The sequence below is a fragment of the Mus caroli genome, unplaced genomic scaffold (genome assembly GCF_978045245.1).
Source record: "Mus caroli unplaced genomic scaffold, Mus_caroli_1 scaffold_1, whole genome shotgun sequence".
Taxonomy (NCBI): Eukaryota; Metazoa; Chordata; class Mammalia; order Rodentia; family Muridae; genus Mus; species Mus caroli.
Genome location: NW_028227256.1, coordinates 92122108 through 92266286, shown reverse-complemented (window position 1 = coordinate 92266286; position 144179 = coordinate 92122108). Strand labels below are relative to the sequence as shown.

The window sequence follows — 144179 nt, the reverse complement described above, 5'->3', positions numbered from 1 at the left end:
TCAAAAGCTTATTGCAATCATTAGTGAGATGTTCTAACACAACTAATCTTGTTCATTTCTCATGTATGAGTAATAATGTAAACAATTCAGAATTATATTGGAAGTAAAACATCTGGACCCATCATCAACATGACAATTATTCAGTAATTTGCTAATTTGAATATGGAATTTTGTCCCAAAAGAAAAGTTTTATTTTGAAAACAAGTCATAGCAGCCTTGTTCTGACTTTGCCAGAAGAGCTAATGCCTTTCTTGTCTGAACTTTTCTCTTTTTTTTTTTTTTAGATATTTTCTTCATTTACATTTCAAATGCTATCCCCTTTCCTAGTTTCCTCTCCAAAAGTCCCCTATACCCTCCTCGCCCCCCCCAACCCACCCACTCCCGCTCCTTGGCCATGGCATTCCCCAGTATTGGGGCATATAATCTTCGCAACTCTAACAGACACTAAAGTTTCAATCTATTATAAATAGAGAATGAAATTTGAACAATAGCAAGATGTTATATGAAAAATATAAGCTACATATACTTATTTCTATTGAGACTTGAAGGCCAGTATTATGATGGAATGATGGATACACAGTTTCTTTGGGTCAAGAGGAAAAAGGAAACAAAAAATTATAATTTGAATCATTTTTTTCTGAAATAATAAGCGAAATTTACAATGTTTCTTTTAACATTTTTCAGAAATATAGAGAACTTAAGTTTTTTTTTTTTGTTAATTTATTCTTTAATTTTTTTTACAGTCCAGACTTTATTCCATTCTGGGTCCACACTTTGACTGTTCTACATCCCATACCTCCTTCCCCCATCTCCAAGAGGATGTCCCCACCCCAACCCCTACCCCACCAGACCTCTCCACTCCTTGGGACCATAAGTCTCTCTAGGGTTAGTTGCATCTTCTCTGATTGAGTCCAGACCTGGCAGCTGCATATGTGTTGGAGGCTGTCTGGTTGGTGGCTTAGTGTCTGGGAGATCTCAGGGGTCCAGGTTTGCCTCAGACCGGCCTCAGTCGGCTCCCCCTCAATCCACAGGAGAAGTCAGGTGGACAGGGGGTCGGTGGCAAGAAGGGTGACAAACAGACATGGACACAAGGGAGTGTGCTGTATCTGAATGTAATTTATCAAAGTGAGCTTCAGTCTTATATATTACAGGAAACAAAGAAATTAAGTGATACATTATGGCCATCCAAGGTACATTGAAGTTATCTGATGCAAAGTTACTTTTACAACAAAACAGAGGTATGTGTTCTTAGTAACAGCAACCAACTGGGATAAAAAGCAGCCCCACCTAAGGTCAGCTTAATCTTAGAAGCCAGGGGCAAGGGCTTCATGCTTTTGCCATAGTTCCAATTCTAGTCTATTGTAAAGTCCACCTTCTGCCTAGGCCATTGTAAATTCCTGTGTAGTGACTCAGCTATCTATAGCTCTAAGTATTTACTCTAGTTCCTTCTTAGACCACAATCTTCCTTCTTCCTAGGTCATTGTAAATTCTTGCATATGGGAGTAATTTGGCTGCTCTTTAAAGTATCTGTAGAGAATCTCCATTTGTCAGAAGAACTCACCAACTTGCTTAGTCTGCCATACCTGACTGTAATGAAGATTCTAAGTATACTTTGCTAAACTTGCCCTGAGATTTCTAACTCTTATCCAATAAAATACTGTAAGAAAGCATGCAAGACTTTCCACACTATCACAGGGACAGATCTGGGGCATTCTTGCTATGGGAATGCCAAGGTTCCAGGAGACTAAATTTCCTTGAACTTTTCGCCTTGGGACTTCGTCCAGGTTTTTAGGCTTGTCACGTGTGTCACTACTAGAGTGGATGTAGCACAGGTTAGTTGAGACTGCTGTTCTTCCTATAGGGTCACCCTCCTCCTCAGCTTCTTCCAGCTTAAGTTTTATTTTAAAATCACTTTGGAATATAAGACTTCTTTGTTTTGAAACATCAGACTTAATTAAAGCCAGAGCAACACAGATAAACATAATGAAGCATGAGCAAGCAGAATGGCTTTGAGTGATAAAAATAGTTATGTATCATAGATAATACTAACTTCATAGCATGTATGTATGTTAAAAAATGTGCAAAGCTCATATTTAAATAAGCATAAAAAAGAAATGTAGATGAAAGACTATTTAATAAAGTATTTCTTTTTTTTTCTTTTTTTAAAAATATTTTTATTACATATTTTCCTCAGTTACATTTCCAATGCTATCCCAAAAGTCCCCCATAGCGCCCCCCACTTCCCTACCCACCCATTCCCATTCTTTTGGCCCTGGCATTCCCCTATATTGGGGCATATAAAGTTTGCAAGTCCAATGGGCCTCTCTTTCCAGTGATGGCCGACTAGGCCATCTTTCAATACATATGCAGCTAGAGACAAGAGCTCCAGGGTTCTGGTTAGTACATCATGTTGTTCCAACAATAGGGTTGCAGATCCCTTTAGATCCTTGGGTACTTTCTCTAGCTTCTCCATTGGGAGCACTGTGATCCATCCAATAGCTGACTGTGAACATCCACTCCTGTGTTTGCTAGGCCCCGGCATCATCTCACAAGAGACAGCTATATTTGGGTCCTTTCAGCAAAATCTTGCTAGTGTATGCAATGGTGTCAGCGTTTAGAAGCTGCTTATGGGATGGATCCCTGGATATGGCAGTCTCTAAATGGACCATCCTTTCATCACAGCTACGAACTTTGTCTCTGTAACTCCTTCCCTGGGTGTTTTGTTCCCAATTCTAAGAAGGGGCACAGTGTTCACACTTTGGTCTTCATTCTTCTTGAGTTTCATGCGTTTAGCAAATTATATCTTATATCTTGGGTATCCTAAGTTTTGAGCTAATATCCACTTATCAGTGAATACATATTGTGTGAGTTCTTTTGTGATTGTGTTACTTCACTCAAGATGATGCCCTCCAGGTCCATCCATTTGGCTAGGAATTTCATAAATTCATTCTTTTTAATAGCTGAGTAGTAATCCATTGTGTAAATGTACCATAAGTTCTGTATCCATTCCTCTGTTGAGGGACATCTGGGTTCTTTCCAGCTTCTGGCTATTATAAATAGGGCTGCTATGAACATAGTGGAGCATGTGTCCTTTTTACCGGTTGGGACATCTTCTGGATATATGCCCAGGAGAGGTATTGCTGGATCCTCCGGTAGTACTATGTCCAATTTTCTGAGGAACCGCCAGACTGATTTACAGAGTGGTTGTACAAGCTTGCAATCCCACCAACAATGGAGGAGTGTTCCTCTTTCTCCACATCCTTGCCAGCATCTGCTGTCACCTGAATTTTTGATCTTAGCCATTCTGACTGGTGTGAGGTGGAATCTCAGGGTTGTTTTGATTTGCATTTCCCTGATGATTAAGGATGTTGAACATTTTTTCAGGTGCTTCTCTGCCATTTGGTATTCCTCAGGTGAGAATTCTTTGTTCAGTTCTGAGCCCCATTTTTTAATGGGGTTATTTGACTTTCTGCAGTTCACCTTCTTGAGTTCTTTATATATATTGGATATTAGTCCCTTATCTGATTTAGGATAGGTGAAGATCCTTTCCCAATCTGTTGGTGGTTTTTTTTGTCTTATTGATGTTGTCTTTAGCCTTGCAGAAGCTTTGCAGTTTCATGAGGTCCCACTTGTCAATTCTCCATCTTACAGCACAAGCCATTACTGTTCTATTCAGGAATTTTTCCCCTGTGCCCATATCTTCAAGGCTTTTCCCCATTTTCTCCTCTATAAGTTTCAGTGTCTCTGGTTTTATGTGAAGTTCCTTGATCCACTTAGACTTGACCTTAGTACAAGGAGATAGGAATGGATCGATTCACATTCTTCTACATGTTAACAACCAGTTGTGCCAGCACCATTTGTTGAAAATGCTGTCTTTCTTCCACTGGATGGTTTTAGCTCCCTTGTCGAAGATCAAGTGACCATAGGTGTGTGGGTTCATTTCTGGGTCTTCAATTCTATTCCATTGGTCTATTTGTCTGTCACTATACCAGTACCATGCAGTTTTTATCACAATTGCTCTGTAGTAGAGCTTTAGGTCCGGCATGGTGATTCCACCAGAGGTTCTTTTATCCTTGAGAAGAGTTTTAGCTATCCTAGGTTTTTTGTTATTCCAGATGAATTTGCAGATTGCACTTTCTAATTTGTTGAAGAATTGAGTTGGAATTTTGATGGGGATTGCATTGAATCTGTAGATTGCTTTTGGCAAGATAGCCATTTTTACAATGTTGATCCTGCCAATCCATGAGCATGGGAGATCTTTCCATCTTCTGAGATCTTCTATAATTTCTTTCTTCAGAGACTTGAAGTTTTTATTATACAGATCTTTCACTTCCTTAGTTAGAGTCACACCAAGATATTTTATATTATTTGTGACTATTGAGAAGGGTGTTGTTTCCCTAATTTCTTTCTCAGCCTGTTTATTCTTTGTGTAGAGAAAGGCCATTGATTTGTTTGAGTTAATTTTATATCCAGCTACTTCACCGAAGCTATTTATCAGGTTTAGGAGTTCTCTGGTGGAATTTTTAGGGTCACTTATATATACTGTCATATCATCTGCAAAAAGTGATATTTTGACTTCATCTTTTCCAATTTGTATCCCTTTGATCTCCTTTTGTTGTCGAATTGCTCTGGCTAGGACTTCAAGTACAATGTTGAATAGGTATGGAGAAAGTGTACAGACTTGTCTAGTCCCTGATTTTAGAGGGATTGCTTCAAGCTTCTCACCATTTACTTTGATGTTGGTACTGGTTTGCTGTAGATTGCTTTTATCATGTTTAGGTATGGGCCTTGAATTCCTGATCTTTCCAAGACTTTTATCATGAATGGGTGTTGGATCTTGTCAAATGCTTTTTCCGCATCTAACGAGATGACCATGTGGTTTTTGTCTTTGAGTTTGTTTATATACTGGATTACGTTGATGGATTTCCATATATTGAACCATCCCTGCATCCCTGGGATGAAATCTACTTGGTCAGGATGGATGATTGTTTTGATGTGTTCTTGGATTCGGTTAGCAAGAACTTTATTGAGGATTTTTGTATCAATATACATAAGGGATATTGGTCTGAAGTTTTCTATGTTTGTTGGGTCTTTTTGTGGTTTAGGTATCAGAGTAATTGTGGCTTCATAGAATGAGTTGGGTAGAGTACCTTCTGTTTCTATTTTGTGGAATAGTTTGTGAAGAACTGGGATTAGATCTTCTTTGAAGGTCTGATAGAACTCTGCACTAAACCCATCTGGTCCTGGGCTTTTTTTAGTTGGGAGACTATTAATGACTGCTTCTATTTCTTTGGGGGATATAGGGCTGTTTACATCATTAACCTGATCTTGATTCAACTTTGGTACCTGGTATTTGTCTAGGAACTTCTCCATTTCATCCAGGTTCTCCAGTTTTGTTGAATATAGCCTTTGGTAGAAGGATCTGATGGTGTTTTGGATGTCTTCAGGATCTGTTGTTATGTCTCCTTTTTCATTTCTGATTTTGTTAATTAGGATGTTTTCCCTATGCCCTCTAGTGAGTCTGGCTAAGGGTTTATCTATCTTGTTGATTTTCTCAAAGAACCAGCTCCTTGATTGGTTGATTCTTTGAATAGTTCTTGTTTCCACCTGGTTGATTTTGCCCGAGTTTGATTATTTCCTGCCATCTACTCCTTTTTTTTTTTGATTTTTCGAGACAGAGTTTCTCTGTGTAGGCCTGGCTGTCCTGGCACTCACTTTGTAGACCAGGCTGGCCTTGAACTCAGAAATCCACCTGCCTCTGCCTCCCGAGTGCTGGGATTAAAGGCGTGAGCCACCACGCCTGGCTATTTCCTGCCACCTACTCCTCTTGGGTGAATTTGCTTCCTTTTGTTCTAGTGCTTTTAGGTATGTTGTCAAGCTGCTAATGTGTGCTCTCTCTAGTTTCCTTTTGGAGGCACCCAGAGCTATGAGTTTTCCTCTTAGAAATGCTTTCATTGTGTCCCATAAGTTTGAGTATGTTGTGGCTTCATTTTCATTGAACTCTAAAAAGTCCTTAATTTCTTTCTTTATTCCTTCCTTGACCAAGGTATCATTGAGAAGAGTGTTGTTCAGTTTCCACGTGAAGGTTGGATTTCTATTATTTATTTCGTTATTGAAGATCAGCCTTAGTCCATGGTAATCAGATAGGATGCATGGGACAATTTCAAAATTTTTGTATCTGTTGAGGCCTGTTTTGTGACCAATTATGTGGTCAATTTTGGAGAAGGTACCATGAGGTGCTGAGAAGAAGTTACATCCTTTTGTTTTAGGATAGAATGTTCTGTAGATATCTGCCAGATCCATTTGATTCATAATTTCTGTTAGTTTCACTGTGTCCCTGTTTAGTTTCTGTTTCCATGATCTGTCCATTGGTGAAAGTGGTGTGTTGAAGTCTCCCACTATTATTGTATGAGGTGCAATATGTGCTTTGAGATTTACTAAAGTTTCTTTAATGAATGTGGCTGCCTTTGTATTTGGAGCATAGATATTCAGGATTGATAGTTCCTCTTGGAGGATTTTACCTTTGATGAGTATGAAGTGTCCCTCCCTGTCTTTTTTAATGACTTTGGGTTGTAAGTCAATCTTATCAGATATTAGAATGGCTACTCCAGCTTGTTTCTTCATACCATTTGCTTGGAAAATTGTTTTCCAGCCTTTCATTCTGAGGTAGTGTCTATCTTTTTCTCTGAGATGAGTTTCCTGTAAGCAGCAAAATATTGGGTCTTGTTTGTGTAGCCAGTTTGTTAGTCTATGTCTTTTTATCGGGGAGTTGAGTCCATTGATATTAAGAGATATTAAGGAAAAGTAATTGTTGTTTCCTGTTATTTTTGTTGTTAAAGTTGGCATTCTGTTCTTGTGGCTGTCTTCTTTTAGGTTTGTTGAGGGATTACCTTCTTGTTGTTTCTAGGGCGTGGTTCCTGTCCTTGTATTGTTTTTTTTCTGTTATTATCCTTTGAAGGGCTGGATTCGTGGAGAGATAATGTGTGAATTTGGTTTTGTTGTGGAATACTTTGGTTTCTCCATCTATGTTAATTGAGAGTTTGGCTGGGTATAGTAGCCTGGGCTGGAGTTTGTGTTCTTTTAGTGTCTGTATAACATCCGTCCAGGATCTTCTGGCTTTCATAGTCTCTGGTGAGAAATCTGGTGTAATTCTGATAGGCTTGCCTTTATATGTTACTTGGCCTTTTTCTCTTACTGCTTTTAGTATTCTATCTTTATTTAGAGCATTTGTTGTTCTGATTATTATGTGTCGGGAGGTATTACTTTTCTGGTCCAGTCTATTTGGAGTTCTGTAGGCTTCTTGTATGTTCATGGGCATCTCTTTCTTTTGATTTGGGAAGTTTTCTTCTATAATTTTGTTGAAGATGTTTGCTGGTCCTTTGAGTTGAAAATCTTCATTCTCATCCACTCCTATTATCCGTAGGTTTGGTCTTCTCATTGTGTCCTGTATTTCTTGGATGTTTTGAGTTAGGATCTTTTTGCATTTTACATTTTCCTTGATTGTTGTGCCGATGTTCTCTATGGAATCTTCTGCACCTGAGATTCTCTCTTCCATCTCTTGTATTCTGTTGCTGATGCTCGTATCTATGGTTCCAGATTTCTTTCCTAGGGTTTCTATCTCCTGTGTTGCCTCATTTTGGGTTTTCTTTATTGTGTCTACTTCCCGTTTTAGGTCTAGTATGGTTTTGTTCATTTCCATCATCTGTTTGGATGTGTTTTCCTGTTTTTCTGTAAGGACTTCTACCTGTTTGATTATGTTATCCTGTTTTTCTTTAAGGATTTGTAACTCTTTAGCAGTGTTCTCCTGCAATTCTTTAAGGGATTTTTGTGCTTCCTCTTTACTGTCTTCTACCTGTTTACCAGTGTTCCTTTGTATTTCTTTAAGTGTGTTATTAAAGTCCTTCTTGAAGTCCTCTACAATCAGCATGAGATATGCTTTTAGATCCGTGTCTAGCTTTTCCGGTGTGTTGGGGTGCCCTGGACTGGGCGAAGTGGGAGTGCTGGGTTCTGATGATGGTGAGTGGTCTTGGTTCCTGTTAGTAAGATTATTACGTTTACCTTTCGCCATCTGGTAATCTCTGGGGTTAGTTGTTGTCGTTGTCACTGTTTAAAGATTGGAGCAGAAGCTGTGTTCCACTCACCAGCAGTCTAAAAATCCTGTGGCGGGGGTCGTGTGTAGCTGGTGGGTGTCAGCCGACCCTGCGCTCTAGCTACCCTGGTGCTGGTCCGGCTGGAAGAGGCTTGTGGCCCTACTCAGGCTGGATTTCTGCCTCCCCAACCAAAGCAGTCTCAGGTCCCTCGTGATTGGACTGGAGCAGAAGCTGTGTTCCACTCACCAGCAGTCTCAAAATCCTGTGGCGGGGGTCGTGGGTAGCTGGCGGGTGTCAGCCGACCCTGCGCTCTAGCTACCCAGGTGCTGGTCCGGCCGGAAGAGCTAATAAAGTATTTCTTACAACTTTCAAAAAGTAAAGTTTTCTTGGCAACTGTTGGGTTAGCTTTCTTTTTTTATAGGCAAAGTATACTATTGAGTAATTCTTTCAGTTACACAGAAATAAAGGACACTATATATTTTGCACCCTTAAGTTTATAATAATATAATTCATTATAAGATGCTAAAGTAAAAGCAAATTCATCTCGCATTCTAAAAATTAGCCTATAAAATTAATTCCTCAAACAAAGAAAAAGCACAATTAAAAAAATTGTACCAAGAGACAAACATTTTGAATCTTAATGGTGTGTTAGCCTCTATTTTAATATCTGAACAATATGCCACACCATAAGAATAGAGTAATTTTTAGAGTAATGATTTCATTCTATGTACTTGCTGATTATTGCGCAGTGTTAAAAGTCAGTTTCTGAGGCTTAGATAAGAAGCTATATTCAGAATTTATGAAATTCCTAGGCAAATGGTTGAACCTGGAGGGCATCATCCTGAGTGAGGTAACACAATCACAAAGAACTCAAATGATATGTACTCACTGATAAGTGGATATTAGCCCAGAAACTTACTATACCAGAGATATAAGAGACATTTTGTAAACACATGAAACTGAAGAAGAACGAAGACCAAAGTGTGAACACTTTGCCGCTTCTTAGAATTGGAAACAATCACCCATGGAAGGAGTTACAGAGACAAAGTTTGGAGCTGAGACAAAAGGATGGACCATCTAGAGACTGCCATATCCAGGGATCCATCCCATAATTAGCCTCCAAACGATGACACCATTGCATACACTAGCAAACGTTTGCTGAAAGGACCCTGCTATAGCTGTCTCTTGTGAGACTAGGCCGGAGCCTAGCAAACACATAAGTGGATGCTCACAGTCAGCTATTGGATGGATCACAAGGCCCCAATGGAGGAGCTAGAGAAAGTACCCAAGGAGCTAAAGAGATCTGCAACCCTGTAGGTACAACATCATTATGAACTTACCAGAACCCCGGAGCTCTTGACTCTAGCTGCATATGTATGAAAAGATGGCCTAGTTGGCAATCACTGGAAAGACAGACCCATTGGACATGCAAACTTTATATGCCCCAGTACAGGAGAACGCCAGGGCCAAAAGGTGGGAATGGGTAGGTAGGGGAGTGAGATAGAGGGTATGGGGGACTTTTGGGATAGCATTGGAAATGTAATTGAGGAAAATACGTAATAAAAAAGAAAGAAGCTATATTCAGGAAGCATGCACTAAGAATTGCTTGGAGCTTTTAGGGACCCACGTGGTGAGAGGGGAATTAAGTTAGCTACCATGCAGGCCACTCAGAACAGGAGGACTCAAAACATTAAGGTTATTTTTTCTTGTAAATATTAGGCTAGAGTTTTATTCATATAATGTAATACCATCCTTCCATCCCAAGTAGTTAATAAAGCTTGATAAATGACAGAAGATTAAGGATCAATGCAAGCATATACAGAAAAAGCAAATGAGTATCTTCACCAAGAGCCTGGAGGCCCCAGAGAGTTTAGAGGTCAGGTAGGGTGGGGGGTGGGGGAATCCACATGGAGGCAGGGTGGGGTTGGGAGGAGGTGTGGGATGTGCAGCAGTCAGAGGGTGGATGGGGGAGGGCAGGGAATGGAATATGGAGTGCAAAAAATAAATTAATTTGAAAAAATAAAAAAATAAAAAAAAATACTTTATAGAAAAAAAAAATCTGTGGTTCTGGTCATCAGGGACTAAAGCTGTGTTTAGGAATAGACCAACATCACTGAGGTAAAATCTTTTGGGATGTGTTCTCAAGGTCAGCATCTAGATGTCATGGGCCACAAGGAGCTAAGGCTGTAGCTCATAACAACCAAACATAGTAATATAAAAGCCAAGCAAGTGGTAAGGTTTTGAAGGCATGAAGGTATCATGGAACACAGCTGATGGTTGGCATTGTGAGAGTCCAAGAGTAGCCACTGGTTAAAGTGAATCCTCAGTTTTGATAAGCCCTAGATTTGGAGTGAAGTTAAAACTTGGTACTATGAAGCAGGATTATAGTCTCTTAATAAAGATTAAAAGTGGTGCCTTTTGAAGGTATAGCTCAGTTACAGGAGAAAAATTAACATTTGGGAGATATCAGTACCATGGGACAACAACAAAGAACAGCAGCAGTGGGGAGTGAAATACCCCTGAGCCTTCAAGGTGTGTATTTGTTCTGTGGATAGGATATTCAAAGTTAAGGAGTGGCTTAAACCCTCTAGAACACAGAGTCCAATATATCTGCCCCTGAGTTTTCCACTGTTGGAATTTGGTTGTGTTTTGATTTGCATGTAAAGAGGCTGAGAACATTCTAGACTGTTCATGCTGTTGAACAAGCTCATTCCTTCCTAGCTCTTACTGATCTCTGGCTCTCCGGTTCAACTCAGCTGTTCCAGCTCAAAGCTCCTCTCCAAGGTAACTGATTCAATCTGGCTTGTCTCTCATGGCCTCTCCTTAATTGCTCTGCTTGGCATCAAAGTAACTCTGGCAATCTGTTCTAATCTTTTGGCTCCTTCTCATTCTATAGCTCATTCTTCCTTGATCAAGGTCTGACTTATCAGTCTTCATCCTGTCTCTTGGAGTGAGAAAGTACATAACTTGATTTTGATTTTTAAAGAAGCCAGCAGTTGAGAGACTATGAACTTTTAAGAAGATGTTTGGATTTTTAAAGAATAGTTATGCTTTTAAAATATTGAAAGTTTTAAAGACTGTGGGACTTGGGTTACCTCACTCAGGATGATGCCCTCCAGGTCCATCCATTTGGCTAGGAATTTCATAAATTCATTCTTTTTAATAGCTGAGAAGTACTCCATTGTGTAAATGTACCACATTTTCTGTATCCATTCCTCTGTTGAGGGGCATCTGGGTTCTTTCCAGCTTCTGGCTATTATAAATAAGGCTGTTTTGAACATAGTGGAGCATGTGTCCTTCTTAACGGTTGGAACATCTTCTGGATATATGCCAAGGAGAGGTATTGCAGGATCCTCCGGTAGTACTATGTCCAATTTTCTGAGGAACCGCCAGACTGATTTCTAGAGTGGTTGTACAAGCTTTCAATCCCACCAACAATGGAGGAGTGTTCCTCTTTCTCCACATCCTCGCCAGCATCTGCTGTCACCTGAATTTTTGATCTTAGCCATTCTGACTGGTGTGAGGTGTAATCTCAGGGCTGTTTTGATTTGCATTTCCCTGATGATTAAGGATGCTGAACATTTTTTCAGGTGCTTCTCAGCCATTTGGTATTCCTCAGGTGAAAATTCTTTGTTTAGAATACCCAAGATACAAGATACAATTTTCAAAACACATGAAAGTCAAGAAGAACAAAGACCAAAGTGTGGACCTTTTGCCCCTTTTTAGAATTGGGAACAAAACACCCATAGAAGGAGTTACAGAGACAAAGTTTGGAGCTGAGAGGAAAGGATGGGCCATCTAGAGACTGTCATATCCAGGGATCCATCCCATAATCAGCTTCCAAACACTGACACCATTGCATACACTAGCAAGATTTTGCTGAAAGGACCCTGATATAGCTGTCTCTTGTGAGACTAGGCCGGGGCCTAGCAAACACAGAAGTGGATGCTCACAGTCAGCTATTGGATGGATCACAAGGCCCCCAATGGAGGAGCTAGAGAAAGTACCCAAGGAGCTAAAGGAGTCTGCAACCCTATAGGTAGATCAACAATATGAATTAACCAGTACCCCCTGGAGCTCATGTCTCTAGCTGCATATGTATCAGAAGATGGCCTAGTTGGCCATCACTGGGAAGAGAGGCCCATTGGTTGTGCAAACTTTATATACCTCAGTACAGGGGAATGCCTGGGCCAAGAAGTAGGAGTGGGTGGGTAGGGGAGTTGGGGGGGGGAGTATATGGGGGACTTTTAGAATAGCACTGGAAATGTAAATGAAGAAAATACCTAATAAAAATTTAAAAAAGAGAGAGAGAGAAGAAAAACAGGTGAAAGAGGCAGTAAGGCAGGAATGAGCCAGTGAAACCATAATATATTCAGTCAGAAATGAGGAACAGCGCTTACCTGATTTCATTTACTTGTTACCTGATATTTTCAGGTCCATGGGAGACTATGTTTCAGATAAGATACACACTGTAAGAGAGTACAGACTTATGCCCAGAGGAATTTGTTGAATAAGATTGCTATAAACTGGTAGAATTTACAGAGTAGAGCTGAAGTATTAGGGATGAAATTTATGCTAATAGGCTCATACAAACCTACATAGAAACATAAACAACATACAGATATATACACAAACTAGACATTGGCATCACTTCATTCTTCAAAAGATCACATGTGAGTATAGACAACAGTTGCAATTTGTTCAAAAGTAATTAACAGGAAAGGTCAATGCCCTTCTTAAAGTATACCGTCATGATCATCTGCCAGCCTTCCACAGTTCTGTATTGAAGGAGAACAAATAGACCCAGGTTAGTTACTGGCTTTCGGTCTGGATTCTGACACTGAAAGGAATAGTGGGAAATAGAGACAGAATGAGGAGAAACAAGATGGGATTATCCTTCCCTTCTCTCTTCCGTCAGTTTCCTCGTATCATAGTCCCTGCACCTTGATCAGGTGGTGAAGTCACGACTTCTCACCTTTAGTTGGAATGATGGAAGAAAGAAGAAAGGAACCATTCCGAGAGGATGCAGCTGCCTCTCTGAAGGAAAGATCTTGGAGGTAAGAAAACTGTGCACAGGTCTTTGCTGCTGGGTCAACTCAAAATTATTTTAACTGATGTGACTGCTGTCATGTTCATTGTATGTTGATAGCTTCTACATGTATTTTCGGAACACCTTTCAGTATAATCAGTACAAATGTATAGTCCTACCTTCATGTGAATGATGCCTTGCCAAAACATCAAGGCTTCCAGTGTGTGTGTGTGTGTGTGTGTGTGTGAGAGAGAGAGAGAGAGACAGAGAGACAGAGAGACAGAGAGAGAGAGAGAGAGAGAGACAGAGACAGAGACAGAGAGACAGAGAGGGGGGAAGGGAGGGAGGGAAGGAAGGAGGGAGGGAGGGAGGGAGGGAGGGAGAAAGGGAGGGAGGGAGAAAGGGAGGGAGGGAGGGAGAGAGTTTTTATTGCTTCTTTTTGGTGCATTTGAATTTTGAGTATCACTATCATATCAACTCCTACTGTCATAAGCAGAAAGAAATCATTAACAAACAAATAAAAATAGGAAGTTATCAAATAGTAGTCTAGAATACAAATCCAGGGAAATATCTTAGTGCATTGAAAGATCACATTCAGTAAATAAATAAAAACCTATTTGTTGTGTTCTACCTGAGATCTCTCTCTCTCTCTCTCTCTCTCTCTCTCTCTCTCTCTCTCTCTCTCTCTCTCTCTCTCTCTGGGCCTCGGTGTTTATTTTATTCAGTATTTCCTGTTTTTGCTTCTTCACTTTATTTTAATGTAGCCAAATAAACTCTCATTGCTATTTTTGCTTCCTGCTTATTTTGTTTTTCTCTTAACTATCTTTTTAGAACAGGAACACTAAAGTAATTTACCTACCTTTGTTAGGTTAAGTATCAATAGATGTGAAATCTCACAATGTTTATTCTTAATCAGTATTTTCAGATAGAGTTATCTGGAAGTCAACTTGAGCACATTCTATGTTCAGCCAGGACCAACCAGTTTAGGGCCATGAAGTACACTCCTCCCTGAGAAATGAGTGAAGACCCTGACTTAAATTAGCCACATCAGGAATTGCTTGGAAGTGTGTTTCCCTGCTGTATCGTTCTGAGAGTTTGTATGGTTCTTCATTCAGTAACTATTGTCAATATCCTGAATTTTCCAGAACATTCTTATTGTCATTTATATCTTAACTCTGACATTCCCTAAACATGGATAAATTTAACACTTTCTCCTCTCTCTGACTATATCCAGAATGGAGACAATTTTGTGTGAAAACTCCAAATAACCAGTGAATAAGCTCTTAGCCTAGAGATTTTCAAATTCTTAGTAACTAAATATTTGGGCTCATCTTTAATGTTTAGTTCCAGAATTCCCTGCCCCCTTTCTCAGCATGAAACTCTTCTTGATTCCCAAGTTTTCGTTTCCCCTTAAAAACACAAACCTTCTGTTAAATAAATCTTTCTTCTACTCATTTTGCTACTCTCAAGAATGATTTTTTTTTTTAGTAATAAACTTTATTAGAGAATCATCTAGATATTTTCTGTAATGAATGCTACTTTAACCACGCCTCAAACCACTGGAATCCGGCTTTCACCCCTGCATTCCTGGAAACTGGTGGTATTTCTGTAAGGCAGAGCTCTCCTAATCTGCACACTCAGCAAGTACCAGTGAAAGATCATTGTACTGACCACCCGTGATGGCAAAACCTGGGCAGCATTAAGTCATTTATGTTCCGCTGTAAATATTATAAGTAAATGTAGAGGATATTTCTTCCCTGGAATTTTGCAGTTCATCAATGATAGAAGTCATGTGTGTTTATTTCTTTGTTTGTTTGGCAGGGGTGAGGGGGGTCGAACCTACTGAAGTTTAACACTAGAAAAGGAAAAATGATCTAGCACTGACAAATATCTGGGCTTTCAACTTTTTAATTTGATCAAACAACAGAGAAAGTCGTGTGTGTGTGTGTGTGTGTGTGTGTGTGTGAAGGAGGACAAGACCTGCTAGGCAGGGACATTTTCTTTCCTTGAGTTTTTTTTTTTTTTTTTTTTTTTTTAAGGCCCTTCACCGTGATAGCTTTTACTTTATTAGCATTTGGTTTCTTGTGAGATGTTGTCATAACACCCTCCTTTGAAATTGCCTTTTCATTTATTTTTTTTTTAATATTTTTATTACATATTTTCCTCAATTACATTTCCAATACTATCCCAAAAGTCCCCCATAGCGCCCCCCACTTCCCTACCCACCCATTCCCATTCTTTTGGCCCTGGCATTCCCCTATATTGGGGCATATAAAGTTTGCAAGTCCAATGGGCCTCTCTTTCCATTGATGGCCGACTAGGCCATCTTTCGATACATATGCAGCTAGAGACAAGAGCTCCAGGGTTCTGGTTAGTACATCATGTTGTTCCAACAATAGGGTTGCAGATCCCTTTAGCTCCTTGGGTACTTTCTCTAGCTTCTCCATTGGGAGCCCTGTGATACATCCAATAGCTGACTGTGAACATCCACTCCTGTGTTTGCTAGGCCCCGGCATCGTCTCACAAGAGACAGCTATATTTGGGTCCTTTCAGCAAAATCTTGCTAGTGTATGCAATGGTGTCAGCGTTTAGAAGCTGATTATGGGACGGATCCCTGGATACAGCAGTCTCTAAATGGTCCATCCTTTCATCACAGCTACGAACTTTGTCTCTGTAACTCCTTCCCTGGGTGTTTTGTTCCCAATTCTAAGAAGGTGCACAGTGTCCACATTTTGGTCTTCATTCTTCTTGAGTTTCATGCGTTTATCAAATTGTATCTTATATCTTGGGTATCCTAAGTTTTGGGCTAATATCCACTTATCAATGAATACATATTGTGTGAGTTCTTTTGTGATTGTGTTACTTCACTCAAGATGATGCCCTCCAGGTCCATCCATTTGGCTAGGAATTTCATAAATTCATTCTTTTTAATAGCTGAGTAGTACTCCATTGTGTAAATGTACCATAATTTCTGTATCCATTCCTCTGTTGAGGGACATCTGGGTTCTTTCCAGCTTCTGGCTATTATAAATAGGGCTGATATGAACATAGTGGAGCATGTGTCCTTTTTACCGGTTGGGACATCTTCTGGATATATGCCCAGGAGAGGTATTGCTGGATCCTCCGGTAGTACTATGTCCAATTTTCTGAGGAACCGCCAGACTGATTTCCAGAGTGGTTGTACAAGCTTGCAATCCCACCAACAATGGAGGAGTGTTCCTCTTTCTCCACATCCTCGCCAGCATCTGCTGTCACCTGAATTTTTGATCTTATCCAGAAAAATCTAACACTGTAGTCTGTATGGCACTCAGTAGCAGCAATGACTTTATAGAAGGCTGCTACTAGCCTCGAACATTCTTTTTTCCAGTGCACATCTGATTACTGTTGGAAATCCCAGATATGGGGAGAGGGGAAGGCCAGTGAAACACAAGGACCAGAAGAAGTACTGTGAAGTCCGTGTACAGACCTGCCAGGCTTTTGTTTATACTCAAGATCCATTCAAAAGTTTTACATGGAGTTTCCTTTGGGAAAACAAAACAAAACAAAACAAAACAAAAACAAAACAAAACAAAACAAAACAAAACAGGGTTACCTATTTATTTTTCTTTGTTTTTTCTTGTTTTCTTTTTTTTTTTTTTTTTTTTTTTCTTTTAAAGAAAGAATCTCCCTTGGTATCTCTGGCTGGCCTGGGAAGCATTATATAAATCAGGCTTGTCTAGAATAGATCTGACTGCCTCCTGAGTGCTGGATATACCACTATATCCAGTGATTTGAGCTTTTCAATAAGACGATCAGAATATACAAAGAAAAATCAAACAAATAATGTTAAAATGTATAAGTAAAATGAGAAAGCTCCACTCAAGAGGACAGGCTTCTAGCAACTGATACTAAACTCAGAAAGACTTGATGGTTGAAACTAGTTGATGGGGATTTGACTTGTAGAGCCAGGAGAGGCAAGTTTTACTGGGTGTGGTTCTGCCTTCAGGCACCTTTCTTTTCACACCAGTGCTTATCAGGAGACTGTAATTAAGGTCCAGTGCTCTACAATTCTATTCTGTTTTTCAATACACTCATAGCTTCCTAGTGCTACACACACACACACACACACACACACACACACACACAGAGAGAGAGAGAGAGAGAGAGAGAGAGAGAGAGAGGTGTATATATTTATATGTGGTGTTTTTCTGCCCTGCTTGCTCTTTTCTTTGTGGAACTGAAGAGAATAAATCAGTAACAACCATACCAGAGACTCTTGAAATTCTCCCTGTCAAAGAAGTTAGTTATTACTTTGAATTTAACCTCAAGCAACTTCTCAAGGCACAGGCAAAAGGTAACCATGTTTTTTTTAACTTTTAAAATATCACTGACACAACCTCTAGGTCAATCTCTGTTTAAACATTTTCTTGCTTTCTCAAACCTCATGCACCTGGACTTTGCCATCCATATTATGCTCTACATTACTGTCTTCCACCCCCTTCCAAGAAAAACCCATTAAGCTCTGTTTGTAACATCACACTGATTTTCTAGATCAAAGCCTCTTACTTTCTTCCAAACACACACATTGTCATGTCTCTTGCTGTAACAGCCATTTTTTTTACAACCTTTGTATTAGTTACATAATTTGTGTTGCTATGATAAATACCATGACCAAAGACAATCTAAGGAAGACACGGTTTATTTGGATAATGGTTCTCGAGGGAGAGTCCACAATGACTCAAGAGGAGGAAGGGAGGTGGGAATACAGGAGGCCGACTCATCACCTCTTCAATTGCAAATACAAAGCAGAGAAATCAAGCTGGAAGTAGGATGAGGCTATGAACATTCAAAGCTCACACTTTGAAATACTTCTTCCTAAAAGGCTGCAGATGATTCTCCCAAACAGTGGCACCAGCTGAAAAGCAAATGGCAAACACCTCAGCTCATAGGGGACATGTCTTAGTTAAATTACCACCATCCCTGCTATCCAATTTGCACACAATAGCTCTACCAACAGGAGACTAATTCTATAATATATGAGCCATCTTGGAAGTTATTTCATATTTAAGTGATAATGACAGACACTTTAAAAAACAATATATAGTTTGTACAAAGATTTTAAACAGAACTACCATTCCATCTAGCAACCCCAAGTCTACTTCTACAGACAATTAAAGTAGAAACAGAATCAGATTGTTGAAAAGGTGTCCCAACACTTAGGGTCACTTTAGTATTGTTGCTACTGTAGCCAAGTATCCAAAGTATAAAAGCAGCAACTTAAAATGTGTTAAATATATACAATGGAATACTTACAGCATGGATACTGTAGTGACTAACAATGTGCTGTTTACTTGAAATTTGATAAAGAAGAAAATATTGTCTCACTCTCTTAACCCATGTTGGTAACCAATTGTGCCAGAGCATGTATAAATTGCCTTATCTACAGCAACAGCATTATAAATTATATATAATATATATAATTATATATAGCACCATATACTATATGTGTGTATATACATATACACATAAACATACACATACATATACATATGTATACACACACAATAAATGGTTTGCATATATAATATATATTACTATATACTGTATATGTATAATATATGGTATTTTATATATATATATATATATATATAAAATAGAGAGAGAGACCAATAAAACTAGAAAAATTCTCAATGATATGGAATCAGGCAGAAAATTAGAGTAGGTATGTTGCTAGCAAAAAGTATATGACAATGAGCAAATTAAAAATAATGAATATCATTAATAATCAGAGAAATAAAAACTAAAGCATACTAAGATGTATACTTTTTAGAGGAGTTGAAATACTGACAAGGCCAAATGCTATCAAGAACACAAGTTCTAATACATTGTTTATTGAGCTAAAAGTTACACAGGAGCACTTACACCAAAATAATTTGTAATTGTAAAATTGACACTCACCCAATTGTATGTAAATAGACAAACTTGAAATAACAATGTAATGGACTAATATACAATAATGAAATTAATCAACATACAAACAACAATAAGGTTTATTTTTAGTGCTTGTCTTTTAACAGAAAGCAATAGTACATATTTGCAAATTGTATTTATTAGTCAACACTTTGGAAATGGAAAATCTAAAGGAATGATGAATCTTATGTAAAGCTAGGAGGTTGTGTAGGGCTGAACAATCATATAATAGGATGGTGTCAGCTAAGCATAACATTCAAATCTAGCTGTCACACATAAAGAATTAGGATGGAGGCAGGACTAGCCAGGACTATTCCAAAGAGTATGAGTAGGTAAGGAATGAACAGGTGAGGGATTCTGAACTCCACATTATCAAGAAGATTCACACAACTATTTACAAAGTCCCCATTTCCATGTTTTAAAAACTTTATCTTTCATTTTTAAAGTGAGTTCAACTACCCTATTTCTACACATTTAACATGAAACAATGAAGTTATATAATTAACTGAAAACTTACACAAGAATATTTATACCAAGATAATTTATAATTGTTAAAGCTAGCATTCATCCAAATGTATTACACAAACAACATTCAAATAACATGTAGTGATATGCCTACCTGTTAGCTCATGCCAACACAAGAACACAGCTCTCAACTCAAAGGAAATAGTTTACTCTGGAGCCCAAATCTAAGTGATCATCCTCCCAAATAAAAGGTATAAGCTACCCATTTTCATTACTTCCACCACAAAAGTTGTTTTATAACAGAAGCAAGAAATGTATATATCAAGGCATTTTACATTGCTGGACACAACTAGATCCAGGAAACTCAACTACAGAGCTCAGATCTTACTGAATCACATTGTTTGCTCGTTCACGAGCAGAGACCAGGGTTTAGTTAAACCAAACCTTTCAAAGGTTCTATCTATTTATTTGGATGTTAGGTCTGTTCAAGGAGAGACTCTGTGTGGACCTAAAGATATCTCAAAAGGAATTATTATGTCTTTTGAATGTGCAACACTGAAACTTCTCCACAGTCCTTGAAGTTTTTAATCAGTCAGCCTCTGGAGACACAAGCCTTTTTTCAAGAACTCTTGTTCACACTTGCATGTAACCTCTTCCCCTTTAAGAAGATGTCCCAACAGGTAAGAAGGACACATGCTCCACTATGTTCATAGCAGCCTTATTTATTATAGCCAGAAGCTGGAAAGAACCCAGATGCCCCTCAACAGAGGAATGGATACAGAAAATGTGGTACATTTAAACAATGGAGTACTACTCAGCTATTAAAAAGAATGAATTTATGAAATTCCTAGCCAAATAAATGGACCTTGAGGGCATCATCCTGAGTGAGGTAACACAATCACAAAGGAACTCACACAATATGTATTCACTGATAAGTGGATATTAGCCCAAAACTTAGGATACCCAAGATATAAGATACAATTTGCTAAACGCATGAAACTCAAGAAGAATGAAGACCAAATTGTGGACACTGTGCCCCTTCTTAGAAGTGGGAACAAAACACCCATGGAAGGAGTTACAGAGACAAAGTTTGGAGCTGTGACGAAAGAATGGACCATCTAGAGACTACCATATCCAGGGATCCATCCCATAATCAGCTTCCAAACGCTGACACCATTGCATATACTAGCAAGATTTTGCTGAAAGGTCCCAGATATAGCTGTCTCTTGTGAGACTATGCCGGGGCCTAGCAAACACAGAAGTGGATGCTCACAGTCAGCTAGTGGATGGATCACAGGGCTCCCAACGGAGGAGCTAGAGAAAGTACCCAAGGAGCTAAAGGGATCTGCAACCCTATAGTTGGAACAACATTATGAACTAACCAGTACCCCGGAGCTCTTGACTCTAGCTGCATATGTATCAAAAGATGGCCTAGTCTGCCTTCACTGGAAAGAGAGGCCCATTGGACACACAAACTTTATATGCCCCAGTACAGGGGAACGCCAGGGCCAAAAAATGGGAATGGGTGGGTAGGGAAGTTGGGGGGAGGGTATGGGGGACTTTTGGGAGAGCATTGGAAATGTAACTGAGGAAAATACGTAATAAAATAATATTAAAAATAAAATAAAAATAAAAATTTGATGCTGTGTGAAAAAAAAAAGAATTCTAATCAAATAATAAATTCTGTCCAGATTCACCTATCTTAGTTTCCTGTAATGTTTATCATCAGTAATAAAATGAAACTGTTTTGTTTCGTTTTGTCTTTGTCTCAATGGGCTTTCTTTGTTTACTAGGATGCTTTCAAACATTCATGTTCCCCCATAGTGTTAAACCTGAAACAATGAAGATTTTTTTTTCTTTTTTAAATAATTACATTGCTTTGCTTCTTTGTAGAACAGTGTGAAAACAAATAGGATTTGGTATGTTTTTACTTAAAATTAAGTAAATTTTCCAACTGCCGCGATCCAGTTCCCTCTAACAATGATATTATGAGCCACTAAATATACTTAGTTGTTGAAATCATAAAAACAAGCCACAGTAACTGTAAATCAATTGATTTACAGGGGGAATTTGCATCCCTCTGAAGTTCTGTGAAGTGTGCTGCTTAACTGACTAGCTTCGCTAAGTTTCTACAACATTATGTATGTTTGTCTGCTAAGCACAATTTTTATACTTGGAAGTCCCTGTGTCTTCCCTCATGGTCTTGTTTCATTAAGTGTGATTTAAATGATGTCAAGGGACAGATGATTTTTTTTTTTGAATCTGGGATTAGAACTGAAATTGAATTCTGCTTCTTATATTTGGTCTTATCAATTGTAATGTAATCTAAACAGATAATGTTTGCAAGATGTGTGTGAAATAAGTTTGTATGGTACTGTTATGTTTCCTGAAGACCAGATGTGGATGAGCAGTTTGATTTATATAAACGAACTATATTGGGTTATGTTTGGAGGCACAATATCTGCAAGAGAATACAAGAAGCACTACTGAGGAGGGGAAGGGAAGTGAGTGGATGAGTGTGAACTGAAGCATCAGGGAATGCAATAGAATCCCTAAAGTGGGAAGTCCCGTCAAGGAAATACCAATCGTCTGGTCTCTCCAGTCCCACATTAACACTCTCTAGATTCTTTTTACCTCCGTGGAAGGTGTAATCTGATCATTAGTAATCCAGTTCTTCTAAGTCAAAGATATTTCTAGAGGAAAGACTCAGTCAGACGCCAGGATCTTTGGTGTCTCCTAGGGTACTCCTGGCAGATCTCATATGTATTTATAAGTGTACCAAGAGTAGTTCTGTGAAACTAAGAAGTAAAAGAAAAAACAGTATTCTGGTCCTGAGGAGCAATAACAAGGCTGGTCATGGATGAAATGAATAGATATAAGGTATTGATAATTAGTAGTGTCTAACCTTGGGGTTGGGGGGACCTAACATTCTACTGAAAGAAGTAATCATCATTGTGCCATGGATTAAGCTGTATTATTTTATACTAATTAGTAAATATTTTCTCCTTTTTAACAAGCTGCCATATAGGTTTATAATGGAAAGTTTTGAAAATAAGTTCTCATCTTAAAGCTACTCTATTATGTTTAGTTGATGAAGTATTGCCTTTGATGAGTATGAATAATGTTTCAAACCCTTATTTTGTATTAAATCTTGGGCAGTTTCCTCAAACCTAGTTAATGGACAATGTATGACAACATATTTTATGTGACATGTTTATACTTCATTGGTCTTCTCCTCAGTTTGTAAGGAACCACTGAGGCAGACTATAACGTAGAACAAAATTAATGCAGTAAGATGTTAAGTCATTTAAATGTGTTATTATTTGTGACATTTATAATTTGTTAAGTTCAGTTTTGCATTGTTAAATAAATTCAACAATTTCTTTCCATTTTTACGATGTGGAGACCCTAACATCTCTAAGAGAGAATTTAAGTGACTGAACATTGTTAGATACTATTTTTTCTTTTGCTTCATTTAAATCTTCCATTTAATGAAAAATACACAATACCACTTAAACATTTAATTCTGGATAGCATCTTAACACTATTGATTAAAATAAAAATCATATTAACATAGGGAATTTAACTGCTGATGACACATTAAGTAGGAATTGTCAGCCTGTTTACAGCTTACTCATCCAATGTAGTGATAAGCTTGTTTATTATAAGAGTACCACCTGTCCCAATTAGAATTATATCACTTCTTAATATCTTAGTCAATCAAAGAAATCTTCACAGTGGCATCATTTACATTGTTATTGCTCAAACTAAATATCAGAACTCAATTTAAATATATTAGAAATTTAGCATAACTTCTCCCAGTTAAATGACAAGAATTGAAGATGCAAAACTGTAAGATCAGGGTTTCCATATCAGTAATAATTATTTCAGATAAGAGACTTGGTTTATATAATCTAGGAAAATGAATGTTGTAGTAAATATGAATACAATACTATTACTCATGTTAGTATGAAATTTATACATTACCTACATTTACAATTATAGTGTTTAGTAAAAATATTTTATTTTATTGCCATATGTCCTCAAAAGATAAAAAAAATTTAAAGAATATGTCTGTTCAATTGGCATTCTGTATTAATATTAGTATTAATAGTAGTATTCTATACTAATTTACTTGAAAATGGTATGTATGTATTTTTACTTATTCACTTTACATTCCACTCACTGTGCTCTTTCCAGTCACCCCTTCTCAGAATCTTTCCCACCATACCCTGCTTCCTGTTCTCCTCTGAGCAGGCGGGGGCCTCCCTGAGTATCCTTTTACCCTGGCACTTAGAGTCTCTGAAAACCTAGGACCATCCTCCCCTACTGATTCCAGACAAGGCAGCACAGCTTGAAAAACATATTCCACATACAGGCAACAGCTTTTAGGATAGCCAGTTATTTGGGATCCAATGAAGACCAAGCTCCACATCTGCTACATATGTGCAAGAAGACCTAGGTCCATCCTCTGTATGTTCTTTGGTTGATGGTTCAGACTCTGAGAGTACCAAGTATTCAGGTTAGTTAACTCTGTTGGTCTTCTTGTGAAGTTTCTATCTCCCTTCAATACTTCCCCCAAGTCTTCCGTAAGAGTCCCTGATCCAATATTTGTCTGTGGGTGTCCGCATCTGTTTTAGTCAGCTGCTAGAAGGAGCCTCTCAGAGGACAGTTATGCTAGGCTCCGTTCTGCAAGCATAACAGAGTGTCATTTAATAATGTCAGGGATTGTGCTTGTCCATGGAATGTGTATGAAGTTAGGCGGTTATTGATTGTCAGTTCCAAAGTGACAGAGGTGAGGAGTTAGAGGGCACCTCCAGGAAGATAAGAAGACTTGGGATAAGGGACGTACACAAAAATCAATAGGGGTTTCCTTAGCTGTGACTCACAGGAATGAGGATATGGTACATGAAGAGGCCACCTTCTGTAGCCAGGAAGGAAAACCAATGGAGTGATAGAGACACATACAGACACACAGACACACACACACACACACACCCCAAAAAACCCCCAAATCCTTATTAATCCTGTCTGCAAGCAATGCAGGGACGGAGGATGGAGCAGAGAATGGTATTTATTTAAGATGGCATAGAGCTATTAATTTAAGCCAACTATAATGTCAATAAAGTAGATGTCAAATATAGAGGGAATAAATTAGTAAGGATCTGACAAAATAATAACTATCATATTCTCCCAAATACACCTTGATGTATACAAATATGAGCAAATATATATGAGGTAGTCCAGAGAGCTGACCCTGAGTTCATGAGAGTAGGTGAGATGTCCCACTTCCTCCATGGCTGAAACAATAGGGAAAGAGGGTCCTGCACCTTGCCTGGGCATCACAGTAGGGCTGGCCCTGGCCCTGGTGGAAGGGGCACAGGTAAACCAACACTGATGGTGAAAGAATGGAAGAGCTGGCACAGCTACTCATCTGGCAAAACATGACATGGGTACAGAGATGATGACCTCCCCCTGCCCCTGTTGCCACCTGTAGTAGCTGGAAAAGCTGGCTCTAGAACCATGAGGGAAGAAGACCTAGCCTCCATTCCATCCTCATCTGTAGCACTTGAGAGAATGGGTACCCCATTCTCTGGAGTAAGCAGCACAGGGGAACTGGCTCTGGAGGCATGGGTACAGGTGAGCCATTGACAGGTTAAGAAGCTCAACTACCACCCAGGCCCAGATGCAAGGCTCTAAACTAACTTACCCCAACATCTCTAGCATCTGTGAATGGTTCTGATTCGGGAAAAGGCTAGTCCTGATGGTGTGAAGCTAGAGAAGCTCCATGACACAGGGAAAGAACAGGATAACTGAGAGAAGTCCCAATGAGGAATTAGTATTGATGCTATTACAGAAGCCAGAGATCTTGGACCAGACCAATAATTCATTCCAATGAACATTTACAAGTGAAGATGTATAGATGGTGGGATGTATTCTGGGACACACTCTGGCATATTAAATCTTCCATGATGAGATGTTCTCTGTGATTCGTTGCTGTTTGTTTGTTTGCATGTGCACATGTGTGTGTGTGGGCATGTATGTGTGTGTGTGTTTTCTTTGGGGGACAGAGGTTGCAAGAAAGAAAGGCAGATATAATGGGATTGAAAGATAAGCAAGACTAGGCTATGTGATGTATATCTCACGAAGAATCAATAAAAAGTTAAAAATAATATACATTAAAAATAATCCCAGTAGAAAGAGGAACACTCCTCCATTGTTGGTGGGATTGCAAGCTTGTACAACCACCTGGAAATCAGTCTGGCGGTTCCTCAGAAAATTGGACATAGTACTACTGGAGGATCCAGCAATACCTCTCCTGGGCATATATCCAGAAGATGTCCCAACCGGTAAGAAAGACACATGCTCCACTATGTTCATAGCAGCCTTATTTATAATAGCCAGAAGCTGGAAAGAACCCAGATGCCCCTCAACAGAGGAATGGATACAGAAAATATGGTACATTTACACAATGGAGTACTACTCAGCTATTAAAAAGAATGAATTTATGAAATTCCTAGCCAAATGGATGGACCTGGAGGGCATCATCTTGAGTGAGGTAACACAATCACAAAGGAACTCACACAATATGTATTCACTGATAAGTGGATATTAGCCCAAAACTTAGGATACCCAAGATATAAGATACAATTTGCTTAACGCATGAAACTCAAGAAGAATGAAGACCAAAGTGTGCACACTGTGCCCCTTCTTAGAAGTGGGAACAAAAAACCCATGGAAGGAGTTACAGAGACAAAGTTTGGAGCTGTGATGAAAGGATGAACCATCTAGAGACTGCCATATCCAGGGATCCATCCCATAATCAGCTTCGAAACGCTGACACCATTGCATACACTAGCAAGATTTTGCTACAGAGCAATTTGATAAAAACCGAATGGTACTGGTACAGCAACAAACAGGTAGATCAATGGAATTGAATTGAAGACCTAGAAATGAATCCATACACGTATGGTCACTTGATCTTTGACAAGGGAGCTAAAACCATACAGTGGAAAAAAGACAGCATTTTCAACAAATGGTGTTGGCTCAACTGGCAGTTATCATGCAGAAGAATGCAAATTGATCCATTCTTATCTCCTTGTCCAAAGCTCAAGTCTAAGTGGATCCAGGATTTCCACAAAAAAAAAAAAAATATGGGAACAGGGGGAAAAATTTCTGAACAAAACACCAAGGGCTGTGCTGTAAGATCGAGAACTGACAAATTGGACCTCATAAAATTGCAAAGCTTCTGTAAGGCAAAAGACACCTTCAATAAGGCAAAAAGGCCACCAACAGATTGGGAAAGGATCTTTACCTATCCTAAATCAGATAGGGGACTAATATCCAATATATACAAAGAACTCAAGAAGCTGGACTCCAGAAAATCAAATAACCCTATTAAAAATGGAGTACAGAGCTAAACAAAGAATTCTCAACTGAGGAATACCAAAGGTTTGAGAAGCACCTGAAAAAATGTTCAACATCCTTAATCATCAGGGAAATGCAAATCAACACAACCCTGAGATTCGACCTCACACCAGTCAGAATGGCTAAGATCAAAAATTCAGGTGACAACAGATGCTGGAGAGTATGTGGAAAAAGAGGAACACTCTTCTATTGTTGGTCTTCATGTGGGTCCCAAACAACTGGTGTGAGGACTACCCTAAAGTGTCCCCTGTATGTGAGATATCTTCTTCTAGCTGGGCTGCCTTGTCTGGCCTCAATAGAAGAGGAAGTATCTAGCCTTGCAGAGACTTGAATTTCCAGGATGGGAGGTACTGGGGGGGTGGTACCCAGGGGCCTACCTATTCAGAGGAGAAGGGAAGGATGTAAGATTGTGGCAGGGGGTCGGAGGAGGGGGGCAGTGATTGGGATGTAAATTCCATAAGTAAAAAATAAAATAAAATTTAAAGAGTATGACAATATATATTAAAAAGAAATATCTGTTACATACAAAGTCCTGGGAAACAAAGAGGCAAGATAACAATCTGATCATAGATAGATATATGATTTAATATGAACATCTAAGTTTTAAATTATAGCTCTTAATAACCTTAATAATTTAAACAAAAGAACCAATAAAATAATTGCATATTGGTAGATGTACCATAAGGAATTGGTTGATGTGGTTGCTATTGAGGCTAATAAGTCAAAGTGTTCTAATGTGAACTGGGAGAGTTGAGACCTGGATAAGAAAAAGACACCTCTTCAGTTATAAAACCCAGGAAGAGAGAAACTCTTGAGATCCAGGACTGGGCTACTGTACAGCCACATGAGCTGCAGTCACATCTGCACACAGATGCTGGATTCAGCTATAGTTAAGTATTCAGACCTCCTAATGAAGCCCACTGCAGTAGCGAGTATACTCTATGCTACTCCAAACAAACACCTTCAATGTTATTCTCATCAAAAATAACCTTTTAAATGGACACATTTAAATTATTGACAAATGAACCTTAACAAGGGCATTTGTATTCCTTTGTAGAGAACTAAAATATTCAAACAATATTGAAAACTTACAAGGGACAAGATTGGTGAACCTACACAGGAATTTTATTTTTGCCAAGTGAAAAAGTGGTGATGATGAGGAAGAAAAATACTAGATTGAATTCATTGAAACAGGAAGTATTGAAGAGGCTGAGACCATGGGAACAAGATGCTAATTCCTGTGTTCTGGTAAATCTCTAGAGAGTTTGCTCTTGTCCCAAAGGACTTGTATCAGTGACACTGTAACTGTCAGAAGCACAGACTCCTGATATTTCAAAGAAAAATGGTTGAAATCACTACAATGCATGTCTTAATTAACAAGTATAATCATATAAGGGATACGAAAAAATACACTTTGATGTAAATATCATACAAGTAACACTATACAGTAATTAAATAATTGTATTCTAAACAAAATCACATTCTACTGCCCAAAGCTGCATGAATCTTATTTATTCATTCATTCATTCATTAATTCATTTGTTTATTTAATCATGATCCTTTTATTCATTTATAATTTTTTAAATTTTTAAATTTTTAAAATTGCAGGTGTAATGTGAGTGCTTGAACATATGCATATGTAATTAAAGTGTGCAGTTAACCATAGAGGAAGGAAGAGGGAATGAGAATCCTTGGAGCTGGAATTATAGGAGAATGAGCTCAGACTGTGTATACTGGGAATGGAACCAAGATCTTCTGTGAGGTCTGCAAATGCTGATACCCACCCTGTCTTCTCTCCCCCACCCAGTCTTAGAATAAGAACTTATGAATCAGTGTCTTTTATAAGAAGGATACTTCTTGTTCTTCGTGACTATATTGTGTGATGTCCATACACATGTATTTGGGAAACTCATCATTTATGAGATATGAAATTCAAAAATTCATTTCCATTCTATACATAACTTTGCACTATATTTATACTTTAGGCTATACAGAAGACTTTTTAGCTTAAAGGGAATGTCCCTAGTCTATTTTTCCTGTGATTGCTAGTGTTTTTAGCACTGTATAAAAAATGTCATTTCCCAGAAAATTTTCAAGTGAATTTCTTTTTGTATTAATTTAATTGTTTGATAGTTGACAAATCATATACATAAATCTCTAATCTTTTTTTGTTGATTTCTGGTTATGGTAAAAGTATATCATTTTTCCACCTATTAAAATTTCTTCAATTTTTATTGAACACATTATCTTTTATCCCAAGTGTGGTTTTAGTAGCTGTAACAATAGCAGGTGGCCATTGAAATATGGATTTATTTGTGGACTTTAATTTGTTTCATTCCTCTATGTATCTTCTTAAAACTTATTTTAAGTTTTATTTTATCTCATGTTCATGAGTATTTTGCCCACCTATATGTATGTGTACCACACACTTGCCTGGTGTTCACTGCAATCAGAAGAAGTCATCAAATCACCTGAAATTAAACTAATAATTATAAGCCATCATGTGGGTGCAGGGAACTGAATATAGGTCATATAGGTTCTCACAAATTTCTAAAACATTATGTGAAACTCTATCATTATAGTTCATTAAACTACAAAAATATAGTAAAATGACTACTGAATCCTTTGTATTTTTGTGTCAAATCCAGGTTCTCTGTCTGAGCAGCAAATGCTTTTAACTGCTTAAGCATCTTTTTAACCCTTCTTGTGTTTTTAATTGACAGCACTTTACTGTTGTGATTATATTAAAAGAAAAATACAAATGGAAGAGTGTTAGTATCATCAGAGAAAGGAAAGATAAAGCCAGATGAGATATCACCTCATACTTTTATAATGGTTTTATAATCAAAACTGAGAAGTAACAAATATTGATGAGGAGAGAAAAAAAAGGAATTCTTGTATGCAACTGATGGAAATATAAATTGGTATCACTCATACAGGAAAAAGTGGAGATTTATTATCTTTGCAGATGATTCCAAACCTTCCTCCAGATGTATATCTAACATATGCCAAAAGACAAGTAATGATTCCCATAGTATAGTATTATTCACAATTTTCAAGCTGCAACACAATTTGCATATTTATTGATAATTGAAATGAAGAAAATGTGATATGTGAAGTAAGTGTAAATGAGTGTGCGCGTGTGCGTGTGTGTGCGTGTGCGTGTGTGTGTGTATGTGCGTGTGTGTTTGTCTGTATACAGTGAAGCACTTCAGACTCGGAAGGCGGCATGCAACTATTTATATGTACATGGAAAACACTGTACTAAATAAAACTAGACAAAGAACATAGTATAATTTCAAGTCTATGTGAAATTTCAAATAAACAAATTCATAGAGGTCCTGAGTGGAGTGGTAGCTGTGGTTAAGAGGTAAACCGTTTTAGCTGCAAAAGAATGTGTCCTTGGGTAAAATATAAAGCCTTGTACTGGTAGTTGAGTGTATTTTACACTTGGAATTCACTAAAATTTTTGTCATTAAATGCTATTTCACATACACAAATAGTAATTACAGAAGATGGCAAACATGTTAATTTAATAAATTATGAACTTAAAATATAATGAATAAAGCTGGAAAAAACAACAAAGAAAGGGTTTTTTTTTTTTTTTGAAGAATTTTCTCCTCCCATTAGAATCTGTAAATTTTGTAAATTTCTGTGCTCACTTGGATCTAAGCCATCTTCCCCAAAGCACCTTAGTGCTTTAATCAGAGACAGGAATAGTTTGGTCCAGACAGGAGTCTACATGAGTGGACATGATGGAAACAAACAACCAGAATTTGTGTTTCATGCCAAGCACTGTGCAGAACCAGCTCTCTCCACATTCTTCAAGGTAAATGGGTCATATGTGTTTTCACAAAGTTCTAAAACATTATGTGAAAGTCTATCCTTATAGTTCATTAAACTATAAAAATATACTAAGATGATTACTGAATCCTTTGTACTTTTGTACTTTTGTGTCATAAATATTCAGGAAAGATCTTTAAAATAATTATTATTTCACACTTGGCTTTTTGTAAAAAAAAAAATGATGCAGAGACCAACAGAAAATTATACAGGTAGATGATCTGGAATCCTATAAACAGAACCTATTTACATTTATCATAAACTGTAATGTACGCTTTCAGGCTTGCTGTCTGCATATGTCTCAGAGCAATATGAAAACATTCAGGTAAGTGCCACTGAATGCTATTATGTGCAACCATGTGATCATTTGTGAACATTTATATGAATTTCTCATTGCTCATGCAAATAAATGCCATATTGAGCATTCAATATGTCTCCATGTGCAATCTCTTGCTGAAAGTATTCCCTTTTCCAATCATAATGTTATACATTAACTTACTATGGAGCTATTAAATATTTCTATTACTGTGTGATTCTGCACATCATCTTCAGGATATTGTGCTATAAGCCATGTGATGCTCTCACATGCTGATGTCTTGATCAGTGGAGCCGAGGTTTATTCCCCATTGCACAGAAATTAGCAGAACAGATATGCATGCCACGAAGACAATTGTTCTTACTGTTCAATGCAGACAGCAGATATCACTGGCCTTGCATTCAAAGAGATCTTAAAGCTAAATTCTATAAAATGTCCAAAATGAACAGCAACATGTTTCAAACAGCAAGATAAGCAAAATTCACTTAAAGTTGCTAGGAGAGAACAGGTAAAGACTCCTGAATAATAAATAGATGGAGGTATCATCATCCCACTCTCAAGTTGAGCTAGAGAGCTACAGTAATAAAACAACATGACATCACCATAAGTCAAACATATTAAGTAATGGAATGGAATTAAAGACATCTAGAGAATTGAACACACCCAAGGTTACTTTTTTTCTTTTGACAAAGAAGTCAAGCCTACACACTGGGAAAACAGCATCCTCAACAAATCGGGCTTGTCAAACAACATAACTTCATGTAGAAGCATTCAAACTTATCATGTTTCCCAAAATTGACATCTAAATATACCAAGTGGATAAGGAAAATGTGACACATTTATACAATAAAATATTATTCAGCTATTGAAAAATAGAATCATGGAATTTATAGGTAAAAGAATAGGGTTTAAAAAAAAAGTCATCCCAATAGAGATTACCCAGAACCAAAAAGAGAAATATAATGTGTACTCCCTTATATGTGAATGTTCGCTTCCAAGTCTTCAATAGATATGCTTACAATATGTATAAATATAGAGATTATATACAGAGTAGTAGCCTAGGGGCCAGATGAGGATCTCCATGGGATAGGAAATAAAATACATAGTTATGAAAAGATACAGGGGATATGGGAGAAGAAGGATTATATGGGGAGGCAGATGGAAGAGGAGAGTAAGTAGGAAATATTTTGGAGAGACAACTGGCAGTTAGATGCATTTGAAGGGTTATATGAAAATTTACTGTTATAGAAGAATCTTAAAGTATGTACATATATCTAATGGGTCTAAGTAAAGTCACAAGTAATATGAAAGACAAACTCCAACAAGACATCTTTCATCACTAAATGAAACTTCCACTGCTAGGAATGGGTTACATATAGTTGAGTCACAGGACAGAGAGACTATATGGAAACCCTTGAATATCTCAGGCTATAGTTCCCTCTTCACAAACTAATAGTAAGGCGATATTGCTGAATACAGCACTTACATAACCCACTGAATGTGGAGAAATTAAACTGATTCCTACCTAGAGTCCCCACCTCTGTGGACTAGTGTTCACGAGACTAGAAACTACTCTACAGACTCTTCAGGTAAGAGGAGAAAGGATCAGTTTCAGATCCTCTGATCTACAACCTTCCTGGGTGATATGCTGATGAAGAATCACCATCCACTCTTTGATTGGGTTTAAGACTCACCCCATGCCTGATACTGCTTGGATAGCCAAGAACCTATGACTAGATAGGAACCTAGGGGAAACCAAATACTATTGTTGTACTAAAAGAAGATATATAAAATAATTCCTAATGAAGTTATTCTATACCCAAAGATTGCCTCACTCAGTCATAATCAGAGATGCTTCCTCTTGCAATAGGTGGGAATTAACACAGACCCACAATTAGAAAATGGAGAGAGAGTGGGAGACTTTGGAATACTGAGTCATAAATGGTATGTCTTCATCAAACACACCCTTCAGAGTTCAGGAAAGTATGTGGAAATGGATGCATAAATACTGGAAGATTCAGAAGGGTGAAGGGCATTAAGCAAACAGTGTTTTCCTGAAAAAACAAAACAAAACAAAACAAAACAAAACAAAACAAAAACAGGACTGAGACACATATAAACTCACAGAGACTGTGGCAGTGCACATAAGGCCTGCCCAGGTTCAAGCCACTTGTCGCAGCACTGAAAGCAACAAATAGACACAAACTTCCATCACTAGCCGAGGAGCTATCTCCAATTAACATCTGCCTGCATAGAAAACAATTTATTTTTCAATGGAGTCTCACTGAGTATATTAATTTACCCTATAAGGGTAGGCCCTATGCCCAGCAGTAGATGGGCAACTCAAAATGAACTCAATGGTATTTTTGTAGATATATTTTTGGTCTTATATTGTTCTGTTTGGACACTTTTAATCTAACTGATCTTTTGCTTATATTTAATTTTTCCAACTGTATGACTCAATGGTGTGTGTGTACGGGCACGCACGTGTGTACACTTATGTGCGCACAGGTACAAGCACATGTGTTTGGTGTTTTCCTTAATATTTATTCTTGTTTGTTTTTGGAGCATTTTTGCTAGTTTGTTTATTTTCTAAAGAGAGAGAGAAATTAGAAATATGTAGTTCTATAGGTGGTAAAGCAGGGAGGAGTTGGGGTAGGGAAAACTGTGATCAGAATATACTGTTTGAACATAACTTGTTCAATAAAATTTCCTAGTGAGTTTTACTTTACTTCTAGTTCATTTTATTTTCCTATATGCTTTCAAGTACCAATTCAACACTTATTTTCCTAAATCCTTCAGTGATATTCAAAATGCTGAAGTCAGGTGTTGGAAACACGATGGAAATTCCTTTTGTCATAGAAATGTGGATTTCTTAAAATAATGTACCTCTCAGAGAAATTCAAATAACAGAATCCTATATTTTCCCTGAAAATAGCCATCACATGTATTACCTTTACTGACAGTGGAGAGTAAATGTAAGAAATATTACTTTAACAGTTATATGGAGAACACGAAATAAAAGACCCTAAAATTGTTATAAGCATGATCTTAAGACATAAGCAATACTGTTTTATTCACAGTAGCTCTATATGATAGACAATAGGCATATGGACAAATATCTCTCTACTAAGAAACTCCTTTGCTTGCCCATAGCCACTGTAAGGATTAAAATGCCAAACTATTCCTTCTTCAACTGTAAACACAAAAAATAATTGGGATCTTTCCCTGAGATCACTCCTCCCTTAATCTCTTTATCTTCTTGAACACAGCACTTTGCTCCATTTCACTTCCTGGAACCCCTTGATTATTGCTTCAACCATACATTTTGTGGGGTTGTTTGTTTGTTTGTTTGCTTATGTTTTCTTTTTAAGCTTGCTATGATTGGTCAGAATGTTTTTCAGGAGACTAAACCAGAGAACAAAGTCTCTGCTGGGCTTTTTTGAGACTTCTTTTCTCAATGCAATTAATATAAATCTCTTTAACTTACTCTCAAGTAATTTCTTCAGACAAGGGCAAAAAGCATCCACATTCTTCACCAAAATACCATGAAAATAGTCCCTAAGCCACATACTGAAATTCTTTTCCACTGAAACCTCTTGGGCCTGGTCTGCACAGCTCAAATCACACTCAACAACAAAGTTTTCCATATTCCTACTAGGATAGTCAATTAAGCCCCACTTAAAACATTCCACTGCTTTCCAAATCAAAGTCCCCAATTCATATTCTTCCAAACAAAAGCATGGTCAGGCCTATCATAGCAATACCCCAGCCCCTGGTACCAACTTCTGTGTTAGTTAGAGTTTTGCTGCTGTGGACATACACCATGACAAAGGCAACTCCTATAAAGACAACATTTAATTGGGGTTGACTTACAGATTCAGAGATTTAGTCCATTATCATCAAGGTAGGAGCATGGCAGTGTCCAGGCAGGCATGGTGCAAGAGGATCTGAGAGTTCTACATCTGCATCTGAAGGCCACTAGGAGAAGACTGGGATAAATGTGGTTAGGAGGCCCACCCCCACAGTGACACAGCTACTTCAAAAAGGCCACACCTACCCCAACAAGGCCACACCTCCTATTAATACCACTCCCTGGGCCAAGCATTCTCTCTCTCTCTCTCTCTCTCTCTCTCTCTCTCTCTCTCTCTCTCTCTCTCTCTCTCTCTCTCTTCTTTTGGTTTTTCGAGACAGGGTTTCTCTGTGTAGCCTTGGCTGTCCTGGAACTCACTCTGTAGACCAGGCTGTCCTGGAACTCAGAAATCCGCCTGCCTCTGCCTCCCAAGTGCTGGGATTAAAGGCGTGCACCACCACTGCCCTGCTTGGGCCAAGCATTCTCAATTCACCACAAAGTAAACAGGTTTATTTATATGGAATGAAAAGCATAATTTGCACACAAGAGAATGCTGTAGTCGCAGAAAGAAGAAACTGAATTTATGGGAGGGCAATTATTTATGCTCTCACTTGTTTTGAGTTGGAATGGTACACTGGTCCAAGTGAATGAACTCCAAATTCATATTTTCAATATCTTTGATGACTAATGGAAATCACATTATATATTATTACTGAGTAGCACAGGGAAAAGCATCAGAAAGTGTTGTATGTGATTAGTCATTGATGGAGCTAAAGTGCAAAACTCAAAATCCATCTATGGTATATTATAGTGGTCATGAACTAAAATTCCAGGAGAAAATAAAATTTCAGTTCAAGAATTGGCTTCTAGAGAAGTTTAAGTTTTCAGGTTTTCTGTAAAAGGTTACAGCAGTTTTGAGATCTAGAATGAAAACATCTAGGATCTCGATCTTCAAGTTGGTGAATCTTGTGTGGATGAATAAAAACTTTTATCTCCAGTTCTGTTGACCACCATGGGTTTGAAGACAACACTCATCATTACTAGTAAAGACAAGCTTGCCAAGTTTATATATAAAATAATGATGGAGTGTTCTCTACTTCAAAGGCAACATAATTCTTAATATTTAAACACAGATACCTTCCTAAATTTGTGATTTGCATGAAAATGAAGATAAAAGACTATGCCCCAAAAGGCAGCTCTTTAATTATAGTTAAGGCCCATTCAGTAAGAAGGAATTAGTGCCTGCTACTGGAAATCTAGCCAACTCCTCTGAGCTAGAGAAGTCATGAATCTTGGAAGAGAACCTACAACCATCACTTAACTAAACCAGTATAATAATTAATTGTATTCCAATTATTTCTTCTTATATCCACAGATAAGTTCAGTTCTCCCCCAATCATCAATAGAAGTTCTCTTTGCAACAGACATAATTGCAGAAAGTCACATCTTATCTAAATATAGAGTTGTAAAACCCAACCCTACCTGATAAATCTACAACCCAACTCCTGCATTTAAAGCTTGGGGATCATTTCAGAAGAGGGGAAAGAAGACTAAAAGCAGAACAAAACATTTTCTGTGAGATCTGTCTCCTAGAAATGCCAGAGAAGCTATACCCATGGAATCTCACCATTCTACCCATGACCTGAACAATGATGACAGCAATAAACATGCTAAGGTGGGAGGGGAAAAGCTCAGGAGACCTTGACCAAAGACAAAGAATTATAGGCAACTGGGGAATCCTGAGAGCAGGAGAAATAGCCTTTCCCAGGGAAGGCCACATCAACTGACTATCAATTATGAAATGGTTAATCCAGAAAACATTTAATGACAAATAGCATTAATTGGATTAAGCATGTTTTATTTCCATATTTAGGAATACATACATACATATATGCATAAATACATGCATATAGCACGTATTATAGATATATAAAACAATTAAAGAAAAACTGGCTGTGAATTTGAAAGAGAACATAAGTGGAATTAGAGCGAGGAAAGTAAAGGGGAAAGATGATGTTATTATATTATAATTTCAAAACAAAAATATTATAATAAAAACTGGTATGCATTTATAATTCTGTAGCAAGCCATTTCTCTTTCAGGATAATATCAGGTGATATTATCTTGGAACATGAATAAATATTTTAAGGAATCTTAATCTGTTTGTGTTATTCTAACAAAAAGTCATAGAGTAAATAACAAAACTATTTCGGACAGTTCTCAGGCTTGGTGATTTCAAGATCAAGGCAATGGCAAAAATCATGTCTAGTGAGGACACACCAACTCCTTCATACAGATCTGCCTTCTCCTCTAACCTCAAAGGCACACATAGGAGAAAGACTTAGCTCCACGTGGCTGCTTTCCTTAGGCCACTGATACCATTGCCTCCAGGAGCTGCAATCTCTGATTTTATCATAATCTCAGATTAAACTTTCATGATATGAGGGTCGGAGTGTTGTTGAAGAGGTGCATGCACATTCAAACCACAGAAAGATTTCAAATAAAGTCCTAACACTCCAGAGTTCATCGTGCTTTGTCATTTGTGTGGGATGAAATAGGCTGGTTTTGTGCTTGTTGCTTTGGTGATGGGTTAAACTTGGTACCATCTCATTATTACCACTCTTACAGGAAAATATCAAAATAAGATCAGATGAATGAGGTATTTATCAGAAAATTCAATTAAAAAGAAAATCAGTGTGGTATGATGGGGCACAACATTAATCACACGATTCCCCATTATTTCCATTGTCATGTTTACTTGTCAAAATCATGACATGGTATATATATTCAAAGTCATGAAGAATAATAAGTAAAAACACAAACACTAGCAGGGTACAATTTCCAGCTGTAATAAAAGTGTCAAACTTACTGTTCCAAATTAATAACAATAAAATTTATAATAAAATATCAAACAATTGTATACAAGCATTACAAACAGAAAAATATTACCACAGTAGCTATCAGATATCCTTCTTTGGGGACTAAGAAAGATTGACAGTTCCGGAGGCTATGAGCAGAATCCGGTGCCCAGTCCATGCTGAGGCCGTCCTTCTCACAAGCTGTTTTCAGCAAATGATTAGACACTCACAGTAAGACATAGCAGGCAACTGTCACTCGAAGAGTTCACATTAGATACTGAAGAAAACTTACCAGAACAATTTGGCCTAAATCACATATTTCTACACTGTCCATACTCCACCCCCCCCCCTTTTTTTAATCCTATGGGGTTGTCCTATGTCTCCTGTCTGTTTCTATCTTTCTATCTTTGTCATGGAATTTTTTTTCCAATACAAATTTTTTAGTCTGATCTTGCCTTGTTTTCTCACTCTTAGACAGTATTAACTAATATGAGTGGTACTAATGTTTGTCCATTTGCAGCTGACATTTAGCTATATAATAAGTAAGCAAATAGCATGTACCTGAACAGAATGTAGGACCCTGGCTCAAAGACCCAACTACTTAATATTATGCAATATAAAAGAATATTTTTAAAATAATAATTATAATGATACATTTGAATAATAAATACTATAGATGAAATTCTAAAGGAGAATATTTTCAATCAACTGACTACTTCCAAAGTGTGCCTTCATATATCAAAGGCCATGAGAATATTAGAAGAGGGACTTCTCTGAACACTTGTGGTAAAAAGTAGGTTCCTGTGGAAGGCACAAATGTCAGGACATGATACATGCCACTCAGGTGTGGTAAATGATATTTTTAATGTAATTTAATAACTTTATTAGTTATTAGTATAACCCAGCCAGACTTCCAATAATAGAGGCAGCGTCCTATGGATTTTTTTATATCAGCTTTAACCCCATTACTGGGCATATTACACCTAATATATATTTTTTATACAGAAGATTGTTAACTCTACAACTGTGCTCCCAAATATTTGGTGTTTGAGTCTCACCCAGGGTATTTCTGCTCCATTAGACTGTCCTCAGGGGGCAATTAGTTGGCCATGTGCTTCTAGTGTATTATGTCTAATGGAGACCTCAAGTTCTCTTTGACTCCTTTCTCCTTCTCCCTCCTTCTCTCTTCTCTCCTTCTTGTGGTCTGTACTTGTGATGGTGAGTCCTGTAATAAAAGCCACATGTACCTGTATTCTCAGTGATTGTCTATAGCCACTTTTAGTTAGCCAATAGCTTTAAATTGCATTCAGAGTAAGGTTTGCACAACAAAGACCGGTGCACATGAGCATTCACTTCTCTGGGAACAACCAGGTGTTGGGGATCAGAATTTACCATTTGCATACACAGCACCAGACCAACCCCTAACAGATTACTATTGCAAAAAGTATTCAAGATGCAAAATGCCAAGTTTATTTTCTGAATCTGTGTTTCTATCTGTGTCATACTTCATGTGTAGTGCTACCAACTATTACTGATTGTAGCTGGAATACTTATCCTATCTGATGGGCAAATTGATTTTAAAACATTCTATGTGCTTGACTTAAACACTTATACAACAAGTTCAGATTACCATTCCTATAATCAATTTTCTTGACATTCACAGCAGTAATGTCACTCCTGTAGGATGCCTTCCATTGCTCCACCCTTTTCTATGTTTAATCCTGTCTTGCTGTCTTCTTCTCAAAGAAAATAGACAATACATGAGGTGCAAGAAAAAGGAATTTCTTAAGATAAGCTTTACTCAATGGGTATGATCAAAAAAGAAACATTTGACTTTAACAAAGCAAGACTCAATAATATTCTGTCAAAATATATTTCTCCTTAAACATACAAGCAAAGACAAGTTGAAAGTAAGGGCAGAACATGTTTCTGAAATCTTGGCACTGTAAACCTCTATCTTGGATCAGACATCACTGAGGGAAATGTTAGGTGGGTTGTAAGGATGCTCAGTGCAGAAGAACACATGCTGTTCTTCCAGAGAATGAGGACTCAAGACTTAGCATCTACATGATTGCTGAAAAAGAAAAAAGAAAAGAAAAGAAAAGAAAAGAAAAGAAAAGAAAAGAAAAGAAAAGAAAAGAAAAACAACACCACATCTGTAGCTTCAGTCCTGATCCAGATTTAAAACTCTTGCTGTCTTCTGAACACACATACCTGGTGAGCAAACACTCATACACTTAAAATAAAATGAATAACTTTTAAAAGGATGCTGATATTATGAGATGAAAGAAAAGGTCACAGTAATAATGAGATACCTAGTAAGAATACACACATGCGTGCATGCGCTCACACACACACACACACACACACACACACACACACAACTTTATTCTAATGTCCTTTAAATTGGACTTAAAATATGTTTAAGAAAAAATAAAACTTAAGAGAGTACAGGAATAGGTACTAAGTTATGAGCAATAATTGTCTTTGTTAACATTAGTCTATTTGGCTGGTTGTTTAGATCATCGATTGACAGATTGCTTTAGTAAAGTTCTTACTATACATTCCAAGCAGTATTCAAATTATGATCTTCTTGCTTCAGTCTACCAGGCCTGATTTTATAGGTGTGTAGACCAATTACTGTTCTATCTCAAACACTGTAGAACAAAATGAACAGAACAAACAGATCAGTGTGAGCTCTCTACTTAACCTACATGACATAGAAAACATAGCAACATTCCATATGACTAAAGAATGCACAACTATTTTAAGTACATGATTAAACACTAATCATGGTACATTACACATCGACATTATCAAAGTCTCATATTTAAATATATTTAAAGGTTAATATGTTGTAAAAAATACTGTACGCCTATGATTGGATTACTAACAAAATTAGAATCAAATCAAAATATAAACCAGATATTGTGATATATGTTTATAATTTTTTTTAAAAAAGCTTGGGTTACACAGCATTATCTTATCTCAAAAAATAAAAATGCTTAGTAAGAAATTTAAAAGTTGGATGCCTGTAATCTACAACTAGCCAATAAATTAAATAGTATGCCAACAAAATACTTTGCATAATGTAACTCTGTATATGAAATTAGAAATTTCTTGCAAAACAGAATATATGCAAAAATCAACAAATGTTGGCTCTGCCTCCATGCTATAAAATGATTAATCTGAGACATTTCTATAACTAAACTGGTGGATCAGGAAACGAATACCCTTGTCAAAATCTTTTCTTAAAATCAGAGAGTTATTTTGCAACTTATTTTATGATTCTACTTAAACATTCAACATCAAAACTTAACAACTATTTTAGAAAATATAAAACTGAAAACTCTCTTCAAAATCATACAGGTTAAAAAAATACTTAACAAGTTATTAGTAAATCTACCATTTCCCACTTTTCTGGGGTTTGTACACGTGCTAGTTGCTTTTTGTCTTACGCTTAAGAACAATGTAGTTCCAGTTCCAGAAGTTCTGTAGCCTTCTGTAGGCTTCTGTGTGTTCCAGGCCCTCAGATAATATGCATGCAAAGAGAACACTTATACTCATAAATAAATATACTTCTTTCTGAGTTATTCTTTTGTTGCTGTGATAAAAATACCATGACCAAGACAACTTACAGGAGAAAGTGTTAAATTCAGCTTATGGGTATAGAATCACGATCACTGAATTAAGGAACAACTGAGAATTTATATCCTGACCCACAACCACAAGGCAGAATGGGGAGCACAGGAAATGTGTGTCTCCTGTCACCCCAAAGCCTGCCCAGAGGGCCACACCTCTTCCAACAAGGACACACCTACTGGATCTAAGTCTAAAAACAAAAAGGAAGATTAACAAACTCAAATATCTACTAAATATAAGTTACATAAATGAAAGTAAAAATTATTAGATACATTTCTGAGAAGATGATAAGAGTACACTGATTCTTTTGCCTTTTGAACATCCGAGGGCCCACAGTTAATTTCTCTCTAAGTCTTTCTACTTGATCAGTGGAATATTTGGGGTTCTTGTTTTTATGTTCAGGGCCTTTGATGAATATTTTCCAAATAAAATATTATTAATTTTATGAGGAAACAACGTAAAAGGTTCCAGGACTCTGCCTGCATCATCTTTGATCTCTGGAAGTCTTAGGAAGGAAACCCTCTGTGCTTGGAAAGCAGTGCCTGTAACAGTTGTTTCCTCAAAGAACACTTTAAAAGGAAGAACCAAAACATCATGACATATGAATGAGTCATGATAGCTGTATAGAAACTGCACCACAGATTATTCTACAGAATAAATATGCTAACAAGAAAGGCTTAAAATTAAAACCAAAACTCTAGAGCAAGGAAACAAGAAATTTTGTTTACTCCCATTCCAACTGTCTTTGTGGGAAGGGAGCATAGACTGAACCCGTCAAGCACAACGATATGACTTGCATATGTGCTCACACACTGAGATGAATCAGAAAAGTTACTAGCTGTATGGGTTAAATAACATAAACTTCTCCTTGGATATGTAGAATACGTGTAAATGATAATAAAATGGTATGACTGAGTTAGTGCTTGCAGTGGTGAGACCCTGGATCATGAAAATTTGTCCCTGTTTGCATTTGTCTGGTTTTCTGGCCAGGGGAGGTTAAAAATACAGAACAGGTGGTCTTCTATTCCAACAGTGATGGTCCTACCATATTTACTTTTTTACTGTATAGTCTAAAGAGTTTATAAAAGAGTTGTTTCTTCTTAAATACTAAACGGGCAATATAGACTCTGCAATTTGACTATTTAGCAGAAAAATATCACTCAGACCATGTGGCCTTTATTTCGTTGGGGCTTTTTAGTTTTGAATACACACACACACACACACACACACACACACACACTCATTATGTGTGTGTATGTGGGTGTGTGTGTATATATATATGTATATATATATATATATATATATATATATATATATATATATATATATATAGAGAGAGAGAGAGAGAGAGAGAGAGAGGAAAGATTATTGCATTATGTTTTCCAGGCTTAGTCTGAGTTCCCTTTCTTTCTCCCTCTCTTTCTGTTTTTATTTCCTTTCCCCTTTTCTTTTTTGTTAAGAATTTACTCTGTCTTTTCCTAATAAAATTTTTTACTGACCCATTTACTGATGCTTGGGAAAACAAGAAACTCTAGAAGGAGATGATATTTCACTATTTTAATGACATTATACTTGACCATATGCCAAACTTTTGTAAACATGAGAGGAGACATCATCACGTACAGATGTATCTTAGGAAAAAACAAATTGAGGATGACATATGAAGTTTCTACTTTGACTTTTGCTAATGTTTTAGGTAGAGTTTCCCTCTGGGATGAGGAGACAAGTATTGCAGAGCCATAGAAAAAAGCTGGTGACACATCATCAAGAAGAAATTAGTATATGTTACCTTCATGGTTGGGGGTGTGGTTTGTCAGTTAAATAAAAACCAACTAATTAAGCTCGTATTCTAGCTTAGAAAATAACCAAAATAAAGTACTTCAATACCAAATAAAAACCACAAAGTTGACTTAATTTTGAACTGATGTGTTGGGTGACAACTATGCTGAACAAACAAAGATAAAATCATCTACACTTTACAGCAATACAAGATAAGGAAGCCATAATCAATGATCCAGTTATGAAGTGAATATCTTTGCCCCTTGGTTATGAAACTGAAGAGCAATCAGCTAGTCTTGTCAACAGACGGTTAAGGAGCTCTTTCCTTCCCCAGCATGCCCCGATTTCTGGATCTGTCAGCTGTATTAGGCAGGTTATGACCCAGCATGTAAGCAAGAACCTTCATTTCCCACGGCAGTACTGCCATTGGCTGTTCCCCTCCTCTACCTCTCCTTCTCTCACCTACTAACCCATTTACTCTTAATGACTCAGTGTCCTTTGTGCTGTCTATACTTCCTCTTGCTCTCCTTTCTGGTGACCTGCAATCTCTCTGTGCTGCTTCACTTTCTTACCTGTAGCAAATTTGGTTTCACTTCAGATGATCTTCCCGTTTTGCTCACGCACCCCAGAAACCAAGTGGCACACGTCCTCAAGTCTTCACCTTACTTTCTCTATCTCCCTTTAAAATGGAGGTGTTACTGCACTGAAGTTTAGATTTCACGATCAAAATTCTCAGTTTTCTGGTTTTGTATCTTAAACATGGTAGTTTGTCTTTTAATATTAAGAGCTTTATCACACTATTAAGTAACATGTTCCCTCCTTTTTTAAAGTTGGCTGGTAAAGTATCAACACTGCTTGATCACAGGGATATGTTTCCTGTGACTAGAACCTGATACAGTGATTGCTATTGAATATGATCATATATACCTGTCTTAGTTAGGGTTTTACAGCTGTGAGCAAACACCATGACCAAAGCAACTCTTTTAAGAACAACGTTTAATTGAGACTGGTTTGCAGGTTCAGATCTTCAGTCTGTTATCATCAAGGAAGAACATGACAGTGGCTAGGCAGGCATGGTGCAGGAGGAGCTGTGCATTCTACATCTTCATCTGAAGGCTGCTAGCAGAATACTGACTTCCAGACAGCTAGGATGAGGGTCTTAAAACCTAAGCCCACAGTGAATCCAACAAGGCCACACCTCCTAAATAGTGTCGCTCCCTGGGCCAAGAATATACAAACCATCACCACAATACACATAGAGTTAGCTTTTCTTAAAATAAAAGTTAAGACACAAAGATACAGTAGTGCTACATGTCTTAATTAAATTCTCTTTTCTGGGATTTTTACAAAATTATCTCAGAATTCTGTTTCTTATAAGATGCCTTCTTATACAAACTCCTATGTTTGTTTTAGCTTATTTTACTGTGTAGCTTGCTGATGCTTTTGACGTTGATTCTATATTCAAAAAGACTTCATCATGTATTAAGAAAGACCCTTCATTTGCAAAACACCATAGAACAAACCTACAGGTTCCATGATGTGGGGCACAACTACTCTGAAGTTTTCATCAACTCCAGGACAATTTCTACAGGATTTTACATATAATGCTACATATAATAAGCATTCATTTCTGAAATTCCAATGTAGATGGAGTCTCCTGTCAAGAAGATTAAAAGTAGATAAATCCACTACATGTTCTTCATATTCTAAAGCATGTTTTGAAGAAATAAATGATTCTACAATTAGGTCATACAAGAGATATTAAAAGTCCTTCTATTTTTATCTTCCCTGCAGAACGACTCAAATTTTGTCTAATGACAGAATTGTCATTGCTGTTAGTATAAATCATCCCAATTGCATCAATGACAGATGTGAGAATGTGTGCTTAACCACAATGCATACGCTATCTATCAGTATTGACCACTTCTCAAGTGGGATATAGGGAATTATGATTGTGGTAATAGAGAGGAAGATCAATTATTTATTTTATGTTGGGGAGTTACAGGTCAGATGTGAAATAGACTCATTATTTTTCTCTTATTCCCAACGGCTCTCTCCAATAAGTGTCTATTGATCCATTCTCCCCAGAAGCAGTTGCTGCTAATGGATTAGGCAAGTTTATGCTTGGAATTCGAACTTTCCTTTGTAAGTACTATATTTATTCATTTGTCTAGTACTCATTTTCCAAAAGTTGAGATTTCTACAATCTTAGTATAGCAACAGTCAAGGCATACAGTCTGAAACCTTTAATAGAATTTCTTACTTTGTATATTTAAATACAAACTGAGCCGTCCTCAGTAGATTAAAGCAGAAAATAAAAATTATGAAAAAAAAGTTATAAAAAGTGAGACCAGACAACTGCTAATTGACTCCACAGAACTGTCACTCAAAGGATAGGAAGGCCTATGTGGTTTTTGGTTTTGATTTTGGTGTGTGTGTGTGTGTGTGTGTGTGTGTGTGTGCATGTATTTTATTGTGGAGATCAGAGGACCACTTGCAGACATCCATGCTATGTTTCTACCATGTGAATCCTAAGGATTCAACTCCTTTGTTAGGACTGATGGTGAGTAAATTTACCAGCAAAGTTTCAGTGGCCTGAGTCTGGTTTATTAATTCCATAGCATATTTTTGAGAGAGAGAGAAAAAATGCTACATGGATGCAGTGTGTGTGTGTGTGTGTGTGTGTGTGTGTGTTTGTGTGTATTTTTAACATCTCAAAAGACTCTGTGATAAGAAATAGTAATAGAACAATAAAACCCTTAGGCTGAAACAAGAGTCTAGAGATAATTAAAATGTGAGCCTTAAGAAATTAAAATGGTTCTTATGAACGGAGGTGTTTCTGAACAGCACAAGTGAAAAAGATATATCTAACAAGACAATCTTCGAATTGAGTTTTACAAATTGAAGATTATTTAACTGATAGTCTGTAAGTGGTAGTCCATTGTAAAAGGTTCAAGCTTGCTTACAAACCATTACACTGTATGCAAAAGAATAGTATTGCCAATTACCCAAGCCAGCCGATACTGAAGAATTGAGAATAATGATGATAGATTTCCTGATCTGGGAGAAATTTCACTCATTTATGACTCTGCATTCTAGCTAAAGTCAAGGTCTTTTGTGATTAGACATGTATTATATTTGGTTCTATGTATGGAAACATAAGCAAAGGTCAATATATAAAAACAAAAGGCTTTTTAAGTTGGGCACTTACATGAGAGAAAATGAACTAATAGAGGAAAAATGAAAATGATATTTTCTGCATGTGAACATGATTTTTTTTTCTTGCAACAAACAGCATTTTTATACACCTCAGGCAATACCACTTCCCTTTAACCCATGAGAAACTGTTTTATTCTTCTTCCTGCTGCTACTTGAGAAGTCTGTGTAACTAAAATGCATTAAGGTAAGCAGGATTTGCGTGGACATCAATCCACTGGAAAGGCTCCCAGCAGGCCACTTGTAATGTCAATAAAGACTCATAATTGTTTGCTCCTTGATGCATTTTAGACTTGGCTCTTTGGTTGCCTGTCCTGCAGAGATTAGGTTCTCGAAACTTAGGAGACTTAACTTCCTAAACCTTGAATAGAAACTGACACACATAAACAAGGTCTTACACTAAGCTCTGTTGGTTTACTTTTAAAGACCTCAGCAGCTAGGCAAAGGTTCTAGAACCTCGGGTTTTAAGCAAGAGTCATGTCTTTCTATTTAATGCTGTTCCTTGAGTCACTCTGAATTCTTCCTAAATCCAAAGGAAACCCAAATCCTGGTGGTGAGCCTTCTCATTTGCTGATGTGGAAAGTGCAAACTTAATGGGCTAATGGACTAGCAAAGGTGCTGCTCAGTGAAGGAGCAGGAAGTCAGACTTCAGAGCCTCTGGGATCCTGGGGCCAAGGCACACAGATAGGAAGGAGTCTGGTTTCCAGGCTCTGTCTCCTGCTGAGGAAGCGTGTAGATGTTAGGTGTGATAAGCCTGAGCAGTCAGCTCTCTTGGATGTGCCAGAAACTAGGAATGGAGAGGTGCTCAGCTAGAATACTCAGAAAGCGCGCCAGCTGCACAATACAATAGAAGTAAAAAAAAAAAAAATGGTAGGCGGGAGGAGGGGTAAAAATCAGAGCCCAATACACTTCAGTTGGATTTTCAAGAGGAGCCTGCCTTTCCTGCTTTTTACCCTTCCTTTCTTCTTCCCTAGGATTATGAATGTGTTGGTGGGTGTGCCGGAGGACGCTGCCTTTTCTCAGAATTCTGGTCTTAGCAGTGAAGTTTAAATGGCATTGGACTTGCCTTCACTTCGTGAGGAGTTTCCAAACGACAACGCGTGGGTCACAGAAGTATCCATAATGTTCGTAAGGATGCCTCTGACTTTACTTGCTTACCTCAAGCTTCAAACTGGGATCCTCATTACCCGTCCACTCTGCGGGCGAGATCAGCTCATGGGCTCCTGTGAATAATCGTATTTTCCAGACAGAGTTGTGCACTGAATAATGAACGTTCCCCTTCCACTTCCCTGTTGGATTTCACTGTGCTTCGGTCGGGTTTATTCGTCCGTGCGTTTACGTATGTTTAGCAAACACGCTTTGAATGATAGGCTGCTTTCTCAAGCCATCCTTAGCCCTAGCCGTTGCGTTCCTCTGGTGGGATGAGTCTCTCATCTTTCTCAGATGAGATGCATGCTAGTGTTGAAGCTGACGGATCTGGAGTCTTGACGTTTGGGCGTCCTAGGAGACAGTGTGGTTCTGTGTGTGTCTGTGGTTTGGGGGTATGTGCGCAAGAACGCGTCCGCGTGCGACTGTGAGCTTCCTCCACCCGGTATAGTGCAGACTGAGCTCACAACGACTCTCCGAGCAGCCGCCAGCAACGCAAGGCAACAGCAGCCTCCGCCCCCTCAGCACGGTGATTGGCTGGCCTTGCTTATCGTTTCCCTGCTACGGCGAGGAAAGGGCCAGTGACGCCCCCGAGCCCAGCTGCAGAAGAAACCGCCACCTCCAATGCACAAGGTGTCACATTTGAAAAGAAACCTGAGCCCCAGGGAGGCGGCACAGAGCGACCCGGGCCCCGCAAGCGCTAACTGCGCGGCAGGGCGCTGGGCAGCGCTGGAGAACCCGGAGAGCTCCACCGCTGAACATCCTAGCGACCTGATTCTGGGATCTCGGCTGCACGCTCCCTTCGCAATTTTCAGATTTCTCCCCCTTGATTATCATCCCAAAACGGAGCCTTTATACCAGGAGAAGGTGCCTGAGCTGGGACAACCAGGACTTTCCCGGGCACCCAAGATGCGCTCAATTAGAAAACGGTGGACCATCTGCACTATAAGTCTACTCCTGATCTTTTATAAGACAAAAGAAATAGCCAGAACTGAGGAGCACCAAGAGACGCAACTCATCGGGTAAATGCATGTTCAAGGATATGACACCAAATCAAGCCATAGTGAAGTGTGCTTAGAGCCGGGAGAGTGATGTGTTTGGAGTGCTGTGTGTATTGGTTTGGGCGTGCTTGTGCAGAGTGTCATGAATTAAATAACAAAGGCTCTTTGGAGGTGTGTGTGCGTGTTTCCCATGCTGGTTCTAGGATGAGTTTAACTTGCCCTGTGCAGTGGTGGTGGTGGTGATGGTGGTGGTGGTGGTGGTGGTGGTGGTGGTGGTGGTGGTGGTGGTGGTGAAAGATGTATTGGCACAGGGTGCAGCTCACCAAAGAAGTCACTGCAGAAGTGTCAACAAAGAACGTGTGCCCTTGTCATTTTTTAACGCTTGAGCAGAATTCAGAGATGTCTTTACTCCTCAAGCCTTCTCTTTCTTTCCTTCTGTGTCCTGCCAGTCTATGAGGACACCATAAAAAGCGGCTTTCTCCAAAGTTTATGGTCACAGAAGTGAAATGGGTCTTTACTCTTTTTTGTTTGTTTGTTTTTGTTGGGGGAGGGGACGCCTGTAAGATCTATTTTCTTTCTTTCTTTCTTCCTTCCTTCCTTTCTTTCTTTCTTTCTTTCTTTCTTTCTTTCTTTCTTTCTTTCTTTCTTTCTTTCCTCCTTTCAAGTTAGACATTTCAGTATCAATAAGGAAAATTCCCTTTTCACTCCTCTACGGATAAAACTCCCGGGTTTCATGGTTACAGTTTTAGAAGGGAACTAGGGACTGCGCCTTTACAGACCATATCTGCTCTTTTTTGAGTTTGTCAAGATGTGTTCAAAATCTCCGCCCCATTAAGTTCTGTAAATATCTCACTTCCTTCCTCTCTCCCCTGGCTTCTCTGCCTTTGAAGTCTATCCAGAGCAGAGCGATTTGTAACTTCTTGTCTCTGACAAGGCTTGGAAGCGCACATCTGAGGATGTGGCCCTGTTGTCAACTCTGTTAAAAGTCCTGTTTCGGAAATCCTCCCAAGTTCGGAGCTTTTCCACAGTCGGAAACTGCACTGGCTGAGATTTCCTTCGGTTTTTACATTGTCTCTGACATCTTTGAAACGAAGAAGGATGCTTTGGCATTTTTGTGTGTGCGCGGTTTTGTGTGGGGGGCGGGGCACAGAGCTTCTCAAACACACACTAGGAAACTTTACGCAGCTCTTTTCTTAATATCCCCGCTCCTCTCTGAGTAATCAGTCACAATTAAGTGAGTAAGACGCAGGTGTATCCTCCCGGAAGGACTTGCTATTCTGCATAAAGCTAGCTTAATAGTACTAGGCTCAAAGGGGACTCTAGGAGAAAGGAACGCTAATAAGGAGTGGGCCGAATGGTCCTTATGCTTCAACAAACCTATTCAAGGTCTGTATGAGAGGAAAAATAAATAAATAAATAAAAATAATTAGGTGAAGTCCTTTACCTAGAAGTGGATGGTTGGAAAATCCATGTCAATGGTGGAAAAGAAAAATTGGGAGGGGTGTGAATATCCCCAGCAGACCTGTTTTTGCCAGGCAGACAAAGGGGTCTTGAAGGTGGTGAACCCGCGCGTGGGAATTCCTGGGAGAGGCGGAGGCTGGGGCTTGCGAATCGAGGCTCTTTGTTCCCTTCGGAACTGATTGGGTTCCAAGGAGCTGGCGCTTAGACAAAGCGGCCAAGCTTCTACAGGACTCCAGTGGTTTGGGACCCTAGCGAGCAGGAGTGGGCGTGGCGATGAGCACTATGTCCAAACCCTGCAAAGGATCCATTCCCTTGCTGGAATAAATTGCCTCCAGGAAGGAGGCCTGTATCCCGGGTGCCCCAAAGAAAAATATCAGATCCAGGACACTCCACGTTTCACAGTGACATTTCTTCTCTGGCCTTTTCTGGAAATCAAGGGAGGGTCGGCACAGCCCTGGTATCAGAGGAGCTGCAGCCCTGCAGCCACACAGCTACTGGGTTAGCTCTACTGAGCTGTGCCTCCGCACCCTTTGCAAGCTGAGCTGCCAGTTCTTTCTTCCCAGTTCCTATGAGAAGGCTTGAGACCAGCGCTTGAGTTATCAAAACAGGAAGAGAGGTGTACCCGGTCCCGGTGTCTACCCTTTCTTCTACAAGAACTAGTAGTCAGAGCAGGATAATGAGAAGACCGGTGTGTGTGTGTGTGTGTGTGTGTGTTTCGTGTGTGTGTGTGTGTGTGTGTGTGTGTTTCGTGTGTGTGTGTGTGTGTGTGTGTGTGTGCGTGCATCATTTCAGAAAGAAGTAAGCCTGCCTTCATTTGTGACAGTCAAGCAAACAAACAAACAAAAAAAATTCATGTTCAAAGCTCCTCCTCTTTAATTAAAGCCCGCAACTGCAGCTTTTTTGAACAAGGCAGAGACAGGGTTGTGGAGACAATCCTCACCCACGTGCTGGAGAAATCCTGACTGCTCTGGGCTTCCAGACTCAGGCACAGGGTGGGGCCAGTGTTACCATGAGCAGTGCAGCGTAGCTGGGGTCTCTGGATGTTCATCCCCTTTTGGCCTGAATGAAACGTTCAGGGGGGTGACCTGAGCACATGATTTCTTTCAACTCCCTAACAGTGCCTCTGGTGGAGCACTTGATTCATCAGCTAACCCACCATCTCCTCTCTGTGCAAGCTTATGGGGAGGCCAGTTTTGAAATGACTTAAAGATTAAAGGGGCCTTGAAGGCCAGATCAAAACTTCATTTAAAAGTGAGACCATAGAGGCAGGCTACAGCCTTTGGGGGGCACTGCAAGCCTTACAGGCTGGCAGTAGCTCCAACCAAGTTCTTTACTCTTACATTTCTCTGAGTTCAGAGTCCCCAACACCAGAATATTTCCCACTAGACAGGAGGTTTCTCTATCCAACCACTTCTTCTTTAGCAGAGTCCCCACGCACAGCCAATGGCGCATCACTCAGTCTTCAGCATCAAGCACTCATTGTACGCAGAAATGAAAGTAGTAGCTGAGAAAGGTTGCTGTCCTCTATTTCTGGAGGAGCCTTAGCAGTGTGTTCAACAAGAGTAGGGGATTACTCCCTACAGTGTGAGTGACAATCACTGACCACCTGAACCTGCCATTTCCTTCTGGATAAACTTTATTGATAGACAGATTTTGTCTACATCAGACTACTGGTAGTATTAAGTGGATCGTTCTTGAGATACTTTCTCCCACAGGCTTTTCACTACTTTTTCACGGTTGGCATACTCACCAGAATGTACTGGAAACGGCTTTTAAGATTCCCACATGCACAACTACTTGAGCAAACCTTTCTAGTGAGGAAAGAATTTAATGTGTGGCAAAGTTAAATGATATATAGATGCCACTTTTGGTGAGACTCCCTGAAACTTACTTGGCAGAACTACAATGAGATTTCAGTATAGCTATCCATGTCTTTTTTCCCCCTTAAGGCTCCTTACATTATATTACTAAACAATCAACAGTTTTGAATTCTGCTATGTGTAAGGTTGATAGTAAAGCTGAACACCCAGTGCTTAGATTAAAACTGCACAGAAAAACTTACTTTTAAATTGTTTCAAAGTAGAATATGGGTTTGTAAAACAGTATCCCATCATTTGCCCTTTAATTCCCAGATTAATTTTTCAATTACACTACACTATATCTCATATTTATTTGTTTGATACTTTGGGAATAAAATATAGAATTGCTCCCTGCTTGAGTTCAGACTTAGTTTGACTCAAGTCTTTTGTTGATATGGTTTTTTAAAAGTTTCAATTAATGAAGAAGCTTAATCTAGTCACATTCATTCCACAGCTAAGTAATCAGTATCCTAAAATACTAAGATACTGAGACCTAATATCCAAAAGTGTATTTAATCACCTTTGTTGTGTATCTCAGAATTGACAATATAAATTATTGCAAAGGCAGAAACTCATAGATATTAACAGGCATAAGTACAGATATTCCTCAGAGTGCGATCTTGTGTAAGATCATCTTTGTTGAATTTTCACAACACCATAGGAGCAGAAACACTATCAAATCACACTCTTTAGTGCTGAGTGATTTCTTTGATGGCTTTTGTTCCTTCCCCTTTTAAAATTGCGTGTTGAATGTTTTGAAGATATTTCTATGCAAAACAGTATTTTCAGTGCAGCTGTTTGGAGGTCATGTCCAAAGTAGAATGAGAAGCAAACAGTGGGTGACAATATTCTTCATGCCTTGAATTCATGGGAAGGGAATCTTTCTTCAGACAGTAAAACCAAGATGGTTTACAAAAATATCCAACAACAAAAAAGTATGCTTTATAGCGTGAGCTGATTCCTTTGAGTGTAAAAGAGAAGTTTGACTACTAGTGCTCATTTCCATTCAAGGTTCTTTCCAATGATAAAAGCCTGACCTATGGCCAATCACCAATTTAATAGAAGCTGCTCAAATGGGGAAGTACCAGTGTTCTCAGAATACACATTTGTCCTGTTAACGTTCCATAGGACTAAGTATATCATCATAAGAACCATTGTACAGGTAGAAATTATATTCATCATTAAGTGCCACAATACTATATCAATTTAAAAAATTCAATTGCATGAATAATTTTAACACCATAAAAATATACTAGGTCTCAAAATTATTATTTGAACCTTAGCAACCTATGGTAGAAAAAATGATATTGGCAGTCATTAATGGAGTGATGATTGGAAAGATCTTTGCCTTTTCCCATAAAAAATAATGATAATTTATGCCTGCTTAAAGGTGTACACCAAAGTGTGAAGGTTAACTTCGTGCACATCCACAATCTTACTCATAGGCAATTATTATCATTAGAAGTATAATATGGAAATTGACAACTCCATCACTGCATAGTAAAATGTGTTCTGTTTCCTAACACCCTAGATGACCTCTGTAAAATGACTATTATTAGCCTTGAACAGACATGCAAATGTATAATTTTCATCAGTAGAACTGTGTAAAAATATTAATTTTTATAGAGTTTCAAATTTCACAGGGAGTGTTTTTTTTTTTTTCATATGATTTCATAAGTAGCACAGGGAGTTGCTTCAAATTAAAATTACATATTAAGAAAATAATGCAAAGCAAATACCAAACCATAAGCATCCAGTTTTGGAGTCACCTAACAGCTGTTAAAAGACAGTGTCTCTATTATTAGTGGAGAGAGTACTCTAGGTATCACACACACATTCATTCTTGGTGGTTTTGAACAATCATAATACTGTTTAGCAATGCTATTAGCAGGAAAGAGTTAAAAGCAGTACAGCTATTGAAAAGGCTAAACGTTTGCTTCCTCTATCATAGTTGATTGCCTTCTGTAATTATCTGAATCTTTTTTTATTTTTACCAGAAATCACAAAGACAAACATCTATTCAATAGTGAATTGCTTAGATCTACAGGTCCTCATACTATAAATGACATGAGACATGTTTCTCTCCATCATACATGGGCCAAACTCCTAACATTACCAGTTTACATGGTGTACTAGCCAATGGTGTATTAGAGATGACTGGCTGTAAGAATCAGTTACTTTTAGTACAATACAAAGGCAATGGACATATGAACTGAAAGAATTTTCTTCTCTGATTTTTGTGAGTCTCCTCTTTACAATGTTAGAAACCAATTCTTTTTAAAACAGTACTTAAACAATGCTTGAAAAGTTTCTTTGTGATACAGAAAACCCCATAACCACCATGGTCCCTGCATATTAAATAATGTTATTGCTGTTTGTCAAGGTTAAGACCACAGTGACCTTAGTGATGTAGTGCTCAAAACACAATGCAAATGCACCATAAAATCAATTACACATGCTGATCTGCTGTGCACATGATTTAGTTAGTAGTCCTCAGCAAAGTATATTTCTAGTTCTTTTCTATGTCTTCTTTGAAACAAAATTAATCTTGGCAGCAAAAGCTGTAGGCTTGTAGAGGAAGTTACTGACCAAACATCCTGGCTCTTACTGTCTAAGCAGTGGGGGTAGTTGGTATTGTAGCTTTGATGAGAGTTATATTTTCTTAAAAATCATGAGGTATGCATTATATGAAAAATAGAATATTTTTCAAAAAAGAGAAGGTAGAGGTTTACTATGATAATGTCTACTCTTTCTACTAAATTATGAAAATAATATCCCATGCTTACACCTTAATGTAAATATAATCATGTATGGTGTCACTTAAGCAAAATGGGTCTGATTTTCACACAGCTGGCCTATCTGTCTTTTCAGAGATGGTGAACTGTGTTTGAGCAGATCACTTGTCAACAGCTCTGATAAAATCATCCGGAAGGCTGGCTCCACCATCTTCCAACATTCTGTACAAGGCTGGAAAATCAATTCTTCTTTAGTCCTGGAGATAAGGTGAGTTTTTTTTAATAAGTTGAAAACCATCACATCATGTCCTTAAAGAAGCTGGGTTTGGCTGAACACTGATTTATGGCTTATGTGTAAATGCTTAATGAAAAAGTGGATCAGCTATATTTAATGTTCCTCGTGGAAGAATGTGGAACCATAAAAACAAAATCATTGAATAGTCACTTTTTATTCAAGGATGGTGGAATTTTTAATATACTATCCCATTAGCAATAGAGCAAAATATTGAGCTAAGTACTAACCTTTCACATAATTTTATTCCATTGCATATAATGAACATTCATTTTAGTAATCATTTTCTTACTTTTCCATATTGAGACATCAATTTGATCTGACATTTAACTACATAGAACAGAGGTTCCTCAGTTCCTATTGTGTTTTAAATGTAGATTGATTTGATTTATTAAATGTTTATGCTGGTATAAGCTCATGTGAAAAAGGGAATAAAACGTCAGAAAATAAGCTTGCTCCAGTTCTGGCTTGGTCTTTTCCACACAGACATTTTAAGCTAAAATGAAATAAACCCAATGACTCCTCACATCCATTGCAGCACTCACTTCTATCTCCATCCTAAAAGTAATGAGAAAATGAGCTCTACATCCCCAAGTAAGGAGGGGGACAGAATCTGACTTTCCCTACACTTTCATTCCATCACTGGTTTTGTTGGTATGCTTAGACTAGAGCATTTTGGTAATTCAGAACATGAGAAATTTGGGAGAACATATCTATTATATAAAAAAAATCATTTCATTTTTTAGTGTTAATGAAATACTAAATATGTAAATATCTCATTAATGAGATATTAACATAGAAATTTTGTTAACAGTATCTGAGTGATTAAAAAGTGAGGGTCTCATTTACTTCTCAGCCTGATATTTTGGCCCTCACTTGATTCCTATATCATCTCTCTTTCTCTCTGGCTCCCATATCTAGCTTTTCATTTAAGTCTAAAATATGTTAGCCATGAATTAATGATTAGGAACAAGGTGATAGACAGGCATCACATTAAATCTCAGAGGTTGGTGAAAGAGAAAGTGGTTGATTGTAAAGAAAAGAAGTTATTTACAATAATGCCTTAAAAGAAAAAGTGGTCAGGCTAGAAAGGAGTCACTGAAGGTAAGGTTGCATGGATGGCATAAAGGACATACAAAACAAAATGAAAATAGTTTACTTATCATGTCTAGCCAAGCTTAAAATGTGTCATGTATGTGAAAAATTTTAAAGTTTATTCATTGAATAGTACTCCTTCATAATTAATACATCAGTTCATGCAATCCTAATATCTTTTCAAATATGAATAATGTATGTATTCGTGGAACATTACATTTACAGTTTGCTTTATAGTAAGGTATCCAGTCTAAACACGTTAAATACAAACCGACTGTAGTGATTCATCTGATGGAACTTTACAAACTAATGAAGGCTGCAAATGTAGTTGTGAAGGTGAGCTTTTTCAGCTAAGAGCTGTTAATAGGAATGAAATGTTAGTACCCACTATGTTTGTATTGTTCCTCTTCACAGGCTAAGAGGTAAACAATACAACAGTGAACAAATATTGAATAATATATACAAAGGTGTCATTTGCAAGGAAAGAATAATTTGTAAGTTCATTATTGCGCAATGTGCAAACAGTTCATAAAAATTACAATTGCCTCTGGCAGCAGTGACTACTGAGTATTAATCAGTTTGACACCTGTATTAAAAGATTGAGGATATGAAAATATCTTGTTGTTTGGCTCAGGATTTACAAGTGTGTAGTTAGCAAGCACATCTGTGAGAGGGTGGCTGGATCATGTTCAAGTTTTTCAAAATTCTACGTTAAATTTGTTTTTGTTTTTTAAACAGTTGAATCCTGCCTTATAGTCTTGTTTATTTTTAAGTTACCATTATATTTATAATATTCTGACGATATTTCTAGTAAATGATTTGTTAATTTGCATTAACATGTGTAATGCATGTAATGTGTAGGTCGTTTTGTTCTATGATTGGTTGTGAATTTTGTTTGTACTCTTTAGTCCTTCTGCTGGTTGGTCTGCAACACTGATAAACACGTCAGTGGTAAGTTAGAAACAATTGTATGGTGGTGAATTGTCTCAGATGGTTTGAATTCACTGTATTTTGAAGTATCCACAAAGTTTAAGGAGTTAAAGCACTTTATAGTCATAGTCTCAATCAATATTATTACCTTGTTCTTAATGGCTTCATTGTACTGTGAAGATTTTGTTGATATTATGTTCTTAAGAGATGACACATTTAAGTTTCATTACTTGTGACTAAATCTGTGAATGTTGTCAGTTTCTGTCTACCATCTGTCTCAACCTATTTTCTGTATTTTGGTTCTTTATTTTCACAGTTTTCATATATTAACAAAACCCTAAAAAATACAATGCCAAATAAGGGTGTAGAGACATATGATCTCAGCTTTCCTCCTCCAAGCAGTCTAGCCAATAATTAGTGAAATATTTTGATTCTCCGTGCAATATTTCTTAATCGTATAAGACTATGAATTAAACATGAGTGCAGGTTTATATGTGTTTCGTGTAAAAAAAACCCATGCTGTTCCATTTATAGATTTCTTTCATGGAACATGGCACATGCAGTCTTACACCATCGTCTACCTACTGTGCTCAGCAAATGACAATAGTGTCGCTTATAGCTGAAGAGGCTTAGTTAGCAGGAGCACACAGTCCCCTTCAGTGCTTTATTTTAAGGTGCCCATCCTTTAATAGAGCAAGTTGTGAAAAATCATATTTTATTACTAAATATAGAGTGCTTCTTTATGAAGTACATGGTATGTTTTTGCTTTAAAAATAAAAATAAATTTTGATCATCCAATTCATAGCCAAGTTTGAAATAGTGAAGTTAAAAACCAAAACAAAACAGTGTTCTTCACATGTTTGGGAATAATTTTAGTTTTCATGTGATAGGATTGTTTAGGATTTTTCTTTTTCAGATTACAATATCTTTCCCCTAACATTTTTCTAAGCCCCAACTTATTAAGTTATAAAAAGACTTCATTTAGGAAAAGTCATGTAAGGATTTTTCTTTCATTTCGTAGGCACAATAAAGCACACAGAAATGGCAAAGTTCTTTCCTTTTCTTTCAGTGAGCTGTGTTATTGTCAATCAATATGTTATTTTTCACCATCAAATTTAGACACACTGATTCTCTCCTCTATTCTAATAAATTGAAACTACTTGCATTACAATATGTATGTCTGTATATATAAAACCTAGTTTGACATTCAACTTTTCATGTGTTCCTGCGATATGTGTTAACTCAATGCCTCTGGTGAGACAAATGCACTTTCAGTGAAATTGCAGTTGCTACAACACAGATTGTTGGTACAAAATATACGGAAGAGTGGCATGTGGTGGTGGGTTAGCTATATTTAACATTTCACAAATAAAAACAATGAGTAGTAAATTAAGCCTCTAGGCCTCTGCAGCTGCTGTTGTAGCTGTGGTTGGTATTGAAAGGGAAGTTCTGGTTGAAGATTCGGTTGAGCAATTTCTGTATAGAATCTTTCCTGGCAGTTTAACAGTCCACAAACCTTTTGGTTGAAACCAACTTTGCTTTTTAGAAAAAAATATACTTTTGTGACTAATATTTCAGTCTCACTGAAAACGAAACGTTTTAAATTTTTTTCAGTTACCATTCATTTTAAAACAAGTTGTAAAGTTGATGTTGGCTTAACTAAGAAGGCAGGAAGTTAAATCAGAGTAAGCAAATGACAGCTGAAGATCTAAGAAATCGCTTGTCCTTTATTTATTTATTTTTTAAATATAAAACACAATCCCTGACTTTAAATATCTGTTACTGGCTTGGCCACCTATTGATAAAACTTGCAAAGTTACAGCTTGAACACTAAATACACTTTTATTGAACTCCAAATCTGTGAGCTTGGGTTTCCCTTTGTTTCTAAAGCAAGTTTGTTGACTCTGGTGTTAAACAAAATTAAATTCATATTATGTCCTAAAGGTAACCATTCATGTCTTTCTGATGAAACCTAAAAGTTTTTCAGTTTACTCTAAGAAGAGTGTTTCTGGTTTCCTGTGGTATTTACATAATTACATTTATGTAATATTTTTCTCCCTCCAGGCTTTCATCGTTTAAGCGATGACTGTCTTTAGGGAATTTACAGAATTTCTTATATTCCATTGCATATATAAGCTAATAAAATGATTTTAGCCTCCTAAAGTGAGAAGAATAGCTGTGCTTCTAAGTCACAATATTGTTCATTCATAGTAATTACCAGCATCTTACACACTTTTATCAACAATTTTATCTTCAATAACTTTTTATGCATAAATTTCAGCCCCAAATTGGGAATTAAATGTTTTTTTTAAACATAAGGAGTAAAACATTCAAAAAATCATTTAAAATACTTCAAAGTCCCTTTTAAAAAGTTTTCCAGGTTAAAATTGCACATTCTACATTAAATATGTTTTAAATTTTATTTAAAACCTTTTTTTAAGTTTTAATTTTCATTAGTCTAGAACAGTTGGATTTTCATTGCTTTTAAAGGTACTTTGTTATTTTTTTGACTGATGCTTTGTAAAAATAAATTACTGCTAAACCTATCATTCAGAATTAGAAAAATTTATAACATTGGCATATGTGCTTAATAACTTTATCTCATTGACTACTGTTTTCTCCTGAAAGTTAGTAAGCCTACTTACTTTAACATTTTGTTTAACTTTCGAGCACTGCTTAGACTTTCCCCCTAAGGTTGTATAAAGCACTGGTGTTCTGCTTACATGTGCAGCACATTTTGAAATGATTTGGCTTCTAAGTTTCTATTACCAAGAAAAGACATTTCTGTAGGAAAGTCCCTCTTGTCAGTTCACATACCAGCAAGTGTAACGTTTTGATGTCCTGAAAGGAGTTTTGCTTTTGGATTTCTAAGCTACAGAATCTTCTTTAATACCTACAGCTCCAATCTATTCATTTCAAGCTGCCAAACATGCTACTGCTTTTGAGCACAATCTTTAAATGCATCTGTGACAGCCCATTTCAGTTTTGTTCAAAGGGAAACGGTCACATCACCCTCTTCGATGATTTAACCACATCCGTGCAGTCTTTATCTACAAGACAACCTTGTCATCTTCACAGCAAACAAAAAGTGCTAAAATATAGGTGTCAAGCTCTTCTCATTTCCCCCCCAGGTAATTAAGCGGGAGTTAATAAATGAGTATGGAAGACTATGGTGCCCCTTTGATAGTAGATGTTACCGTTTGTGGAGAATAACTAGATTCTTGTAATGTTTTGTTCTTAGTAATGAAACTTACTCAGTGTCATATAGCATACACCATAGTAGCACAAAAGGAAAATATGTCTCTTTTATCTTACATATTACTCTCAGGAACTGATTTTTGTCCCTGTGAAGCTGGAAGCTTGACTTAAGAGCACATTGGTAAATAACATCTGTCTTTCCAACCTCTACTACAGAATTTTTCGGATTGCTTCTTGCTGCTTTGTGTTTGGTAGCTTTGGAATTAAATCATTTTGGACTCTTGTAGGCCATATCCTGAGATTTTGTCAATATTATTTCCTCAAAGTCTACTTGATCCTCGTGTATTATTACAAGCATGAATGGATCCTTCCAAAGATTTCTCCTGAACACAGGCTCCTTTTTAGTATTTTAAAACCATGCTAAATCAGATCTCCATCCCATAATTCAATCACAGATAGCTCGTGGGAATCAGTTAAATCTCTCTTTGTACATGGAAAGGTAATTTATCACCTTTGTTTGGACAGCTATAATTTATATTCACATTTCTTACCAAGCAGGGTGCAGGGAAAGATGATGGCTACAAATTGCATAGCCTCACAGTTTGGATCACAGAGCCTGTGAAGACACAGGTTTCTTTCCTCACGGCCTGCCACCTGGCTACTTCATGTCTGATTCTCCTCTTTTAACAGCTTAAAAAACATAAACAGTTAAATACTTTTAAACCAGGTTTCCATGACCAGTCAATTTATTAGGTACAATATTAAGCTTTCAAAGTTTAAAAGACAAACCACATTATCATTTTCTCTTATGCCACATTTCCCCTGACCTCCAGCCAGTTATGACGACTTTCTCATAGTCTGTCATCTATTTACGATATGCACATATTTATATTTGCTCAGCACCTTATATCTTATTATTAATTTGTACAATAGATATAGGAAGAGTTAAATTTTAATAAATGATGAGTGTAAAATGCAGTGATGAGATGAGTTGGAATTCTGTTCCTCTCATACATTCTGTTCACACAAAAGAGCATTTACATCCAGTTTAAAAAGATCAACCCCAAAACACGAATGACTAGACTTCTTTAAAAATGTGGTAAGGTCATAACTGATTATCAAGGGCCCACAGACAAACACAAACAAACCACCCAAACAACAACAACCACAACACAAGTGAATGTTTAAAGACAAAGAAGAAGGTAACAAAAAACATGAAGAATCATTAAATATCTTTCATACATACAACTGATGCTCTGTCTAACCAGGATGTCTTGTACTGAATCCACCTTACATCTTGGATGAATGAATGAAAAATTACAGACATATTTAATGCACCATTTGTATAAATGTATTTTGGGAGGATTCATAATAATTTAATTTCTGTCAATGGTCTAATTCAAAATAATTTCAATTTAGTACTATTCACCTCATTGTACCATATTAAATAAAAGCAATGACTAGAAAATTGAGACCACTAGGCAAGGATCTACTTGTACAAATGCCATCCTTATGAATAGTATTTTACCTAGTGAAATCTTTCTTAAGTATATTTTCACAAATGGAGTGATTTCCTCACTTTAGCAATAGATGTATATACTATATCTATTTATGAAATTATTCTAGGCTCACATAGGATTTAACAAAAACATATCTTCTATAGCATTTACTTGATTTATTTATCTGACAGTTTAAGAGCAGTAGTTGCCAGTTTAGATAGCATATACTGTGGTAGAAATGAGGATGTTGGTTCTTAGATACTCAGCCCTTAATCTAAAGCTTCGCTTGCATTTCAAATACAGGAAGAACATTCTCCGTTTCTTAGATGCGGAACGTGACGTATCTGTGGTCAAGAGCAGTTTTAAGCCTGGTGATGTCATACACTACGTGCTGGACAGACGCCGGACACTAAATATTTCTCACAATCTGCATAGCCTCTTGCCTGAAGTTTCACCAATGAAAAACCGCAGGTTTAAGACCTGTGCAGTTGTTGGAAATTCCGGCATTCTACTAGACAGTGGATGTGGAAAGGAGATTGACAGCCACAACTTTGTAATAAGGTGAGCATCCTGCTGTTCTTTGAGACTGCATGCACTTCAGCATCATTTTACCTAGAATACTGTAAGAAATGCTCAAAATTCACATTAACATTAAGAATGATTGAGAACGTCACCATTTATGTGGAATGTCTGTTATGGTGATGTATTTAAACGACCCTATATTTTGGATTAGAAATTTAATTACTGTATCTTTGGAAGAAAAGTCGAATATCTTGCCACACTTCACAAGAGATTTTAAAGATATGGGCAAGAATAAGTTAATTATATTAGTACTTACGGAGACAATCAATAGTTTCTTATACTTCTTTTAATCTTTAATGCTTGGTTTTAGACTTTGGACAAGGGAATGAGATGCATATTTTACATATCAAAGCAGACCTGGCCTCCAGATTCTCCCAACATCCACCTGGCATACTCTGCCCCCAACCCTGATCTTTCCAGGCTACCCTTCCCCCAGAGGCTACTCCCTACATAATCCAGATGTGGCCTCCCCCACCCCTCTCCCTCTCCCTCTCTTTCCCTCCCCCTCTTTACTCTTCTTTTCTCCTCCCTTCCTCCATCTCTGCATCTGTGCTTAGGCCCCTTTCCCTCTTTCTCTCTCCCTCTCCTAACCCCAACCCATTTTCCTAAGGCAACTTCCCTGGCCATCATTTAGTTTTGTGTAACTTAATTTGTTGACTGAAGATTACTCTGTGGTGCTGTCACAGACATAAATACATTTTACTACTTATTATTAATTACTTTGCAGCTTCAAAAAAAAAGCTAAGTTTGTGTGTTTGTATTTACTGTCCTGAATCAATAGATTGGCTTTATTACTCATTATTTGTTCTACTGAAATTATATGTTTACAAGTTTAGTTTTCTCACATAACTGACCATACTCATTTGGTATCTGACATATAATGTGTTTGGTTAATCTTTTATTAACTTAAAGAAGTAAGCAACAGATGATAGCCAAAGACATTAAGCAATTTTTAATGTCCATTTCTAGTGCCTGTATGGTTTTTGTTATGTCTTAGATCCTTAGGAAAAATGATGAATAAATGAATAGATATACCGTGACCACAGTGAGCTTTAAGCAGTGATGTTTTGATGAAATACAGTTGTGAAGAATATTCAAACATTCCCACACGCATAGGATCTTAGGGCAGCTAACATAACTCAGGACAAGGATAAGTGGGTGACATGAAGAAGGAGATTTCAAAGTGTGATTAATCCCAAAGATAGTTGCTCCAAACAGGCGTCACTTGTTGAGGGAGTCTAAACATATGCATGTCACGGTAACTAAGTGGACATAGCCTATTTTGGATGCTGATAAGAAGACTTCTTTCTATGTGACAAATGCCTGTCACCAGTATTGATCACTTTTATATCAACTCATGGTTGTCACTTTCTTTCCTGGCTTTGTTATTCATTTCTACTGACTTTTATATTATTATTATGGTAAATAAAAACACATAAATTGTTTTTTAAGCTTCACATTCTTTTTCATGGAGAGGTCCATGGGAACAATTACAGTTATCATAAAGTAGCCTTGTCGTTCACTGTCCTTAGTGTTGGACTGTTAGCACATCAGCAGTTTCGATAAATGATATCTTCGAGTTGAAAGATTCTCTCATAGTTAGGACTTAGTCCTTAGCTGGTCTCTAGTCGCATGCTTACTCCTTTATTCTGGCAGTAGACTACCCCTTACTTGCAGCATCTGAAACACTATCACTACTGAAATCTGTCTCTGTATGTTTGCCTTTGACTTTAAAATGAATTTAAATATGCAAACATACATATATGCAAAAATTTTCTGTTTTTGTTGAATTTCCATTTTATTCTAGTCATTCATTCATTTGAAGTTTCTTTTGTTGTTGCTGTTTTAGTTGTTTAGTTGTTTTCCAAGACATGGTTTCTCTGTGTAGTGCTGGCTAACCTGGACTCATTTTGTAAACCTGGTTGGTCTTGAACTCATAAATCTGCCTACCTTTACTTCCCAAGTACTGGGATTAAAAGCATGTGCTACCACACTCAGCTTTAATATTTTGAAATAAAAATGTAATTACATCTCCTCCATCTTCTCTTTCCTCCCATAAAGCCCAGTAATGTTCTCTCCTGCCATCTCTTTCCATGCCTCCCCAGTCCCTCTCAAATCTATGGCCTCTTTTTACTGTTGTTACAAATATATGCATAACCTTGTGAGTCTGGTTTTGTTGCTTGCATGCATATGTTTTTAGGGCTGACCACTTTGTACTGGAAAACCAATAAGGAGGCTCATCCTTGTGAGCCTAATTTGCTCAGCAGTCTTAAGTTGTGTGCAATCTTTTTTTTATGGGAGAGACCCAGTGAGATTTCTACTTTCCATGCTGATGTATGTCTGTGTTCAGGTCTTACAGAGTTAGTCACATTGTTGGAGTGTCACAGTGTAGCATCCCTTCGATTTCTAGGAGACAAAATCATGACTGTCTCTTTGTTCCTCTGACTCTAATATTCTTTCTGTTCCCTCTTCCTTCGGTTTATTAAGCCTTAGATGCAAAAGTTGTTGGTTTCTGTTATATCAGAGATTTGTACCTGTGATATAGAAAACTCCAACTGGTGGTTTTCTGTCATGTTCTTCTCTGATGAGGGATAAGAGCTACACTTTTCTGTGGGTAGAAAGAGATGCTTTAGAGTGCACTAAGGAATTCTGCTGCTTTAGCAAGGTGGTGTTTGTAAGTGTGAATGGGATCCATTACCTCGCTAGCTCTAGGCGGTTTTCTAGGTTCTAGTATGAGGTTTGATTTTCCTACTGTTGTTAGGCCATAAGTCCAATTAGACAATTGTTGGTTCCCATCAACATATGGATAGCACTACTGTACCTTTTGGGATATATTGCCACCCTGGTCATTATTGTGGTTCATACAGGTAGGACTATTCATTACATCCCTTTTTTGGCAGCTTGCATAGTTAATTCTGGTACTATAAAAGCTAGACTTCAAGGAGGTTTTCATGGTGTATGCAACCAAATCTATTGAATATTTTGTTCTAAATATGGGGAGTATTTAGCAATATGGTTCTACAACCTCCGAGAGACAACCAAAGATAAGAGGAATTATATATATATATATATATATATATATATATATACATATATAATATGTATATGTATATGTATATAAAATTATATATATAATATATGTACATATATTATATTAAATGCAATATGTAATATAATATATATTTTTATATTGAATACAATACACATATGTATGCATATAAATACACATCTATATCTACATTTACATCTATATATCCATATCCATATGCATATCTATCTCTATGGCCTAAAATTAAATGAAGTTATAACATTTGGGCTGCTAATACCCTCTATAAAATCCATTAACTAATAAAAACAGCATGTCAATCAAATCTATGCCTTTATTGGTTGTATTCACAACTAGAATACATAGATTCTATCTTTCTAGGGTAAAAGATCATAGAACTGCTATCTCTTGTCTTTATTTCAACTTGCTTTTGCACAAAAAAAATGAAGAACTCTGTTGACTGACTCATCCTTCTCATGAAAACATTTTCAGACTTACAATATTATATTTTCTCAGTAGAAATTTGTAAAATGTGAGTTATGAAACAATTTTTATAAAGTTGAATCTACATAAATTTAGTGTTCTGTAGCCTAGAGCTAGTCTGCAGGAAAAAGGCTAATGTGTATGTGAATATTTGAAGTCTTTTCATAGCTGATTTATTTTGCTAAGTTGCTCTCATCTCTGTTATATTATTCCCCTAAGATCACAGAATTTTAAAAGATGATAATAAAACTGGGCCAAATCTATTGAGAGGTACAAGTCAACTATATAGAAGATTAACATTGGAAAAAGCTTTTAAGCAACCTTTCAACATACAAATCATTGACTGCTCTTTGGGTCTTTAAGTTCGTCAAGGCCCCTTAGCTCTATAGGTTTAGAAGCATTTCTGCTCTTTGTCAAGCTATGCTTGCTTAGTGTTTAGTAGGAATTTAATAATAACAAACTATACAAGCTTTTTGCATTATTTATAAAATAAGACATGTTCATAAAGGAAATGAAAGAAGCACCTTAGTAACCTTTCTCTCCTATTTTGTACATTTTTAATAATTTCAAAAATAGAAGTCAGTGCACTCCAATTCTGGGTATATTGAGAAAATATTGTTCAGATTTTTCTGATTTTCCCAAGAGAAAAAAAATTATCCAACTTTTCAAGAAACAATTTTAAAAGTGCTCATTTTAGAAAGCATTCTGCTTTCTAAAGGGGGCCATTAATTTAATAGCAGTTCATTCCTTTGGTCTTTATTGTACTAGAGATTTGTAGGGAAGCCATTTGTTATACTCTACAGAATATCTGAAAGAACATATTTGGAACCTGATCTCAATACTCAGGGAAGGAAAGTAGTAATTTATTAAATGAGACAATAAAGAGGGTATTAGCAATTGTTTACCATGAAATACCAGCTGGTTTTGCCAAGGATCACTTATCAGTTAAAATGTATTATTCTGAATAAGAAAAAAAGAAAAGAAAGTAAGAATAATAGATGCGAAGAAAAAAATCATTATCACTTGTGAATAAAGACAGTTACCAATGGGTATGCCATGCTGTATCCTGCATATTATGAATGAGAAGAATTCATTCAAACGAGTACACTTCTATTGTGTCTGCTCCTGTGGCTGAAGAAGTAGGCTCTTCAAGTATCCACACTACTTATTCTTTGATGTTGTTTGAAATACCTAGGAAAAAGAAAATAAGTAATTATGGCAGAAGTAAAATCACCAAATGTAACTGTATTTTCCCATAGAAAATGAAAGTAAATCAAATTTACCCCAAAGATACTGTTGTGTAGTTGATAATCGAAAGATGTGGGCATAAGAGATTTAAATACACAGCATGGCACACAGGCTAGAGACTGAGATAGTGACAATCTTAATAAAAAACAATGAACTTCTCTACACTTTTGAAAAGGGTCAGTCTATAGATATTTGGTTACTTCTTGTATTACTATCTTTCACTTAGTATATTTCTTTTGTTTTTAACAGACTCAATATGGTTACTCTTAGATATCTTGATTCTGGTAGTAATCCTAGGAAAACTAAATTCTAATTTGTTTTCTTGAACAACAATAACAAAAATCATTTGATAATGTTGTATACTCCTCTCTGGGACCCTGCTGCCGAGTTGTTGTCCTCTCTATAATATTATCCCTCGTGGGAACTCCACAAATACCTCTGGACCTTTATTGTTGTATTCTTGTGCAATAGTGACATTATTTCCCTTAAATGTTCAGAAAAATTATTTGGCTAGAATTTATTGAAATTTTCATTCTTCCTTAAGATACTTCCCTGTCTATATTGATCCGGCTAGAACTTTTAAACTGTTTTAGACAAACAGCCCACTTGGTGATGCATTGTACACCTGCAAAGCTGTACAAATAGTGAGTTGATGCTTTCTTTGAATAGCCCACCTCATGCTTTCAGTTTCTTTACTTGTTTCCAAGTATTCCTAGTGGATAATAGGTTTGTTGAGAGAGAGGGGAATTAGGTCTACTTTGCTTCCATAGGGCACTTGTTAATTTAGTAAGTTCTTAAGATTGAATTTGCCTAAGTATCATGTTTAACTTGATCTCTGACTTCAAAAATAATAACACATTTAAAGATAAATCTTTATTTGGCATCAACTCTATTTTTTATTGTTTTCACATTTATATTAAGAAGTAAATTAACATTTTTATTACCTATACATTATAGTGTATAGCATGGAAGACAAAGGTTCCAGTAGTTTTCTGCTGGGGGAGTAAAATGGGAAAAGTAAATGGCGTAAGTGTCTTTACTGTGAGCTGATGTTGACTATAAATTGGATGGCCTTCTGGTAAGTAAAACTAAGTGCCCCAGTCATTTTCTAAGCATAGAAGGCATCTGAGAGCATACTGTTATTGAAAACGGAACTCACAGTAACAAGATTTACGATTAATTAATCCATTGCTCTAATAATAATTTCAGATAGATATTGGACAAAAGTCACCTTTGATCAGATAATTACATAATGAAAATGGAAAATACTAAAACTATTTAAAACATGTTTAATAATTTAAAAAAATAAAGATTACATATGTATATGTAGTAGTGTTTTGAAGAAAATAATATGTAGTAAAAGATTAACTGATATCTCAGGAAAACACATTCAGATATATAGATAGGTAGAACTTTTTCCAAAATCAAGTTGATAATATCTTCTAAGAACCTTAAAATTATTCACATTTGACACTTTTAGTTTTATGAATCCTGTTTTGTTTAAGCACAAAAGCATTGTTAGAGTGCACAAAAAGAAATTAAGAAATCACTGGATATTAGTCATTCCACATGGAGTGCAAAAATATGAGGTAGAAGAACAAAGAATAATAAAATAATAAGTGTTTTCAAGGGTCATAAGGTATCACGTGATTGGGGGTTACTTTTCTTTTAGGTTCATAATGAAGATTACATGCAAGAAGAAGTGGCAATTTTGGAAGTAGATGCTGAAGAAAAATTATATGATATTAATTATTTCCATGACATTTTGAAATATCCCAAGAAAGATCCTTATAGTTCTTTGGAGTTTTAATTTAATTAATTTTATTATATTTGTAATTGCTATAGATGAAGAGGAATAGATTCAGAATGCTAGACATAAGCATCTATAAATGGAAAGAAAACACTGTAGAAGCCGTATTTAAAAGCCCTTCAATAAGAGTGACTAGAGGAAGCAAGTTTGCATTTTAGGTCAGAGCAGAGAAGGAGAAAGAAAATTGATTCATTGTGGCACGAAATTTCTTTTCTGACACAAAGTGCTACCAAATGTCCAGTTTACTAGCTCCTCCATAGATTTAAAAATATGGTTTCAGTTTTTATTTAAAACTAGAAGATTCACCTATTATACCTCTCTGCATGGATGCTATATTTAAAAACTTTGATCCAAAGCCAAACAAAAAATTTTAGTACATAATAGCTTTGGATTTTTAACTAATTTTTTATGCATCAGTCATCAAAGTTAGGCTGAAGTAGATTTATTTAAGGAAAACTAATGTCTACATTCAGAGAGAACAGAATCTGGGGCAAGGGCATAAGGTCATGAAGTAATCATATGCAAGTTGCTGTATAAGTCAATACTCAACAGAACTGCAACACTGGTAAAGTGGAGGAGGGAAAGGGTCATGCAATTGGGAAAGGTTCATTTAAGCGGGCTGTGTCTGAGTTGAATGGTGAAGAGCAGCTGGCATATAAAGAAGGGACAAAAAGGAGAAGGATATAGCATTGTCAATATTCATGGACAAGGAGAGTGGTTTTAGTGTGTCACTGCAGGCGTATGTTGATTAATGAGAACTCTTAAGAATGACTAGGGCGGTGGGACTTGTAATACAGAGCGAAAGGACCAAGGAAGATTGACCATACCTTTACACATGTTCTGGGAAAATATTCATCTAAACAACTGTAGGAGAAACTGGGAGGCTCATGAAGATGTTTCAACCAGTAACTCAATTAACTCAGAGGGAATACAATTGATTCAGGCTGAAAAGGAATTATCATACAATAATAATTGTATATGATATGCAATTTGATATGGTTTTTCTCAAATTTAAGAATATTTGCATATATTCAATGAGATGTTTTTAGGTTTGGATCCTTGTCTGAGCATAGACACATTTTACATACCACCTTTTAGAAATTGCCTGAAGGTATTTCTAATAAATTAGCAGAGCACAGCATTTGACTATGATGCATCACTTATAATATCATGAAGATATCAAATGGCTTGCAGGGTTTAGAGCATTTAGGCTTTTTATGTCTAGGTTGTTCAAAAGGTGACGCTGAAAACAATGGGTACCAAGATGAGATAAGAAAAGAGGCTACAGATGTGAGGAGGAGACAATAAGAAAAATATAATCAGCAAGATGAGTATGAAACTCTAAGGAAAGATTAGACATTTCATGACATATATTAAATATAAGGTTGATCATGGAGAATTTGAATTTGTACTATCTGAGTCTAAAGGTGCTTCACACAGAGGTCAACCTTGTATACTTCCTCATAGACCCATAACTTTAGGGCTTCTTTGGAGGTAGTCAGTATGTGGAACAAAAAACAACACAGCCTTCTTTCTAGTCAAATCCCACCAGTATTTTCTACACAGACTAAAAACATTTAAAACAACAACAACAACAACAACAAAACCCATTTAGAACTTTGAATGGTAAAGATAAGTCAGGAATGTTCTCCATTGAGAAACATTAATTGTGTGTCTACTGTGAAACTAAGGACATCTCTAAATTATGTCCTAACTTTTGGTGACACCATGGTGGACAGAAGGAAGAATGCCACTTTAAATCTGATACTTTCAAAGGGCAGCAATAATTACTCAAAGTGTGGACTAGGACTATAAAACTTTACTTTTAATAAATGAAACCCAAAGTTAAAACCATCAAGTTGAAATGTATATGGTTGAATAGGTTGTGGTATATGGTCTAACCACGAGACTGTCTTTCTGTTAAGTTCTTTCTATGAACAAAAAATACATTTAAATATCTTGAAGACGAGTAACCAGGACACTCACGAGCTTTAAGTTAAATGCCTAAATGTCTTAATCAAAATTATACAACAATTTAAATCATGCATTTATGTATTACCTCTCTGGTTTAATGAGAATTCAAACAAAAACAAATAGTATAAAGAAAATAATTTATACTTAATAATTCTGTCTGCATTTAGGAGTATAATGAAGGTTTCTAGGACAAATATAGCATAAAGTGTTCAGCATAGTTATTCAATAAATAGATCGTATCCTTTGGATTACTTCTGATTAATACACAGTACATTTATATTGTGATCATCCTAAATGTAACTCATACACACAGAAGATGCCAATATTTATAGTTAACTGTCCCATTGTGCTATACAGGATAACCACTAACAGGAAATAACAGTTTAAAGGATTGTCATTTGAGAACAAAGATCTCTGGATTCTACTGCTGCTCTAAATGAAGTGTAACTCTTAACAAAGGAGACAATGAACATTGGGATTCGTTTTCTTGACTCACCTAATGAGGAAGTTGAACTCAATGGCCTCCTAAACTCATTTCTGACTCTTAAACCCTGTGATTTCCTATGATTCATGGATGTCTTCGCAACAAGGCCTGTGGGCTTACACTGTTTAGAAATTTTTCCTTCTTGTTACCACAGTTTATAGACAAACATCTTTCCCCATGAGCAAAGTTGTGGAAATAACACACATCGTTATGGTCCCTAATCTGGTTCTTGTTTCTGTTGGCTCAGAAATGTTGCTTTCCTTCTGATGAATGCCTGACAGCTGCCTAAGATGTAAAGTCAGGATTTGATCACATCTGGTTAGATGAAGAAAAACAATCCCAACGTTCAAGGATTCATGGAGGTGTGATGTAAATGAGATGTGATCAAGTTCTAGGGAGTTCATAGATTATATGAAAAGTATAAAGAAAAACCAGCAACAACAAGAACTACACAAAGAAAGAGAAGTAGTTGTACAGCATCATCACTCAGGGTGGCTTTAGGGAAAAGACCTTGGCACTTTTCTTGGGGGTATAACCTAGTTACTGTATCTGCTACTTTACTGGCAACAATTAAAATTCCTGGAATTATAAAATGCAGTTGTGAAATACCAATTGACTCATCTATTACTAGAAACGTAAAAATATGAATTAATAGCCAGTATGATGTCAAATAATTACTGTTAAGTAATTATTTGGAAAGGACTTACAAGGATAATATTTTTTGAAATAATTCCTTATTATTAATTAGAATGTTTTCAATTTTTATGGTCTCATGTCTCTGTGTGTGTGCATATAAAATAAATAGATATCCTCTGTGCAGTGAATATGAATCCAAATTTTTAAAAATGTAAAATACTAGCTTTAATTGAAAAGTTCATTTAAAACTATGAACATTGTACATAGAAACATTGCACCTAATAAAGAGTAAGAAAGACTGGATTTAGAGTTTCTACAAAAAGAGACTGAGCACTGTTGTTCTGCTAAGACTTATTTTCAATTTAAATATGTCTTATGTGAGAGTGGGGGAGGTGTACACATGTGTGAGGGGTGCCCACAGACATCAGAGGCACTGGGTCCTCCTGAGATTGGAATTACAATTGCTTGTGAGCCGTATAGCATCAATGCTGGGAACTGATTTTGGGCATCTGCCAAGAGTAGCAAAGTTCTTAACTGCTGAGCCATCTATCCAGCCCAAAGAACTGCTTTTTAATTAAGTATTGAATTTTTGAGATTTCATGAACTATAGTTTTATGTATTAATGCTTGGATTATAGCACTGTTGTAGATACTGTATTGATTGTTTTTATTTGTTTTTGTAAGGTAGAATATATTATTTAAGTACAGAAAACCATTTCCAATTTTAAGTTTGGAGGTAAGTTTGGAGTTCAATGTTTTTGATTCAGTGGGTAGTTTAAACCCTAGTCTCCAAGATTTGCAAATCAATGGGGCATGTTTTTGCATTAATAAAACATTATTACTAATTCTTCATCAAATATGTGGTTTTAAGATCTCATTAATTCACACATGTACCATCTGGTACAAGGTCGCAACTGATTCCTTTATGTTTAGTGACTTACACAAATGATCAGACAAACAATAAAGTCAGGAGTCAAAAACATATAATCTCATAAAAGATAGAAGTTAAATTTTGTACAAAGATTCACAAATGCAATCATATTATGATAGTGATTCAGGTTTAAAAATATAAGCAATTATTCCATGAATTTGTTCCATTTATGCTGCTAGTGTTTTATTCACTCAATGAATTGTTACAAAAACATCCGCGACTATCCAGCTTTAGATGGCTTTACAAGTGTTATAAGTCTAAAGATGCATGTTATTTGGAGTTTCAATTTTATATGGAGAGTCATATACGTAAAGAGGAATAACACAATAACAATACCATGGCAGCAGTAATTGAAATAGAATAGAACATTATTCAAAACAAGACAAAGGAATCCATTATAAAAAGACTTCTGTATACGATGGTGATTCTGGTAGGAAATGGAAAAGAGGGCAGCACTTCCACAAATTTCTCATATTTCCTCATGAACGTGCTTCCGTTTTATAATATTAATTTTACCAATCAACAGTGTCTCTTGCTAGCTGTGCTTTGTACATGCCATGTTAATGGAATATTTTGCAGGAATATACACTTTTTCTTTAATCACTTTTAGTTTTGATTATTAATTATTAACATCACAAAGCTGTTATAATTTTAACTTTGCAAATACATCCCCTGATCCCTTTTAACTTCCGTAGATTCCTCAGATACAATTTTTTATATGCACTACAGAAAAATTGTTCCGATTTGGAATGCTTAATTTGGTGCCCATTATATTGAAGCTGTTTCTCACCTCCTTAATTATCTGCTAAGAAGATTTCCAACTCTTGGGCAATTGTTTTTAATGTAATAGATTTTTTACCATATCTGAATATTGTATGTTGATCTGTGAAGTTTGGCACAGCAGACTTCTGAATTGAGTAAATGAGAATTTGAAATTTTGACTTTAAAAAACACACATTTTATTAAAATGTGAATTGTAACTTTTATTGTCCTCAGCAAGGAACTAAGGATATTGTGCAGACAGCTAACTCACATCTTGAGAGATAGTCAAGGAGACTTCAACCTTTGCCTAGCTGGGAATTGCCATATTTGGATAGGGTTTGTATGGTTGTCATATGTTGGTTGATTGATTTTCAAGGTGAGGATTCCAAGAGGTGTGGCTCCAGCAAGTTTGATAGGTCTCTGGGGTGTTTCTTCTGCTAGTGTGATAAATACTGACGAAAAGCAACTTGAGAAAGACTCAGTTTATTTCAGCTTGCAAGCTGTGTCTAGCATTGATGTAAGTCAAGGCAGAAACTCCAGGCAGAGTCCATGACACCCCGAACCTGGAGGCAGAAACTGGAGCAGAACCCATGAAGGAACACTGTTAAGTGGCTTTATATCCATTGCTTGATCAGCCTGCTTTCTAGGTTACCTCAGGACCACCTGTTCATTCATCTATGGCATAATCCACAGTTGACTTGACACTCGCACATCAACCATTAAACAAAATAATGTCCTATAGATTTGCCTACAGTCTAATCTTATAGTTTCATTTTCTCAGTTGTGATTCTGTCTCTCACATAACTCTAGCTTTTGTCAAGTTGACAAAAACACTAACCAGGATAGATGATTGTGAGACCCTAGTCCTCATTTTCTTCTGTCTTTCCTGCCTTCCACAGCTTTGTGTACTTCTCCAGTTTTCTACAGTCTCTAGAAATGATGGAGTATCTAGAGGTTGTATTTTTAACTAAAGGAAACTTCATCTATGCAATTATGAAACTCATCAAATTTTCTGGACTGAAAATTTTGGTGATATTGCTCTTTTGAGGTACCCCATGTTCCTTTCACCTTTCATCGATGTTCCCATAAGAAATTCCACGAAGCTCCCTGGTACACCATGATAGATAGTGGGATAATTGATTTAGTCTATCACTGGTGACTTTCCTGGAATAAATAGAAAATTTCCCATAGCTCCTCTGAAAATGTTGTTTATAAATGATGTCTATAGAGAGTCCAATGGCTAAAGGCATCACAGGGATGTGAATAAGTGTGAAAGAAATCACATGACGAGGCAGAAAGTCAAAGCAACCAAGGGACCAGGCTTGATATTTTTCTAAAAGTTCAGTTCCCATGGAATTAGATAGATTCTTCAAAAAGGAGCAAAATAGACAAAATTTAGACAAAAAGGAGCAAAATTTAACTATTACAATTTAATAAAAGGGAAACCTTAAAAATTGGAATTATTTTATAAACTGAAATTTATTTTCTACTTATCATTATACCTAGACAGTGCTTGGTAATACTTAGATGTCAACTCTTCTTAAGAATGTATTGGGATTTACAGGGTTTTTCATCTTAGTTTTGCTTTGTTTTGTTTTGAGGGGAAGCCTTTACCAGTTCTGAGCACTGTCTAGTTTCCTTGATTGGCTTTGAATGGTCCTGCACACACATAGACTCAACTTGTCACCTATAATAGGTACATTGGTGCGCCAGGTCATAGATTTATTTTAACTTAAATAATTCCAGATGCAAGGTTCTTTTTAAACCATCATGGTCTACATTAGTACCACTTCTGAGACCATTAAACACTACCTTTAAAATTAAAGTTAGCTCATCACTTCTTTGTGCACAGCACAGAAATGCACATTGAAAACAACATGAAGCCTGAATCACAGGCTAGAGAGATAGCGTTGTGCTGAACAGCCTTAGCTTCTCTACTAGAAGACTTGAGTTCAAATCACAGCACACACTGTAGGCAGCTGACAGCCATTTGTAGCTACAGTTCCCATAATTCTGAGCTCCCTGGCCTCTGTGGTCCCCTGCACTCATCTGTATATACCTACATGCAGACATATACACCTACATGGGATTTAAAGGATTTAAACTTGAAGAGGTTATGCGTAGAATGAGAAGAACTACTGCAGGCTTACACACTGAAATGCTAGGGTTCCAACAATGTGGTAGCATTGCTTTATTGGCCATTCTCAATACAAGGTCAAAGATGTCTTTTTCTTAAATGATGAATCTAGGAAAAGTTACTCATTTTGTAAGAGCTATGTTAACATCTGGGTAGAAATAGGCATTTCAAACTCTGGCTTGGAACATAAATAGTGCTTCTAAAAATTCGAGAGAAGTGCTTGTGGGTTGCTTGATGAATACATCCATGTACAAAATACACCAGATGATGGTCATCATTTTGTTTTGTTTTCCAAATTCATTAATTTTTTTCTATACAACCTGCTATATTGGTCATTTTCATATATAAATTAATGTATAAATAAATAATTGAGAGGAGGCCAAGAAATGAGTGCAATTGGGTTTTCATAAATCATCATAAATGATAAAACAGGGATTAATGCTTATTTTAAAGGTGCACAGGACATGTAATTTTCACGTAATGGATAATATATGCATTGATATGCATAGAGGGATATAAACTGTATCATATATGGATCAAGGTAATGCCATTACAATATCAGATATGAAAGTGGACATGCAGAGAAAACCCTGGGGAATCTGAAGTCTGTGATGAAATCCATCATTAGAGTCTTGGATTCAGCCACTGACAATTTGAGTTAGGAGAACAGCATGATCAAATGTGTATCTCACTAGCAGGACACCACTGCTAAGGCAGAATTCCTAAGACAGAGATTCTTCAGAACCAGGACTTTGAATATAATGTTAAAATGGTGAATTATAAATAATGTATTGTGCATCATTATCTACTCCCGCTGTCTCTCCCACTACTGCAATTACTGTATTAGGGCACACGTACAGTAATTAAAATGATTATACCAAATTTTCATAAAGTATGGAAAGGGAACACTGTCTTTTTCTATTCTAATCTACTATATTCTTTAATTCTCCAAACTTGCTCATTCATGACCCCAAATTAATTCATGATCCACCAATGGATCTAGCTTAGTGAACAAAATTAATTAGAAACTAATTGCAATAATAGTTCAAAGAAATGTGAGGGTGCCTCACCCTAGAAAATATCAAGAGGACTAAAGAAGACAGAATGTATTTAGGGGAATTTTTCTGCAAAGAATTTTCAGATATTTGTAAGGGATGAAGTATGAAAAGAACAAAACAACAGGGCGAGGGATCCAGGCCTTTCAGTCCTGTTTATATGCAACTGTTTAAAATGTCTAAGCAACATGCTGCTGGGATAAACACAATGTAATGGATGTGAAGTTCTTGTGACATTAGCAATAAAAATGTCCTTGCTTCTACACTCATGACCTGATATTTTCCCGTAAGCTTAGATAGTATGAGAATATCTTAATTTTCTGAGAATTACACTGTCTTTCTGGGACCCACTGTTAAATAAATCATATATTCCATGTAAGAACACATTTTCAAGTTTCTATTGTAGTTTCAACACATGCACACACATGTGCATTCACATACATGCAATGGAAAAGGATTTTTTTTAACTGTTTGGCTTTTGTTTATTTCCATTTAGACTAGGGGTTTCTCCATTTAGGTAGCGATATTCTTCTTTTTATATATATATATTTTTTATTACATTTTTTCCTCAATTACATTTCCAATGCTATCCCAAAAGTCCCCCATACCCTCCCCCACACTTGCCTACCCACCCATTCCCATTTTTTTGGCCCTGGCATTCCCCTGTACTGGGGCATATAAAGTTTGCATGTCCAATGGGCCTCTCTTTCCAGTGATGGCCGACTAGGCCATCTTTTGATACATATGCAGCTAGAGTCAAGAGCTCCGGGGTACTGGTTAGTTCATAATGTTGTTCCACCCATAGGGTTGCGGATCCCTTCAGCTCCTTGGGTACTTTCTCCAGCTCCTTCATTGGGGGCCCTGTGATCCATTCACTAGCTGACTGTGAGCATCCACTTCTGTGTTTGCCAGGCCCCTGCATAGTCTCACAATAGACAGCTATATCTGGGTCCTTTCAGCAAAATCTTGCTAGTGAATGCAATGGTGTCAGCGTTTGGATGCTGATCATGGGATGGATCTCTGGATATGGCAGTCTCTAGATGGTCCATCCTTTCCTCTCAGCTCCAAACTTTGTCTCTGTAACTCCTTCCATGGGTGATCTGTTCCCAATTCTAAGGAGGGGCATAGTGTCCACACTTCAGTCTTCATTCTTCTTGAGTTTCATGTGTTTAGAAAACTGAAACTTATAGAGGAGAAAGTGGGGAAAAGCCTTGAAGATATGGGCACAGGGGAAAGATTCCTGAATAGAACAGTAATGGCTTGTGCTGTAAGATCAAGAATTGACAAATGCGACCTCATGAAACTGCAAAGCTTCTGCAAGGCAAAAGACACCGTCAATAAGACAAAAAGACCACCAACAGATTGGGAAAGGATCTTTACCTATCCTAAATCAGATAGGGGACTAATATCCAATATATATAAAGAACTCAAGAAGGTGGACTCCAGAAAGTCAAATAACCCCATTAAAAAATGGGGCTCATAACTGAACAAAGAATTCTCAACTGAGGAATACTGAATGGCTGGGAAGCACCTGAAAAAATGTTCAACATCCTTAATCATCAGGGAAATGCAAATCAAAACAACCCTGAGATTCTACCTCACACCAGTCAGAATGGCTAAGATCAAAAATTCAGGTGATAGCAGATGCTGGTGAGGATGTGGAGAAAGAGGAACACTCCTCCATTGTTGGTGGGATTGCAAGCTTGTACAACCACTCTGGAAATCAGTCTGGTGGTTACTTAGAAAATTGGACATAATACTACCGGAGGATCCAGCAATACCTCTCCTGGGCATATATCCAGAAGATGTCCCAACCGGTAAGAAGGACACATGCTCCACTATGATCATAGCAGCCTTATTTATAATAGCCAGAAGCTGGAAAGAACCCAGATGCCCCTCAACAGAGGAATGGATATAGAAAATGTGGTACATTCACACAATGGAGTACTACTCAGCTATTAAAAAGAATGAATTTATGAAATTCATAGCCAAATGGATGGACCTGGAGGGCATCATCTTGAGTGAGGTAACACAATCACAAAGGAACTCACACATTATGTACTCACTGATAAGTGGATATTAGCCCAAAACTTGGAAAAGGATTTTTAAAAATAATCAGTTTCAAAGTTTTCTTAAACAAGCCACAAAACTGTCAAAGCAGTGCAGTTTTGACAAGTATTATATGATATTCACTGAAAGCCAGAGATCTCAGAGATCCACTTCCTACAAGGTTTCTACTCCTCTCATGGGACTCAGTATATTAACACTGAATTGCAAAGGAAAAATGATAGGTTTTCTAGTATGGGTAATTAGAGTGGCAACTGAAATATTCTATAAATGTTCTTTTTCTCTATTTAGTACAGAGAATATTTTTAATGTCATAAATTTCATGCTGAATCAGACCTTACTTCTGTGAAAGAGTAGTAACTTCTCACCAGCTGTGCTCAATGGAAGAGTCAGGCCTCAGACAGTCATGCCCAGAACATACAGTTACACTTACTGCGAATACACTACCCAGTGCCCAGCCCCAAGTATGAAATACATCACTCATGACTCTCAAAGTTCCAAAATGTTATAATTTTGTTTTTATGTAAAAAGGGTCAAGGTTGTATACCTATACAGGAATCACATACATTATTTTTAAATTAAATATATACAGGTATAAATGACTATATAGAATAGGACATGATATGTAACAAAAGCCTGAATGACATAGCCAGGCATTCACACCATTTTAAACATTACAGTGTGGGGGAGTAGGGTGACCTTAGGTTGCCTAGCTTACAGGTCTGCAAGAGCCCTGGAGTGTGAGAATCTACCTAAAGTTCATATACAACATTCTACTCTAAAATAATTATGACTTCTTCCCAATTATAATTTATTTATTTATTTATTTATTTACTTATTTATTTATCATTGTTTAAACAATTCTTTTACCATTGATTCAAATACAAGCAAGAAAGAAGACATCTTCCCTGGACTTCCTTGTGAATTTACTTAGTCTAGGATTTGAGACTTACGTCTGAAGTTCCACTCTTTCTAGTAAATTCGCAAGCTTAACCAAGCAAGTTTTGCATTTGTAAAGAATCCCGAGATAAATTCTGGAACATAAGAATATAAATCTCCCTTATTTGAAGGCTTGTGAATGAGGATGCTCACAAGTAGCACATGTGAACAAATGAGTGAAGTCAGTTACAAAATCGCTAAAGTTATAGCAAAAATCTAAGCAAGATAGACCTGCAATGGAACAGTGGCAAGTGAAGGCGAGGGTACCAAGGAGCATTAGCAGAGTCTATCGGAGCCTAAGAAAGGAGAAGAGTGTAAGAAGAGAGAAGAGTGTTAAGAAGCCTGTTGGATGCTCCCATAATCGGGGGCAACAGAGGTGAGATTTACAGTCTTAGGAAACAGTAAAGTTGCCAAGAAGAGGAAAGAACGCTCAGCAGTGTTTTTCTATGTTCCTGCTCAGCTGAAAGGCTTCAGGGATCACGCAAGAGGAATTCAGAAGCTGATCAGACCTCGTGCTAGAGAGTTTCTTACAGGTGGAGTTTTTTCTCACCAGGCTAATTGAAGGGCTAAGATGAATCATTCAGCCCACTTAAGAGGCAAGGTGCACATCGACAACGACATCTCTAGAAAATGGCAGCGACTGCTAATGGAAGCTAAGTAGTGACTAATTCAACGTTTGTTGTTCTCTGGAACTGCATGGAGTCTGACTCACCAGTCTCATTATCTGGGATAAACGCGCTTCCATAGGAAGGACATGTGGTGAACTGCAAAACGAAAACAAAGTGGTTAGTTTAATTCTTTAGATGGCTCTTTGACCAAAAGTGTTGTAAAGAGATGTTCCTGTTTGTGGCCTTAAACAATAAGAGGAAGCCTTGAAGAGACGGAGATTTCCAAATGTCTAGGAGTGCTCTGGCAGTAAAAAACGCTTGTTACCTTTCAGGACTGAACAGATCTGTGGGGTTTATGGCATTTTTACCATGCTTCCAATAGAGCACTCCCCTTCTAAGTTACAAGAGATGGTCAGCTGTTTTCTACAAACAGGCAAAGTGAGAGTAGAAGCAGAAAATAAAAAAACAAAACAACAAAACAATTCTCAGAGAACATAGACATCAGAGGAAGAGGACGAACTTTACTCAGGAATACCACTCTGACAGTTTGATTATTTTTTATATATATACATATATATATATTTTTCAGCTATTGTGCCTGTGACTATTGATGAGTGAGAGAAGAATATTCCCTGAGTTCAGACCATGACCCTCTCAGGCAATGAGGACAATTAGCAGCTACACTATGAGTTCTGCGGTCTGTTAGCATTTCAGAATTTCCTTATAATGCTGAGACACATGGAGAAAATGGCAGTTATCCTTTATGTCCAATACTGCATACCACACATATTTCATTGCTAAGTAACCTGTTGTTAGGTTTAATTTGAGGAACATAATTTTTGCCAATCATTGTCCACATTGGGCCTCCACTCCCCTTTTTTCTATTGACTTCTGTGTTTCAATCTCCCTCAATTCCCGTTTTTTCAATCTTTCTTTAAAAACAAATGCTGATTGAATTAGCTATACTACTTAAAATTAAAAATAAAAATAAAATGAAGCTTGACTTTGATTAAAACTGTGGATGTGTAACAGAATATTTTATAATGTCTGCCTGATCTCCCAGATCTTGTCTCTTAAAAATGCTACTGTAAGCAGTCTGGTTTTGCTCTTATCTAAAATCTTGGAACAGTTTTCCTTACTTAAGCATCTTGCTTGAAGTCCTAAAAGAGGTATACATTTAATATTATACACATATTGCTACATCCACCTTACAGAATATTTTGGCATTTTTATTATCTGTCATCTAAAAATACATTTATTTCAATATTAATTAATTATTCTTTCATCATTTACATTGAACACATTTTAAAAATAATATCCATGCTTTTAATAAGATAAAATTCTGCAAGGGAGGAAGAGAAACTCAAATATCCATTATGTAGGTTTTTACATTAAACTCCATAAATAAGATTTCCTTATGCCTCCCACCAAAGAAAGCCAAGTTGTATTGAGAAATCTCTAGATGGGGTGGGGGGAAGGGAAGTATATCAGAGAGTAAGAAAAAATTGACCTCCTTTCTGGTCAACACGTATTGGAGTCACTAATGTGATGGAAATCACATTCATTCCCCCCATCAGGTGCAAAGGAACTTGTTACCAAGTTCTCTCTCTTGTTTTGGTACTTCCCCTTGCCCAGGGCACAGTGGTAAGATAATAAGCATAAAAAGTGCCTGTCCTATAGACAAGCCATGACAGATTTCCTTTAATTCATTTTTTATATCAACGGGGATATATAATGACAGTATTTATTAGGTTATTATTTGAGAATCACAGCATGCTATGCACATAGCCAACAGAATGGCGTCTGGCACATGATAAGAGTTCCCACTCCATGAATGTTCTCATAATTACAATAAAGTGCTGTCTTCATTCACGAGTTAGTAAGCTTCAATGTGACAGCTTTATTTTCCTAATTATCTAAACTTCAATTCATAGTTTTATTTTTAAGTATAATTCAACATGTGAATGACCTTTTAAACTTGCACTGTTGCTTAATGAACCACTTTGTCTAATTATGATATGTCTATATATAATGTATAGATGCAGGTACATATAATTTCATGGATTTTTTCTAAAGTGTACTTATATAAAGAAAGGAAGTTTTACAAAAGTACAATTACAATCTTGTAGACTTAAAATAACTCACCTACATGTGCACAGGTTTGAGTTAGACTGTAGTAATACAGAGGAATAAAGATAAAAATGAAACTGGCTTCCTGATAATTCAAGTAAATGAGAGACTTAGATATCAGATGATATTTAGCATTTTATTTTATTTCAGTACAGTACATCCATCAGTTGCTTGGCATACTCCCATATAGGGTAGTCCCCTCCAGTTTGTCAAATAAAATTATTCTATGGTATTCTTGTGATCATTGCATGCTTGAATTTCCATTTTTGTTTAATATATTAAAATGGCAGTCTAATATATTTCTTAGTGTATAAAACTTTCATGGTTTGATCAGGAAATCAAAAGTTTGGTTCATGAGACATTAGAGACCACTCTTCTCAATGCCCTCTTCAGTAATGTAAAAGAATACCCGAGTTTGTGAAAATGATATTGTCTATATTCATGGTTATCTTTATTTTCATGAGATGTCATGTTTCTATTCTAGTCATATCCAGTTGAGTGCTTTGCCAGTTGTAATATTAATAGCTACATTCATAGTGGTAGATATCTCTATGTGTTTGTATGTTTGTATATCACCAACCATACTTTTTTTAAAATATTTTTTATTACATATTTTCCTCAATTACATTTCCAATGCTATCCCAAAAGTCCCCCATACCACCCCCCACTTCCCTACCCACCCATTCCCATTCTTTTGGCCCTGGCATTCCCCTATATTGGGGCATATAAAGTTTGCAAGTCCAATGGGCCTCTCTTTCCAGTGATGGCCGACTAGGCCATCTTTCGATACATATGCAGCTAGAGACAAGAGCTCCGGGGTACTTGTTAGTTCATCATGTTGTTCCAGCAATAGGGTTGCAGATCCCTTTAGCTCTTTGGGTACTTTCTCTAGCTTCTCCATTGGGAGCCCTGTGATACATCCAATAGCTGACTGTGAGCATCCACACCTGTGTTTACTAGGCCCTGGCATAGTCTCACAAGAGACAGCTATATTTGGGTCCTTTCAGCAAAATCTTGCTAGTGTATGCAATGGTGTCAGCGTTTGGAACCTGATTATGGGATGGATCCCTGGATATGGCAGTCTCTAGATGATCCATCCTTTCATCAGAGCTCGAAACTTTGTCTCTGTAACTCCTTCCATGGGTGTTTTGTTCCCAATTCTAAGAAGGGGCATATTGTCCACACTTTGGTCTTCATTCTTCTTGAGTTTCATGCGTTTAGCAAATTGTATCTTGGGTATCCTAAGTTTTGGGCTAATATCCACTTATCAGTGAATACATATTGTGTGAGTTCCTTTGTGATTGTGTTACCTCACTCAAGATGATGCCCTCCAGGTCCATCCATTTGGCTAGGAATTTCATAAATTCATTCTTTTTAATAGCTGAGTAGTACTCCATTGTGTAAATGTACCATAATTTCTGTATCCATTCCTCTATTGAGGGGCATCTAGGTTCTTTCCAACTTCTGGCTATTATAAATAGGGCTGCTATGAGCAGAGTGGAGCATGTGTCCTTCTTACCTGTTGGGACATCTTCTGGATATATGCCCAGGAGAGGTATTGCTGGATCCTCCGGTAGTACTATGTCCAGTTTTCTGAGGAAAAGCCAGACTGATTTCCAGAGTGGTTGTACAAGCTTGCAATCCCACCAACAATGGAGGAGTGTTCCTCTTTCTCCACATCCTCACCAGCATCTGCTGTCACCTGAATTTTTGATCTTAGCCATTCTGACTGGTGTGAGGTGGAATCTCAGGGTTGTTTTGATTTGCATTTCCCTGATGATTAAGGATGTTGAACATTTTTCAGGTGCTTCTCTGCCATTCGGTATTCCTCAGGTGAGAATTCTTTGTTCAGTTCTGAGCCCCATTTTTAATGGGGTTATTTGACTTTCTGGAGTCCACCTTCTTGAGTTCTTTATATATATTGGATATTAGTCCCCTATCTGATTTAGGATAGGTAAAGATCCTTTCCCAATCTGTTGGTGGTCTTTTTGTCTTATTGATGGTGTCTTTTGCCTTGCAGAAGCTTTGCAGTTTCATGAGGTCCCACTTGTCAATTCTCCATCTTACAGCACAAGCCATTACTGTTCTATTCAAGAATTTTTCCCCTGTGCCCATATCTTCAAGGCTTTTCCCCACTTTCTCCTCTATAAGTTTCAGTGTCTCTGGTTTTATGTGAAGTTCCTTGATCCACTTAGACTTGACCTTAGTACAAGGAGATAGGAATGGATTGATTCGCATTCTTCTACATGTTAACAACCAGTTGTGCCAGCACCATTTGTTGAAAATGCTGTCTTTCTTCCACTGGATGGTTTTAGCTCCCTTGTCGAAGATCAAGTGACCTTAGCTGTGTGGGTTCATTTCTGGGTTTTCAATTCTATTCCATTGGTCTATTTGTCTGTCACTATACCAGTACCACACAGTTTTTAACACAATTGCTCTGTAGTAAAGCTTTAGGTCTGGCATGGTGATTCCACCAGAGTTTCTTTTATCCTTGAGAAGAGTTTTTGCTATCCTAGGTTTTTTGTTATTCCAGATGAATTTGCAGATTGCACTTTCTAATTCGTTGAAAAATTGAGTTGGAATTTTGATGGGGATTGCATTGAATCTGTAGATTGCTTTTGGCAAGATAGCCATTTTTACTATGTTGATCCTGCCAATCCATGAGCATGGGAGATCTTTCCATCTTCTGAGATCTTCTATAATTTCTTTCTTCAGAGACTTGAAGTTTTTATTATACAGATCTTTCACTTCCTTAGTTAGAGTCACACCAAGATATTTTATATTATTTGTGACTATTGAGAAGGGTGTTGTTTCCCTAATTTCTTTCTCAACCTGTTTATTCTTTGTGTAGAGAAAGGCCATTGATTTGTTTGAGTTAATTTTATATCCAGCTACTTCACCGAAGCTGTTTATCAGGTTTAGGAGTTCTCTGGTGGAATTTTTAGGGTCACTTATATATACTATCATATCATCTGCAAAAAGTGATATTTTGACTTCATCTTTTCCAATTTGTATCCCTTTGATCTCCTTTTGTTGTCGAATTGCTCTGGCTAGGACTTCAAGTACTATGTTGAATAGGTATGGAGAAAGTGGACAGTCTTGTCTAGTCCCTGATTTTAGAGGGATTGCTTCAAGCTTCTCACCATTTACTTTGATGTTGGCTACTGGTTTGCTGTAGATTGCTTTTATTATGTTTAGGTATGGGCCTTGAATTCCTGATCTTTCCAAGACTTTTATCATGAATGGGTGTTGGATCTTGTCAAATGCTTTTTCCGCATCTAACGAGATGACCATGTGGTTTTTGTCTTTGAGTTTGTTTATATACTGGATTACGTTGATGGATTTCCATATATTGAACCATCCCTGCATCCCTGGGATGAAATCTACTTGGTAAGGATGGATGATTGTTTTGATGAGCTCTTGGATTTGTTTAGCAAGAACTTTATTGAGGATTTTTGCATCAATATTCATAAGGGATATTGGTCTGAAGTTTTCTATGTTTGTTGGGTCTTTTTGTGGTTTAGGTATCAGAGTAATTGTGGCTTCATAGAATGAGTTGGGTAGAGTACCTTCTGTTTCTATTTTGTGGAATAGTTTGTGAAGAACTGAGATTAGATCTTCTTTGAAGGTCTGATAGAACTCTGCACAAAACCCATCTGATCCTGGGCTTTTTTTGGTTCGGAAACTATTAATGACTGCTTCTATTTCTTTGGGGGATATAGGGCTGTTTAGATCATTAACCTGATCTTGATTCAACTTTGGTACCTGGTATCTGTCTAGGAACTTCTCCATTTCATCCTCGTTCTCCAGTTTTGTTGAGTATAGCCTTTGGTAGAAGGATCTGATGGTGTTTTGGATGTCTTCAGGATCTGTTGTTATGTCTCCTTTTTCATTTCTGATTTTGTTAATTAGAATGCTTTCCCTGTGCCCTCAATTGAGTCTGGCTAAGGGTTTATCTATCTTGTTGATTTTCTCAAAGAACCAGCTCCTTGATTGGTTGATTCTTTGAATAGTTCTTCTTGTTTCCACTTGGTTGATTTCACCCCTGAGTTTGATTATTTCCTGCCGTCTACTCCTCTTGGGTGAATTTGCTTCCTTTTGTTCTAGTGCTTTTAGGTGTGTTGTCAAGCTGCTAATGTGTGCTCTCTCTAGTTTCTTTTTGGAGGCACTCAGAGCTATGAGTTTTCCTCTTAGAAATGCTTTCATTGCGTCCCATAAGTTTGGGTATGTTGTGGCTTCATTTTCATTGAACTCTAAAAAGTCCTTAATTTCTTTCTTTATTCCTTCCTTGACCAAGGTATCATTGAGAAGAGTGTTGTTCAGTTTCCACGTGAATGTTGGCTTTCTATTATTTATTTTGTTATTGAAGATCAGCCTTAGTCCATGGTGATCTGATAGGATGCATGGGACAATTTCAATATTTTTGTATCTGTTGAGGCCTGTTTTGTGATCAATTATGTGGTCAATTTTGGAGAAGGTACCATGAGGTAATGAGAAGAAGGTATATCCTTTTGTTTTAGGATAGAATGTTCTGTAGATATCTGTCAGATCCATTTGATTCATAACTTCTGTTAGTTTCACTGTGTCCCTGTTTAGTTTCTGTTTCCATGATCAGTCCATTGGTGAAAGTGGTGTGTTGAAGTCTCACACTAGTATTGTATGAGGTGCAATGTGTGCTTTGAGATTTACTAAAGTTTCTTTAATGAATGTGGCTGCCTTTGTATTTGGAGCATAGATATTCAGGATTGATAGTTCCTCTTGGATGATTTTACCTTTGATGAGTATGAAGTGCCCCTCCCTGTCTTTTTTGATGACTTTGGTTTGGAAGTCAATCTTATCAGATATTAGAATGGCTACTCCAGCTTGTTTCTTCATACCATTTGCTTAAAAAATTGTTTTCCAGCCTTTCATTCTGAGGTAGTGTCTATCTTTTTCTCTGAGATGAGTTTCCTTTAAGCAGCAAAATGTTTGGTCTTGTTTGTGTAGCCAGTTTGTTAGTCTATGTCTTTTTATCGGGGAGTTGAGTCCATTGATATTAAGAGATATTAAGCAAAAGTAATTGTTGTTTCCTGTTATTTTTGTTTTTAAAGTTGGCATTCTGTTCTTGTGGCTGTTTTCTTTTAGGTTTGTTGAGGGATTACCTTCTTGTTGTTTCTAGGGCGTGATTCCCGTCCTTGTATTGTTTTTTTTTTTCTGTTATTATCCTTTGAAGGGCTGGATTCATGGAGAGATAATGTGTGAATTTGGTTTTTGTCATTGAATAGTTTGGTTTCTCCATCTATGTTAATTGAGAGTTTGGCTGGGTATAGTAGCCTGGGCTGGAATTTGTGTTCTTTTAGTGTCTGTATAACATCTGTCCAGGATCTTCTGGCTTTCATAGTCTCTGGTGAAAAATCTGGTGTAATTCTGATAGGCTTGCCTTTATATGTTACTTGGCCTTTTTCACTTACTGCTTTTAGTATTCTATCTTTATTTAGTGCATTTGTTGTTCTGATTATTATGTGTTGGGAGGTATTTCTTTTCTGGTCCAGTCTATTTGGAGTTCTGTAGGCTTCTTATATGTTCATGGGCATCTCTTTCTTTAGATTTGGGAAGTTTTCTTCTATAATTTTGTTGAAGATGTTTGCTGGTCCTTTGAGTTGAAAATCTCCATTCTCATCCACTCCTATTATCCGTAGGTTTGGTCTTCTCATTGTGTCCTGTACTTCCTGGATGTTTTGAGTTAGGATCTTTTTGCATTTTCCATTTTCCTTGATTGTTGTGCTGATGTTCTCTATGGAATCTTCTGCACCTGAGATTCTCTCTTCCATCTCTTGTATTCTGTTGCTGATGCTCGCATCTATGGTTCCAGATTTCTTTCCTAGGGTTTCTATCTCCAGTGTTGCCTCATTTTGGGTTTTCTTTATTGTGTCTACTTCCCTTTTTAGGTCTAGTATGGTTTTGTTCATTTCCATCATCTGTTTGGATGTGTTTTCATGTTTTTCTTTAAGGACTTCTACCTGTTTGATTGTGTTATCCTGTTTTTCTTTAAGGACTTGTAACTCTTTAGCCATGTTCTCCTGTAATTCTTTAAGTGAGTTATTAAAGTCCTTCTTGATGTCCTCTACCATCATCATGAGATATGCTTTTAAATCCAGGTCTAGCTTTTCAGTTGTGTTGGCATGCCCTGGACTGGGCGAAGTGGGAGTGCTGGGTTCTGATGATGGTGGGTGGTCTTGGTTTCTGTTAGTAAGATTCTTAGGTTTTCCTCTCGCCATCTGGTAATCTCTGGAGTTGTTATAGTTGTCTCTGTTTAGAGATTGTTCTTCTGGTGATTCTGATTACTGTCTATCAGCAGACCTGGGAGACAGGCTCTCTCCTCTGAGTTTCAGTGGTTAGAGCACTCTCTTCTGACAAGCTCTCCTCTTACAGGGAAGGTGTACAGATATCTGGTGTTTGGACCTCCTCCTGGCCGAAGAAGAAGGCCCAAAACAGGACCTTTCCCAGATGCTGTGTTGCTTTAGCAGGTCACAGAAGCTGTCAGCTTCTGTGGTGCACACTCTCACCTGTGCAGACTAAGTTCCTAAGTTCAGTGGAGTCCTGGATCCAAGATGGCACTCCCTGATTCTGAGGCAGTGGGCTCCCGTGCAGGGCAGACCACTGTCTTCCATCTGGGAGGGTGCTGGATGTCTGCGGCCCCAAAAGGGTCCTGCCTCAGCAGCTCTGTGGCTCCCACCTGTCCCAGTAGCTTTCTGCCTCTGCGGTGCACACTCTCACCTGTGCAGACTAAGTTCCTAAGTTCAGAGGAGTCCCTGGTCCAAGATGGCACTTCCGTGCAAGGTGGACCACTGTCCTCAGGCTGGGAGGGTGCCAGATGTCTGTGGCCCCAAGAGGGTGCTGCCTCAGTGGCTCTGTGGCTCCCGCCTGCCCCAGAAGCTGTCTGCCTCTGTGGTGCACACTCTCACCTGTGCAGACTAAGTTCCTAAGTTTGGTGGAGTCCTGGAGCCAAGATGGCGCTCCCGTGCAGGGCGGACCACTGTCCTCTGGCTGGCAGGGTGCCAGATGTCTGCGGCCCCAAAAGGGTGCTGCCTCAATGGCTCTGTGGCTCCCGCCTGTCCCAGAAGCTGTCTGCCTCTGTGGTGCTCACTCTCACCTGTGCAGACTAAGTTCCTAAGTTCGGCGGAGTCCCGGAACCAAGATGGTGCTCGCTCCCGTGCAGGGAGGACCACTGTCCTCCGGCTGCCAGGCTGGTTTTCTACTTCCCTAACTAATGCAGTCTCAGGTCCTGTGCAATTGGATTGGAGCAGAAGCTGTGTTCCACTCACCAGAAGTCCCAAGATCCTGTGGAGGGTGTCGTGGGTAGCTGGCGAGTGTCAGCTGACCCTGCGCCCTAGCTACCCTGGTGTAGGTCAGACCGGAAGAGGCTTGTGGCCCTACTCAGGCCGGTTTTCTGCCTCCCCAACCAAAGCAGTCTTGGGTCCCACACGATTGGATTGGAGCAGAAGCTGTGTTCCACTCACCAGAAGTCTCAAAATCCTGTGGCGGGTGTTGTGGGTAGCTGGCGAGTGTCAGCCGACCCTGTGCTCTAGCTACCCCTGGAAGAGGCTTGTGGCCCTACTCAGGCCGGTTTTCTTCTTCCCTAACTAATGCAGTCTCAGGTCCTGCGTGCCCCAACCATACTTAAAAAATACACATATTCAAAGTGAGTTTCCACGTTTTTTAATTAATTAATTAGTTAATTAATTTATTTATTTCGAGACAGGGTTTCTCTGTGTAGCCCTGGCTGTCCTGGAACTCACTCTGTAGACCAGGCTGGCCTCAAACTCAGAAATCCACCTGCCTCTGCCTCCCAGGTGCTGGGATTAAAGGCATGTGCCACCACTGCCCAGCCCATGTTTTATTTTTAATTACACCTTGTTTAGGTATAACAGTACCTCTCTCTAAACGGATATATGAATCATATATAAAAAGTCTTATCAGGTGGTTATTTGAAATTTACTAATGCATGAAAAAAATTTCTTCAAAATTTTTGAGGCATTTGATTTAACTAGCTTCAAGTCTATTTGGACCCTCCTACCATCAATCCAGGAAATACAAAGGAACTGACAGAGAATATATTCCTGTTATACAACCAATATGGAGAGGATAAATGTAATGTCTAAAATCAGACAGGTAGAAGAGTTGTTCTGACCCTTTACTTCACACTTCAAGCTGTATAGAAGGTTTCAGACCAGCTCACAGGCTTCCTTTGAGGGAAAGAATAGAGAAGATCCACTGGTTTGACAAATGGTAGCACCTAGTTTGGGCTGAGAGATTAGTGTTAACTCAAAGAAAGTTAGGTGGCTTTAGCCACTGCAGATAAAAGAAATAATTATGTATAGCAGCTTGTTTGAATGTTAGTCGCAGGTGTAGAAAAATACTGCCTACTGCCTACTCAATGCTGTTTCTTTAAATCGAGTGGACTTTGTATAAGTATCTAACAGCCACCAATTACACAGAATACTATCCTTTGCCTAAATGTCTTCTGTGGGAACTAAAAAGGGGGCCTGTGGAAGAAGGGGGAGGAAGGACCCACATTCTGCCAGAGTTCCACTTATGCTCTGGACAGGCAGACACAGGAAGGCTGCCAGAAGCTTCCCACTCAGTCCCGGGTGGGCATCCAAGTCTGTGACCCACTCGATGGGGGAGGGGTGAACAAGAGACAACCCAACCTGGGGGTCCAGGGGCCACACCCTGTACCCTGGGGTTATGGGAGAGAGGGAAGAGGGAAGAGAGGTTCCCACACCAGCAAGAGTGAGTGCAGTGGATCTTGATGAGCAAAGACTGTCTATGGTTTTAGAGCTTGATTGTAGAAAGGCAGGGAGAAAGAGAGAAGGGAGAGAGAGAGAGAGAGAGAGAGAGAGAGAGAGAGAGAGAGAGAGAGAGAGAGAGAGAGAGAGAGAGAGAGAGAGGAAAGACTAGAGAGAAAGAGAGTAAGAGAGAGAGGAAGGGAGGGGAGGGGACAGGAGGGGAGGGGAGAAGACAAATAGAGAGGGGAGGGGAGTGGGAGAAGCGGTAAGAGAACAAAGGAATGACAGAAGTGAGAGAGACAAGGAGGGGCTGAACTGAACAGCCACTTTTAATGTGAGCTGCAATCTTTTCTGTTGTTAGGTAACTGGGGAGGAGTTTAGCCTGAAGGTCAGAAGCTTGGGACATTGCCTACATGACTTCTAGCCATGCTTCTCTTGTGGGAGCTGTGGGGGGCAGTAACTTAAACAGGAGCCAGAGTTCTAGGAGCATGAGAGAACTTCCATCCCATGTAGGTAAATTATGATCACTGGGTCCCAGGGTTCAGCATCTCAGCTCGACTGGAGACCAGCCTGTCTGTGCATAGCCCAATGCCCCACAGTCTTCAATGATTAATTCTGTACATAATATAAACTTGAAAATTAAGCAACTGGAGTGGATAAACAGATGGCTAAGTGAGCGACCCATATTTTGGTTAGGTATTGGTAATATCTAACCAGGGTCTATCTATAGATATCTATAGATATTGGTAATATCTAGCTATATTTGGGGTCTATCATATCCATGGTCATCAAAACAGCTAGGGAGGCATTTTGAACACAGTGCTGAGTTTGAATACTGAGCTCTCAATGAATGCATAAATGACAAGTGCCCTACTTATTTAGATTGTAGGAAGAGAATATAAGCAAAACATCGAGGTTGACAAATCCACAATGCACTTTCTTATCAAGGAGTTCCATAATTCTTTAGAATTCAAACAGGTAGCAAGCATCGTTTTCTTCATGGATTATGTGGTAAATAGTTTATATAGCCTTGAAAAAATGAAAACATTTTCACTTAACATGAGGTGTGTAGAAAAACAATCATATAAGTGTGGGATCACAGAAGAGAATTCAAATTCTTAATGTCAGAGTTATCCTCACTCCTGCCAATGCTATATCAATGATGTAGGACCAGCCCCAACAGAGAACTTACAAATTAAGATCTGTTGTGTATATATCTGTTTTAGTTTTCATTTGTTGAAAATAAATGGGAAGCACAAAATTTGATTTGATTAAAGACAAAGGAACTCACAGTTATTAACTGCTCATATCTGCACACAGTAGTTTGGCTGAAAAGAACATCAACAACAAAAAGAGAGTTTCATTTTGAAACTGGCCAACATTAAGGATGTTAAGAATAATCTGAGTAACTTTACAGAGCAGTTCATAAATTTCTGAGTCACCTTCTGTTTTGTTCTGAAAGCTTTGGTTTCAAAGAAGATATTTCAAAAAACTGAAGCTTTTTACTGAGAAAACAGTTACAGCCTTTCTCTCAGCAAATGAGCTGCTCACCATTGTGGACTAGTCCATTGAAATGCTGTGGAGAAGCTCCGGAGGTTCAGTAGAGTGGCTTATTTACAATTTCTTTGAATGTACCACATTTTGCTAATTACATAGCTAGATATCTGGTTTATCCTTGTAGTCATTTGTCACCTACACGTAGACATGGTTCTATTCTTCATTTCCAGTAGACTAAAAGCATGCTACTCACTCCCAGAAGAGTGACAAATTGCCCTTTTCTTGCCAACACAAGCTACATTCTATGATGTATCTTTCTGTCTTATTTTCAGTACATTTACTGTCATTCTTCTTGAAGTCTTATGGGGCTATGTTCAAGTTGGCAAAATACTATACATGAATTTATTATTTATTCTTCCATCCCTAGTTGTTCTTCCATGGTTTTATTTTTGATGTTATGATAAAATGACGTCTTTCTTCTTCTCCTTTGCTCCATCCAAACTCTCCTATAAACCCCTCCCTGATTTTTTTCATACCATCACTACTTTGGTTTATTAACTCATTAGAAGTATATTTGTAAGGATGCATATATTCCTAGATATAACATGCTAAGTCTGTGTCGTGCTACTCATATATCTGCTTTCAGAGCTGGCCATTTGGAATTGGAATAAGATTGGTGTGTTCTTTTCTAAAGATGACTATGTCCCCCACTGCCTGCATTCCTACAGTTATTTATGTAAGGATGAGGCCACTTCCATCCACTCTAATATTTCTATTGGTATTGTTCTTCTCATCTCATGTTTAAGCAGTCATGCTGGTGAGATCTCATGAGTATATCTGTTGACATTACTAGGAGACACAGTGTTCTTTAAGTAAGCACCGTCCTCATTTAACTATATTTAGTTGCATTTAAATTTATATGTTTTTCCTCTAAGATCAATCCTTTTCTCAAACAAACAAACAAGTAAACAAACAAAAACATATTATAGGATTCTCTTTGCTTCCAAAGTAGAAAGTGTTTTCAATTAGTACTAGCTCTAATTGTTGAATTTCTTTTAAACACTTAACTGAATTTTAAGTTTCTGTTCAAACTTACCATTTTTTACTTATTATTAATCTTCTGAGAATTTTGCACAAGGGATTTTGATCTTTCTGACCCTGTCTCCACTCTTAGATATACTCTCCCTTCAGTATCCACCCAACCTTGGGCCCTTTTCCCCATCTATAAAGTCTAATTTGCACTATTCTTATATTCTTTTTATGCGGCCTTCCACTGTATGGTGGCAGACTTACCAAGTGCAATATGCTTAAGGAACTGATATTCCTCTCCAAGCAGCTATCAGTTGAAAATAGCTCCTGGGGTAGGAATTTGTGCCAACTTTTCCTCTCCATTATAGGATTTATCTGGCTTGAGCTTGCATGGGGCTTGTTCATGCTCTTCCAATTGCTGAGTTCAGAGTGCAGCTGCCCTACTATGGCAGGAGGACAATATTTGCTTTTATTTATCCATCATATCTAGGTCTTAGAAACTTTTTCTTCTTCTTTTATGACCCTTAGTACCGGAAGGAGGGCATGTGATATAGATGCTACATGTAGGGCTGAGCATGCCACAGTCCCTTATTCTGTGTATCTTGTCCAGTTGTAGATCTCTGTGGTAATGACAATCTACTTCAGAGAGTTGCCTCTCCAACGAGAGTTCAAAGATGCATTAATCTATGGGTATCAGGGTTAGATTGCACAAGTTAGTTAAACATTATGCCCATTTACCATACACATGCCCAGGTAATCATGTATGTAAACCAATTTTAGCTTGTGTTAAAATAGTGGATGTTGGGGAGTATTGGGATGAGATGAGGGAATTTTACCCTGTAAGAGAATATACACATAGAGTAAATCATTAGTTTCTTCCTAATAGATGATTTAACAGTTTAGTTTTTTTTTACTCTTTTCAGCATAATTGGTCCTGATTATTTTTATATTATTAATATCATGAAGAAAAGATGCTATTTATAATGAGAAAGAAGTGCTCTGATTTTTGTGGATTTTTCCCATTTCTTTATATATATTTTAGCAGTGACATAAGTATGTTGTCATCTCTTATGACAAGGTCACGCCAATTTTACTCTTAATGTATATCCTTGGATGTTACATGAGGTATTATCTATAGTAATAAAATACTTAGAATACCATTTTCTCTATAGAAGCCATATACATATTATAACCAGGTTGATTAAGAGTTTAGCTTATTTTTTATATTGGTATGCAGCCAGTGTTAGAGCTTCGGATACTTCTGTGGACATTTGATATCTTAGTTTTTGAGAGGTAGGGGTAGAAGGATCTGGAGTGGCTACCCTCTACAATAGATATGTTAAAAGCTAAAAGTGTTTATATTAGTGTTTAAGGACAATGTGTGGACTAAACTACTGTGGAGCCAGTAAATCCAAACAAATAATAATCAGATGCTCACTAACCCATGAATATCATGACAGGGTACTTTCTTCATAGGTGTTCACATTAGGATATGTCAGTGAACTATGTTTTCTGTTCCTATGTTTAGCACCCTTCAGATTCCTATTAACTTGAGTTTTAGTATTTCAGTACTAATAGCTTTTCAGGACTATCCTATTCTTACTGCCTTTGTTATAAGGGAAATGATTGCTATATCTTCTCAATTAGTGCCATGTAATAAGAAAAGCTAACATCTCTATTATATGATTAGTGTGAAAAATGATATATACATAAAAAACTTAAATTTCTAATATGCAAATAATATTTGTTTTCTCTTTCCCTCTTAACAGCTAATGCTGGATAATAAAGATTTTACTTAGTATGATGATAATAAAGATTTTACTTAGTATGATGAGGTGGAAAAGATTTATTATTATAGGCAAAATTGTTAAGATCTATGAAAAAATATATATTAAGAGATATATGGAAGGACGTACAAGATGATAATTTTACAATAGTACACACATTTTCTTCTTTAATTAAAGTAAAAATTGTTTGAAAATTTCATTAATGCAACAAAATACACAGGAAAAGAAATATAATCGCTCCAAACTAATGAGCTATACTACCCTACATTCATTCTTTTGAGAGATTGATAAAAAGAGGGAAAATATCTTTTATGTATGTGTAGGTTTGTTTTCATGAATATGAAGATTGGATACATTTGAAAGACCTTTTTCTTTTACAGACAGTTAAGTCTTGTTTGAAGAAATTTTCATTTACAAACTAATGAAAACATACATTCAAGGAAGCTACAATAAGCTTATTTAAAGATATCTCAAGTCGAGTATCCACGATTAATATGAAAGAGTTAATAGAGTCACAAATCAGTTGGGCACATATTCAAGAAGCTATCTATAGTTATCTTTCAATACACAGATGAGATCATATCACATGAATAAAATTAGGTATAGGATGTTTTTATAGCATATTGATCCTATGGACAAAGTCAGAAACACAGAATCCTTGCCTTTTATCCATGTGCACACAGGGATGCAGATGACCCTGGAATGCAGGAACCTACAGAATCCAGAGGAATAGCAAGGGAAATCTCTGAAAGGCAGGCTAAAGACATCAATTCCATTTTCTCATTTTCTTCAATGTAGGCCTCCTGAAGGCAATTGTAAATATATTTGTGGACAGTACTGCAAAAATAATCTCCTTTATCTCAGAGTATTAAAAACTCAAAATGATTCAGGAACATCCAAGAATGTTGAAAAGACTCAAACCTGGCAAACAAGACAGATATGACCAGCAAGTTCATTGTGTTTTCTTTACTTATACAGCAAGCGGTTAAGATTTCCTTCTGCATAGCAACAAAGTCTCTATGCACTCACCATTATAAATTCATTTATTATGAACTGCTAATGTATGGATTTGTGAAGACAAACAAAAAGTAACAGATTGGATAAATGGAGCTCTACTGGGAGTTAGCATCTTTATTGAAAGTAATATTTCTAACATTTTGTTTACTTAATTTACATGTAAATTTACCAGGCAGATTAATTGGGGAGATTTGGTTTTGTTTTGTTTTTCTACTGCCTATTGATGAAAACCTGATGGCTCCTTGTTCTTCATGAGCACGCTGTTTTATGGGTGAATTTTTCATATTTATTTTCCATTTTTCCATTAATTTTTCCTCAGGTGCAATCTAGCTCCTGTGGTGGAGTTCGCTGCTGATGTGGGGACTAAATCAGATTTTATTACCATGAATCCATCAGTTGTGCAAAGAGCATTTGGAGGCTTTCGGAATGAGAGTGACAGAGAAAAATTTGTGCATAGACTCTCCATGCTGAATGACAGCGTCCTTTGGATTCCTGCCTTCATGGTCAAAGGAGGAGAGAAGCACGTGGAGTGGGTTAATGCATTAATCCTTAAGAACAAACTGCAAGTGCGAACTGCCTATCCATCACTTAGACTTATTCATGCAGTCAGAGGGTAAGTGGCTGGAAAGGACCAGTCTGTCCTTGACACAATAGAACGTGTAACTAAAGAGTGTCTCTGAGAAAAGGAACACCGCTAAATCTTCAGAAATAAACAACGTTTTCATTATAATGAGTTCTATATTTTCAAATATGCATTTTATGTACTTAGTCTTTCTGCTCAACCACATTGAAAAAACAGATTGCTGAATTTGACATTCGCGCCTGCTCATGAACAGACTACTGATTTTGGGTTTTTTTCCTGCAATAAAAGATAATAAGAATGCATAGTAAAATTGGTGATTTAGAATGACAGGCTGCAACCAAAAGTCTAAGAGTCTGGTAGGAAATGTGATGGACATGCAAGCACTAGCCTTGTTTGAAGAGCAAATAAGGTATATCTGTAGCTAAGAATTCAAGTAGTAGGAGATGTCCATCTCAAGGTACCATTTCCGTTTCAATATAATATTTTGTAATTAAAGCCATATAAGGAATAATCTATTGCTTAAGTATGAGAGATGACGAAAAGGCCAAGGGTATTTATGTACACAGTATGTTAAATAAATAGAGCAAAGATAGATATTTCTGTAGGCTTAGGAATGTGCTTTAAGCACCACATATTATAAATAAAAAAATCAATGCAGGCCTTGTTGGTGAACGCATGGGCCTATGTCATTCCAATAACATTGTAACAGAGCATTTTGGTTAGGGATGTGTAATTTCCCCCTCACGTTCACAAGGCTTCAAAGGTAGGCTTGTGATTTGAAAACATGATAATAATTGTAATGATTAATAAAATGAGAGATGGGAAAAAGCTGGAGAAAAGACAGGCTGGAGTGACAAATAATTTAGGATTTGGAGGGAGAGGAAGGGAAACAAAGAAGGAGAAGGAGGTAGAGGCTGAGAGACACAGTCATAAGACAGGAGAGAAGGGGAAGGAGGAAGGGGCAGAGTATGGGGAGATGACATGAGTATGCACAGAGTCCATTGTGAGCACAGAAAAACAGGCTGCGAATTCAAGTTGGGATATGGCTGTATCAAGAACAATGTCATTTCTGAATTTGAGATGGCACATCTTTCAGTTGAACAAATAATTTAATTACTTTGCTCATAGAAAAACAAAGATATACCGTGAACATGGTACATATGGAAAACAACAACAAAAACAAACCTAAGTTTAGAATAACAAATAAATATAGTGATAGAATTTTTTCCCTTTTTTTATTAGATATTTTCTTTATTTACATTTCAAATGCTATCCCCAAAGTCCCCTATACTCCCCCACCTTGTTCCCCACTACTCCTGCTTCCTGGCCCTGGCATACCCCTGTACTGGGGCATATAATCTTCTCAAGGCCAAGAGCCTCTCCTCCCATTAATGGCCTACTAGGTCATTTTCTGCTACATATGCAACTAGAGTTACTGGTTAGTTCATTGTTGTTCCTCCTAGAATTTCTAAAAGAGAAGTAAACATCTAAATTCAGAGTTAAAGTAGCCTTCTTTGAATAATAGAAACCATGTTCAAATGGTTTCATTTTATTTTTAATTTTTGTTCTTTAATATTTCCCTGCAAAGGTTCACCATTTCCTGTTTAGCCTCAAGGTTTCCATACACCATACTTTTCTGTTCACAATTAAATTTGTCATGATTGGATCAAGTTATTCAACAGTTACTACTGTATTCACCTAGCCGTGAATACACACACACACACACACACACACACACACACTTAGATTATAACTAAGGTAATATTTATTTCTAAATGTGTAAATATTCTTTGATTTAAAAAGTTGACCCAAAAGAATGGCATATCGTTAGCAAAGAGTAGAATAAGAATATATTTTGTTATAAACTCATATTATCATATTATTCTGAAAAAGAGATCTCTTTCTATATATAGCTACATATCGTCCAGTGATAGATGATCGGGGCTAAAAAGCATATATTCAACTCCCTGATTCAAGAAACCATAAAGGAATTTTAATAGAACCACTAAATTAAAATATAATCAGTAATATCTGACTAATATATTTTTAACCCAATAGCAAAAGCAGAACCCAAAAGAGGAGTCACAGTTGAAGTTACTAGCCAGTTAGAAACACATGTACTTAAAAATACTAATGGAAGCATTTATGGATACTTTCATGGGTTAACTTTGTTTTCTTTGTGTGCTCAAAACCATCTGCTACCTCCCACACTGGCCTGTAACTCCTGGGGTCACCCAAGTTATTCTCCTGCCTCACCTTTCTAGTAACTAAGAAAACCAGCACATCTATTTAACCTTGTACAAACATTCAAATGTAAAAAACTAAAATAAAATAAAAATAAATGCCAGTTATTTTTACTTCAAGTATAAGTATTTTATGTTTCATCTTATTTACTTTAGTACCATAATGACTTTGAAAAGTAATTTAATAATTAATGAGTGCTGCCATCCAAAGGACTTTAAGATAAAACTTGTAGATACAAAGTGTGACATGTTAAATTGCGATTACCATGTCTTATCCAGTTGACTGGTGTGCTTGTTGACTTTGCTGGAAGGTGTATCACTGTGTTCTTATTCATATAATGGGGTATCCTCCAGTAAGGTAAAGAGATTGACTCCCGGAAGGTGGCATGCATATAAACTAGTTCTGGGGTATCCAATCATCTTTCAATTAGCACAGAAACTTACACACATGGTGTGTCAAAAGTAAATTCATTTATGGCATTATAAAACTAATATTACTGGTAGGGAATCATTTCAACATAGTTTTATGAAGCTAGAGCCCAGAAAAAGAATAGTAAAATACAAACACTAACAAGCCAAGAATGAAAATCACTGACAAAAGAATATGTCACGCCTGAAATTAACAACATCAAACTCCAAAACATCTGTTAAGTCTTACTTATTTCCGAGCACTTACTGGCTTAGTCCTACTGGCTTAGTAATCTGAAAACCCCATGATAAAAAGCGTTAACAAAATAGTTTCAGATCCTCTGTTGCTTACTGGGGTTGAACTATTGGTGAAAGGTTACGGGGCCAGAGCACACATTTTTAGAACATAACTATGACTCTGACGTGTGAAGGCTTTTCTTAGTGCCATCGTTCAACATGAACATGTGTACGTGATAATAGACCTCAAGATTCCTGAAGCTAAGGATAACTTGGAAATCACCACGGAGTCAGATTTCAGTATTTAAATTTTATCCTATGAAAATAGTGAAACTGCTAACTTTACACACTGACTTAATTCTTGGTTTGTTTCTCACACCAAAAAAATCAAAGTATTGACACACAAGGATAGGGTTAGAATTTGTTGAAATGTATGATGATTTTGAATGTCATATGAAGTGAAGTCAGAGGAAAATATAGCAAACTCTTGCAAAACAATGAAAGGATAATGTAAGAGATGAACAAATCTGAATTAAAATCTAATGGCTGTCAGTTTACTGGGCAGGAATAAGGAAAATCAACTATATAATTTTTCACATTTCACTAAGTGCAGAATTTTAATTTTAAAGTCTTAATCATCACTTGTTAACTCACAATGGCATTTTAAAGATGGAAGTTTATATAAACATGTGGGGGAGAGTAAGATAAAATTTAATTAATGTCTCTTAGAGTCATTGTGAATTTTTTTCAAATAAGATTTTTTTAGAGAGAGAATATTTTAGAATTTTTTAAAGGAATTTTGTTTTTTAGGAATATGTAACACAGCCCTGCTGTTTTGGGATAAAACTGTTTATGACTTTAACTATCAAAGTTTACTGATTGTAAACTCTAAATCTCTGAACATAGGATATGTAAGAATGTCAAATTATGCTCACTTTTGTGCTAAGTCTTTTTAAATATTCTCAGGAATTCCTTGGCTTTAGCCTCTTAAAAAGGCTATTGAATTTTTTGTTGTTTTTAATTATGAAACCATATGCATCTTTCATAAATATTTTCATTTAAAGTCTATTTTGGGTTTCTCTTAAGAGTCCTTGCCTCAAAAGGATGGTTCATTCACTTCAAAACTATTACTAAGTTAAACTATTCAATGTTTTTCCCATGGTTAATGAGATGTATTTATTCACACATACATGTATACAAACTTGTGCATGTATAAACACATAGAAGTTAATATACATATGTAATGTATGTATATTAATTATATTTATATGCATATAAAAATAAATATATTTATATATACATATATATACATAAATATATATATATATATACATATACATATATACATACACACACTCATACACACAGACAAATAAACAGAGAGATGCTAGGCAGATAGATATGTTGTTCCTGAGTTTAGTCCTCCCGTGAATATCTATAAAAAGTAAGTTTTAAAAGATCATATCTCTATGTATAAACATAAATCTGTTGAAAAGTCAACACACGAAGCATACTATTTCTAACATAGATATTAAAATGCAGTAAACATGTTTTAAAAAATTAAGTATACATTCTTTCCATAAGTATAGCATTAATAACACAATATAGTATAAGTAATATGCTAATATATTTTATATGTTAATTCTATTTTACATAATATAGTAATACTGGAAATGCTGAAGTAGTAGAATTTTCAGTTAGAAGAAAGATTGTGCTATACAACAAGGCTGTACAGCATGAAAAATGAGACTCTACCTAAATCACAACACATATGAAACATAGTGTCAATGTTCAGTAAATTCCCTTAGTTATGATACATTGCCAACTCAAATGCACTCTTGAATTTCTCCCAGTTCTCAGAAATTCATTTTGTCCATTTCAGATATATAACAAAAATCCCTCTGACATTTCATAATTATATTATTTTTATTGTAATTGTTTACTTGAACTTATTTCTGGTCATTTCATCTTGTGTTTAAAACATATTCTTTTATATTAGTTATTCAATTGACTAATTTTTTAAAATTATTTTCTCCTGCAGCATAGAACATGTTATTCTCACTCATGTACAGTTGTGTCAACTGCATTGGTCTTTCTTGTTTTACATATTTCTTCACATAAAATTATGTTGAAGATGACAGCTTTATTTTAACATTTTCAGGAATTTTACAGGGCAATTGATGTATTCCTTTGTCATCTACTCTTAAAAATGCCAATATTGCTAAATTATAAATGTCACAGGAACATAGTTCTTAGCTAAAGTAGGAGAAAAAAATTAAGTTAGGAGAAAGAAAGCATAGACCATTTCTGCCCCCAGATCCCTACAGAAGTTATCCTTGTGCTGTAAATTATCAAAGGAGAAAAAAAAAAGATACAGTACTTACTGTGCTAGAACCCATGAGAGTTATAGGTTTTAACAGTAACAACAAAAACAATTTCCACATACCTTACATAATCAAACTTATTTTCCAATTTTACTAATGACACCTATTTCACATTTCTGTTATTGAGTTTGTCTTTCAGATGTGGCAATCTGCCCACGTAAACATGTGCAAAGATTGATGAAATACTGTGTGGATATAAGGCACTTCTCTCTGGAAAAAGTGGCTTCACTTTAGAAGTTTGAATCAGGCCAGATCCCAGCAGAGTGTCCAATCGAGCATAGGCAGAAATATCTCCTAGATACGCCTGAGGAATTCACTGTAGGCATTCAAAACAGATTGTTTTGGAGTGTTAAATAAATTCAAAGTCACTGAAAGGAAAAATTCTTGGGAAAGGAAAACATTCACTCCAAGTAATTTCTGAAAATGGCTTCCTTGTTTTTATTGTAGCTGGTCCTAAACATTCCCATATGGCTTCCATTTTGACCCATGTGGAGGAGGATAGCTATATTTCTTCATAATACATGTGCCATAGCTTAATATTTTTTGATTAGCAAGGCAATGATAGTTGGTGGTTTAAATTAAAGACAGTTTCTATGGATAAATATCTCCATTTCTCTGTGAATATTCAGTATGCATACATGAGTAACAACCTTTCCTAATGAATTAATCTAGTTATACTTTAGGCACATTATTATTTCTTTGCAGCTACCATAATTTACACTACACTAGGAAATATGACAATATAAATGTCTTATATGTGAAAAGACACTCACAGTGGGTGGAGTCAATGTGAACAAATTGTGAATGACATAGTTTTTAAACTCCTACTCATTTCCCACTGGGACTATAAGAAATCATATTTTATTTGGGAAGAAATTCTACTTATACAATTTATTTATATAGAGAGAAACTTTCAATGTACATTTTTGTTATGCAAATATCCTGAGCCACTTCCTGGATATTCCTTGTCCCTCTGCTCTATGCCAAGTTTGGGTTCTCTTTGTTAATCTCAGCTTAATAGTTCCATTGAACACACATTTTGTCTCTGATTCCTTTCCCAGGAATGGCTTGAGTTCTGTTTCTCTAAGTTCTTCTCACAAGGCATACTTGTCCTTTTTATAGTTTGTCATTAAAATGGGTTACTACTTTTCATAAGAGCAGGGATTCATTGACTCATATCTCTAAATACAAATAGGAAACTTTAAGTTGTCTGTACATATGTTTCATTGGATATGGGCCATCCAGGTAGAGATGAGGATGTTGTCTTTAAAAAGGCCAAACATATACACAACCAGCACTTTGAAATTTGGCTGGGAGTTGTCTATAGAGCAATTAAGGATAGAACAAAACTAATAAAAGTGAGGGGATCACTTACTTTTTAATCTACATAGAATTATCAATTATTTTCTCCTTGGATAATTATAGTGAAGAAGAGGAAAACTTTCCTTCAAAGGCTTATATTCAAATAATGAGAACCAATTATCATATTCTGTCAGTAATTCAATTAATAAATCTGATATGGATCAGTTTGGTCCAAGTATATAGTCAGGTGTAAAATTGATGATTACTCAAACTTATCTTCCTATGGTAATACAGTGGTAAAATTTAAGAGCAAATTATGATTAAAAACTTAGTGGATGTATTTAAGCTTCACAATATATCATAAGAATAACAGAAACTTTACCCATGAAGTCTCACAAGTATGATGCTTAAACATGAGTGGTCAATGATGAGAGCATTAAGCACTAACAAGGAAAGGCCAAGGCCATAAGTCCTCAATCTCAGGCAAATAACTACAAGTTTCTAAGGAAGCTCGAGAGAGGGAGAAACAGTGTTCTTCAGTAACTAGCAGAACTAACTATTCAATACCAAAATGTCAGCCCTGAAAACATACATACAAGAATACAAATCAAACTTCACCAAATAGTTTGTACTTACATATTGAAGATCACCCATAGGCATGCATGTGCTTGCACACACACACACACACACACACACACACACAAAGTCAAAAGGAGACCTTGATTTTTTTCTCAAATTTCTTGGCTGCAATTTAGTAATCAGAGAAGAGGTTATTTGAAAGAACTACAAGAAACAGATGAATTTGGTTCATAAGTTATATTCATTACATGATTTTGCTTTTATGCTGTCTTTCTACCGTTTTTCACTCGTTTTTTTTTCTTTTCTTATGGAAAAGAATTTTTTTTCATAAGTATATTGCAATCATGGTTTCTTATCCATAATGTCTTCAAGATCCTTCCCATCTCCTCACTCATCTTACTTCAAGCCCTTTCTTTCTCTGTCTTTAGAAAGAAAACCAAGCCATCCTTCTACTAGTACAAGTCACTTTTCTAATAACAGTAAAGTTTACAAACAACCCTAGAAACTCCCATGTTTCTCTAAACTCTTGGGAAGAAGGAGGAACAATAATGTGTAGATGGAACATTGAATTAATCTGCACAGCTAGTCTAATTTATATGTAAGTGGGTGTTTAGCATCCTTGGAACATTCATATGCACATTAAATTATCAGTTACGGGGTTCAAGCAAACAGCAAAATGTATCTAATGATCGTATGTAATGGGCATAAGGATGTACTGCATAAGTATATTAAAAGGGATTATGGGTCAAGCATCCAACAAGTCTTTTTAAAGTAGCAGTTTAGGAGGTGGTTCAGTGAAAGAGTACTCGGAATGCTTTTAGTTTCAATGATAGAATTACTACCTAAACTTCATATATATGAGTTGTGAAATGTAAATTACTTATAAAACATCCATAGTAGAGAGTCATTAAGTTGGGGTACAAGGAAAATAATTGCAAAGGCCTTTTGGATATATTTGTGTGGTTTGAGTGTAAGACACTGAAAGTATATGGAGGTCCTGGCTCTTCAGATTCCCATTCCTGGTAACAATTCTGACAATGTCCAACTGCAGACAACTCTTTCACAGGCATCGAGGTGGGATTCTGTTCCAGAAGCACATGAGTAATAAATCAGTCTCCTGTTCTAAGAAAATAAGCAAACACTTGGTGCATTTTGCTTTCACAGGTCTCAACACAGCAGTAATATTGATAAATTATATCCCGTTGTTAAGAATTTTAGTTTTGATGAGAGTGTCAGTCAAATGCTAGTGGCCTAAACTGTCAGTTACAAAGTCCAAGCTCTGCCTTACTTTTGTCCCCCAAGTACTCCCAGAATGACCTTGTGGGTGAGTCAAATGGCGGAAGATGTAAGGTCTGGAAGGACGGTCCCTCCCTTGCTGGTCAGTTCTTACCAAGCCTTACTGCTTTAGTTTCAGACTGTGTAGATTTTCATTGTCAGTATCAGATTGCTTCCATAGTGAATGCAGATTACGTTGCTTGAAGCACACTCCGGTAAAGAAACACTGTTCTTCAACATCAGCACTGGGATCTGCTCACTCTTCTGCAGAACACAAAGGTGGAAAGCGGCATGTCACACAATAACTAAGAATTTGTCGGAACATGACGCATACAGAGTCTCTTTAATCAGTTCTGTGGACAATGCTTCCTTTGACTTTATGACAGTTTTTCTTTTGTTTGTTTTTGAGATCGTTTTTCAATCCTGTTTGTCTCTTCCCTTTGCTTCCTTCAAACCCTCTCAAGTATCTTTCTCTGTACGCTCTGAAATTCACTGCCTCTTTCTCTCATTAATGTAATATATACATATATAAAATAAGAAGTATATTGCATATATTATATATTTATTCATTATGAATTATATGAATTATATATATATTCATAAGAAAACATATTGAGTCCATATAAGGTTACCTATATGTTTACAGGGGCAATCATTTTTAATGGATAATTATTAAGTGTGCTCTACCCATGAGAGGTCTCCAACTTTACTCAGTTGCCTGTAGTTCTTTGTGTAGCGTTCAGGCCTCCTGGGATTTTTCTCATTCAGTTTGCCATATTCATTGATAACTTTTTATTTAGTTCACATTTAGGCAGTAAATATCAATAAAACTTGTCAGAACTATTTAAATATTAATATCAAGAATTGAGTTTAGGTTGGGCGTGGTGGTGCATGCCTTTAATCCCAGCACTTGGGAGGCAGAGGCAGGCGGATCTTTGAGTTTGAGGCCAGCCTGGTCTACAGAGCGAGTTCCAGGACAGCCAGGGCTACACAGAGAAACCCTGTCTTGGAAAAAAGAAAACAAGCAAAACAAAACAAAACAAAACAAAACAAAACAAAAAGAATTGAGTTTAGACTCAAATTGTCTTGTTAGAGATTCAAAATCCACTTGTACAAACTGCAAAGGTGAATAGCTACAATTATTAAATGGTTACAATTATTAAATGGTTATAGTTCAGCATTTGGAACAGGAGAACCAATGCTATATTATTAACATTTTCAAAGTTCAGTTTAATAGAAAATAATGTATTTTTCTTTTCTCAAATTTATTTTATTTAAAGTGAGATGATTTATTGCATGTAAGTTCTAATTTAATTCTACGTTGCATTGAAGATCTTATTACTCTCAATAGAGTTTATAAGGTCACGGAAATCTCATTGTCACATATAAAATATTTGCATACCAAACATTGATCTGAAATATGTTTCTTAGATAAGCTTGAAACCATTATACAGAATTCATTAATGTTTGAGGAAAATATCTTAGTCTATAATTTTATTTGTGAAGCGTAAACCTTCTTTTATAAGTTTAGGGAGTTTACTGACGTATCCCATTGCCTCCTAGCCCATCATGTAAGAAAAGTTCCCACAAGCAAAGATCTGCACTGCTAACATTTTATAATTACTGAGATGACTAATGCTTTTCTTTCTTTTTTTTTTCTGAAAAAATATGCCTATATCAAAAATGTTGCTAAGATACTTATTTTACAGGAAATATTTGATATAGATATATTTCTAGAAATTATTTACCATGTACAAAGTGATAAAAAATGATATTTTTCTTTAAAAAGAATCACTGCAGTGGTAAAAATACTTGATTCCCAAACATTCATATATTATAAAAGGGTACACCCCTGCTACATAGCATGGCCATTTCTTGACTAGAAAGATATAGATGGCTTCTTTGGCCAGGAGCTGTGACTGGTCTGAACCTTCAAGGAAGATAACAAATTTATGTGCTTTCACAAGTGACAGAATTCTCAGATTGACAGAGCAGCTGCTTATGCAAGGAGTGGGGAAGGTAATTTGGGACTGCTAGTTTAAGGGACTTGGCGAGGACTTGAGTTACATCCTTTGGGATATGTGAGCTCTCACTGGTCAGTGAGTCACAGTGGAGTTTCCAAAGAGGATTAAAGGTCAGATGGCAGTACAGACCAGCATTTGCAGTAATTCCAATTCTGATGCTGTGTCATAACAGTGCACTGAATACTAGTCCTTCTGAATTTAGTATAAAGTATACTGAATACTAAAATTCCCCATATACTAAAATGCCTACGATTGAAGGTATTTAATGCTACATCCTCAAGTTTATGCTTCAAAGAGTAATAAAAAAAAGGAGTAATAAGACCAAAAACAAAAGAACAAACAAACAAAAAACCAAAACCAAAACATACATACACATAAAAAACAAAAACAAAAAACAACTGGAGAGGAACATCTTTTGAAATACTTGTAGCTGAAAATGTGTGACCAAGGTAGATTTATGAATCCCACTTCTCTCTCGACTGTGATGTATGGTGGGTTTGGCATTTCCTCTTTCTGGTTTTCTCATTTAACTTTGTTTACAGAGGAAATACATCCTTGGAGTGCTCACTATGACAGTCTGATAATGAGGAAGCATGCTGTCCTTGCCAGGGAAACATGCAAAAGCCATTGTAAAGAGGAAAATGGAAAACCTATTTTTTCCTTATGCTATTCTCTGGGATCTGTACAATGAGGTCGTTGATGAAGATGAGGGCTTTACATCCTGAAGAAATGCAGGGATCACAGTATTCTGAGAGTTTCCAATAGAGCTGAATAGAAAAGGCATTTATTTAGACAAAAATCTGTTATAAGTTGATGCCACCCAGAGCTGGGAGTGTATGATGCTGGCATCCAGAATCCTCCCCAGCAGTTTGGGTTAGTATGCCATTTACATCCACCAGGCATGACGGACGTGACTAAGCAACATAAGTTGCTTGGGGGAATTTTGCTACCACTTGAATGATCTTGACCTTTTGAGATGGGACTTCCTAAGCTGGCTGTTGATGATATTAGGGAACATTTACATAGCTTGTTATTTGTTATACTCAGACATTGGAAAGTAGTTCTGCAATCTTTCAAATTCCCCCATCATTTACCTTAAGAAAACTCAAGAATTCATCACATGTGTGAGTGTGGGTGGGAATATGGTCATACAATCATACCACGTACCTCAGACTTACATGTTAAGGACCCTGTAGTAACCACTGTTCTCCGCAAAACAATATAAAATGTCTTGAAATGTTAAATGAGACGAGAAAAATGTATAAATGCTTAAAACACCTGAGAGCATTCAAAGACAATAGTTTATTGTAGTAGTTATATGAGTTGTCACCATTGCTAAGGGTGAATATAAAATGTGGGAAGAACAGTTCAGGATAACGGAGGGATAGTTTTAAAATATAGTTATGTTGAAAATATTAATATATCATTGCTTTGTAAATACATCAGTACCCTATGCACAGCTGATGAATATATAGAGAACTTTCAAATAATTCAAAAATAGAATGTGAATGGTTATTTTTTTCCAACTAAAAAAGAAATAGCTCAATTTTGATCACTGTGTTCTGAAGCATTTCATTAAATCCAAGTTCATTTATCTGCTTAGACATTCAGCTGACGTCTGCAGAGCAAAATCAAGCTCTCTTTTGGAGAACTGATGGATAGTGTACTGTGCTATTCATGGAACTCAACCCTCCCTCATTGGAAATAATTTTCTGTAAATGAAATTAAAGACAAAGTAAGAAGCTTACAGTGTTTAATTGTTCAGAGAGCAAATAGATTTTATATAATAACTAAATAGCCATTCTTACACTTTGTCAGTCAAAATTTTTCAGAATAAATAAAATTTTCTGTATATGGAATATACTTTAGCATTATTATAATGGTTTTATTGATTGAGTTTATGTCTAAGAAGTTTGGTAATTATGACATAGTGTAAGAAAAAAATCACAGATTTTTTTGGGTGTTTGTTGAAATAACATAGTGTCAATTTTGTTTTCTCTTGTAAATATATAGAATTGAAACAAATATTCATGATGACAGAGTTGAGGAAGTTTCTAGAGAATGTATCATAAACACCCTCAATCTGAGTTTCTAAGTTGGTGACTTTGAACTCAATTTTAGCAATACCAAGAAGTAATCTTTATTTTTCAATTGTATTAACCTAAGTTCAATTGCAAGTCTCTAAGAAAATACTTGCAGTGGTGTGCCTTTTAGCTCAGTGCTTAATTGGAATGCTTTTTGTTCTCGTCAGTAATCCAGCTGTATAAGAAAATAGTGTTTGCACTTGAACCATCAAAGAAATGTCTAGGTATTATTCATGATTAAGAAAGATTTTAAATATGTTATTATTCAACATCTACTCAACATTTGTATTTCATTGGTAGAAATTTAAAGCATATAGTATTGATTGTCAATAATCTCCCTGATTGATTCCCCAGAAGTCCTCTACTCACATTTGGGTCCTTTTTCTACTTACAGAACAAGAGTTACATACCAATCATTCACATTTTAATTTCAATCTGCTAACATATTTAATAGCACAGGTATTTTTACATGAACTAATCGACATTAGAGAATCCCATAGTTTTAAAAAGAAATGTCAGTTTCTAATTACTCTAATAAAATCAGAATATATTCATGACAGAAATGAGGCAGAGTTAATATGCAATGTTTTACATGTTGGCATATGCACCTTCCTGGTCTGTCTTTATACCAGATGAATCACATATCCAAGTTCTGTGAACATGCATTCACTTATTCTGTATTTGGGGGGATCTTATTTTTTGTTTAATGGCATCACATAATCCTTGGGATGGTTAGATAATTATTAAGTATAGAAATACAATATCTTTGTCTACTATACACCTATTTTTACACAAATGTAGAAAGCATGATGTTAATGGGTTACAGAAAGTTAGGCAGCATCAACATCCTCAATCGAATTTTCCTTGAGGCAACAAGTGACAGTGACTATTTGCCAATGAGCTCTCTGGTGTAAAAGAAAAATCTAGACTTATAATATTAGCTCATTCATACTTCCAATGCTCCTAGCATGTCTGATTTACATTAAATACAAAATAGTTTCCAAATTTCCAGAAAAAAAAAGTTGACAGCTGCTTTGTGAATGATTGAGGGCAAGTACCAGGACCAGAATATATCTGTGTCAAGGAGAACCTTGAATGGGGTAGTGAAGCCCAAATGAATGTATTGTTATGAATAATTACTTCTATTGTTTGGCACTCTATCAGATATATCTATTTTACTTATTAGAATTTTTATTATGTCTGTTATCATAGCTCAGATTGGCTAGCAGAAAAGCCCTGGCCAACTGATTTCTGGGAATGAAAAGTCAGTCACTTTTATTTAATTCTTGTCTTTGGTTTATTATGCTAATCACATATAAGACGCATAATGAAAATTGTATATACTAATCCTTAAAAAGGAGTCTTTAAGTGTTATTGACTAAAGGAGAAGAACTTAAATTGTTCCCTCTGCTAGTGTACTTGGCCTAGGTACATGCTCTTGGTTAGATTTTAAATTTTATGTTGTTTCTTCTAATCCTATTATTTATATTTTACTATTTTATAATCTACAAAATCTTAAGGATTCATAATCATCCTTAAACACGTATTTCAGACATTTTAGTTATTGTATTATACATACTTGAAATGATTTTTTGATATGCTTTTTGATTTTGCTCTAGAAACATGATTGTTGTGACATCATCAGCCTTCATAATATGCAAATTTACCTACACAATTTTAAAATTTTAATTTCTTAAGGACTTATCCTGAAATCAAATACAGTAGTGAATATGGTTCAAGATTCCCTTAGAAAATAAAATTATTGTTTTCTTTACTTAGACCTAAGCATGTTGGAAGGAAAACTGTCTGTGATATATTTCCATACAAATAAGTATAATTTTTAATTAATGATAATACATAAAAATATGCCAACTATCTACTACATAATATATAGTAGCTTTCACTTGTGCATACATTTATATCTTGCATACAGGTATTACAGTTTTATAATATTAGCTCTAAAATAACTCTATTTTATATATATATGTAAATATTATATTTTAAATTTAAGAGCTCTAATAATAATTTTATAAGATAAATTTTTAGAAGGTAGTGATATTTGTGCCCAGTGCAGATGCTGAACAGTTTTAAGAGCACACAGTTTTATTGTTGTGTTAATTAAGACTCTTGTCTGCTTATGGATCCTTTGAGTTGTATTGTAAATAACATTTTTTCCTCATTCTACAATGAAATTATTCACAATACAAATGAGTTTGAATCATATTGATTACTATAATATTTAAAATAAATATATTTAAAAAGCTCACAATTACTCTATTTTTCTTTACCCTTCATTCATATTTTATCATCTGTTTAATGTAGTATTTGGGAGAATTTTACCCATTAATATGCTATATTGCTTAATTTCTCCCCTCAATTCTCTAGCTCCTACAATGACTTCCACTCCCTCTTAAATTTGTTTTATCAATCCTAAAGCAAAAAAAAAATTTTTTGATTGATTGATTTTTTTCCAAACTATGATTTTCCATGAACATGGTAACAATAATGTTGGCTGTTTCATCTACCATGTCTTAAGCTCCTTCTCATCTTTCTGGAAACTGGACCACCACAACCCTTACATCTAAAGCATTTTAGACGTATGAGTGAGAGTCGACATGCTGGGGTTCTGAATTTGTCTAGGAAGCAGAATTTGAAACTGATTTATGAGAGCAAGTGTAAGATATTAACTAGTCTAATATTTTGTTGCATTTTCTAGAAAAAAAATTATAAAGAATATGATATATAAAATGAAGCAGCAAGATTAATGCCCATATCTGATTTTTATCTTCCTCCTCTGTCTTCCTCTTTCCATACCTATTTCTTCTTTGCAAAATAGTTCCCTACTTATTCCTCTTTTTATCTAAGTGGCGAGTGGAATTAATACTCTGAATCTTAAGCCGGGCGTGGTGGCGCACGCCTTTAATCCCAGCACTCAGGAGGTGGAGGCAGGCAGATTTCTGAGTTCGAGGCCAGCCTGGTCTACAAAGTGAGTTCCAGGACAGACAGGGCTATACAGAGAAACCCTGTCTCAAAAAACCTAAAACAAACAAACAAACAAAAAACCTCTGAATCTTGATTTCTCTTAGGTCACTCTGTGTGTTTGTGTGTGTGTGTGTGTGTGTGTGTGTGTGTGAGAGAGAGAGAGAGAGATCACTAATGAGAAAATTTAAAAGGCTTTGCTCCTATGAGCAAAGTCAACAGTCTCTACTGAGAATAGTGGGCTATTTTCACTTGTAATTTGCAAAGAGAGTCTCCAAAATTTTCCCTTTAATAACTCCACGAAACAGTAGCAATTTACTCTCACAGATTTTTCTCTTTTCAGAATAGAAGTGTACACTGTCAAATATCAGTAAAAATACAATTTAGAAATGATGACACCTTCTTAGATGTTCTAATTATATATTTTTCAAACTAATAGCTTAAATTATTTTTATTTATAATTATTATTTATTCCCCTTGAAGATGCAAAAAAGAAATTTTGATTAGGTTATTTTAGTATTTAAATATCAGATTTGGCATTTATCTTAGTAATGTGAAATTTACTAAAGTCCAGACTACACTTACTAAGGAAAAGTATTTGTTTAACTGAAAATACGTTAACTTTTTAACTTTTTTCCAATTTTATTTTGGAAACACTTCATTGTTTTAGGTTTTTAGAAGCATATCTATTGCTACCTTTATTTTATCAGTAATTTGTTTATCAGTGTATCAATATATTTCATAAGTAATCCCAGAATATCACATCTTACATTTTAAGAATTAAATATTTATTTTGGAAATAATATAATGCAAATAAAACAATGTGGCTATCTTAAGATTTATGCAATGCTCCACAGCTATTTGGAGCACAGACTTGGGATAAAGTTCCTTTATTTTCCCAGCTCTGTGGCTTAAAGCTTGCTTCTTCTTCTTCTTCTTCTTCTTCTTCTTCTTCTTCTTCTTCTTCTTCTTCTTCTTCTTCTTCTTCTTCTTCTTCTTCTTCTTCTTCTTCTTCTTCTTCTTCTTCATGTTTTTTTTTTTTTTTCGGTTTTTTGAGACAGGATTTCTCTGTGTAGTCCTGGCTGTCCTGGAACTAACTCTGTAGACCAGGCTGGCTTCAAACTCAGAAATCTGCCTGCCTCTGCCTCCCAAGTGCTGGGATTAAAGGTGTGCACCACCACTGCCCAGCAAGCTTGTTACTTCTTTCCATCAGTCTTCAGATTTCTAGGATGTGGTTATTAAGTGTCCCTACAACAAGAACTTGCAGAGATCAGCATTTTCATTAGATGCAAAGTTACTTGGAAGAATTTCTGACTGCTAAAGAAGGCCTAGCTCAAATTAAAATGTCATTTTAAAAGATTCAGTAAGTCCAATAACTTATTTCTAATAGTCTCTTGAAATAAATAAAAGGGATTTTGGTTGGAAAACAGATGGAAGGCCCAGGGATGTGATCTGTTGTTCTTCCTTGATTTCAGAAAGAAGTGTGGATATCTATGTTTGTTTTTACTTTCTGATTCTGTAACTATCTCAATTGGGACTGAAAACAGCTTATGTTTCTCTTTTCACTCTGGTGAATGCAAATAGTAGATACATAGGCCTAGTATATTTTCCAAAGAAATACCTCCAGTTTAAATTTGGTAGATTCAATGACCATGGATGTTTGGGAAGCCATGACTATACCTCCATAGGTTATCTTTGACATCCTAATTGTCAATCACTTTCTATTATCTTGACTCCACCTAGAAATTCAGCATTAACCTTTAAAATGAGTGATAGACACAACTTTCTATGAGAAATTTCTTAACTTGCATTAGTGAAAAACTTACGACAACTACCAGCAATAGAGCTATACTGAAACAAGTTGATTGTTCAGCATTTAACTTGACAGACTTAGATGTTTTCAAATTTCAAGTGACCACGTTGATTTGAGTATTTAAAAAATATTAATAGCTTTTCTTAGAGTTCTGTGAGCAAGTCACTAGGAACACAAGAAAACTCAAAGAAAGTAATGTTTATATCCTTAATGCTATCTACTAATACATATTAACTTATATTGTCATGTTATAATTAATGACTTAAACTTTGTATGTACAGGCAGAGAAAAGGAAATATATGAAACCTGTAATAATTTTGATACCAGATATTGCTAGCTGTCATAATTTCCAATATGAAAGTACTAGAATAGCATTAAAGTACAAAGTTAATTCATAATACTTGGCTTTCTTTTCTACCTCAATATGGTATTTAAAATTATGATAGATATCAACTTTTTTAGTTGATATAATAAAATCAGCAAAAAGAGAATCAGTAAAATCCTTGACGGTAAAAATTGTTGACAATTTTTATAGTTAGTGCTACATAGATAACTAATAATATATAAAATTTAACAAAACCAGAGGCTATTCAGTACACGTATGTGGTGAGGTGCTAAGGTTTTATATTAGTCACCTTGAATTCCCAGTACAAATCTGAAACCTGCTTAAGAATGAGGTGCATTGCTAAATACAACATGATCTGAAGGGAAGAATTAGTTTCATTAGGGCAAATCAATAGTTTTTCATTAAAAGGTGGCATTTAAGACCCTGGAGCGCAGGTTGTAATTCCCTACTACAAGATGACAGAGTGAATGAGCCTTGGCATGTGGGTGAGGAGGAAGAAAAGCATTGGAACATTTACAGATTTGAGCAAGAATAATGACAACATCCTACAAGTTCATCTGCTGTAAATTTTCCATTTACTAATCAGAGAACATCATTCTTATTAAAAATAAATAACTAACTCTTAAGAGTTCTGAGCTACAGATAACATGATCAAGTCTGTACTTTTATTTACTTATTTTTTAAATCTGACTTCATCTGGTAACTGGATCTTACAAAAATAAATATTTTTATAATTTACTGGGTGATGATTTACAAACCCTTGATGATCTAGATCTGAACAATAAAAAACAAACAAACAAAAAAAAAAAACCACATAAATAGGAGGAAAAGACCAGGGCAGGATTAGTTAATGGTTTATTGTGTAATTAGAATTTTAGAATATAATTTAGTGCAAAACTTAGAAAAGTGAAAAAGATTATAAAATTGTGAAAATAAGAATCATGTCCTTCATGTCATTGATGGAAACAGGAAATCTTTGTAATTTTTATTTCAGTGTCTGTTGTCTAAAGCATGTTTGAAAATGAAACATCTGTGATACAGAAATATCTTCAATAGGAAGCAACTGTGATACTGAAATATCTTCAATCTTCTTTTTTGTAGGTTTTGGGAAGACTTCCCTTGGGCATATGCCCTAGATAACGCTCTATATTTTAGTGATAATTGCAAAGACTGTGACGTATTACCAGCCCCTCCAAATAAAGACTGGGTCATAGAGAATTAACAATACAATAGATGAAACCTAAACTGTGAAGTAATTTTCTTGTCAAAACTCCTGCATTAAGTGTGAATAAGCACAAAACACTTAATTATTTGTTTTCATTCCATATTTATTTACACTGTACTACAATATTTAAATATTTAAACTATGCAAGATTCTCTGTAGAACTCACAGGAAAATGTCCTGGAGTTTATCAAAGTACTTCACAGAGTCAGTTTTTTTAAATATAGTTTTAATACTGGATCCTGGCAATAGAGTAAAATATTTTTCACATATATACATGGTTTCTTCATGTGCTATTTTTTATTATGAATATTTAATTTTATTCAAACAATCTTTTCTATCATCAGTAATATATGTATATGTATATGTATATGTATATGTATATGTATATGTATATGTATATGTATATGTATATGTATATGTATATGTATATGTATATGTATATGTATATGTATATGTATATGTATATGTATATATCCTGTCTTCTTTGCAAGTGATGTGATAACTTGTCAACATTTTTGGTGGTTTAATTATATTAATTAATTTTTGGCAAATATATATATATATATATTACATTCTAATCACACTTTTACCTACATTATTTTATCTATTCCATAGTGCTCAAAACAATAAGGTGGACAATTTAGACCAAGAGTTGCATGGAGCAAATTTTTTAAATATTTGGGATCTCCTGTGTTGTGATTAAACATGACTTTCTAGGGCCAAATTAGCTAGATTGGACTTCAACTGCAGTGGGAAGTGAAACAGAGGAGAAAAACTGGAGGAGAATGCGGTAAGGACAGATCAGGATGATTAGAAATGGCGAAGAGCCACCTGTGCACATCAATAGGACGGTGACTCAAACATGGAACAGGCATGTCATTAACGTGTTATAACCAATCGGCTTTATGAGTCTCCCATTAAGAGAAGAAGATCTCAGGGCCAGAAACAAGAATGAAGTCTCAAGACAAGAAAGTGGGTAGCATTAAAAAGTGCTTTATTTCTTAAGTTGTAATCCCAGTGTTTTTCTTGTTACATTCTGAGAGGTGTTGTGATTGGCATATATGAACACTCAATAAAATCCTTTCTCTGTACATGGCTGGCAGCTTACAGAAATTAGACAGCGCTGGATACAAGCTCTGTTCTTTGTTTATTTTCCAGAAGAGTTCTTGTCAAATACAGAGCCTCAAAATGAAGTGGTTGATATGCAGATAAGTGAAAACAAAAATAATTGCAAAACTAATTAAGGTAGATAAATGGAATATTGTTACTAAAAGTTTGTGGCAAATCATTATTCTTTTTAAAATTAAATATGTGTATTATTGTTGGGTATGTGTCCTTAGCACACATGTAGAGATCCAAGGAGAACTTCATAAAGTAGATTCTCTTTGTCCACTTCAGTGTGGTGTTTGATCATTCAGTTCAGGTTGACAGACTCCTGAGGTAGTGTCTCTATCAGCTGAATGTCTTGTCAAGGCTAATTCAGCAATAAGTTTTAGTGATAACTTATAATGAAAATTGTCAGTGAATATTAAATACAATAACAGCATCTATACAGATTTATTTTGGAAAACTATAAATTTAAATGTTAAGATGCAATCTATTCTCATGCCTTACTTTTATAAGCTGCTATTAAAACATTGCATCTAGTGATGACCTCATTAAAAAATTAACCATAGTTATATTGGAAAACATGTAATGGTCAGCTAATTTAGGTATGATAATGTGTTGAATTGTCTGTAAAATTGATCCTCTTGTATTTTAATTATTATATGCTTGTCCATGTATGTGTTTGTCATATTTGTGTTCTTATGCATCCCCTTGTATACCTAGAGACACCTACAATACAAATGTTGAAGGACATCTGTATGAACGTTGCTATACTGAGCTGTTGCATCGCATTTTTTGTTTCATTTATCCAGGGTCTCTCTATGTAGTACAGCTTGATTTCAAGTTCTCTTGTTTCCTGCCTCACGCTCTGAAATGCTGAGATTACAGATGTGGGCAAATGTATTCAGCTTCATGTTAACTCTTTTTCCAGTAGTATTTACAACACTGTACAGACTGTAAATTTAGTCACCATAACAATTTATAAAATAAATATCATTCTAGTTACAAAGATAATGGAATGAAGAGTTAATGTAGAGATCTTGAAAACACTGGCACTATAGATGTATCTGGATTTTCAACACCATTAGCCAGATAGTGCTCATCACTTGCAAAATAGTGGTCCAGGCTAAGGTCTAACACCTTTGATCTATTATCCTCTGAGGATGGTTTTATTATAATAATTTTAGGAATGGCAGAACTGCATTTCAAAGTTGGGCCATATAAACATTTACTTCAGTGTTGTATATATCTGTGGATGACACCTGGAAAAATATCATGACTATGCTCTCTGTAATATGAAACCAATAATAAATAAATAGATTCTGTTGCTTCATCTTATCAAACTGTGCTTTTGAAATGCCAGGTCCCCCTAAAGAACAAAAGGATACTTAGTTAGAAATGTGGCCATTCTAAAGGATATACTAGCATGTCAAGGACTTTAAGGGTTAAGAAATCACTGTCTACTTTCTTACTCACTTATGAATTTTTATTCTTCCATTATAGATGTTTCACTGTTATCCATCTTTGTTTTCCTGTGTTTTCATTATTATGCTAAAATAGAATTCAATGAAGAAGGTATCTGATGAAGAGTAATTTTAACATATTTAGTTGGGCAAAGCCAAGGAAAGAATGGACAATACATGTGTTTATATTAGGGGAATGATTGAGTTTATGTTTATAATCTATGTGGGAGGGGCAATGCAAAATCTAGAATATCAAGCTTAAAGAAAATTGTTTTAAATGAGGAAGAAGAAGGTTGAAGATTAGTTTCCCATTCCCGAAGATCTTCCTGGGCTCCACAGGGTCTTGAGACTTTTGAAAGATTGGCCAGATGTCAGTGAATAACATTGGCGTGAGACTAAGTGTATAGAACACAGAGTTTATTGTGTGGAGGATGTTAGTCAGATGTCATAGACTAAGACACAATGTGGAAGGATCCTGTACCTACAAATGGCTACCCAGTTCTCAAAGTCTTTATTCTGTTTTGTGTCTAAATTATATCTGCATCAATATTTATGTTTGTTTAGGGATCTCTGGCAGGGCTTTGCTCCTGTCCTGTTACAATGAAGCTAATCTAAACTTTCCCCAATTTCCTGATGAGGAATTCTCACCAAGAACTCTACCTCTGCTCTGAAACTTCTACCAATAGACAGTAAATTCAGATTTCTCTAGATAGAAAACTGCAGTTGTAGGCAATGAATCAGCCATGCACGTTTGCAATCTCTTGGTCTACCTGACTAATTCGGTAACCCAAGTACCTAAAATCTCAAGAAGTCAAGTTTGTTTTTATCCAAGTGAAATGGCTCAAGACCTCTAGAATCCTGTAAGTGATGGAATTTAGGACTTTTGATTGAGAGAATATTTTTTCAAACTTTTGCTTGGAAATCTAAACTCAACATATTTTTATAGCTAACACTAAAATATTTTGTTTTGGTAAGAACAACTTTTAGAGAAATCCTCAAAGAAATACTGTCATTTAAGATCTTATTAAAGGAAAGTAGGGCCTTGGATCCTGCAAAAACCACACTGCCAGTGAGGAATAGCAGAGATCTTTCTTGCAGGTATTCTGAGTGAGTGGCCTAAATGCTGCATGCCTGGCACAAAGAGGAACTCTGAAGAGTAGAGAGAAATGGCCCTTGTATTAACACATAACATCTTATGATCAGTTGACCAATTATAGTTAGTAAGGTAGTTGGCTTATGTGGTCCCAGTTGGTATTATACAAGAGACAAAAGACTAAGATAGGGAATTATTTTCTACTGGTGACAGTGGGCTCATGCTTTTTAGTTGTAGCCACAGTAATCATCTAGGATTGTGTCTTAGGTTTGCTCTCTCTCTCTCTCTCTCTCTCTCTCTCTCTCTCTCTCTCTCTCTCTCTCTCTCTCTCACACACACACACACACACACACACACACACACACACACACACACACACACAGGCACTCACATTCATTACTGCATTCAGAGATTTCAGTCTGAAGCTTGTGCTACAAAGCAGCATTTATCCACTGTATCTGCCGTGTTCATAGTGTTAATACTATATTTGGCCCCAGTCTAAGGTGGTCAAATAAAAAGTCAATAAATCACAGGACATGGTGGTCCTGAAAGGCACTGGGCTGTTCTTGTAGAGTCTTAGATATTTTGGCCTGAAATGTCACAGCTACTTAGAGCAGAACCAGAGTAATAAGGATATGACCTGAACTTCTTACAGTCATGTGTACAAGCACATTTTGTTTCTGAGGCCAAGAGAGCTGTAATAGACGGATATTTGATGCTGAGCTGACCCACTGTGAGAAAGTACTTCTGGCATCCCCCAGCTGTCATTTAGAATGTGAGATCCAGGATGTGGCGTGTCAACTCAAGCCACTTCAGCATATTGTGGCAATGCAGCTGTCACAGAGATACATATGTCTCTTGAGAAAAACACTCAAACTGTTTCAATCATGTGATGAATACAACTGCACAGAGGAAGACAATTTGACTGTGACACTTTTTTCCTATGGCATGGTGTTTATTAGACATGCAGAATAGTGGAGAGCTAACCCCAGAACGTTTTTTGCTTGTTGACTGCCAAACTCTTTATGGAAGCAGATTTCTCTTAGTCCTCATTTGAGAAGAAGAGGAAACATTTGGATGTTGTTCATATTTAAGCTATGAAGTTATAGTGTATGTTCATCAATGTAGGCAAAGTAGATGGAGAATTTGTGGTGCATTTCAGTGGAACAATTGAAAAGGAGAGGTTTTCACTCTTTGGATTTAATATTTTAAACTATTTTTTAAAAACTCAATCTGGTTGCTCTCAGTTTTTCACCAAATTGCTCTACTTGACCTCAAACTAACTAGCAACTTTTCTATCTTCTGGCTCTTTCTTATTCTCTGGTTTCAACTCCTCTGATGACCTTCACTGAAGGGCATACAGTCAGTCATGACAGAGCCCAACTCCACTGCAGTACACTCACTGTACAAACTCACAGCTGACTGTCTCTCTCCTCCTGCTGCTCTTTCTTTTATTAGATATTTTCTTTATTTACATTTCAAGTGCTATCCCGAAAGTCCCCAATATCTCCCCCCCTCCTCCCCAGCCAACCCACTCCAGCTTCCTGGCCCTGGCATTCCCCTGTACTGGGGCATATAATCTTTGCAAGACCAAGGGCCTCTCCTCAAATTGATGGCCCACTAGGCCATGCTCTGCTACATATGCAACTAGAGACACAGCTCTGGGGGTTACTGGTTAGTACATACTGTTACTCCTATTGTTACTCCTATAGGGTTGCAGACCCCTTTAGCTTCTTGGGTACTTTCTCAAGCTCTTTCACTAGGGGCCCTGTGTTCCATTCAATAGATGACTGTGAGCATCACTTCTGTATTTGCCAGGCACTGGCATAGCCTCACAGGAGACAGCTATATTAGGTCCTGTCAGTAAAACCGTTCTGGCATGTGCAATAGTTTCTGGGTTTGGTAGTTGTATATGGGATGGATCTCTGAGTGGGGCAGTCTCTGGATGGTCCTTCCTTCCATGTCAGCTCTGAACTTTGTCTCTGTAACTCCTTCCATGGGTATTTTGTTCCCCATTCTAAGAAGGAACAAAGTATCCACACTTTGGTCTTCCTTGTTCTTGAGTTTCATGTGTTTTGCAAATTGTATCTTGGGTATTCTGAGCTTGTGGGCTAATATCCACTTAAAAGTGAGTACATATTGTGCGAGTTCCTTTGTGATTGGGTTACCTCACTCAGGATGATGCCCTCCAGGTCCATCCATTTGCCTAGGAATTTCATAAATTCATTTTTTTAATAGCTGAGTAGTACTCCATTGTGTAGATGTACCATATTTTCTGTATCCATTCCTCTGTTGAGGGACATCTGGGTTCTTTGCAGCTTCTGGCTATTATAAATAAGGCTGCTATGAACATAGTGGAGCATGTGTTCTTATTACAAGTTGGCACATCTTCTGGGTTTCATCCCAGGAGAGAAATTGCTGGATCTTTCAGTAGTACTTTGTCCAATTTTCTGAGGAACCACCAGACTGATTTCCACAGTGGTTGTACAAGCTTGCAATTTCACCAACAATGGAGGAGTGTTCCTCTTTCTCCAAATCCTTGCCAGCATATTCTGTCACCTGAATTTTTGATCTTACCCATTCTGACTGGTGTGAGGCAGAATCTCAGGGTTGTTTTGATTTGCATTTCCCTGATGATTAAGGATGTTGAACATTTTTTCAGGTGCTTCTCAGCCATTTGGTATTCTTCAGTTGAGAATTCTTTGTTTAGCTCTGCACCCCATTTTTAATAGGGTTATTTGATTTTTTGGAGTTCATCTTCTTGAGTTCTTTATACATAATGGATATTCGTCCCCTATCAGATTTAGGATTGGTAAAGATCCTTTCCCAGTTGGTCAGTGGCCTTTTTGTCTCATTGTCTTTTGCCTTACAGAAGCTTTGCAATTTTATGAGGTCCCATTTGTCAATTTTCATTCTTATAGCACAAGCCCTTGGTGTTCTGTTCAGGAATTTTTTCCCCTGTACCCATATTTTCGAGGCTTTTCCCTACTTCCTCCTGTATACATTTCAGTGTCTCTGGTTTTATGTGGAGTTCCTTGACCCACTTGGACATTTTCGTGTGTATTTTTCTCATTTATTTCAGGCAAAGAAATTGTTTATCTTGTGGTCTTTTATCTCTTAAATTCTGTTTTTCTATGTAGCCTAAACATTTTTCAAACTGAGGTCTTGCATTTGATCTAATCCAAAATTGTTATATCAGAAATGCAAAACATCTTTAAAATGATTACGTTTATTCCTTCTGGATTTCATATATGACTTTTGTTATTCTTTTTTCCATCTTCTCCTTTACTGCTCCCTGTGCCCTGCTGATCTTTCCTGCCAGCATTCTTTCTGCTTTTTTATATTATCATTATGTATGTTGTGACCCACTAAGTTTAACCAGAGCCATATCTTTGTTGTCCATTCATAACTCAAAGACTCTGGACAATTCTTGATGTTCCCACACATTTTTTTCTTTCCTTTCTTTCCTTTCTTTCTTTCTTTCTTTCTTTCTTTCTTTCTTTCTTTCTTTCTTTCTTTCTTTCTTTCTTTCTTTCTTTCTTTCTTTCTTTCTTTTTTGCTTTTTCAAGATAGGGTTTCTCTGTATAGCCCTGGCTGTCCTGGAACTCACTTTGTAGACCAGGCTGGCCTCGAACTCAGAAATCTCCCTGCCTCTGCCTCCTGAGTGCTGGAATTAAAGGCATGTGCCACCACGCCCAGCTGTTCCCATACATCTTAAAGCTTTTCATTAGTATTGAATTTAATTTATCAATTCTTTCAAAGAACAAATATTACCAAAACCACTAAGACATTTCAGATGTATTTGTTAGTTAACAGTTTTAAAGTTTTAATTTGTTTAACAATATTTTAAAAATTTTTGTTTTAATATTTAAGGGGTAACCAATATGACTTTTTGACCCCTTCTGCAACCCAGACTCATTTATTCTTTTTTAAATGTTACATGTGTTATGTGATTATGGGATTTTATGCAAAGAATTTGTCACAAAATATAAAAAATAATAGTCCATGAATCTACCAACAGAAAGATGGTCACAAACATTGTACATGTTCATTGTAAGGCAATACCCCATATTGTCTGTCTTCAGATATTTTCCCATGTAAACCAATCATCAAACAAAGGAGTAGAGATTCTTTGTCATGGAAATATTCCTCTTGAGTAATCACAACAAAAAGCCATTTCGATTACATTGTCTTTGTGAATAGAGCTTTGTTTCACTCTTTTCGAGTTTTATTGTTATGAAATCTGAGCTAATTTTCTCCATCAGCTTATATTCTTTTCCAAAGTGTCTATTGATTAGAAGTTTGTGACTCTAATTGCTGAGTTTTTACTTTATCTGCATAGCTAAAAGAAATCAAATTGTATGAAGATTGTAGTTGTCTTAGTACTTTAAATTCCCATGAATTTCATGATTGGTATATTAAGTTGAACTACATAGTTCACAGGGAAGATGGATAGATATCTCATGACTACTTTTCTGGCTTTTTGAAACTTCCCAAATCCCAAAGCAGTAAGCATTGGACTTTTTTATTTGCTCATTAGTTTTCTTTTATTGTGCCAGATAATTTTCTAGCTCTAGATGTATATTATAGGCAGGAATCTGTTAAATTCTCTTTAAAAAAAAAAAGCAGGTGCTAAACTCAACTTAGACTCATAGTTAAGCATTATGTATGCACATGCTTAATAGTGTGGTTAAACCTTTATAATCAATTGTTACAACACAATGTGGTGTATTGAAATTCACATGTCTGTAATTTATAATTCAGTGAACTATTGCTTCTAATGTATGATTCAGTTCCCTCTACATTCCTGAAGTAAGATATTTAACCTGGTACAGGAATCAGGAGCAGTTATAAGGCCCTCACTCAAAGGATTCACTTAAGTTGATTTTCAATGCAACAAAGTTGCCAAATTCAAATGTTAAGCAGATCTATCATACCACGAATGATAGACAGGAAGATCACAAGTTCAAGGCTAGCAGGGATGCATGGTGAGACATCATTTAAAAAGCAAAACAAAACAAAAGCTTCACACTTATTTAAGAAAATAAACCAATTTTCTTTTATCACTTACCTCCTTACAGTCTCCCTCTCCTGCATCCCCTCTCTCTTGTGATGAAGTATTTCTTTGTAGTTCAGGCAGGCCTTAAACTTAAGATTCTCTTAACTTCACCCAGTATGTGCTCTTTGAAGAATTTGTTTTTTAACTCTCATTTTAAACAGTAGGACTCATAGAACTATGAATAAAATTTATAGACAGATATATAGATGGTTGATTGATACCAATTATAAAATATTACTGTTCTGTAAATTTAGGATTATATTATAATTAATATTTATATTTTCCTCCCAGGTAGTTCTTGAGTGTTTCAGACAATTTTCTGACATTTTGAGAAAGTGCTGTGTCCTATACAGAAACTCTAGGCATGAGCACTCAAGGCTACCTTTTTATTATAACAGTTTTTTTTTTTTCTGGAGTTATTTTACTCACATATTTAAATTAAAAATTTAATGATTTTCATTTATTGATAGGAATACTTAACCATCATTGCAACCAATTTAGGATAATTTTATTATCCTAAAGAAAGTTTCTGTGTATCATCAGCCATTCCCCCAAATCCTCTGTTCCTTGAACTCCAGTTCCTGGCCATGTATAATAAACTTTTTGTTTAAAGAAACAACAGTCCCCTGTACATTTCATATTAATGGAATCACATGCAGTGCATTTTGTAACTTCTGTCTTCTACTTACCATACTTTATAAGAATTGGAATGTGTCATGCAATAGATTAGCATTTTTTTTTATTTTAGGTGGCAGATAACATTCTCTTGTGGTATATACCATACCTCATCTATTCATAGAAAATATAATTGCTTCCATTTTTTGGACCATTAAATAAAATTTGTATCCTAGACACACAGTTTCTAAACTCTTGGGTTCTTGCAGGAGAAGATTCAAAAATAACAATAAATAGGACTTCATTCAGTATGTTTTAGAATAGATGAAAACTAAATCTGAACATAGTCAAGCTGACTTCTGAATATAGCAAGGGACAAATGGGGATTCGTATCAAAGGAGCATAAACAATGAAAATTACTAAGAAACATAATATTGATTTGTTGGGATATGTGCTTAAACTGGACTGTGCAAGGATGGACAGGGACTCTGAAATTGGGGCTTACCTAAGAAGGGGGCTCACAAGAGCCTAAACCTGGGTTCAACAATATAAATAGACTTCAGTCAATTAGGATGACAAACCTCATAATGAGAGTATGTCGAGTGAATGGTTTGTCACACAAGTGCCTGGTTTTATAGTACTATTTTCACTTTGTAGTTTTCTATAACACAAAGCAGTGTATGCTATGAAGCAGTTATCTTTTCAGTTACAGTTCTTATTGTTTCCTTTCTTCACGGGAACATTGTGGGGTATTTTTGTTTTGTTTTTTGTTTTGTTTTTGTTTGTTTGTTTGTTTAATGCATGGCAATGTTTGGCTACTCATGAGCTATTTTATACATGTGCCTTGTGTCTTCAGTGACTCTGTCTGAAAAGGTGAAAAGAGTGGGTAACTAAGATTGAGACCATGAGACTGACATCTGAGCAATAAAGACATGGAAGTGACATTAAAATTTATTAAATTCACATATGATGTAGCAAACTTTTTTTTTGTTTGTTTGGTTTTTTTTTGTTGTTTTGTTTTTCAAGACAGGGTTTCTCTGTATAGCCCTGGCTGTCCTGGAACTCACTTTGTAGACCAGGCTGACCTCGAACTCAGAAATCTGCCTGCCTCTGTTTCCTGAGTGTTGGGATTAAAGGCGTGTGCCACCACTGCCTGGCTCAAAGCAAACTCTTATACGCTGTCTTATAGCCTGGCAAATTTCAGTTGTCAAACACAATTAGACGATTTCCTGTAGTCCCCTTGTGCAGTAAATATGCAGCAGTAGCATGCCTAGAGACTTACAAATCTTTGCAAAATACATGGGACTTTCACTCAACCAAAATGCTCTTCTCCTTTTACATCCTCATGAGTAGTTCTTTATTGAGTAAGAAATTAATTCAGAGGACAGCAGAATGAAAAGTGAGCATTTCTGTCATCTTCTAATCCTTTATAAAAACTATAAACACAGAGCATTATGCTTAAAGAGAGCCCCTTCAGACAGGAAACTTTAAAGTTGGGAAAAGTTTGTAAAACTTGTGGATTTTGCTGGTCAGAACTTTGCAAACTTGAAAAGTATAAGGATCACATTTGTTGGTCTCTGTTCCTCTTGAAATAGATTTCAGACAAGCTCCATTCTTTGAGCTTCAGGTAACCTGACCTACTGAACTGAGATGTGCTCTATCATTTGTAAACAGTACTTTTGCATCAAATTGAAATCATCAGCCTTTAAAAGCCATTTAAGCACTGTTTCCAGAGTAAGGTTAACTCTTGTGGGGAAAGCCTCCTTCTGATAGCTGCAAGCATGACCTCAAAGTGGCTTCTTGGACCAAATGTTTATAAGAAAGAAACATTTACATGGATAAGTACTTTGTTCATTTCCCCAAAACTAACCTCCTGTTACTAAATCGTTGGGTGGTTTAACCCCCACAACTCCCTTCCTCTTTCTTTATAGGACTCCATATCTCCATGTAAGTGGTTGGCTTTTACTTCCTTTTAGTCCTGGGAGGAAAATGCATGGTTTATCATGTATTTCATGATTTTTTTTGTGTGTATCAAAAGGACATTACATAAATGTCACTGAGGAGGTATTTTAGACTCAACCCCTTTTATCTCAAATGATGGGTCCAGTATTTCACTTTTTTTCTTTAATTTCAGTTTCAGTTATGTACTCAGTTTTTTCCACGATGTAAATTGAGTTAAAGGGCTCACAGAACTTGTCGTATGATATGACATCTTTCTAAATATCACTACTGATTCCATTTGCTAGCTTCAAATTTTAAGTATTATTTTTTAAATACCCAAAACATTTTGTTAAGTACAATTAGAAACTGTTTATAGATGATGGCTTTAAAAATACCCCCTTCATCAATATCTTTCTATCCTAGTGATGATCTGAGCCTTCAATGTCGCTTGTACAAATTCAATTTAATACTTCTCAGAATCGATATATATCTATAGATAAATACATATGTCTATAGATATAGATATAGATTATATATATATATGTAGAATAGGTATATGAATGGTACAGTTTTATATATATATATATATATATATATATATATATATATGTATATGCAGATAGTCCTTCTGGATATTTTTGCTTCAATCTCTCTCACTTTTCAGCAAGATTTTACTGTATCAGGTTAATAATTAAAGTTTCATACATATGTACCTTTATTCTATAAACCCCTCCTCACTTTCCTCTAACCACACTTATCAAGTTCATAGATGCTATTATGTATAAATAGATATGTATTTAGTGTTGAGCACTTGTCATTAGATAACCAAGAAGTCTCATCTCTGTGGAAGACAAATTCTCCCCATCAAAGAAGTTGCTAACTATCTCTAAGTCTTCATCAATAAACAGAGCCCTGTGAAATTCCTCCCATCCATATTGGTATATAAACTGGTATCAACATTGGGTCTTTTTTAGATAACCATATGATTGGGATTTCATGGTTGCAACTCCCCTGTCATTTATAGAAGATATAAGTTTATAGCAATCTTGGTCCTCTGGCTCTTGCAATCTTTCCACCCTCTGTATGTGATTTTAACTGTGCCTTAGAAATAAAAGTTGTGTTATAGATAGAACAATTGTGTCTGAATACTCCTGTTCAGTTGTTCTCTGCATTTTCCAGTTATGGATTTCTATAACAGTCTGTATGTTGTAAAAGAAGTTTCTTGTATGACAGGTGAAAGCTACACTAGCTGTGGGTATAAGGAAGTAGTTAGAATGCAGTTAGGGTTTACTCTTGTTGAAGAAAGTGGCAGTAGTTAGTTCTCCTTTACAACATAGCACCTCCATGCTCCATCCATTTCCTTCCTGCAAAGTAAGAAACAGTTAATTTTTAGAGGTTTTTATGCAATGTTTATTTAATATTGAAAAATAGTTTTGAAGTTTAATGGTATTTTTCATATGGAGAAGTATTTTATATCTCTCTTGTTTTGCAGACATGTACTGAAACTGGGTTGGATTTTTTTCAGAGCTGATTATAGCATGTCTTCCAAATTAAATATATATATATAAACATATATATATATATATATATATATTTATGTTCTATATATTTATATATTATATTATTATATAATACAATAATATCACTATAATATAGCATATAAATATATAAAATAATATTTATATGTTACTATATATTTACATATTATATATTTATATATCTATTAAGTATATATATCAGGGTATTATCTTGACATCAATATTCTGAAGAACATTTCTGCCACAGACACTGACCCCATGTTAGAGAGCAGTACCTTCTTCTTCTCTATTATGTAGATATTCTTAAATCTTTAACAGAATAACAATAGAATAACAATAAGAATAACAATAGCTTGTTGGCTGAACAAATCAGGCAGAATATTTTTCTTCTGGAGCCATGAGCTTAACCACACGTTATACAATACAATAGAATTCATCATGAGATATTATGAACATCATGTGGTAGTTTGAATCTGGGTTTATGAATTAAATTCCAGTAGTTAGAGTAATTCTCTAATAAAATATGAGGCACATGATAAAATACCAAAACTCATTGTGAATAACTACACAAAGCATTTCTACTGACTTCTATCCTAATTGATTTCCAAGGGCACAGAACATAACAGAATATGTAATCAACTTGGGCATGAGAAAATTTCCTAGTAACAGCAGAAACAACCTTTGAGAAAGTTTTCTTATAATATTAGTAATAACACAAAACGTCAGGCTAAACAGATAACAGTTACCTAGGCCTTATCATTCCAACTCAGTCTTAACATTTTAGGTAGTCCTTAATATGTTGCTGGTCCTTAACATTGTCTCTAGGCCTTAACAGATCCATATGTAATTTTAAGAGATAATTTCTAAGCATGAAGTTGGATTTGTATATAGGATTGAAAAATAGCTTCCTTCATGACTTGTTGAGAGCAAGCAAATATCGTTCACTATGTGGTAAACACCATGATGGATTCCTTCACATTTACCATTTCTTTCACATCATTGTATCATAAAGTATTCTAAATATTATTGAGTTTCAAACAGGTGATGCAGCTTCTTGTTGTATTGACAGAATTTGGTCATAAATCGAGCCTTTTGTAGCATTTCAGATTTTAGTTTACTTGAAGAACATGGAAATTTTATTGGAAGAAGATTAATAAGATCTTTTGATTATTAAGAACTGACATTTCATAGTTGGACCAGTGAGACCTATGGTACCTACAACATTGTTTTTCCATTCATAAATACATAACTTTCTAAGTAAATATTTGGCATAGCAATATTAAAGGATAGTGTCTTTACATTGTAGTATTAAAACAAAAGGGAAGAAAAAGGTAGACAGAACAAGAAGGGAGGAAGGAAATTGTTTTTGTTTACTTTGTTTGTTGTTGAGGTTCTCTGTGTAGCCTTGGCTGTCTTGGAGCTTGTCCTGTAGACATGCCAGCTTTCTGAGTCCTGGGATTAAAGGTGTGTTCTACCTCCTCCCTGCAGTGATTTTAAAAACTATACTTTGGGTGTGGCTTGCAAGGTTGACACATATTTTCAAGCTACTTATGCAAATGGAATTAAAAAATACACTTCCTTGTTCTTTTGGATTACAATTTGCTTCTGGCAAAGTATCAAATCAGTAATTTTGATTGGCAGATATAGTACCAAGCATGCCATCAAGATGTCTACAGTACCTGCTAAAAGTATTTATCTAAGATTCTAATTTTTTGAATTACACAGACTTTTGTTACTATTTATTTAAATAGTTTTGTTACCAGGATTGCTAGAAGTATTTTAAGGGTTTGAGAGGCTTGATAAAGTTGATATTTATATGGAAAAGCACACTAAAAAAATTTTAAAGTAATGGTCAATTTAAAATATATGTCTTATTAGTCACAATACTTAAGCTAGAATAAATAAGATTTTATGTTCAGGATAGGAACAAATATTTCACAAAGGCAAAAAGCACAGAGGAGCTAGGTATTGAGAATAAATATAAATTAGGGGATGCAAAACAACATAGATTCATTCTCTGTCCCAAAGTGAGAACTGCTAGAGGTAATGGACTGATTCTTTGGGTCTCTGGATTGGTACAGCTGGGGTGACTCTTGTCTTGAAGGGGCAGACACCATACTAACATTTATGATGGGAAAAGAAAGAAAATTTGTTTTGAAAGATGCAGGAGGTCATTTTGGCAACTGGTTGGTAGGAATCTTCTGACAAATTTTATACTCTTACCATGCAGGAACATATAAGCATTTGCCCTGATTTTAAAGATGAAAGATATACTGATACCTTGTGATTGTCATACCTTTTATTTTGAGGCTACTCAACCACCTCCTCCATTCCTCTGTGTCCTACCTCTTTATTTCACACCCATCCAATCTTGGTCCTCATTATAAAACCAACTAACCAACCAACCAACCAATCAATCAAACAAACAAACAAACAAATAAACAAAAAGATATGTGAGCCCAATTTGTGCTATCACCTGCCAAGCATGTCTTATTTTGTCACCTCATAGTTAAATGCTATTTCTATATTGAAGAAGAATAGTAATTTCCTTCATAGGGCCTCCCATTTGTCTAGTCTTGTGTTCTGGACCCCATGTATGGAATTTTATCCCATGGCAATTGTGTCATTATTGCCTTGTTGGGCATGTCTTCCAAGGGCAGTTATTATTGTAAATTCACAAGGCTTACAGTTTAGTAAGATGATTCTAGTAGTCTCTTCTGGTCAGATGAAGGTTACCTTTCAGTTCAACACTACGAAAGCCTGTAGGGCAAAGCTTTGAGATAGTGCCAGCTTGATTGCTCCACGCTTTATAATTCCTCAACAAGAATAGTATTTTATTGTAAAGTTCTCGTGGGTAATCAAGAACAAGGGTATCAGCTTATAGTGTGGAGAGGTTGATGAGATCACAGTAGCCCAGCAACTACAAAATGTAACCCATTCTTTGCACTTGGTCATTTCATTTCTTATCCTTGTTGTGTGTAGTTGGGGGTTGATGCCACCACACTATAAAATGCTTTATGTTAGCTATTTTTATGTGCTTTATGCATATAGTTTAGCAGTCTTGTATAATTTTAGATTTTATCACTTAAATAAGCTTTGAGCTTTAGTTTATCTATCCCATATTTCCTCAACTGGCTTTCCATATACACTTTTACCTTTTCTGTTCTATTATTTCTGGACACCATCAGTTGACTAAATGGGAAAAATTATTATCACTTATATATCTGACAGAGGTATAGCATCTAGACATACATACAAGCAAAAAAAAAGCCCATATTATTTTAAATTAAATAAAAACTTTAAAAAAGAAAACTAGAAAATCATAATAAAATACAAAGTAACACATTAAAAGAAACAATGGGAACTGCCTCTTCATATATGGAAGGCAGGACATATTTCTAAACTTTAGAAATTATAGCAAAAGCAATAAAAATTTTAAAAAAGGAATATATTAAGTATACTGTATTTGATCAAGATACATTTATAGTCACAGGAAATTCACACTCTTCCTCTTTTAGTTGTTTTCACATGACATCATTTTCCTTAAGGAAATGATGTGCCCAAAAGTGCTGGAGATCCCCTTTCCTCTAAAGGTGATTATTATCTGTGGGTTTGTATAATATTCAGGCCAGCAAAATTTGGCAAGTAAGATGGATCTGAGAATTTTGAACTATTTTATTGTTGTTACAAGTTAATATTATGAAATACATTTCACCATGGGAATACATCTTACATACTTAAGCTGAAATTCATGGTCTCACAGAAGGTTCTGGCTAATAAATAATGGGTCACAAAACAAACAAAAGGACAGGAATGTGGGTAAAGGACCTGAATGGAGGACTAAGATGACATAGGAGGGATGAAGAAAAGAGGGTGGGGTAAGAGAAAACAGAAAGCAGCATACATGTATGAAATTACCAGGGAACATTTTTACCAATAAAGAATTTTAAAATATCAAATTATATATAGTGAACTCTATTAATTTATTATAAAAATAGATTTATTTGTCTTAGTGTTTTTTGTTTTGTTGATATAATGCTTTAAATTTTCTCTATTAAAATATGGTTTTATGATTGGAGTTGAAAAGGTCAGTTGACATAATTTGAGTTAAGCATTCATTTGGCTTTTTTTGGGTGTTTGAGAATGGTTTTGTGTAAGCTTGAGGTTGGAGGTCAATGTTGGGTGCTGCTACCATAGGAAAGATGATGAATGAGACTCAAGAATCCACCTCCCTCTGCATACCATGTGAAGGCTGTCATGTGACATCTGACAATCAAATCTGGGTCATTGATGTTATGATTTTCAATGACATTTACATCATTATGTAAATATTCTACTCAGAATATTAGATACAAGTTTATTCCTGATTAATTTGGAATTACATATTCTAGAATAGAATTAACCTATGTTTTCATGTCCCTTAGCTGTTTTTATGGAATAACAAATATATAAGGAGATAAAAGAAAATACAGAAGTATAAAATTTTCTATCTACATATATGCTACTTTTTAGTAATCACTGAAAAGTTTATTCATATTTATACATTGTGTTTGGTACATGATATGATTTTTATAGAATGTGTTCTTGTATATTACTGTGAATTTTCTCTGTTTTACTTTTGTTTTTGTTTCTTCTAGATACTGGCTGACGAACAAAGTTCCTATCAAAAGACCTAGCACAGGTCTCCTCATGTATACACTTGCCACCAGATTCTGTGATGAAATTCACCTTTATGGATTCTGGCCATTTCCCAAGGATCTGAACGGAAAAGCTGTCAAATATCATTACTATGATGACTTAAAATATAGATACTTTTCCAACGCAAGTCCTCACAGGATGCCATTAGAATTTAAAACATTGAATGTGCTACACAATAGAGGAGCTCTAAAACTGACCACAGGAAAGTGCATGAAGCAATAAGGCACACTTGGAAGGATAAAAACTGAACACAGACATTTTTTTTTAAAGATGCTTCTGGAGATTTAGAAACAGGATCCACGAGAAGGCTGGGTTTCAGCCTCCACCATTGACTGAGTAGCTGAAATGGAAGTCTATGTGACTTCACCACCAGCTGATGAAAAACCTGCAAAGTGCTCTGACCATAACATATTCTGACTTCAAGGGTCCTAGTAAGTGCCACTTCCATGAAGAATACAGTTTGAATGTATTATCAGTAGTGTTTACAAGATTCAACAGTGCACTCAACATCAGTTAGCAAAGCAAATGTGTTCATCACTGTGGGGCAGCCACTGTCATGCCAAGCACACTGGAAGAGGAACCCAGGAGCACAACTCAGCCCTTGGGACGTGAAAACATCCTTAATAGAAATAAAGAAGGAGAGAGTTCAAGGGTGACATCCATGACATGAAGCAACTTGAGGAAATGCTTTCAGTCAGGACACTGAGGATGGTCATGTTTACGTTTTGCTTATATTTCTTGTTTGTCTTCTGACATTTATTTTGGTTCGGGTTTGGGTGCTTAGAAATTCATTTGAGATACAGAAATGGGAAACACATGTGAATGAGAAAAATGAACATCAAACAGTCCTTTCTAAAGTCGTTATATTTTTTTAAACAACAGTCACACCAAACTTATGCTTGTTTGTTTGTTTTACTTTGCACAACTCTAAATCTCTGGATTATAGATCAATGGTGTAGTGGGTACCAGCCAAACTATACCACTCGATATTAGTAAACTATTATGAAGGAGTGATATTTGAAAAATGGTAAAAATAGCAGAAAAGTTTCACTCTTGGTACCAAAGATTATATCATGTTCCTACACAGTAAGCCACTCTCCTGTTATAAAGAGAATATATTATTAACATGAACACATTTATATGATGTTAATAGGAAACTCAGCTCTACACAGTTAAAAATTTTCAAATTCAAACATTACTTTTAATTTATTTCTTTGACATTTCATCATAATTTTGTGGAAATCCATGGCCAGGTAAATTGTTGGATTGAAGTAGCTGAAATGAGACTTCTCATTCAGTAAAATCATCTTGGCCATTCAGGTGCAGAGATCAATATGAACCACTTACTATTATTTTAAAATTTCTCTCCACAAAATAAGATGATTAACTGAGTGTTGTTTTCATAACAGATAATTAATTCAAAGCAGTTTAATAATAACACATCAACAACACGTCAAATGAATTCAGTTAACAAGGATTTTTCTATAGTTAAGTACAGTTCCATTATGACTACATTTTTAAAGGAACGTGAACTTACTCATAGAGTGACTTACTGACTTACATACGTGACTGAATTGACTGGTGGCCAGGCTTTCTGTTTCTTTTGAAAGCAGAACTATATTCTCACTTCTGCTTTTGCCTGCAGCAACTTAACATGACTTCCTGTTTCTTGGGGAAGGCAATCAGAAGAAAGCAGAAATGGCATGAAAAATGTGTATGTTTTGTTTTTCTAAGTCAGGCAATCTAAAATGAATGAAGAGCACAGCAAAGGTATACATATATATTTTATATGTATTCATATTATGGGCAAGGATAGTCATGTAGTACAGTTACCAAATTTTTAATATTAGCTGCAGTGTTTTTTAAAACAGTGACAGAATCTCGGGATAAAAATAGCAGTTTCTGAGAATCCATGTATCTATCAGAAAGGAAAAGACAATGGATATGGGCATTTTATAACCAGTATAAATTATCTCAATATACCTTTATCATTAAATTTCATTTCTATTTAGCAATTCAATAAATTTAATAAAAAGTGTTAAATATGTGTTATGTAGATGTTAAATTGAAAGTCTAATACATTGGATGTGTGAATATTGGATAATATATAAAACTTATTTTGAACTCTATGCAGATCTGTGTTCCCACCAACAGGTAACATGAATTCCTTAGAAATCCAGAGGTCACAAGTAAATTCTGGCAAGTAAATACTATCTTGGCACTCATTCAAAGTATGTATCTGAAAGCAGCAGCATACTGTCTTGACTGAAATTTTAAGAAGGAAAAAAAAGATGTGTTTAAACAACATTTTGGCCACAGCAAGCACAGCTCAGCCACTCACTTTTGCACGCATTGATGTCTATCTCTTACATGCATTGAGTAGTGCCTTTTAATGTCTTTGCATTGATTCTTCACCCTCAGCTTTGTGTTTCCTAAATGCTTGCCCAGTTAGAGAAGTGTTCAGTATCAAAAGGGCTTCAGATTTGAGAGATAACTACTTTTGTTCATCTCAGGGAACTTTCAGTACACAAGAATGGATTCAATTAAAGACATTTAGTACTCAAAGAGGAAATATTGTGTGAGATTATTTCATCCTCACACACACACCCTTTCATTTGCCATCACTGCTCAATCCCTATCATGGCTTTCTTACAGGAGGAAGGCAAGGAGAGAATTGAAGACTAACAGTAGAGAAAAGAGTTAGGACTTAACACACATGATGGCATAAGGAATCATAACAACATCAAATTATAAGCATATACTTGAACTACTTGTGATTTCCTTAATATGGTATGCTAGCAGCTTTATTTGTTTTATTTCCTTTTTCTAATGTTTTAATCATGCACTTGGGAATACCCAGGTAGCTGACTGTAAAATATCCCAGTCACTGAGCTAACATGATTGCTACTGTGCTTTTGACATGAACAGACCATGGAAATATTCTCATCATTGCTACTCAGCATAAAGTATACTTAATAAAAAGTTGTTGAAAGAAAATATGAATCAATAATAGATTTTCAGAGCAAATCTAGTGATTCAGCCCACAGGACCAATGAAAGTACTGTGGAAGTTTTCCTCACTTAGAGAAGGTGCTGGGCATTCAAATGTCTTCATGTGTTGTATTTCATACGAACTGTATATCAATTGTTAATGAAAATCTCCACATATATCCTTACAGAAATGCTTTATTCAAGAAATGCTAAGGGTAGTGTACAGACAAGTGAGTTACTCAGTTACTATTCAAGAAAGGGTAAGCAAAGTAATTTATTTATAGTTGTGCCAATTAGTCATAATACATATTATGTGATATTTGGTTCACAGAGTTGTTTTCATGTGATTATTATAAGGACTATCTATAGTTGTGGAAGGGGGATGGAAAAGTTGTGTATAGTTAGCTGGTATCTCTACAAGTTTGAGAGTTTCCCCATTAAATGTTATCAATATACCAAGGTTTTAATAAAAACAAGTAAGGTTAATTATTTGTATTTGATAAACAAACTCCAAATACAACCCATCTAGAAATAGATATTTTATTATATATGTGCTATAAATATATCTATATAGTACAAATAGAAATGTGTGATGCATATATACCATGTTATATATGTATATCTGTGTGTACACACTGATTCTGTAATATGTGCACAGCTAGATGTGTGTTATATTGATATCTTCAGGGTCTGCACTGTGAACTGCCCTGGAGATCATGGCCACTTTAAAAACAAAAGTTCTTTTGAAACTTCATTTACTACTCTGCTTTAAGAAAGACCTACTTTGTAGCTGACTTATATGTTCTTTCCTAGAGAAATAGTAAGCAACTAGTATGTTCAAATCTTTCAAAACAAAAGTGAAGGAAAAAATATCTTCAAGCTGGCAATGTATTTATTTAAATTGCGGTTTTTTGATTGTTGGTCTAGGTTGTGTGTTTCTCTTTTATGTAGCGCCTTTTAAGAAATACTGTTTTTTTGTGTGTGTGTAGGTGAAAGCACAAGTGTTTTTTATGTATATAGCAAGAAGAGAAAAAAAAAGAGTTTACAGATAGCTTTGCTGCATAGGATAATTGCTACTGAGTCTTTCTTATACCATCTGTGGAAAGGAAGGATGAAGCTTACTCTGTAGGTTCATTCTGATCAACAATATCTTCTGTTGTTTGTGCATAGCAATGGACTATTACTGCTTTATCATTTGTACAATTGTAAAATAAATTAAATTACTTGTTTTTCAATATTTTCTCTTATCTTCTATATCTATGCCTTCAACTTCATGACATATGTCAATATGGGGTGACTGCATTTATGGAGGTTTCATTACTGCTTGAGTCTTTTCCAATTTCAGCCTCACAATTAGTTTAAACATTTATTTCAAATGTACTCATGGATGTATAAGTAATTTCAATACCAGCATGAATATCAGGCAGCACTCAAAAGTTTGGGGGTGGAATATTTTCTGTGTGCTTTGGAGTCTGGGACCTTCACTACATAGGTTACTGCAATTGTTTCTAATTCATACTTCCACTAGGTATTATAGCTGAGTCATTTGCCCTCTGGGACTAGAGCATTGTTGACTTTTTATACAGAATTTCCCAGGGCTGCCTGTTAATATGTGACTTCATCTGCAAATTGCTGCCATTTGCTGTTTGCCTCCCAGAAGATGATTTAGAAGGACTATTTACTTAAATCGTTTCCCAGACCTTTCAATAACTTACAAATCTATGTTTTCAGTCATAACCTCTCTATTTGGGAACACACTTTAAAAGTAATTTTATGAGGTACCTTTCAACATTGTACAATTATGAGTCAAATGCTACTAGACACTATCACAGGACTATTAGGAATGGTTGATAAGTCTATATGCCCTTTTTATTTTTTCCTTAAGCTTTCATACCTACATTTACTTTTCAGTATCCATAAATAATGTTCATTCTATCTCTTTCTTTTGGGATAGTCAGTTCACATGCTGAATCCCAGCTCTGATGGTGCGCAACAGCTCACAGAACTATGTGACTTTCAATCAATTCTATAAAACTTCATGATAAAAAAAAAATCTACCTTTGCTGTTAAATACACATACCTTAATGTGTGTTTTAATTTAAAATATATTTGAATGTCTAAATTGTGACTAGAACCTGACATCATTCTTTTCAGTATACAATTAAATGTGCTTTACAAGGGACTAAATGGCATGTCCTCACACTGTTCTAGTGTGCACAGGAAAAATTAAACATTATAATATCCAACAGACTCTGAGGAACAGTAAAATTAAGCAGAAAATAAACTAATATACAAGAGACTGTATTTATAGTAATAACAAACTGAATGAATGCTTATAGTATCTCAAGATTCATTAAGCTAATTTGTGTTTCACCTATCTTGTATTAACAGTTGTTAAACCATCTACCCTTTAGATTCAAATACTTTTCTGAATACACACAGACACACACACACATATATAATAGTATTATTTTTTCATATTTTATAGCATATAATAGCATATAATATATAATCCACAATATATATACATATAATACATAATATATATATATATTAACTTACTCAATTTGAATAAAACTATAAGACCTAGGTACTGCCATCATTTAAATTTGACACATACTAATAAAAAGATTATAAGATGTCTTCAAGGGAACATGACTCAGAAGTAAGAAACTGGGGACATGAACTCATTGACTCTAGGATGCACTCTCTCCTGTATCTTGGGACTATACTCTCTCAGAGCTTCCTCTTCCTCACTAGCAGTGATGCCCTTTTGAAATGTGGTTAGAGAACTTTTTGCAGTAGATGGTGATCAGCACAGAGACACGTAGCTGGTCAATGTGCTCAGAAAAAGATGTTGTGGATTGTTCAACCCTAAATGGGGCAACTGTATTACAATCCTTCATTAGAAGGCTCAGGGATCATTGCATGAAGTGGGGAAGAAGGCTTCTCAGAACCCAAAGCAATGTATGACAACAAGAAAGGAGTTTCTTCTGTAAGATTGCATGGCAGCTGCTCATATTAACTCTCGGTAGTTGTTACAACAAACCTAAGACCTTTTGCAAGCTCAAGCAAGATCAAAGTTCAGTATTCAGAGTAGATGGAGCCACAGAGTCTCACTCCTAGGCAAGCAACTATTGCCTGAGAGCTACTAGGTGATGGCGTGTCAGTGTTCTCTAGTCTAGTTCCCAGTAAGTTGAGTATGCTCCAGTGTCAAGGCCACACCTCCAAGCATACTTCAGCAGCACAAATTAGACTTGAGAGGTAAGTGAGTAAAAGTACATTATGCTTGCTAGGTCAGGAAGTAGAGTTAATGGGAAGTTCTCATATCAGTAGAAGCTTTGTCTCTCTATGTTCCATGACTCAGATATTTAGAAATTTTAACAATTATGGTCTTACTGTCAAGTTCTGATGTTTTGGCCAAAAGTCTACAATCTATGATGTTTGGAGTCCATGGGACCTCACTAGACAACAACCCAGAAGAGATAACTGAGGCTTTTTATGTGTACTGGGTTTTTTATTGGCTAGCTTGTAATGTTTAGTGAGAGCATAACACCCCAAGAGAGGGAAGCAATATTTAAGCTAGCACCATCCCTACACCAATATTTTTGGAGACTCTACTGTAGAAGGTTGACCCATGACTTTTTTGAAAGGCTATTAGTGCTGCCTTTCTCTGCATTCCTCATATTAACTTGCCTTCCCTCCTTCATCCCTGTTCAACCCTCCCGCTTCCATCCTTTTCTTTGTTTTATTTTTACTAGTGAATTCTATCTTGCATCCCTTGAAAACCTCTTGCTTCCATGACTCCTTACTAATTTCCTGATGCCTGTAGGTATTCCATATGAGACAATATATCTGAAGACTCAAAGCTGACATCAACCAATGAGAAGTAAACATGCATCCTTTTGGTTCTGGGATACCTCCCTCAGAGTCATGCTTTCCATTCCCATTCCTTTAACTTTGAAGTTCATAATTTTATTTTTATTAATACTTTAATAATATTGAATTATGTGAATATATCAGTTTGATTGGCATTCATTGGCTGATTGATATCTAGGCTATTGTCACTTTTTAGATATTTCCAATAATAATCAGTTAAATGTTCAATACCTGGAATTCCAAGAGCAAACTTCAATAAAAGTGTTGAATACCAGTATACACAGTTAGTTGTTTATTTTGCTTCCACATTACAAACCTATTATAGCTTACTGATTTTTGATACATTCACCAATACCAAATTTCCAAAGTAGATGTGAAAGTATAATAATCAATGAATTTTTCCCCAAACCCTATTCTATGAATGACAGCATTATAGTTCTCCAAAAAATTCAGAAAATTTATTAACACAATGAAGGAGTTGATATCTGGCAATACCAGGAGCTTCTTTAATTTCAGAAGTCAGATAATTTTAAGTAAGTTGTATTAGCTATGATATTATTTTTGTAGCAGCACATTCTGAAAAGTAATTTTATTATAAGAAGAAAAATGCAAGAAGAGAGTAAATAAGTTCTACTTTTATAATTTGAGAAATAAATTAATAGATAAATGAAATATGTGTGTACCTGTTTTCCTTTGTGTACACTTACATGTGTGTATAAGGGGCTAGTAACTGCTGCACAAACCACTTAGACACCAATCTCAGTCAAACAGGTATGGTTTATTCAAAGCATACTCAGGAGCTGAACTGTGACACCCAACTACAATCCTACAGAGCATTTCAACCTGAAATCCACAAACATCTGTGACAAGCTATTCCACCAATCATGATTTAGGTATAGAGTATTTCCTTAGGAACATGTCATTAAACATTTATCCTGTTCTCTTTGGTTGGGGTATTAAACAGTAGCTGGGGACTTACCTTGCATGTCTCACCTTGCCACCAAGATTTATATGGTCCCTTTTGTCGACTAGGATGTCAATTCCCAGAGAAGTCTTGAAAATTTAAACTTTGTTCCACCCCTACTCAAAATGAAAGTTTTATTCCCAATGTCTTCTTCTATAGGCATAGCTGTCTTCCCTATGTTGGGGTCCATCTCAGGAGCAGCTTATAAAGGCAAGAAATTATATATATATATAAACATATACATAGATGTAGGAAGTGCTGCTGGGTAGTTGGTTTGGTTTCAAGCTTATTGTGACTAACTACACAAAGCAGTTCTAACTGATTTTATTGTAATTGGTTCCAGGAAAATCCAAGCACTGAATATAATAGAATATGCAATCAACTAGGGCATAAGAAATTTTCCTAGTAACAGTATATAAGAAACTTTCCTTGTAACGTTAGTAACAGCTCAAAATGCCTGGCTAGACAAGCACCAGTTTCCCATGCCTTAACAGAGTGTAAATGTAGCAGTGTGTGTACATATATGTGGGGTCCAAAGGACAACTCCTGGGGTGATTTCTCATGTACTATGTCCCTCCTTTGAGACAGAGTCTCTTGTAAATGTCACTTTTATTTCCTAAGTTGAAGTGATGAGATAAGAGCCAGACCCAAGCTATGGGAATATGTGGCTTGGGATAAGCCTAGAGAGTTTCTTTCTCTGTTATAAATATTTATAGGCTATACCTGGAAGCTGGAAACAAACAACTCGCCGCCCTCCCCCCATCTCCCTGGTTACTGAAATATAGGCCCCAACCCAGCTATAAAATTTTTGACCTACAATTTTTCTTGCCTGCAAAATATATTAGTTCAATGGTGGCCCTAAACTTGTGAGAGTATCCAACCAATGTCTAATTTGACTCAAGGCACAATTCATGAGAAGGAACCTCAGCCTGACACTGCTTGTGTAACCAAGTACCAAAGACCAAATAGTCCAGAGACCTAGGGTAAAATTAAACTTCACTGGTCTAAAAAGAAAATCAAATTGTAACAATAAATTGACTCCTAATGATATTTTTCTATATCAGTGTCTTAACCAGTCATCATTATAGAGACTTCCTCTGGCAGCAGATGAAAACAGATGTAGAGACCCACAATGAGACATTTTTTGAAAGATAGATTACGTAGAATAATTCCGCTTAGAACTTAGAGAATCCCATGGAAAAGGAGGCAGAAAGAGTCTAAGAGCCAGAGGTGATGGAGAACACAGCCCTATGAATCAACTAAGTAGATGGAGGGACTACAACCAGGATATACTGTATGAGGGGGAAAAGCATTTTTAATAAAAGAAAATGATTGATTCTGATTTAAGGCCATTTATGAGAAATTCCACCATTCAGCAATATTGTTCAACTACTCCTCAGATACACAAAACAGTGTTGTAGGAAAGATTAGGTGCTAATTGACATTTTCTGCAACTTAGAATCGTGCAGTATTTTCACTCTCCACCTTCTGCCCAGCACTGCTTTCTCAGCCCCAGGCTCCAACACCACACAGATGGGTTGAATCTAAGCACATCTGCCACTGTTGCCAAGAAGTAAACACATTCAGCTGGGAGCAGATGTTTTCCAGGAAAGGTCACTACCATCAGAGCTGCTCAGTTCTGGCTTCTGTGTTAGTTAATACTTCATGCTTGGCCATAGGCCTTTCTGCCCAAATGGATCACTTGACTCTCACATCTAGAAGAGTAACATGATTGATGTAGGTTCATTCACTGGATTTTGTCTGGCACAGGAATGTAAAAATATGAATTAAGAGTGCCCCTGTAGGTTGAGATCTTCTGTAGCTGCATTGTTTTAATAAACCTTTGTGTTAACTTTAATAACTTATTGAGATCTATTTTAAAACTATAAATCCTAAAAAGAAAGAAGAAGAGAAAGAAAAATATCTATGTTAGCAGTATAATTCAAGTTGGTGTTTTTCAGTGATAGTCTTAACAATTGTCTGCATTCATAACTCTAATTTTTGTTTTTCCTAGAATATAAAAAAGCTATGTATTTTTCTTGGCATAAATTTATTCTACAAATTATGTTTACACATATTTCTTCACAGTTTGTCATCTAGTTTTCAATGTATATGTATGCAAATATTGATCCACATAAAATTTGAAAAATACTGCATCTATTAATGATTATATTTATTCAACATGTATATGATAATAAATTCACAATACTCTACTAAGAAATAGTTTTATCTTCTGACCAGTGACTGCTTCCCTGTTAAGTCAATTTGACAAGCATTCATTAGCTGTCGATTACATCTATAAAGATGTAATAGTTTTATATGTTTAGCTGTGTTTTAGTTGTTATAATAACAAGAAACATAGAGTTCTGATCATCTATATTTGATTTGACAGGACATGAAACAAAGAACTTTCAGAAGTGATCTAAGATTGATAGAACAGGACCTGTCTTTTGATGTTTGAGATACTGAGGGCAGAAATCAAGATCCTAAAGATAGAACAAAACCAAAAACTATTGTGTAAACACAGAAGACAAGAGGTAGTTTCTCCCTTTATTGTTCCTTTATTATTATAAATAGTAGAGTTATAAAAAGAAAGAGCTGTTAGCCTAGAGAATTAGAATTCCATCAAATCCTTCTTTATAAAAACTATAGATTACATCCTCACATTACTTTCCTG

General features: G+C 36.2%; 1 protein-coding gene across 1 annotated transcript; it reads left to right on the top strand.

Moving 5' to 3' along the window:
- The first annotated feature begins 48228 nt into the window (after nt 1–48228).
- Nucleotides 48229–140705, top strand: St8sia4 (ST8 alpha-N-acetyl-neuraminide alpha-2,8-sialyltransferase 4). The gene is made up of 5 exons (XM_021170320.2): nt 48229–48636; nt 54807–54938; nt 61988–62245; nt 96993–97286; nt 133609–140705. The coding sequence occupies exons 1-5, from the start codon at nt 48239–48241 to the stop codon at nt 133889–133891; spliced, it is 1365 nt and encodes a 454-aa protein (XP_021025979.1). The 5' UTR covers nt 48229–48238; the 3' UTR covers nt 133892–140705.
- Nucleotides 140706–144179: the final 3474 nt, after the last annotated feature.

Bases quoted from the DNA above. Each gene is read 5' to 3' on its own strand.
- St8sia4 (XM_021170320.2), top strand. From the start codon at position 48,239: ATGCACAAGGTGTCACATTTGAAAAGAAACCTGAGCCCCAGGGAGGCG. The intron at 48,637-54,806 runs GTAAATGCATGT...CTGTCTTTTCAG, and splicing joins CAAGAGACGCAACTCATCGG to AGATGGTGAACTGTGTTTGA. The intron at 62,246-96,992 runs GTGAGCATCCTG...ATTTTTCCTCAG, and splicing joins AGCCACAACTTTGTAATAAG to GTGCAATCTAGCTCCTGTGG.